The sequence below is a fragment of the Hippoglossus stenolepis genome, chromosome 19 (genome assembly GCF_022539355.2).
Source record: "Hippoglossus stenolepis isolate QCI-W04-F060 chromosome 19, HSTE1.2, whole genome shotgun sequence".
Classification (NCBI taxonomy): domain Eukaryota; kingdom Metazoa; phylum Chordata; class Actinopteri; order Pleuronectiformes; family Pleuronectidae; genus Hippoglossus; species Hippoglossus stenolepis.
In genome coordinates this window covers 3,678,283-3,789,683 of record NC_061501.1, presented here as the reverse complement: position 1 = coordinate 3,789,683, position 111,401 = coordinate 3,678,283, and the positions used below count along the sequence as shown (strand labels likewise).

The window sequence follows — 111,401 nt, the reverse complement described above, 5'->3', positions numbered from 1 at the left end:
CTTATACTTTTACCTTAGTACATTTTGTCTGTTCATTTGTACGTTTACTTAAGAAAAATGTTTGAGTACTTAATCCACCACTGATTTCAATTATTCTAGCACTCGGGTCATAGAGAGGAGTGTACTTCATGTACTTAGATGGTTTGTACAGTTACAGGGACCCTTCAGAAAGGTGTGCTAAGCTAACCAGTCGCTGCCTGAGTCTCCCTGCCGACATGTGAGTGCTCTCACCTGTTTCTAACCCTCTGTCAGAAAGCATACAAATATTTGTACGACCATAAAATGTCGAGCTGCTCTTTAGAATTAAACTGTGTTACATGATGAATATAATGAATAAAGCAGCAGTTATCAGTCAGTCCAGTGTGCCTGGTAGCAGCCCAGCCCAAGGTCAACCCTATTGATCCAGATTAGGTTTCAAGAAGGGTCGACCCGCCTCCTGCCTCCGCAGCCCCGGCCCCTCCACCGCCATGAATTAGTAATGGAATGGACCAAAAATCCATAGTGTGTTGAGCAGTTGAAAATGATACAATAGCTGGTGAACGTATTTGATAGTTCTCTCTCATCATCTATCTTTTCTTTCTTTCGTCTTTCTTGAAACTCTGCGTCCTGAGGGTGGGGGTAAGACGTGGTGGGGGTGGAGTTGGAATAATGCTTTATAGGACAGCTCACACCGTAACATTACTGTGTCAAACCGTCCAACAGCATCTTGTAATTGTGCCTATTATAAATGTCGTTAACAGTGGTCACAGCAGCTCACTCTGAGACTCTGAAAAGGTCAGGACGGTGTGTGTAGCCCGTGGCTGCGTGTTCAGGATGCACGGCCGTTTTACAGGCTTTCAGTCCAATCCAGGACCTAAAGCCAAGATATTGCCATATGTTCTGCTGGGCTCAGCATTTCAAAGGAAAATTGAAAAGCTATAACTGCTAAGAGGATATGGAGTGCTCTTGCCAATAATGGTGCAAAAGCCTGATGAAGTATCGTGGCTGCCGGGACTCTGACACCAAGCCAAGCCCAGGGGGCTGCAGCTCCCGGGGGAAATTTAGAAAAAAGCCGGAGGAGGAGGAGGAAAGAAAAGCCTGTGCTCAGGAAATAGCAGTCACTTAAATATCATGTTCATTTACTCAACCACTAAATAGCAGAACGTACACTGAGACAGCGTGTGTATGTGTGTGTGTGTGTGTGTGTGTGTGTGTGTGTGTGTGTGTGTGTGTGTGTGTGCACATGCATGTCAGCGTGTGTATGTGTGTGAAGGGGGCAGGTTAATGTGCCACTTCATGTGACAAATTGCTGTTTCAGAGCCCCATTTTTAACACACTGGTCAACATAAGCCCATACATAAGTGAAAATCTATTCATGCACTGAAAACCATTGTGAATGTGTTTGTGGTCTGTGCACCGTCACAGATCTGTCAAACCAACACTCGGTTCTCCACCACAAGATATTCAACATTTTTGTTTAATGGGGATTTTACCATCATTGGACTTTTTGATATAGCTTTGGCTCAGTTTCACAATCAAACATATCAATGGTTATTGTCACTGTTGCATTTTAAGATGAAATGCTTGATATAAAAAAATCCCATTGAACATCAGTGATCAAATGAATTTGCAATTTGTCGTCCAAATATTACTTGATTGAGATTATACAAATAGCGTAAAATAAGAAATAGACGGAAAAATGTGCAACTAGGTCTGTATTTTAAATAATTTATTAGACGATGAAGGTAAAATCATGACTGAGTGTACATCATATCAGTTTCCTTTGTCTGTATCAAATGTTGTTGTTTTTTATCCCGGACACAAAAGATCGTTTTTCGAGTTTAATGATCCAAAGTACATTAAGCTGGCGTGCGACATATAACCTTAATGTAAACTGTCATTTTACACGGTTGTCACATAGGTTCAATACATTGCGACATTTGCACAGTGATGAAAGGACAGGAAGTTGCAATCAATTTTCCAATTGGCCACATCTTTGCGTTGACAGCTGTCAAAGTTGTCTGCTGTGAGATCTGAGCCAAAGCCATCGTAAAATACTGTTCAATACCATGTTGTATTACACATGTTAAATACTATATTCTACCATACGTATATCATAAATGGAATGTGTGTGTCAACCTCAGGAAGCATTGCACTGCAGACATGACAATTTCAGCCAATAAAACCTTTACAGGCGTCTGTCACCTATGAACGGTGACTCTTTGCCTTTTGTCATCCTGGTTTTGATTTTAACTGACAATCAGCAACACACACAAACACAAGTGTGTGTCCAATAGCAGCGATCAAAGACTATGAGGTCACCAATAGAGGAGGGCAGTGGGAGCATCCGTGTGTGTGTGTGTGTGTGTGTGTGTGTGTGGGGATGAAAGGGTTGATTGGATTGTCATTGTGCTGTATTTAGCTCGTACCTGAAACATCTCCCTGGAGAATTACCCTTCAGCTACAGTAATATGAAACCAATCGTTAACCATGTCGAGATCCGCCGAGGTTTTAGGTGTCCTTGTTGAGCAGCGAGTCATTACCATGAATCCTGGTCACCTTTTTACCAATCAGCCTAATCACAATCAAAGCTTTGCACATGCTCGCACACACACACACACACACACACACACACACACACACACACACACACACACACACACACACACACACACACACACACACACACACACACACACACACACACACACACACACACACACACACACACACACCATCTTTCCTTCCGAGCCTTCCAGCTGAATCCTATTACAGTGTTTCTCAGAGATAAGCCCTGGTGAAATCTATCTATAAATGAAATTTATGCATCATCGTTTAAGCTTGTAATTGCTTAGAGACTCTATTCATTTTATTAGACGGCATATCTTCTCTGTGGCTCAACTGACTGTGTGTTGGGAACTGTGTTATTTTGTGCTCTTTTGTGCAGTTTGGGTCGCTTTGTAACGAGGACAATGAGGTGATAGGTTTACACACACTCATTCTCAAATCTCTCATGTTCTCGCGCTTTTTTACTCTCTTTCTCTCTTTCTCTCTCTCACACACACATTTAGCATTAATGTTGTAGCAGTTTCGTGCTTTCTTTTCAGGGTGAGGTTCAGGGCTGACTTTCACCACTTCCCCTCCTCGTTACCACATCAGGACTCGAGTTGCGCAAGAAAAACACCAGCACAACCACAATCACTTCACAACCCCTGCCTCTACCTACACACACACACGCACACGCACACACACACACACACACACGCACACACACACACACACACACGCACACGCACACACACACACACACACACAAAAAGTGCCAACCAGTCCGTTGCAGGTATGGCCGGCCCTCCCACACTGCTGGGACAATATGGAGCGGCTCTCAGTCATGACTAGAATAACAAGGAGCTGCACAGAATTCAATTAAATGGTTTGCTCTTTGGAAAGCTACCGCCCACCTGCCTGCGCACACACACACACACACACACACACACACACACACACACACACACACACACACACACACACACACACACACACACACACACACACACACACACACACACAAACACACACACACACGCTGCACTATGCTGTAAGTAACACACCTCTACCCAACTACCCACTCTTGTGTGCTTTGGTCCTCCCACACACATGGGAAAGCATGCATGAAACACACACTCACGCAAATATCCATTTCTCCACTCTCCTGAGTCTCCGCTGTTGCTGTGTGTGTGTGTGTGTGTGTGTGTGTGTGTGTGTGTGTGTGTGCTGTGTAATCCCATTGTCCCGTCCTCCTCAGAGAAGCCTGGACCTTCAAGTGTCGCCTTCAAAAGTAGCCGTCTGATTGGCTGCTGGAGGTCAGCGGATAAGCCCATAAAAAGGCGTGACATCTCTTTACACTCCTCTAAATGTTCACCTCTTCGTCCTTACAGAGCCCGGGCGCTACAAGGACTCCATCTCTCTGCCTTTGTGTCGTACACTCACTGATGTCTGAGGAAGCAAATGGCACAAATTCTCTCTTTAATGCAACGGAATAAATGGTCACTTCAGAGAAGGTGAATCTTCTTCATGGCTTTCAGACTGATGATGAGATGATTTCTCGTCTGTTCCCTCATGTGGTCATGATGAGAAACTGAAGAATGTAGATTCACCTCCTTTCTCTCCTGTCTTATTTGTCAAAATCGTGGTTTTGACGGTTGTGGGCGGAGCTGGAGCAGATCCCAGCTGACATTGGGTGAGAGGCGGGTACACTCTGGACAGGTCGGAGACAAACAAAGCAGTCACAGCCATATTCACAGTCTCCAATTAGCCAATCTGCATGTCTTTGGACTGTGGGAGGAAGCCAGAGACACGGGGAAAACCCCACATAGAAAGCCCCCAGCAAGATGTGATTCTACGCAGGAACCTTCTTGCTGTGGCCACGTCACCGTGCGGCCTCCAAACACATGTGAACACTAAACCATCATTCTCAGCAAAGTCAGTTTCCAGAAGCTTTTATATTTGCCGCTTTAAACAGCTGGGGTCAGAGAGGTACTTTTTTTTGTTAAACGTTTCTTGCAGCTGTAGTTTGATTGAAAGAGGAAATGACTTGCATTGCAGAAGCAATGGTTGAACAGATACAAATTAGTATTGCGATAACTCTTTCTTGAGATGCTCTCCTCAAAGCCGGAACGTGAGGGTCCTGAGGTGCATGGGTTCCCTGCAGTGACAGGTGGCTCTTTTAGTTTATACTTGTAGTTATAAGCATTTTAAGTACAACAGTAAATATTCAGACTTTGTCAAAGCTGCCGCCCAAACAGACTTTGGATTAGCCAATCAGCTCGATGAGCAGCGCTACGCCGCGCGTGGTTGGGATTTGGGAGATCAACCATAACGTTATTTGCTAGAGAGATCTGCAGAGACGTTCTCCCGTGTCTTATAGCAGATTCATAATTCCTGCATTAGAAAAACATGAATTGTGTCTGTGACATCAGCTTCAAGTCATTTTCCAGCTCAGTTTTTTAGGTACAATCCCAGCGGAGCTCTCGGTGTTGGTCATAAGTCCACTTTAGTCCAAACTGAATTATCATCACTATTGAAGGGATAACCATGAATTATAAACACTTGAATTAGTGAATACAATTTATAACTATTTTCTCCACCAGACTTATCCCTCCAGTAAAGAGAAATCAGCTTTTAGACCATCAGATAGAAAACTCAAGGACACACTCATGTTGAATAATAAATGAAAAATTTATTTAAAAAAAACTGTTAATACAAATGAATGAATAAAGCATGGATAATATTAAAATCTAAGGAGAATTTCACTTCAGACGTATTGTATGTGCTCTGTTGTAGCAGCAGGAGAAAAGAAAAGTCCCTGAGCAAACATCCAGACGTCGGCACAGAGCTGTGAATCACTCAGCACACGACAGCTGAACTCAGACAGATCGGCTCGGAGCCCTCTCACGTCCAGGTCGCCTCGACACAGAGTCTGCCCGTCTCTTTTCTCCATCGCTTTGTTCGTCTCCGTCCTCCAGCCATCGCTCTTATTAGGAATGTTTCCAGTATCTCCGACCAGCCACGCTCGACCTTTGCCTCCTTACCCAGGTGTACATGCCTCGCTAGAGATGACCTTTAACCTTGGCCTTTGTCTGACTCTCCGCTGGGACTCGGCATGTGAGTGTATGTGCATGTTTCATGGAGGCTGTGCAAAGGGGTTAAAAGATGTGTTCTGTGCCTAACAACCTCCATCATCACACCTCCTTCCCACCGGTACCTGAGCGTCTTTATCCTCCGTTTACGTGTCACACGCTGGGATCACTCACACACCTCATAGCCTTTCTTCATTCACTACTCTCCTCCTCCTCCTCCTCCTCCTCCTCCTCTCCTCCTCTCCCGCTCGTGTCACCCTCACATGTGCTGTCTCTGTTTCTCCTCCAGTTTATTGGGCTGAGCGGCTCGGGCAGCACCTGTTGTTTTAAATTCAACAGATTATCAACAGGTTTAGTCTGCGAGCAGCGGAGACTCGAGGCCCTGCTGAGCTGCTGTTGTGTCTGAGACATGAGCTCCAGAGGCTCCAGAGATTTTCACATCGCAGCCTAAAAGGGGCAGAATAATCTGTTGTGGGATGTAACAAAGTACATTTACTTAGTTACTTGGTACTCAAGTACATATTTCATGTATCTGTGGTTAAATAGATTTATTTTCAGGTACTTTTTACTTTTTAATCCACTTCATATATCTGCAAATATTTATACTTTTTTCTCCACTACACTCGCACAGTGCATTGAGTTACATGTTCACATTATTTTAAAGGTAATCAATAATGAGCGGGGAATTGTTACAGTAGGCCAATCAGAGTGGGCCGGTAATAGTAGACCCCGCCTCCTGCAGCAGCAGCACCACTGACGAAGAAACACAACCGAGGCCATAATGATGTAGTAGACTGTTAGATTAAGGAATAGGCTACATCCAGAAAGTACTTTTACTTGAGTACTTTATGCAGGTTTCACTAAGTTAGACTTTTTGAGAGCATTATTAATGGGATTTAAACCACTACCAAAAACCAATAACCTTTGAACAGGAAAAAAAACACACATGTAAGGAAAGTTTGGGGATTTTAATGGAAATTTGTAAATTCAACCCTTTAATTGTATTGCTCAAAATTACATATTAGTTCCACCAAAAAATGTGCACTAGACCTTTTCTCAGTTAGGGCAAATGAAAAGGAAATTACTCAAGCACCCACTTAAGAAATTAAAAACAATAGCCGGTAATAAACACAAATAAACAGATGTTGCAGGCCTGTGTGCAGCTTTAATGCTACGTGTGTGTGTGCGTGTGTGTGTGTGGTACCTCAGAGCAGCTGATAATGTCTTCACTTTCTAGGCAGCAGTGTGTTACTCACCCAAGACACACAGTCTCCTTACTTTATCCAAACATGGTTCCACGATGGAAGAGAAGAAAGACACACATGTTAATCATAAAAACATCTGCATCGCCTTAAAAGTGCTGTTAGTTGTTTGTGAGACAAGTTCACATTAAAAGCTACTAATTACAACTGATTGTAAAATCAACAACTTGGCAACTCATGCACCAACAATTTGTCTAACTTTCCAAATTGTTGTTCCAACTTGAGGTAGAGTTCACATGAATTTTCTCAGCCAGCAACTAATTTCCGTGATTGTTTCTACACCAGATGAACACACAATTACTCCAATGACTTTAAACCCAGACTTCCTGCAGCAGGATTCAAATTCATCATGTTCAACAGGCTCCACAGAGCTAAATGTTCCTGAGCCACATCTTGTTGAACCTGCACCAAATTAGATGAAAGTAACGTTTACAGAGACTATTTGAACTCTAGATCACTTCTAGAAGAAGCAATTTAAAACATTTTAAAAAGATTTTATAAAAGGATGTGAGACCGATGCTGTCTCGCAGCGTCACATGCAGACTCCTGTGGAGGCAAAACAGCTTTTAGTCTTAACTTATGACTTATTTAAGAAAAACATGCGCTTGGTTCACCAACTAACTGCTAACTCTGTCTTTCTGCCGTTTGGGTGGTGGGCAGGTTTTGCAGTTTTTTCAGCAGCAGAGAGATCGAGAGTGGAAAGTGAAACGGAACCAGGACACAACATTTGTGTGTCGAAAAAACAACAAACCAAAGAGGTAAAAGATGCAAAAATTCTCTAAAAGGGGTTTGGGTTCAACACTAGAGCTGATTTCAGACATGCACTGAAGATGCAGTTTCTGCAAAAAGGAGGCGCATGTGTGAACGCAAATGTCCGAGTGAGAACCTCCGGATTATCTACAGACTTGCTCTGCCTGACCTCCTTGTATAAAGTCCATAGAAATTCAGGAGAATCCGATGTGAGAACACAGCAGGGGATCCCCCATGAGCAAAAAATGAAAAATACAAAGAGAAAACAAATATGTCCACATGAAAAAGCGGTGTCATACACGTAGAAGACACAGATAGAATACAATAGAATGCCTTTATTGTCATTACACAGCTGTACAACAAAATTTAGCCTGTCTCCCGGAGTGTTGCATACAATATCCATAAAAACATGCAACAGAATCTTGTGTGTATTGCATATAAAGTCTACAAATAATGAACAAAACCGGGATGGATATGAACAATAAATACACACCGACAAATGTGAGTAAGTTGTGTAGTTCTGTGAACAGTACGAGTTGTGCATGTGTGAAAGGCAAACTACACATTAAACTGTGGATACAGTCCGGACCCAGACTTTATCCACAGGTCATGTCTGAAAACGGCTTGTGATCCATGCACATTAAATATCATTTGACCCAGTGTATGATAATATAGATTAATGTGCCTGTGAACCTCAATTTTAATCTCCAAGTTTTCAGGGCCTGTTCTAGGTGCTTTGGCTACACCCCCCTCCTTTTCTCTCTTAGGCACCATGAATCACTTGTATTTTTAAAGTGTTCATTTTAGAAATGATCTGAAGATTTCCAGTGATGCACAACATCCTGAAATACACGTTCACATCTGACTTGGAGCCATCATCGCTTTGCTGCAGGGATGCCAGGGTGGCTCATCTCGCCGTTTTCCTTTAAGCTGGTGTCAAATGTGCCGGTGATGAGGTTTTCACACGTCGGTGCAGATACGTTCTGTTAGTGTGTAAACGAGCAGATTGTGACAGTGACTGTTGTGTTTCAAATACAGAGGCAACGCTAATTCCTGACATTATTAATCACACGGACACACTTTCATTTGCTCTGCTTATCGTAACCTTTAAAATGACCCTAGAAATGAGGCTCGCAGTCGGAGGAAGGGCGATAGAGGGAAATGAGGAGAAGAAGAGGAGGGGGTTGGGGGGGTGAATAAAATGAGATGATGAGGAGGGGTCCTAATCAGTGCGGGCAGCATCCATTCCCTCCTTCTGTCTCTGTCTGTTGCCATTTCCTCAAGCTCTTTTCATTAAGACACCGGAGGCCTCGCTTTTCTGTGCCGGCGTCCGTCACCACCTCTGACCTTTTGGACCATGAGACGTATGTGTGTGTGTGTGTGTGTGTGTGTGTGTGTGTGTGTGTGTGTGTGTGTGTGTGTGTGTGTGTGTGTGGACCAGTTTGGATGGAACTCCCCCCCTTCACCAACTCACCCTCCCAGGCTCCGTCCAGCCTTCTGTCCCCGTCATCATTCATGGGGTGAGTGCTGGGGGGAGATGGGGGCAATGTGGGCCCCAGGGAACCGTTTGGCAGTGAGTGTGTGTGTGCGTGAGTGGGTGAGTGAGGAAATAAAGATATAAAATCCCTGTGTCTGTGTCTGTGTGTGTGTGTGTGATGAGTCTGTAATCCAACCTGTCTCTCCTGATGCCCTCCTCCTCCCTCCTAAAGAAGGAGAACAGGTTGGAGGGCCCGTCTCTCTGTGCCAGATGGCTCCACATTGACAAATCAATTAGGCTCCACCTCATCACCAGGGGAACTGGGGCTACAGACCCGGACGCCTCCACCCCCCACCACCCTGGGGTCCTCCTTGGTCGACCACTCCTCCGTCTCCCCTCGCCTTAATCACCCCCATGATCCCCAGAAAGCTTAGCCCGGGTAAAGGAGGGCAAGGAGGCAAGAGGAAAAACAGATAAAACAAAGGGGCTGGCAGCACATGAATCACCTAGCATCAATATGGATGACTTCCATGCTAATGCAGAGGGGACCGGAGAGGAGCAGTGGCAAAAGCTTGATTTTGTGTGTGTGTGTGTGTGTGTGTGTGTGTGTGTGTGTGTGTGTGTGTGTGTGTGTGTTTACAAGCTCAGTCAGAGCAGATTTGCCATGTGCTGAAGAGCCAAGTGTCTCAAGTTGTTTTTCCTTCCCCGTGTGGAGGTGGGAGAGGAGGGAGGGGAAGAGGAGGGAGGGAGGTGGGGAGGGGGGGCATTTTGGGGAATCTAATCCAAAGAGAATAAACAGCGCAGCCTGGAGCAGGTATATGCATCTGGGTCGCACACACAGGGGCAGAATCCATGTTCTTCACTACACCCTGTGGGAGAGGAGGGGCACTGCAGGGGGAAGGACGGAGAGAGAGAGAGAGAGGGGGGGTTCTGCTTTAAGGTGCATTTCACAAACAGAGCCACAGAAACAAAAATCCATTAAAATGTCAAAGATTTATATAAATGCAAACAGAGGCAGAGGTCAAGGACCACCCTTCACCCTGTCGTTAATGTGAGGTGCTCTTACAAGCCATGAGAGAGCCGACAAGTGGACAATGACTTTGAGATTACTTGTCTAAAATACTTATTGGGTTTAAAAAATTATTATTACTATTATAAGCAATCTAAATTATTACAACATTATTATATTATTGTCATAACATTCCAACTAGAAATACAAGAATACATTATTTGTGGGTAAAGCACTCGAGGAAACAGGCTCGTTAATAAGATTTAATTTACAAGTGGCAACACATGTAGAGTTGTGTAAACCTACAGGCAGACCTCAGGTTTATTTAGTCATTTTCATGTTGAATAAACTTGATTAGTATTTTAATGCAATGCACCAAGAAATTTAAATTGTACGAAGTGATGACTCAGCATCCATGGAAATGAACATTTTGTAAGAAACTACTTCCACTGTCTTAAGTACCTGCAGCAGCTTTTCCGAGGCTGCATAAAATCTTCTATCATCTTCTAGTGCAGAAAATAACATAATTGTGAGTTTATACTGAGGAATTTCCAACAACTGAATCTTCACAAGGCAGGAGGAGACTTTTACTGAGGCAACTTGCGTGTATTTGGTGAACATATTAACAACTGTTTAACATTTAATCCATCCAGTGCAACAAAGGTGTTCATTTGGAGGCAGGACTTTTGGATAATATATAATATATATTGGACTAATATCCACATTGTGAATATTAGTCCAATACTCACTCTCCTTTTGGTCTCCACCACCCACTGAGCAGAGTATCTGTCTCTTTGGCTGCTGACTGTTGTATTTTATTATCAGCTTGTCACTTTTTTCTGTGTCTCTGCTGTTCAGGTGTTCAGCAGGTAGAGTACAAATGCTTTATCAGAAGTGTTTTTGTTGAATATATTTGCAGAACGTAAAAGAGAAAATAAGAAAGGAGCCACAGACCTGAGGGGGAATATCGAATAGTGCAGCTTTAAAGTTTGTTAAATTTTCTATCCTGCTTGTGCACGAGCTAGTGAAGAGGAGGACGGTGAGTCTGGGAGGTCAAAGGTCACAAAAGCAACAAGAAATAGATGCGATACTGAGTGCGCTGGCAAATTTGACCAATTTTCTCGTCTCCAAATGCTCTGAGTTGAGGCCCCTGAGCTTGCCGATGTAGGAGAGGAAGGTGGGAGGCAGGTTTTCACGTGTTGGGAGGGGCGGCGGCGTGATTGAGAGGTGTGTGGGTGCCCTCCTGGCTCGACTCAATCCCTGCGTCCCTTTACTCATCCGATCCGGGGGCAGCGACAAGAGAGAAAGTGAGAGCTGATGCCGAGACCCCTGGGGAGAGATTAGCGCTGACAGCACAACAAAGAAGAATTATGCCAGGGGGCCCTCGGCTCTTCGACAAATTCAAATGTAATGTATGGCTTTAACTGCGCCAAGGAGGATCAACATAATATATGATCGACCCACTTTGCGGTGCGCTCCGCTGGCAGTGATGTAAAAGCGATTTATGCCCGTAAAAATGTGCAGGCTAATTAAGTAAGACGTTGGCACAGGAGCAAATCAAATGAGCTTATGAGAGAGCTGGCAGGGACGAGCGTCCCTCCCTCTGAAAGGTTTACCTGCGCTAACAGAAAGAAAACTTCCCCTGGATCTCTCCCCTGCAACTTTTCTCTCTCCGTCAGAGGCAGAAACGCTCACGATCGAGAGTCCTCTGATCAAACGTGGACGTCGATGCTGTGAGGCCTGTTGATCCTTTAATTAAATTCTTGTTTGTGATTTGTTTAGTGGGCCCTCCCCGCCATGGCAGCTCAAGGGGGGGGGGGCCCGGGGGCCTGGGGGCTTCGGTAATTACGCAGGGGCCTCTCCTCCAATCAGACAGCGGTGAAAAGGCTGCGGATGAAATGTCCTAATTACAGCCTCGACGGAGAGAAGGGCTCCACCGGGGGAATACGTTCTGCTGTCAGCGAACAGATTCGGGAGCCAACAGTGTTAATGAGAGAGAGAGGAAAAAACAGACAGCCCCCCCTGCCCCCTTTTCAAATTAATCAGAGCACCTAGTTCTTCCTGTCTCACCGTCAGCTCTCATCATGGCCGACCTCATCCTCACATCTTCATCCAGGATGGAGGATCACGTTGCTGCTGCATTTATTTTACAAAATCATCTCTTCTTTTTTCGCGTGTCCACTTTCTGAGTGTAATCATCACTTAATGGCCCCAAACCCCCCCCCCACACACAAACCACTAAGACGTAAAATGCAGAGCCTCCGAGGAGGTGCGGCGCTGCAAGGTGGAAGGAGCAGCAGTCAGCCAGCTCGGCCCATTTCTCTAATGAGCTGCTGAACAGGCCATGTCAGAGACCTACAGAGGGTAACTGCTGTACCACCTCAGGCCCACGGTGGGTTACAGCCCCCCCACCACCACCATCATCATGGAGGAGGCAGACAGCCGGGGGGAAGATGTTAAAACCACCAGTTAACCAAAGCCAAAGAACGTGTTTTTGTCGGCGATGTATTTTCTTTTTCTCCCTCCAGCAACAGTGGGAGTTTTCCGTTGATTGAAGCCCCCGCTGCATACGTACAACGTGCCACTATTGTCTCGCCTGTTCTCGCTCTCTATCTGCGGTTAATTTCCCCAGACCCCCATATCAGCGGCTGCAGGTAGACCTGGGAGAGGTGTAACGCAGGGCCTCATCTCCATCCTCCCTCCCCCACGGCCGGCTCGCTCCAACACTCAATCACAGCAGGGGGAAACGCTCATAGGTGTGCGAGGCTGTCAAGTCCTTTGTAGCAGGTGAAGCCGACTGTGGAGGTGTGTGTGTGTCCGCGGGTAAAGCAAATAGCTATTCTGGAGAGGGGCCTCTACCTGTCACGGAGCGCTGATACAGTCTTGCCTTGTATTTATTGCCTACTTAATGGACTTGATTGTATTACTGAAGGTAAGAAGGGGGGAGAGAGAGAGAGAAAAAAAATCCATTGCCAGCTCGAAGGTGCTTTCAGCATCCTGCAATTACCTTATGTAAATCCTGGCCTGGAATGTTGATCCACCGCTATTTAAAATGCATTGAATTTCCATGGAAAATGATCCACTCCTGCTGCCTGAAGCTCATTAATAACAACGACGAGCCGCGCTGACATTTGGAATACTTACACGCTTACTTAGCATCGGCACGCGTGTGAGAACACAGCCGCGCGCTTCAGCTATGACAGCACATTGGGGGGGGGAGAATAGCTTTGAATTAGAGTGCACGGGCAAATAAGTTATTTCTGCAACAGGAGCCATTTCTTCTTCTTCTTCGTGCACATGGCGTGCTTGTAGGTGCTCAGTCGTCTTTGATCGTGCAGACAGAGCTGTGCAGCAGGTGCACTCCATGTGTTTGCCCTGGATTCGAACATTTACAGTAACATGCTTGTTCCATATTGTTACATGACAAAAATAGCTATCTGGTATGAAAAGTTGCAGATAGCTATGGTTGTTTTTGGCCTATAGGACGCTGGAGACTGAGGGGGCTGCAGCACCCCTACTGGCAAAAGGCTGTACCTGCAAGGCAAAGAAGCTGACTAAAAAAAATCTATTCAAAATGTTAATTTAAACTTTTTCAGAGTAGCATAGAAGTTTACCTAATATTTCTGCAATTTAACATTATTTCTAATATTTGATTTGATTTCACATTTATTTTCTTTGCAGCATTTCTTATGCACAAATGTGGAACATGACACAGATAGACAAGAACTGAAAGAATTTTCTAATGCTGGATTAGATACAGTTTGTCTAAACTGTCTGCCTGTTGTAAAATGTTCTCGCCCTCTGTAGAATAGAGGCGATGTCCTTAGGTTGTATCTGTGGTCCTGCGTTAAACTGTTGTCTAAAGGCCTTTAGCGCTCCGACATCACTCTGGTATGAGACTGATGTTCAACAGGACCCAGGGGAACATGGGTCCTCCTGTCAGTCCAGCTGTTCACATTGGACGCTGGGTTGGTGGGGGTTGTAGGCGGGGGGGCTGCTGCTGCTGCTGCTGCTGCTGTATATTACACTGTAAAAGTGGTTAATGTGTCAAATTAAATGTCACACATGGCCTCTCCCTGATACAAATGATTTAATAACATCTCAGACGCCAGAGAAGTTTGGTTATAGAGCTTCTTATTCATATCTACTGATTCCACAAATGTCTCTCTGTATGTGGAACACACATCTCATGGACGGTTCATCCTATCCGCTTCATACTTGGTATGTGTGTTAATACTCGCCTGAGGAATTACAGTGTCTGCTGCTGGTGCTTTTTGGACATGTGACACCTTCAATATTAATACAAACTGATTGAACAGACCAGCGCTGTGTAGCAGTCAGTGGGGGCGGGGGAGTGTCCCCTCAGTCTGTGGACTGAGTCTTCTTCAAAGTCCTTGAATAAACTAAAGCAGCGGTCGCCAACTGTCTCAAACCATCGCTGCCAGATCATTCAGATAATCTGATTCGTTCTGTAATATCGGACTGAGACAGACATGCACAGGTGTCGTGGATGATGAAATCATAGAATCACTTCCTGTTTGGCAATTTGTCTTCGAATTAAAAGTACAACATTTGCCTTAATCGAGCTGACTCACAGAGCTTATATTTAGAAAAGATCTTAATTTGTAATTTGAAAATTGTGTCGATTGAAGACCTCTGAAATAGCCGACATGCAATGTATGAAAAAATAACAGTGTTTCAGTGAATCATCCAAACCTATATATAAAATGCACAAGTGAACATTAAAAAAAAGCAAATTCAGTAAAATCTTATGAAAAACATCGACCATAAAATCTTCACCGCAGATAAACCAGGTAGGATGAACACAAAGTTTTCTAACTTCACACAACGTGCAGCACACAAACAAAAAGCAGTGGCAGTATATTGTAGAAGTGTTTGAGGAAGGACCCACTAATGACGAGGAATAATTCTGAAGAAGCTCTGGAGCATCAACACAGGACAAGAGAACAGAACTTTCCAAATGGTCACTGCACGATTTCAAACTAAATAATCATAAAAAAATGTCTCTGTTTAAAGCGGCTCTAACGGCCATTTTTATATTGACAATCAAATGTCCACAATGCAGTTTCCCAGCGTCTTTACGCTCTGTGTTTTTTAATTTTACAGCCCACAAATTTTAATATTTCACTCCGACTCACCATCATCATCTTCATTCCCAGCAGCAGAGAGCCGCTGTTTTCAGTGAGAAAGCACTGTGCTACCTGCTGAGCTCCAAACAGCAGAGCGGCAATGTTACAGCAACTCGCCAGTGAACATATAGCGAAGCATTTAATAGCCAAAGAAGATGCTCATGTTGCTGTGGAACCGCTGGATGTGCAAAGTGTCAATTATGTGCTATCACTTTTACCATCATGGTTTTATAATCTCAAACTAATAGCAGCGTCTTGGGCTCAGCAGCTATTTGCTCGCTGGGCTCTGAGTAAAAAGCAGCGGGTAAAGTACAGACGTCCTCACCACAGAGTGGCAAAAAACCTCCCAACCATTTTGTTCCTCATCCAGCCACTTTGCCGACAGCCCACCTGCAAATGAAGCGGGGTTGGGGTGGAGGGGTGAAGCACTGAAGATCCATTAATCTTTCATGCTCCATAATGGCTTGTTCACATTACCTGCCCACACCTCAGCCTCCACGGAGCAGCCCGGGCCAGCGCTGAGCAGATCAGGCCTGAAAAACCACGGCGAGCATATGGAGCACTTCAAACACTCAGAGGCTCCCCGGCCCTGAGCTGCGGTCGCACCTATGAATTATAGAAATGATCTAATTGTTTTCTCATTTGGAAATTCTGGGGGCCCACCCCTCCGCGTCTCACTTTTAACGGCCTGCGGTTTCCAGCGGGGCTCATGATTCACTGCTGCCCACCTCCAGCACATTTGTTGAATCCACGGTGGTCCGTCCAATGAAAACAGAGGCACGGCAGAGGTGTAAGTCAAACCTGTTGCAATGAAATAATACGCAGGCGAGAGAGGAGGGGGTCAAACTGGACTTCAAAGAGCAGTGGCTGTGAAGGTCACGTGTGGCTACTCTCCATTACACTTTGGCTCCGGTGAGAAGATACTTTTTTAGAAGGTTACTGCCAGAACAAGGAAAGAAAGGGAGTGAATATTATGATATTTTCTAAATTGAGTGTTACTAAGTCAAAGTTTGTCAAAACATGTTGTCCAATTAACATGTTGATGGGCGATTAGGATCAAAAAGTCAGAATTGTTGAGGAAAAAGAGATCCTGCACACTTTGTAAATCACGTACCCACTTTATTAGAGAGTTACTGCACATTTAAATGTATTTTTGAGCTGTAAACTAAATTTAATGACTGTTCACTGATGGAATATATTAGTGCTGGTTTTAAAAATCACATTTAGTACATTTATATTTGTATAAATCCACATTTATAGCTCATAACACCACCCAGTGTTTCAAACCATCTTGGCCCTTTCAGGGACATGCTCATTCAGGACGTCTCTACTTCATGACAAGACGTCACATCAGCAGACTTCAGTCAGGCAAATAAAAAAAAACAAGTATTAAACGGATAGTTCACCTAAAGATAAAAAGTCACTCATCTACTCACTACTATGCCGATGGAGGGGTGGGTTATGTAATCTTTTTTTACATTTAAAGAATTGGTCATCTACTTCAGTTGTATTGGATTTGGCTGCAACGCTGTTTAACCCCTGAAACTCCGGAAAAGTTTCGTGGACTCACCCCTCCATCGGCATAGTGGTGAGTAGATGAGGGAATTTAAATTTTGGGGTGAACTATCCCTTTAACGGCCCTCAGTTAAAATGTGACAGTGAGTCGGAATCGGGATCTGATCAGTCATTTCATCATGCAAAGAAAACAGAGCTTGTCGTGTGCAGGGTTTCACGTGTTCACTGAAATACCTTCTATTCTTAAAATGCTCAATACACTGGACCAGGTTTGATGGGAAATTAGAAAGTCTCCATCCATGTTGAGAGCAGATTCAACTGCAGATTCTAAAATCACAGCACTGTCTGTTTTTTCTGAGGAGGTGCAGGGGAGCGTTGTCTTCTGTGGCCATGAGACACCTTTAACAAATCGTATGTCACATTATCTCTTTGTTTTATTTGTTTTAATTTACACAATATTAAGTCTCCATAAAAAATTGGATTGACCATGAAAAGTAAAATACTCATTCTAAATAAAAATGATTTACACCAGAGGTTATTAAAGGGGAAATGAACCCCACCCACTGTTGATCAGTTTTATAGATGACCGATTGATTTTATGGATTTTATTTTTGTTCGAACTAAGTGATCTTCATCAGATAAAATCATACATGACTTCTTTGGTTCAACCTAAAAATTTAAAGGAAAAATTATAAAATGAGTCAGAATTCTGAGAAACCAGGGCCAAATCCAAATTATGAAGCAAAACAAAACCAGAACTGTAATGACAAAACTTTTCAAAATGTTTTAGATCATGATATTAATTACAAAAGATTTTATGAATACACTTATATTTCACGAACTCATTATTCTACATGTTATCAATCTTAGTATTTTGTGAACTGACATACTGACGGTTTATACATATGACAGATTATATACAATATATACATATTTTTTATGTCTGTTATTTTTACTATCTGTCCCTCGTCTAGTCTTTCATACATATGCCAGACTCAGTGGAAACTTAAAGCAGAGGACACACGAGACACCCACACACACACACACACACACACCCACACACACACACACACACTCTCTCACTCTGCAGGAACATACAGAGGAAGCTGAATGTAATCTCTCTCTCAGCGTGGCCCGCAGCGAGCAGCCTTGCTCAGCACTCGCTCCACCTCGTGCTTCTTAATCAAAACTGGCACTGTGGCAATTACCTAATTAGACATCAATTAATCCACACCCTTCAGGTCCGCGGCCGCGTCTGACCTGCGGAGCAACGACAGAAACGCCTTCGAAGAAACGGAGGAATCCCATTAATGGAGGCCCGAGCCGCAGAGGTGGTGCTGCATTCGAGAGAAACCTCCAGAAATATACTGCAATTCATTTCCTAATTAACAGGTAGAGATATAATTGATTGAGATGTGAAAGCTTAATCACTCAATTCAATAAGCAGGATATCAGTGTTGAGTAGATTAATTCAATTATGTAATTAAAGCCGAGGGAGAGGTGAAGCTTTAGAGTAGATTGAAGGTTAAATCGCAGACTCGCTGTTCCTTCTGTCGTCTCGGGCCAACACACACACACACACACACACACACACACACACACACACACACACACACACACACACACACACACACACACACACACACACACACACACACACACACACACACACACACACACACACACACACACACACACACACACACACACACACACACAAAGAGAACATACTGACGAGTCCCACATTTAGTTTGTCTTTTTATTAGACATAGCAATTTCACAAACAGCAGTTAGCCTGATAATTACATTCAAATGTGCAGCTGACCATGCGCAAACACTCCAGATACACCTCCAAACAAAAGTAACAGTCCATCATCATGTGTTTGTTTTCTCATGTTTTCATTCCAAAATCTAAAGAAAATCATCGTTCACTGGTTCACCATCAAGGCATACACACTTCAGTCACTAGAACACATTTTAACAACTATTTTCTGTCACTGTACATAAGCTCTGAAAGCTTCTTAAAGGCTCTTCTCATTCTAACACCCACACACTCGCGTACGTCGACCTTCTGACATATTCTCGTCCCCGATTCCCTTCTCTGAATACTCTTTAATATTAGCAACGGTGAGGAGAGGGGTCGCTACGAGTCGGACACAGTTCATGTGAAATGGTGAACGCGGCCGCCATCGTTTCCCAGTAACACCATGGTTTCAGTTGTTTCCCACCACCACAGGACGCCAACACTGAGGTTTCATTAAAAGAGCACGCACGACGACCCCCGGGCAGTTAAACGGAAACTTGACCAAAAGCACGTTAAGACTACACGACACACAGTTTGTACAAAGTGGCAAAGACGAGGATGCTTCTGCTCAGGTTTTATTCCATTTAGGTTAATTCACTCACACACACACACAAACACACAAATGGAGGCTCTGTTCTCCGTCATTCAAGTCATGGGACGCTCGTGTCACAGGGTCAATGGTTAACACTGGTTGAAAAGGGGAAGTAGAGGTGAGGGGGGAGGGGTCGATGGTGTCACTAAAGGTTGTGGGGGACACGATCTGTAACTCCAGTTCATCCAAGTGCCAAAACACAGTCCGTTTACATAACACTGATTTATTTTTCCCCACCTGATCCGAAACCACGGTGGGTTCACACACACGTCACAGACAAAAAGCTCCACGACACACGAGACGCATCCATCTCAGATCCATCTCCACGGGCGCGAGGAGGTCAGCACGTTGCTGCAGTGACCCGCTGCAGTCCGGTTGAAGGAGCGCCACCGGCCCCAGTATGAAGTTCTGAATTACTGGCCTCAGGGATCCAGTGTACGCCAAAAAACACCTGAATACTCAAATCCACCAAATCACACGGACGTTCCACACGTCACCACGTCACGGCATCGCTGCTCGCAGCGGCTGCAAGGATCGGGTGAAATTTGTTCACCGTTATTTTTTTTCTTTATATTCATCTCCAGAACTCCTGTAAGTGCAACACCTTTGTAAATTGTCCCGTCAGTGAGTGTAAATTTGATCATTTTCTCCCGACTTGCTTGGTCCACATCGTTGTTCAGTTCAGCCACAGAAAAGAGGGAATAAAGGAAAAGAAGTCACTGTTTGAAGAAGCAGCCCAGCATCCTCTCCTGAGCGGGGACGCCTCTACCTCCCGAAGATGCTCTCGTACTCGAGCAGTATGAGCTCCACTATCTGGTTCTGGTAGACCATGTGGACCGCGATGTTGCCCGTCTCCGTCTCGGGCCGGAGCAGCGTGGGTCCGAACACGATGGCCACGCTCGGGGTGGTCATGCGGTTGGCCTCTCCGTGGTCAATCACCCTGGGGGGCGGGGGTAGGAACACAAGAGGAGATTTAGAGATGGAACATGTCGTGATTGGTTTTAGGCGAGAGCAGCTTCAGGGTTTCATTTTTTAAATAATAATAAAACGTAAAAGCAACATTTGGGTGTTTATACACATCTGTAGGGCTTTCCACGGAGCGCTGAGGCGAGCCTCACGACACAAGCTGTAACTGTACCCAACGCTCCAGGCAAGAGCATAATAGCATTTTAAATAGAATCTACATCCTTGCATGCAGATGCACAAAACAATAACATATTCATAGAGGGGAGGGAGAAAAAGCTGATTAAATCCACCCGCTGATATATGTACACTTCCATACACTGAGCGTCATGCTATAAATTTCCTCAAGAAACACCACTTCATAGGTGCTGAATTACAGCAAACACGGTGCCATATAAATGCAAATTGGAAAACCCAGGCAAATGTCATTGTGAACATATGATATTGCCGCTGGCTCCAGTGGGCTACGAATGCACGTTAAACCTGGCTGTGGTCTGTGTTTGCCCACAGGCGGATCAGTGCAAGGAAAGGTAAACACGCAGAGCAGAAACCCTGCACGGGAGTCAAACAGGAGTCGGAATGAATGCAGTCGTCCGCACTGCCATTTATGATCTGTGCACATGAAACTCATTTAAGTCGGTGTAGGGAAAGAGTTGATGTCAGCAGTCGGGCATGTTGTTGAGGAGCAGCAGACACAGGTAGAGTAAGAGGAGCAGTTTAGTGTCTTGAGAATCTAAATGTGAGCTGATCAAACGCTGCTGTAGAATTCATGTGTTAGTGGTTACAGCACATCTACACCAGTTGTTGTTTCTCATCGCCAACAGCGTGACGTTGTCTTTCCAAGTTGACATCTTCTCCAGCGTCTTTTACGCGTAGGACACCTCTTTTTCAGGCTGAGATATTTGGATTCTTTTTTGGTTTGTCTGTCATGTGTTAGACACGTCATCAACAGACTCTGGATAATCTCCTGCTGGATCGTCACATGGGCTCATTCCAACATTCCTGCCAAGTAAAGACTCAGGCGATTGTCCGCAGCAACAAACTCAGACTTTTGTTTTCTCTCGTTCAGCCCCTATGAATAATGTTTTTGTGTTTTGCCCTAAATATTTTATTCTATTTTGTTTTCTTTGATATTGATTTTACTTGGCTGATGGTTTTGTTATCTGTTCTTCTTTAGTGATCAGATGGATGCGTTGACTGATCAGACAATATTATTAAATGATATCATTGCACAGTTTAAAGATTTGACGCATATTTGACAGTGGTCTCAGACCTGTGGACCCCCCTCTATATTTATATAGACTAAGTTTTCTGGCATCAAGAAAAAAAAATTTAGTGCCCATTTTAACTGTTTTTTTTAAATGTTTCATATCTGTATAAATAACTATTAAAATAATTTAAATAAATAGAAGACTTGCATCAGGACAAGAATAGAGAAGTGTTCAGTTCCAACTTAAAATGTTTTTAAAATTCAATGATACACACACTTCTGAGTCTGTGACCTAAAGTATTGAGTTGAAGCTCCTCTCATAACTTAACTCCTCCAAACAAATGATGTAACCAGGATACAATATTTTATTATTAGTTAATAATAACTTAATAATATCTATGACTGAAGGAATGAGTGTGTGTGCTCTTACCTGCGCAGGTGTTCGAAGAGGTTTTGCATTGTGTCGTGGTTTGGTTTTGGCAAGTTCTTGATCAAGTCTTTGATTGAATTCACTCTCTGTTTGTAGTCGGAACATTCTGAGGCAGAGAAACACAGCAGGTCAGCGAAAGCACGTGGACAGAGCTCCATCTAGTGGCCAAATTAGGAACTCAAATCATGCCGCTGTGAGCATTATTTTAATGTGTATCTTAATCATTTAATGCCTCGTCACAGTGTTCTATGAATAACAGTGAATCACGTTACTCACTGATGGCCTCAACAAAGTCTTCGAAGGATCCGTATGTGAAGAGCGGCTCAGGAAGCTCCCTGAAGAACATCTTGAGAGCTCCGGTGGTGACGTGGATGTCTTCCCACTTACTGTCGTCCAGATCCACCGTCTCATCTGATGGACGGGGGGGAGACAAGCAGAGACGACAAGGTTTCAGTACAACAAGCCTCCTGACAGGGGACACATGGAGGTGGTGCTGGCGGTGGGATTGAAAGTTGACTCTACCGTGATTCACAGCAAAGCGAAGCTTCTGTATCACTGCCAGGTTCCCACTGACTCTGTACAAGCCGTCAACATTGAGACCTGCAGGACGAGAGTGATGGAACAGAGAGTTTTAATGAGAGGAAATGATGAAACAAACAGTTGACTGATCAAACACTTTACATTCTTCTGTTGCACATGAACACACGACTGACACCACAGTTCTGCACCAGTGGTCTCCACTCAACGTTTTATGGAATATGTGCAAAGACTTAATAAAAATAACCTGCGACACTATATACATATCTAAGGGTATATCTAAGGTACTGTGTGTCTTAGATAAATCCCAAAGAACACTGTACAAACTAAACACATGGAACCAAAGCATAAGGAGACACAGCACTGAATGGGGGAAATAACAGTCAGCAGTCAGACGATGTTACCGACTGTGTCTGCTTTCAGTTATTGTGCAGAATCAGCCAAAAACAGCCACTGATAAGAGCTGACATGAGCCCACATGTCTGAACCAATGGAAAAAAATACAGGCAAAGGTCAACCACAGATCAATAACCATAACTATCTACAGAGGAAGACTGTGAGACACTGTCGAAAGTTAAGATCATCATGGATGTTTCAGGGGTTTGACTTGATTTGTACCTTTGATGTAAACTGGTTCACATTCAGCTGAAAATTATGCAACCGGGCTGAAAGGTTTAATAAATATAGTTTGGACCCCACTGATGATGAGACCTTCACCTTACAGCAGTCCTAACTGTTTTAGATTTGTCCTTAAATGAACATCTACAGAGTAAAGTTACGGCTGAAGCTTAATTACTGAGTTTAGTCTGAGTCACTGCTGTAATGTCACTGCATTATGAGGCGCATGTGATTGGTTACAGTCATACATTTAGATGACAGTTAAACGATGATCAAATAAAATGAATATATTTAAAAAGTGATTCATGATGGGACAGAAGTCAACTTGGGGCCAAATTTGAGATCCTATATAACAGCAGACAGTAAATAAAGCCATAAAAAAAAAATATATATCATATATACTGTCCTAAATTAAACCTCAAATTCAGCTCTTTTGAACAGAAGAATGTGCAGCTGTATATTCATTTAGAAAAACTGTGGCCATGACTTTTCCCTTATCGTTACGAACACAGTTTTTGAATGACAGTCAGATAAAAATGAAATGGATGTAGTCAGACAGCTGCCGCTCATACCCGTGTTCTCCACATGGTCGATGCACATTTTAACAAAGTTGGGCACTGATGTGTTCTCCCGCTGGCACAGGCTGGTCAGACTGCAGCCAAACACCTGATCTGTGAATTGGCAAAAACACTTTGTTGGTCTAAAATTACAATTTTCAAACAGTGACACATATTCACATGCGTCTAACATGAAGCTGCAGAGTCTGAATCCTGTCTAGATACCTTTGATGTATCCTTTGTCTCTGACGGCCTGATATGTGGGTCGACGCGTGAGGAACTTCTTGAGCTTCAACCTGGTTTTCTTCTGGTCTGATGAGTCCATGCTCATAGAGGTCTTCATCACTGAGGGAACACACAGAGGATATGAGGGGAATTCTTTCAGACACTGACAGTAAACAGAGTTATGTTGGAGAGACACATCCATATTACAACATTTTCATTTTAAACCTAAATGATCTCTGGCCACAATCCCCGTTCATATTAACACATCTGAAAACAGATGTCACGTGATCATTTACGTTCAAGTGTGTGCAGTTTGTCTTCTCTGCGATTGGTTACCTACTTACAGAAAACATTAAGTAGCTACATGAAACAACAATTGTGAAAAGTAAGAGCAGGGATTTGTTTTCTTGAAAGGACGACGAGGTGAAACTGTGACTGACATCGTTCAGATTGCTTTGCCTTCACCACTGGTAGTCGAGTCGTGACTGATAAGTACCAGTCAGGAAAAGGATGCGGGTGATAGCACGATAATTTCAAAACGTCTTCGCCCTTGCCCATCCAGAATTAAAATGCAACCCCGGAGTTTAAAAATGCAAAAATTCTAACTAAAATGTGGCCTGTAGTGTATGCATCTGTTTTAGGGGCAGGAAAACTGTGGACGGCTGCGTAAACGTAGCTCCAGTGATGCGTTTAAAAGTAAAACGTAGCGTGGATGTGGTCTTGTGTTGTAGCAGTGTCAGGGACTCGCACCTCTGTTCTTCTTAGACTCCCGGTGGTCTTTCTCCTTGTCCTGTTTCTCAGTTCCAGGAGACTCAGGCATGTCCTCCTCAATGGCTTCATCTGACTCCCAGGCCTGGACAGGATGAGACACACGAATGTTTTGTTTCAGAGACTTCACTCAGTTAGTCTGATTTTGTACTGAGTCTTTTCAGGTGTTTCTCCAATCAAGTTCTTTTTTTTATTCTCGATTTAGCCAAAGAAATGTAACTGTATTATTGCAGATAAAACACAGATCTACTCTGTGTCATCTCAAGATTTTGGTAAAGTCAACATGCAAGTGAAAATAAACACAAGGGTCCCCTCACATGTGTGTTGATGGTCTCTGTCAGGGCCCGGAACCAGTCATTGATCACGCTGTCGATCTCGGACTGGATCAGCAGCTCTGTCCCCTGACGGGTCTTCAGCTGGGAGAGGACAGGCCAGCATTACTCCATCTCATTCATCAAAATGGTCACTTTAAACAGTAAAGGTCGATCTAAACGTGACAGCAAGTACCTCGATGACATGCTTCTTGCTGGACTTGTCCTTGGACGCCCAGTCCACAGACCCTCCTCGCAGATCGACGGTAAACTCGGGCTTGGATTGGTTGCTGCCAAACTTCTGGAATCAAGGCAAAACAGCATGAGGGTCCATTGTGCAAGACAGATATTATTTAACAAAGGCACGTTTTCAGGCAGACTTTCAGGAATCGAATCACGTTAAACACAAGAAATCAGTTTCATTTCAATCCTTTGTTATCAAACTTTAAAAGCACAGAAACTGAATCTACTGCAACAAACTTACATGTTACTTATCTAACAAGAAAAAAGTTAGAAGTTGTTATTGTCACACAAACATTAATCAACAGGTTAGATTATTTTCAGACTTTTGGACATAAAACTGAAGCCATTCAATGACTCAAATTCTGTGATTTTTGCCAGAATAATATCATGTGATGAAAACGAAAATGAAAATATGAATGGTAAAATGATGACTGATAATTGTTGGTTATGTTTTTATCAGCATTTGTTTGATATTTAGCAGGATTACACAAAAACTACAGGGCAGATTACCACAGAACTCGGTGGAAGGATGTGGTGTAGATCAGGAAAGAACCCATAACATTTTGGTGAGGATTCTGTGTTTCTTTTCTTTAATATGCAAGATAGGGTGTTAGCCTAGGTGGAGAGATATTCACTGTCTGGGTACCCTGCTAGTTGTTTAATGTCATCAAAAGTGCAACTGACTGCAGGAGGGAACGCTGACTTCAGATCAGCCTCAAAACTGAATTTTAGGAAAATCGAAATTGACATGTTTGCAACACACAACACAGAGGGAAGTGTGCCGGTGGCCTGGGTGGTAAAAATACTGACCATGGACCACACTGTCCACAGTTTGAGTTTGGGTCTTGGTAAATGTCATTTCCCATCTTTCTCACCATGATATCCCTCCAATACAAACTCTCTAATAAAGGCATTAAACACAAAGACCCCATATTTAGGTTTTCTTGTCAAATCCAATAGATAAATCCTGATGAAATTCTCCTTCACAAGCCTCTGGGGGGCTGGACTGTTGTGAGTTCTGTCTGTGAGTAGTGAGTGAACTTGTCTGTAGAACTATAGGATTTTCTAGCTTCTGTCTGAGTCTTAAATATACCACATACTATAATAAACCGGTTAATTAACGAACGGAATTCCTGCCTTCACCTCGTCTGTGAAACATTACAACATCATCTTCTAAAGTTGATACGGTGAACCTGCTTGCATGCTGGTTGGCTGTTTATACACCCTGTCTGAGTCCACCTGATGAATCAATGTCCTACATTCACTCAGTTACGGTTTCTACCAAATCCAGAGGGTAATATCTGTCCTTTTAGCTGCTAAAAGTGTAACTGTGTTCACCAGCTGGGGTCTAATCGTGTCTCTTTGCTATTTGGTGCTGGGGAGGAAGCGTACAGTGGTTTTATCACATCTGTTTTGAAACTGCAAGTAGCTGCCTGCTGTGGAAACATTGAGCTGAAAGATGCTGGGGTGGAGAGATAGAGCTGAGGAGAACAGCAGAGTCCGGAGATAAATCGGAACCTTTTTTAGATTATCAATCAAATTTATACACAGTCATTTTAAGTATTGATTAGTGCGGCTAAATCAGGCTTCACACACACACATCAGTGTTCCAGTCAGTCAGAGCAGGCTTGGGTGAACGAATGAGAAACAGGCGGGAGCAACAACACATGCAGAGAGACAGAGAGGACATACAGCGGCAGCCTGCACAGGCCTACAGTTCACATAGGAGACAGCAGGACGGGGCTTGACTGAGCGCTTCCAGTTGCTAAGGAGAGTGAGGAGCAGCTCTGGGATGGAGCCACTGCGGTAGTAGGACTTCAGAGAGGAGGAGAAGGGAGGAGAGGGAAGAGGTGGAGGAGAAGGGAGAGGAAGAGAGGACAGTACGAAAAGAGAGGAGAGGAGAGGAGAGGAGAGAGAGAGAGAGAGAGAGAGAGAGAGAGAGAGAGAAGGAGGAGGAGAAGGAGGAGATATGAGAGAAAAAAATCAGAGGATGACAAACAGCACAGTGGGCAATGACGACAGGTGACCATGTAGAAATAAGGAAGAGAGAAATAACAGAGAAGAAACTTTCTCTCTGGGGCTGATGGGGTACCTACCCAGCTCGTGCTGCCCCCCTGGCCCTTGGCAAAGAGCAGAGAGTGACCCTGCAGCACTGTCCATGATGACGTCCAGTTCTTCCTGTTGGTCACAATAAAAAAAAAAAACTGTCAATATGAGTCTTAGGTTTTTAGAAAAGACTCTAAAGTTCATCTGACCTTTTGAAAAATTTAAATTTCTACCTGACTTTCTTTCCATTTTCTGTGATTTTGGTGACATTGAGGACGCCACACTTCTCTGAGGGCTGAGGAGGAAGACACATGTGGATGAGAACCTGCTGGAACACATGCACTTAAACACACACGCTGAAGCTTGAGAAGCAAGTGGGCAGAGCTGGAGGTTGGACGTGGCTGCGCAGCTTGAAGTTATGACCTAATATCACCAGCAGAGGGCACTGTACAACTAGAGTAAAGTGCTGACTGCTGCGTGTGAGCCGGTTGAAATATTACATCGCTCCTAATGTCCGCTGACAAGTGATCATTTTTTTTTATCTAGAACGGACAGATAATTAACCTTAGCATACAATTTACAAAAAATGTATATTCGTATTTATAACTCAGCTAATCGCATTTTATTTTCACCTTGAAATGTCATAAAGAAATTCTTGCTGCTCTTTTACGCAGGAGTCATTTCATAAAGTAACTTGATCCCACACTTGTACTAACAAATTTATCTTCAACTATAATCTTCATATCACAAGATATTTATCATGTGGGAATCTTATCTCAAGATAAAGAAATATCACCTTGCGAGACTTATAAGTATAGATTTTGCTGTTGTCTTAGATGTGATGCTGTTAGCTGTGGAATGTAGCATGCAGTCAATGACAGAAACCAAATGAAAAAGTTAAGAAGACGAGGGATGAGAGCTCTTGTATTTGGATGCAGGTGGAAGCCGGGTGATGAAGATGGGTGCAGTGCAGTGCAAGCTGGGATACTAACGGTTGAGGGGTGTTTAGGAGATGAGGGGCAGGAGTCAGAATCTGGAGAACTCTGCTTGGGCACCGGAGCACACTCCTACCAATAAGAGGCACAACATGATGAGTTCCTAATAACCAGCAGCTGACTACAAGTAACATGGAGACGGTCAGTGTGATGGTGGTGAGGAGAGGAGAGAGGATCAAGAGTCTACAGTGGAATCACAGGGTTGAGCTCGATGTTAGTTCAGGTAAGTGAGATATAAAGATTGAGGTAAAGGCAGGTTAAGATTTCAGTTGTGAAAAACATGCTTTAGAGCTTTTGAGGAAAATGTGTTGATTCGGAGAAGGAGATTCATTCCAAGATGCTGATTTCCCCCTGTTTATCTGCAGCTTTGAGTACAATCAATACATGGATTTGATCATTTCCTGGTGATTTCGCCTACACAGCGTATTTAACGCAGTGTTTTACTGGACAAGCTGACAACGAATCAAAACGGATCATCTGCTGATATGAGGAGAGAGGGCACATGAGACTTGGATACCAACTTTATCTCTGTAAAGAGAGAGACGGAATCTCCTCCTCTCAGAAGAGAAATGCCAGAGTTTGAATGAGAGCTGCAACAAAACCACCAAATAGTCAACCTCCAAAACCTTTTAAAGCACCTCATAAACTCACAGATTGTCATTGAGATGTATCAATCTTAGTTCAAACTTTCTCCGGACCATCTTTCTTTCTTTCTTTCGTTCTTGAATTTTTTCTTTCTTGAATTCATTATTTCATTTTGTTTAAATTGAATATGAAAATGGGAAAACATGACTGTATGGTTGAAAAGAACATCGTATTATAATCAAACCATCCATTCATGTTTTAATACATTTTGTTATTACAGTCACATGACGCAAAATGTATCTGTAAATAAAGAATCTTCTAATCTTGTTTAGGTAATTTATATTATCCTTATTCCTACTTGCTTGTACTCTGGTAATTATTGTCTTGAATCAATAAATCACTGGTATGTAAACTACAACCTTAGGCCAATTGAGAGATGTCTAAGAGAACATAGCGTTTCTTTAGTATCGAACTGTAATTGCATTACTTAAAAAAAACAATCAAAACAATTGCAGAATTTATTAAATGGTTTGTTTCAAGGGCACAAAATCTGTAAAATAGTTGTTTATTCTGTGAAGCAGAAAGACAAGTTTGGATTATGTAAAGTGTTTTGGACTTGACACTCAGATTTGCTTTGAAACGGTCTATTCTTTTACTTGATAATGTCTTTTTGTGACCCGTCAGCATGGTGAGATAATCAACATAAGGGCTTTGTGTATGTTGTAAATGGTTTACCTTACGATGAACTGGCAGGAAGTAGTGAAAACTCAAATTACAGCCTCAAAATGCATTTTTGTTTAAAATGTGTTCCACCATCTTAATCAACACACAAACAACCAGATTTTCTATAGAATAATTCAGCACCTTTTGTCAAGACACCCAAATACAGACAGATTTAGCCATTTAAAGTTTTTCCTTGTTGAGCTTGAAATGTAATTAGAACTCAGGGATTAGACTCACTGCAAATAGGACAGGTAACAGACAGATAGCTTGTCAGACCAATCAAACCAAAAAGTCGTTGTGACCACGGCACTTCTCAGAGTCTTTACAATGTCCTACCTTGTCGTTGAGGTCTAACACATAGGTGCTGTGTCGCCACTTGGTGAGGACAATGGGCTCCTGCTGCTTCCTCTCCAGACTGCGACTCTTGGGAACCTCGCCGGACTGAGGGGAGACGTTGTACTGCAGAGACAGAGAGGAGAGCTAAAGCTGGGCTGTCACACAGTCATTCTAACAGAATCCAAAGTATCCTCCCTCTCCCCATACCTCTCCTTTCACTGTCCACAGCACCATCGGACTCAAACTCCTCTTACAAACCCTGCCTAAAGTCACCAGTTAATGAACGCATCCATGTTCATACCACTGTCTGTTCACTCAGAATGGAGCGATCTATTCTGATCAGCCCTAAAGCCTCCAGATTACAGAGGGAAAGAGCCGGTAATAGTTTGTCAGCCAGAGTTCAGCACATACTTGGCTCCTGTGTGAACTTCTCAGACTCTCATCCATTTACATTAACAGGACTACACACCACGGGGAGGGGAAGTCACATTAAAGTCTGTTATTAGGCAGTGGCCGTGTTGGGTGATATAATATGAGAAGGAGATCATTTTTACAGGGGATAGTGAAGATTTTGACATGATACTAGAAGTGTTGACAGGTAATATTCATATGATCTCTTACCTTGGGCAGCTCCCACTCTGACCTGGATCCGTCAGCGCTGTAGTAGTAAGGTCGGCCTTGTTCATCCACATGCTTTATCCACTGTCAACATAAACAGCAGTCAGCAAACAAAGGCAAAACATAACTCATATTTGACATGACGTCTGAAGAACAACATGGAGAAGTAGAGGGCAACTCTCTGAAGTACAATCAGAAACATGCTGCACCTTCTCCTGTGTGTATTCAGACACGTAGAGTGTGTGTCCGTGTTCGTCCAGCTCCTCAGACCAGCCTCTAGGGGGCGACCCGTACTGGCTGTCGGACTGACTGGAGTGGGTGCTGTGACAGTTTTCTTCTGAGGACAGCAGCTGTGGAGGACGGACAGGGAGGACGGACAGGGAGGACGGAACAGAGAGAGAGCTTAGTGGTTAAAGATTTTAAATGAAACAATACAAAACCAAAACTGCACAAGAAGACATAAACCTGACAGATGAGATTCATCTTAACATGAACATCATAAAGAAGGATGCTGTCCAAGTTACAGACCATCTTGGACAATGTCCCACACCAACTCCATGACATGTTAAGCACAATAGTAATAAACAATTTCTCCCATCAGACACTGAGTCAATAGAATGGCCCTGTACTTTTCCTAATTTTATTCAACTTTTATGCATTGTGCTATAATTCTTTTAAACAAAACTTGTATTTCATAGTCTAACCTATAATATTTTCTGTTTCTATTTATTGTTATTGTCTTGGTCAGAACATATTTCTATTCTTTGCCAGGGCGACTGTAACAAAACCAAAATTAAAAACAGCCTGTTTACAGTGGTTCAGCCAAAATGTCCTCACAAAGACATCTGTATGCACACAGACACGCTATCTACATTTGGGCTTCGCATTGACCTTAACCAGGACCTCAGAAACAACATGTTGCCTCATTAGGACCAGGCCTTGGTCCGTGAGGTCTACTGGTCTACGTGCATGCGCACGTACGCACGCACTCAATTATTTTCCAGTATTGTTATGTGGTGCAATATTAGCAGACAGATTAAATGATTGTATAACTGTGATGTGTCCATCTTGTTTCATTTGATTACAAATTCAATTTGAATTATAATCACATTGATACGACGATTAATTTTCTTTCGACTGACTCATAAATTCAGCAGTGATTACAATCCAATAATACTGGAGAGATAGAATTAGACGCCCTTAATCTCTCTCACATGATACTGCAACATACCAAAACACCACAAGGGGGCACTGTTAGATAGTAAGACAGGAGCTGACAGGAAACCATGACTTCCTATGAAAAGCTACTCTTGTTTTCCTTCCTTCAGCGGCAACAACACCATTTTAAAAGTCCTCAGAGATCCAGCACATGTTCACCACAGCCTGTTTATTGAACCCACACTGCCACACAGTCCATTTACTGACTGTTTCTGTCCTTTTGAACTGAGGATTCAGTTCAGCTATTCCTCACATTCAAACTAAATACCTGAATCCAGTGTTCCATCACGTGATCACACCTACTGTTTCCTGTGGGTCAAACACAACTGGAAAGTTGTGTTTCTGTGCCTGTTTTGTTATTTAGCAGCAGTTTAGGAGCCAACCAGGGCTTGTAAACACAAGTCACATGGTCTCGCAATTATTTGGACTTTTTATGACGTTCATAACTTGGAAGACAAAGACAAAGAGGCAAAGAGAACTTGGCTAAAACCTCCCTCACCTCACTATCCACCATGCCCTGGCTGTCCCCTCGCATACTGCTGCTGCTGCCGCTGGTGTCCCTGGTGCGGGGGGGCTTCCAGGTCCGCTCCCCGCTGGCTCGGTTGTAGTAGAAATGCCTGCCGCTCAGGTCCTTGTGGGTCTCCCAGTCGCCCAGGATGTGAAGGGGTGAGCCGGAGGGGATGGGCGGCAGGCTGGACTGCGAGATCTTCAGCTCCTGGAGGTTGGTGTAGACCGGAGAGTCGGACCGGCCCGGACCTGTAGGTGAAGTTGTCTGGAGGAGGAAGAGAAGAAGGGAGAGAGCTGCTCAGATCTGATTGACAACTCAATTCTGGATTTTATTTTTCATCGGAACATTGTACAGTTTCCCGTTTATCAGTTGCCATCACTGACTTATAGATAATAGATAAGTTATAGGAATTCCATACAAAGGAGCCCTGAAAACAATCCAGAGTCCGCTGAGACGCCCAGTTCGGCACATCCTGGATTGAACCATGGAATGTAACAGGCTGAGCTGTTTGTTGCAGTAAAGTTAAAATCATAAACACACACATTCAGCTGGAAAGACCCAGATCTGAGGCACATTATCCCAACATCTACTGGGTATGAAGGTGAAGTAGTAGAGCATCTCTGACAGTTTGCATGGACAGAATGCAGCTTCTGATCCAATCGATGACCATGTGGTTTGCAGACACCTCTAAACTGCATCAGTTCAATTTTAATGAGGTGCTTAAACCAGATGGAACTTAGTTATGTTGAATTAATAGGTTTTTACATCATTTATCGGTCCCCTAAAAGTCCAGAAGCAACTGCTATGAACAGGAAGGGTGTTAGCATGCAAGCTATATTTATATAAGACATGAAAACTTAATTTAGCAAGAGCTAAACAAGAAGAAATGGAAAGATATAATACAGAACATTTGTACTACATTTGCAGGAAAAACTACACATGATGCACAGCAAAGACAAGTTAAAAGATAATAGAAGAGGACATCAGACCATAGACGAAAATTAATACAACTTAAATTAGGCTGTTAAAGTCAGCGTCAATGTTTCAAACACGTTTCTACCAGAAAGCCTGTCCTGGTTTTCTGTGAGCCATTAGATCATGTATTTTTTGAATTATTAAACTGTTCATTTTATCAATTTGTTGTTTTGCTAATTACGAAGCGCCAAGTGTCACATAAATAAAATGAAGTATTATTAATCATCTTAATGACAAATGTGGTCCCACGGAGCTGACTCACACACAGTTCAATCAGTCTTTTTAAGTCTTTGAAAACTTGGCAGCATCTGAAGGTCACTGCACAAAAGCCAGAAGGCTATGTTTCCATGGCTACAGCTCAGAGCGTTTAAAGCAGCCCTGAATGCTTCTGTAAAATATTTTGGGTTTTGGAACAGTGCTGCGTCTCTGAGCCTGATGCCAGCTTTGTGTCTCTCTAGAAAAGATCCGGCAGCAAACGTTCTGTAAAAGACAGAGCGGATAAAGGTCCAAACAGAAAAGAATTAGACATCAGAGACGGTGCCAGCACCAGACCCTCCCTCTGTTTGTTACAGGTGAGGAATGTGGGGGGGAGGCGTGCTTTAGTCAGAGGGTTTGGACTGTGTTCAGGACACAGATGGGACTTCCTGCCGCTCTTGGAATAACAGGAGTATTTTTCACAGAAATCATTATTTAATATCCTGCGCACAGAGAAAAGGTTTCAGCGGCGTCCTGCTGTTTTCAGTTAGATTTACCCGCTGCTTCCCTGTTTCAGTCCAACACATATAATGCTCGAGCATGGAGGCAAACCACTGAGAGATGATGGTTTTGCTGAACTCAGGTTCAGATTTATCAGTCGCCACCAGGTTGGAGCCAGCATGCTGCAGTTTTAATTGGGTTTTTAGGGAATAACGCGGTAGTGATGAAGATGACTGAGAGCGGTCTGAGAGTGAGGCTGGGGTCAAATTCATTTAGATTCAAAACCAAACTGCATCCGGTGGAGCGATAATTAACAAGCTTTAACGTGCTCTCTGACAGAGACTGATCCAAAACATTCTCCTGCTGTCTCCCCTTTCCTTCAGTCATTTAAGACTTATTTAAGAGTGTGTTCACAGACTGTTACTGTGCACAAGAACAGGTCCATGTCCCAGTCATTCCACGACATGTTGTTAGTGCTGCCTGTGTAGGGAACATGTTTATAAATCTATTTGTACTTTGATGGTGCTGCACAGGGGACTGCACGAGACAGGTTTATGAAAGATAAGTAAAAACTGAAGCAGCAGAGGTTGATACATCCTTCATTTTTTGGTTCATGCTCCAAGAGCCCCAGGTAGGACACCTCCCATGATGCACCAGAGTGTTAGTTTGTCCTTTAGACTTGATAAAAATGCCTCACGAAGCAAAGGACACATTACGCAGCCGTTTAAACACTGGTATTCCAAGTGCATAACATTTGCAACATTTTTGGAAAAGCATCCATTAAACTTCATAATTCTCCTTACTGTGCATTTACAGCAGAAAAATAGACTTGCTAGTGTAGAGTAACAAACTGTGTCAGAAAGACACTGTTTCTAAATTAACACACACATTATCAACTGACAAATATGCCAATACTGATATATCAGTGACCGGCCTAGTATATTGCACCAATTAACAAACTAGAATAGCAATCTGTAGCGTGACTACCTCCGCCAAGGCCCAACAGTCCCCATTTAAATCCACTAGATCAAGATCTTTACTTGGATCCAAACCAACTTATTAATATCAGTCCCATAAACATGTAATTTTGTTCATCAAGATCCACAAATTCCTCTCTGAGAAAAAATTACTAATGTTGAAAAAACTAAATGTTATAAAAAATGTCGTGGTAATCGGTTCTGTAGTTATTTAATAAACAAGATTACACAAAAGCTAACAAAAAAATGGACAGGGGGGAGAACAAAGCCTCCTTGGCAGATGTAATGAGCAGTACCTTTAAAATATGAAGAAAATACAGAATAAAAAGGACTAACTGCTCCTTAAAACCAAGCAAAAAAACTCAAAATAGAAGTGATGCAAAAATAAACTGCTCTGCATCAGAATGAAAAGCCTAGTACAATGTGTGAAGCCTTAACACATGCCTGGAATAGCAGAGCCACTTTTCTAAATGTTTCACAGAACCCTACATCAAGTGTTTTACTGGCACACTGCAGCCACATTGTACCTGCAGCTTTCAGACAAGGCAAACTTTAGTTAGGAAATCTCAATGCTACCTGGAATCCAATTTAACAGTTTCCAAAGAGAACAAAACTGGCTGGAAAGTTGTGAGTTTGAGGAAACCAACAGTTACAGCACATGAAATCCATCTGTGTTGGCAAAGCAGACACCCTGTTCTATAACAATCTAAGCATGGACACGGTGCTGACACGGTAAAAATAACACTGATCACTTTTTTTGGAAGTAAAATCCAGTTATTTTCCATCTCATTTCAGCTCCACTATCTGTCGTGTCACCTTGTTTCCGGGGCTGCACACAAACACCTCGTCGTCATCCTCTCTGGCTCTCTGGCTACCTCGGAATATACTTAATGCACGATGCATGGCGATGCACCGCGGGCATCAAGTGTGATGGGACGCATGCAGGCTTTACCTCCAAAACACACACAGACACACAAACGCTCACACTCCCTTTTTCCTCTCTGCTCTTCTATGTGTGTGTAACGATCCGGTTGAAGGCAGGAGGTAATTTGAGACTGAGGAGAAAGGGAACAGGATCTTTCTGCCCCACAAACACACAAACACATCTGACACAACAGGAAACGGTAGAGAAAAAGTCACAGCTTCCTCTATCGGAGCATGTTTGAGTCAAACTGGGCACTGACAGACGGATAAACTGGCAGTTCACGTCTTCACCACAGGCCAGGCTCTATATTTAACCTGACTGTGACAATCTGACTGACTGTGTGTGTGTGTCGGGGAAAGATAATATCCCTGATCAGTGCTGTGTGACGGCCTCGTCCTGCGCTCCTCTTTCATCTAAACAAATGAGGAGACGACCAACAGGGTGTTAGCAAGGGTGCTCATTTTCTAGGGCAAGAAAAGACATCGAGACATGAAGAAAAGGCGAGGAGACGAGGAAGGGGTGTAGTAGGAAATAAGGAACAACAAAAAAGTAGAAAGTTACATACTGCCAGTTACATATTTTTAGATTGTCTACTTCAGTTTTTACTCTGGCATTTTGTAATAGGTGTTGTAATGCAGACAATATCTTTCCACATACTTGGTTTGGACTGTTTTTATGAATTCTTGGTTATGTGGTTTATCACTATATTAAAACCTAAGCGTGACACAGACATCATATTGCAAAATAGCTTATGTTGGCTGAGGCATGTCTGCATCAGTGCCTTGGTTGATACCTAATTCTTTGAGGGTTTTTTTACTGAATTTTTGTACATTAGGCCCCAAGACTCTTTACAGAAGCGATAATTTTGCATTTTTCAATTTTATTTTCCGATGTGAAAAAGAAATGTTACTTTCATCTGTAAAAATTGTTGCTTTTTTCCAGGCAAATTTTCCCCAATTTTTTTTTTTATCTTTTGTTTTTGAACAAAGTCAAGCACATGACTTATGCTCAAGGGACACAGACATCACCAGATGTTTGTTTCTTCTCAGGTCCTCCCTCTCTGGCCTCTCTACTTTTACTCTGGTCTTCAGCGAGTTTAAGATCAGGTGACTGACAGTCAATGATGTTCCACCTCTTCCCCCTGACAAGCTTCTTTGGCTGCTTTTACATTTAGGCTCATTGTCCTGTAGAACGACTAGATTTCTTTTAATGAATCTGATGCATTTGGCTGAATCCGTGCACAGACTCCTGTATCTCTCTGCTTTCATCCTGCTCCTTGTGTCAACAGTCAAATCATCAATAAATGCCAGTGTGCTCACAGCACTTTCCCATTTCAATGACTTTGATATGTTGATTTTTCTATCATAAGTTCAAAGTACTTTTTTCCAGAACTGCTCCTGTTTCTGTTGTTGTGAACTGCAGCCTGTCATTCAGTTTTTTAGGTTCACCAGTGGTTTGCATCTTGTGGTGAATCCTCTGAAAATGAAACTTGTCCGCCTACATCCTGGAGAGCATCCTTGCCTTACTGTGCAGTCACACAAAAAATATTTTTACGTGCAAATGAATTGCCACTCATCCACAAGAGACCTGTGTTCGTCTGGTTTTTGGGGTTATTCATGACTCAACTTGTGAGCACAACACGGTAATGTTATTCCAATCATAAGCTGACTTTTTTCATAATGATATGTGTGTCAAGTGTTTTGTTTACGTCTTGATATGCTGCCCCCCAGTGGCCAAAAACAATCAGTTAATGCAGCTTGAAAGAAAAAGATCAGAACTACACTGAACCGTGATAAACATGAATCTAAGTAGTCTGTGATGGTCAAGACCTAATTTTGAGGTCAGAGGACATACAGAACATTTATCTGTTATTCCATTTATTGGAAATTGCAACTAATAGCAGTACAGGTGTATATAATAATCTACATTTGGTCAATAATCAATATTCCTGGCCCATGCACTCAAATAACAAGTAGCATCATTAAAAATCTCCAATGACAAATTCGACATTTACGTCTGTGGTCAACGAAAGTGATTCTTCCCACAATGCACTTGTAATCTCAACGAGTGCCCGATTGTAAATCTCTCCTCACTGTATTTCCGTGGACGGATTGTTGGCTAGTTAGAAGTCAATGAGATGTGACAGAGAGCTGGGAGGCAGGGGATCGAGACCCTGGGTCTCTGAAAGGTAATTAAAAATAGAAAGAACCTGAGGGGGCGGGAGGGATCGCTCACAGAGTCTGGGGGGAGGGAGGTGTAAATGAGGGATGGATGGAGAGAGTGAGAGCGAGAGGGGGGGAAGGAGTGAGGCGAGATGTGTTGTTGAATAAAGAACAGTCACAACAGCAACAGTTGTCATCTCTATGCACAGCCATGATAAATGAGTTTCAGACTGCAGGCCACTACAGCACAGAATCCCCACTAACTGCATTATGCATTCTGGAGAGTGTGGGCTCGCCCTGCATGGAAATGTGAGATTAATTCAAGTCAGTGGTCTCATGGAGAATGTGACGGCAGAGGGGAACAGACGCACACAGTAAACAGAAAAGATCCAATGAGAATTGGTTTGCTAATGGGGCCCAAGCACATTATGCTCAGCTACATGGAAAACATCTTAATGTGGCCTGTATATTCATCACCACGTTGGGAATCCCACAATGTTTCATACACCCCCTCCTCTTGTTCAGTCTATCCACCCTCCTGTCCCACTGTGGTTGTACATGTGCCTCACTGCGCGCTGTAAATTAAACCATAAATTATTCTGCGTGTAAAGAAGTGCAGGTCAGGGTGAGGGCAGCCAGGATTTGGGGCTGTAATTTGGCCCTACTTCCACTAGGTGTCTCCCTTGGGTTGGGAGGGAGCACGGGGGGAGCTGGTGAGTGGGTGGGAGTCTCCATCGAATGTATTTGGCCATGAGGAAAGTAGCGTGAGGGGGAGGGGTTTCACTTGGTGCACACATGGCAACCCACTCTGCAGCATCTCCATGCTGCATTTTAAAGTACTGTCAGTATCTGTGCAGCAGAATCTACTGAGCCACGCTGCACACACCCTGCACAGAGGCAGGTCAAATGCTTTATTATCATTTCTTTTTAATGTTGGTCAGAGCTGTGATTCAGTCACCTTGCTGCAGCAGCTTCAGTAACTGCAGAGTCTCAATACTGCTGCTACTTCTGCTGGTGGTGGTGCCAGGATAAAGACAGAAAGTAGACAAAGAAAGTGGAGCACATTACATCAGGTCTCCAGACCTCACACTGGCAGCCGGTGCATCACTGGATACATAATATGACTGCTAGTACATAAATCACGAAAAAGCATTAGAGCAAAGATTTATTGCTGACCCGCTGATACAATATGAAACCGCCACACCTCTGAAAGGTTCAGTATCTTTGAAACACTAGGTCATAGATGTGTCGTGCTCTGTAACGTGTGCAAATCGGAACACAGGTGCACACACTGGAGAGTCTCTTCTTGAAGGAATTCATATGTGGTGCACAAATGAAAAGTGACAGGGCACGAGAGAGAAGCTCACACCCCATCACACCTTCACACACTGGACACATGCTGCACAGCAAGGCTTTGATGGAAAGGGGCCTCAGAAGCCATTAGGTCCTGTTCAGACAATGCAAACACGCAGCCCGCACATTCATCTGAATTCATCTACTCGTTAATGCAGCAATGATCCAGTAAAAAGCATAAAGCCATTTAGCATCAAAGGTTTTTGTCACAATGCTGTGACGTTTTGGTCCAGATGATTTTTTTCTGTATCGGTTTACCTCTGTATCGGCGCATACACTCCATGACGTAAATGTTGCCAAAACTACGACCCTCTAGTGAGACAACCATCTATCCATCCCTCCCTCCCTCCCTCTATCCATCCATCTATCATTATGCTATAGGGGGGTTGAGCCAATCCAAGATGACATTGAATGGTACAGGTCAGTTCATCAGTCCATCACAGGGCCAACATACAGGGACAAACATAATAAAACAGTAGTGTTTTTGTTAAAACGGTTTACTATACGTGTGCACTATGTTGCCATTGAAATGCAATGCATTATACGGACGGGTGGTTATCCACCAAACTTAATCTAGCAATTACAGTGCGTCTTTATATTTATTTATTTTTTCATTCTTATTTGGCTTTGACAACTACCCTGTTATTAATTTCCCTTTGCATCTTTGTAATTCCTTTCAAAGATTAGATGCTTGTTTTGTTTGTGAAATACACTTGTCAGATCTGAAAACCTGATTTTATCTATGTACCTAATTTAAATCGACATAATAAATAAACAAGGAGAAATGTATGATTTCCTCGAACATCACAACAGCTTGATTGCTAGAGTCATTATTCAGTGTTTAGTTTAAAAGGTCTTTCTATCTTCCACTTCACACGGTGTCTTCATCAATGTCACACCTAAGAGCGTGTGTGCATTTCCCCAACAACCACATTGCATAATGTGATTGTGTAATTGAATTAGGAAAGGAACGAAGGTGGCATAGTGACAGAGGGAGCTGCATCCGTGACCATGGTGACACCCAGCCAATCAGGCGGACACGCAGAGGAGAGTTTGAGGATAGGTCGCAGGGTGAGAGGGGTAAGGTATAAGGGTGAGTCAATGCACGCCAATGCATCAATCCACTGCCGCTCCCTGTGTTCTTTTGTCCTCAGTCCCCTCATCACACACACACACACACACACACACACACACACACACACACACACACACACACACACACACACACACACACACACACACACACACACACACACACACACACACACACACACACACACACACACACACTTTTCCTCTGCTGCATCTGATAACCATGCACCAAACCTCTTCTGTCTCTCTGCCCCTATGGGCTCAGCCAACACCCCACTGCCCCCTTACATCACCCACTCCCTCGATCCTCCTGGAGGTATGATGCTGATGATGATGGTTGTGTCCATATGACCAGATTAACCTACATTTCCACCTCACTGGGCGCCAGTCAGACCAGATTCTCCCACTCCCCCATCATCACATTTGTGGCATTTCACAAACCAAAGCCCCCCCCGCTCCCTGTTCACGAGCAGACACTTTCATAGAGCAGAAAACATGGTACATACACACAAAACAAGAAAAGATGCTTAGAAACACACAACCACTGCACCTCACTTCTCTTAGCAACCACTTCCAGCTGCAGCCTTGCACTGCAGATCAGAAAGGCATTGGGTTAAAAAAGACCAGATACGCTGCTTGGAAAATGAAAAGACTGAATAGCAAGAGTGGGTGAAAAAAAAAATATGTTAATGGGATTCAAATATTGACTTCAGCCACCGATGCGACTGCACACATCCACAAGTCAGCAGAACACGGCCAGGGGGTTTGTGAGGGAATGAATAAATCCGAGAAACCTTGGGATGAAAGTGAGTCAGCATCTTTCCGCTCGTCGGGATGACGACAGCTACTTTCATTTCATGGATCAGAGGACTCGGCGAGGCTCACAACCTGAACGAGACGCGAGCAATTAACCTTTCGGTCCTGAGCTGATAGTGCTCAGCTAAAATGTCAGCTCGTGTCTGCGGAAATACAGCCTGTTTCTGATAAAGCTCTAGTAGGCTTGGTGGAGAATAACTGGTCCAGTATAGAAATTGCTGCTGACAAAGAAAAGGGCGTTTTAGCCCACTATTGTGTAATTGTGTAGAAAACAAGCTGCAATCGACAGATGATTGAGTTCTTGTGTCAATGAACATCATCTAATGCTTTTACAAGCTCAGAAGACTGCTCATTCAATACCTCCGTTTTCATATCTTCTGTGTGAGTAATAGAAGAGATTTGCTGCGCCGCGCACTGCCTCCCCATTCTGATTTTCCTCTTGAAATGTTAATGAGCGAGAAGGCGGATTTTGAGGACGGAGGAAGCCCGCAGCCATGTTCAGTCTCGTGTGCATATGGGGAGAGACGCTGTCGTTGGCCAAGTACCAGTCTGCAGCACTGGACCGCTCATTCTGCAGTACAAGTGTTTTAGTAAGCGAGCATAACTAGAGCGAGGGAATCAAACAATTCATATCTGGGACAACGCGCCCATGGTTATTTTATAGGCACCCAATAGATCACAGGGTTTGGCATCTATTTGGGGCTAAACTGGAGTTGGAGCGTGAAAGCAAACACTGACGGGCCAAAACCAGCTAGACATCTCCTTTTTCGTCCTGTTCGACTCTCCAAAGCCTATGGACACATTCCTGGAGTGTGTGTCTCAAATATCACCAGGTTAGTGAAGCACAGGAGCATGCAGCTGCTGGAGTGTGTGTACGTGAGGATACACACTTGCATGAGACAGAATTGAAGATAGTGTTTCTGCACATGCTGTTTACTAGTGTGAGCGTGCATGATTTGATTTGTACATCAAGCTGCTCGAGGCAGGGACGCACCACCTGTGTCCCTGCAGCACCTGGGCCTGCTTTGTCTCTGGTGCGTGCTCCATTGCTTTTTCATTTTTCCCATCAGATCTGTTCAGCCTGGTCACACCACAAAGTGGTACAGCGAAATGAATACTTATCATCTGCAACATATCTGGCTGTAGAAGCCTGGTGACAACGCGCGCAGGGCTAGCTGGTAAACTACTGTGGCTGGTGAACTAATTGCTAATTTGGTAGCCAGTCTGGAAAGTGCTCCAGTGAAGCATCACTTTAATTTCTCTCTAAGGTCCTGTTTACTCCCACCTGTTGCTTGAGCTTTGGTTGCGAGATTCTCGGGCGAGAACAAATCAACCTAATTAGTATGCAAGCGATCACAATTTGATTCGTTGTGCCAGTGGTTCTGCTTTGATTCATTATATTATTACATTCACAGTATTTTAACAGCAATTTATTCAACTTCATTACAACAGCACCTAATTTAACTAACAGGCAGTAGACTCAGCCTATAACCTACTGACCTCTTAAATGTTAACCCAAGGACTAATGTCGAATAAGAAATACAAAAATTGCAATATGTTTATTTAGTTCCCCATTAGGACCTGTATTGTAACAGTGGAACCTAAAATAATAATAAATAATCAATATATGATATAAAATAAATGATTCATTAATTGCCATATGTATCGAATCAGTTCCTAGGTGTTGCAATAGTATTGAATCTGTAAAGACTGCTGGCTATTGGTCAATCGCATGAATAGACAAGTTGAACTTGATGCAAAATATTTGCGTGTGTACTTTGCTCATTCAAGCAAATGCACTGATCACAATAATTCCATTGAAATAAACTGAATGTGTCACAAAATATGACCATTTTAAAGGCTGTTGTAGTCAGAGTAGTCTGGGAGAGAGAGAGAGAGAAAAGGAGAATGTGGGTGAAAGACAAAGAGAATGCAGGGGCACATATGTATACTGCAGTGGGTCCTATATCTCCCTCTTCTGGGTCAAAGGCCCCAGATCCACACAGCAGGAGTGACTCCCAGACCCCCAGCAGTCTGTCCAGCCTGGGTGCTGTTCTCTCACCCCTCCTCCTCCTCCTTCTTCTTTTCATCCTGGGCCAAAATTGGACTCAGATACACTACTTTCTCTAAAGGCTGTGCTATAGCCAGCGTCTGTGTTCTACGATCAAAGTGCGAGACTAACAGTCAGACTTGTGGGACAGCATGTCAGAGCTGCAGTGCAATCTGTTACCCACACAACCATCCAATAAAAAAGGAAGAACAGGATGTGATGGATTCTGCGTGCGCTCCGAAGAGAGGAGACAGAGCGGGAAGGGGCCCAATAAATGAATTCTGGCTGCAAAAGTCAAATGACCTGCCAGCTCCCTGACAGCATCAATTTGTTCTGTTTAGTCGCAGACAGGTTTCGGGGGGAAAAAATATTGATGACACGTCATAAGAAAATTCAATTTCTTTCATGGAACCAGCAGTGCCAGATTACTCTCTTATTACTTATTTCTAGTGGCTGTACAAAGAGTCTTTATGTTCAAACTCGCTGCCATCGGGTTTTCTCCCACTGCACGGCCAAAACAAACACAGGGTCTGTTCTGTACTAACACCGCTAAACATTACACATTACATTCTGATGCTTGGGACAATTAAAACTTGGTGCCAATGCAGACTGTTTTCAGGTCAGACTATATGCATGCTCACAAACTGCATAATTCCAATAATATCTCTGAAGAGGAACACCTCCACTATGTACTCTATGTGACATTTATGGGGTCTGATACATCCCCCCCCATGACTCTACCCATTGAAAGAACAGAGCAGAAGCCCATGCCACTGTATTTGAGGGACTACTTTGCTTCCAGAGTTTGTATTTCTCTTGATCCTTGGTGGCAGGGTGCAAAGAGCTGAAACACAGACTTAGCAGCATTCTTCTGTGGCCGACAGCTGACAGCTAAACCCCCAGTTAATGACTAATCCTGCCCTAATATCTTCAGCGTGATTGGTTCGAGCTAATTACACAAGCTCCCTACCCTGGCTGCTGAATGGCTGGTCGGACGGGGCGGGGCACAGATAAAGGCAGTGTGAACCTCTAGAGAGGAGGTCATGATGGGAGGGCTGAAATTATTAGTCAGTTAAGGACTATTGTGAAGAGAAAACTAATACACTATTGTTTTTTAATTGAATACTTCAGACTTTGGGAACTTGTGATTAAAAATGTTTCACAATTTTTTGATATGGTATAGAAATCAATATTCAAGAAAATACTGACTTTTACTGATCTGTCTCTTTGCAGTCTTTTTAAAACACAACTTTGGTAACTCGAAGGGTGCTCGGAGAGCCAATACCTCCACCAAGGCAGACACCCCTTTTCGCCATTTCAAGAAGGTGAAAACAATTTGGATCCACCACAAAATTTCATGAAAATCAGTTGAGTAGCATTAAAGTAATCCTGCTGAAAAACCGCCTGATGGACAAACAAACAAAGATGGAAACATTGCAGAGGGAACAAAGTTATAATTTCTTTGTTAATTCAGGCAACACAGCACAGGCACCTTAAATCAGGATAACAAAAAAAAATCTCCAGAAATCTCCGTCTGTCTGTGGAAATTTGACGCAACTTGGAAACGTGACACACACGACGGCAACACCTACTAATTCTCAACGGGGTTCTGCGTACTGAGCTGAGCTTCACAGCAGGTCTTTACTTGCTGCAGCTCAATTACTGTAGGCCATTTACAGCTTCACCCAGCATTACAACAGGCCAAGCAAAAAGCCCATTCCAAACAGGCAGGTTGAGAAACAAGCACTGCAATTGTTTTACAAATTGGCTACATGTGCAGCATTGTCATTTGTCATCATCATCCTTCTCTTGTGCAGGTGTCCAGGAAGGAGCAGCATATCAGACATAAGGTGAGAATTATATTAAGATTAAAAGATAAATTAATCGAAGCAAATATGTTTCCACTTGGTGTTTAGTGTAATAAATGCCAAGATGCCTGATATGATGAATGCAGCAACAAAGGCAGAAAATGGTTGGTTCTCTCTGCTTCTGAGAAGCAACACTGGAACAGCAACAGAGGAGAAAACTAGTCCCAGTCTTGCCAACTGTCATTTTAAATTCTTTATTGGTCTCAACACAACTGTGTGTTTTTGGTGTAACGTTACCACACTGGATACAATACAGCTTGTACGATGCTTTACTCATTACCAGCCAACACAAACTTCATCATAAAAACAAATTTGGAAGCAGCTAATTTAAGCCCAAACCCCAGTGGTGCTCTCTGTCTGTAGCATGGTTTGGAAGGGAGCCGGCTGTGGTTTATAGCAGGTTATTAATATTCCCTCAAATCTTCCTGCTAATCTGCTCTGTTTATGTGGAAACACACAGAGATACAGAGGGTTTCTGAGGACTGGAGCGCGCAGGAGGAGGAGGCGGAGGAGAGGGGAGCCCTGATTTCCCTCAGCTCCAACAGACACTCCCCAACTCCTTTTAAATAGGGTGATAACATCGAAAATAATTAAGAGAGCAAACCATTCAAAATAGGTGAAATTACACTGGATTGTTTCATTTTCAAGTAAAAATGCATTTGAACATAGGTGAACTGATTCAAGTGATAATCAGACCTCACACATCTCCCTAAGGAGACACAAACAGCCTTATACAACTATTTTTGACAGTATTCAGTATAGTGCTCCCCCATCATCATCAACATGAGGTCCCCTGTCCTCCCCAGGCTGAGCCCAGAGCTCTGTGTATTAACATATAACCAGTGAATTTGACTAAACAAGCCAGCGTACATGTTTTTACTGCAGTAGCATCTGCTTGTCTAACTGTACATGTCTCCATGCATGTCAACAAGCATGTTTTAATTTCTGATTGAGTTGACCGGAACATTTCAGGCAATTCCACTGTGCAGCACACTCCTGCACACTTTCTCTTCAGGCTGCCCTGTGAGCCCAGTCTTTGTTGTCCTGAAACATCAACCAGATTTCTCAAGAGCCTTTGTGGTTGTGAGACACGGGGAGAGATTATGAGCATCCACACAGCCCTGTGTGCCACATATGTGTAACACACTCAGTTACACATTCTTCACATGTTTAAAGAAATCACCATAAGTACATAAGCCTCATGTAAAAGGAACAAAATCACTGACTGTACACAGTGGACAAAGTCCCTCAGGACGTCCTGGTTAGGTGGATTAGGTTTCAGAAGAAGCAGATTACAGGCAAACAGAGTTTCTGTGTTGGCCTGATGAATTAATGGCTGCTGTGAACATTCTGCTATTATTATTTCATCCCATGCTATACTTTTGGCATATCGACAGGTGTTTTGTCATGAAATTCATCAAGTTCCTGCCTACATAACCTGATCAGTTGAGAAGACACCAACAGGATGTGCCAACATGATTACATGGGCACTGTTCAGACCTGGTATTAACATCCATCCAGCGAGATCTGTTCTCAAGCGGAGAGCCTTTAGATTCGTTTGTTCACACCTGGTTTAAAAATGTGTCCTGAAAAAGTCTCCAGTGACCACTTCTGATCAGATCTTACTTCCCCACTTTATATAGAAATATTCCCGACCGTCATTTCTGTTTGTAATGACCAAATTATGTTGTTTTTAGCCAGTTTGAGTTTACAGATGTGTCTGATGAAAATGTTTGCGTGTGTCTACTAGGGACTAAATGTGCGTTGCTTTGTAGAAAAAGTTTACCAATTTAAGAAGGAACAAAGTGTTATACTGAATTGATTCCAAAATAAAACATCTACTCACTTCCTCCTTCCTTATCACAGGACTCAGAAACCTTCCACTGCCCACACACATCAGCACATCAAGCTGTGACTGTGACAAAAACAGATCAAGTTACTGTGTTCACAGTACAAATGCCAAAATAGAGCCGACTGCAGCAGAGCTGAGATATAAACATGTTAGATAACAGGGACAACCCCCCAACATATCAAAAGTATTTCAAGGATCACTAAAGCCTTCACCTCTTCTGATACTACACTGATTATACGTCGGTTATACATCCTACAGGACAACACAGACTGAGTCAAACAACTTAGAGACAGAGTATTGCTGAAATATACATAACCTAACAGTAGAATGGTTTACGATGTATGTCTAAATATAAGTAAATAAACAATGATTCACTGCAGTAGCATCATCCTAACAATAATTCCTGAGCCTTAAATCTTGACAGAGAGACACTATGCTTAAAGGCAACAATAAGATACTAACTTCCATATTTCCAATAAATCATTTGTAATGTCAACCCCACAATGCAATGCATCGTGTTATAGACGCAAAAAAATTACCATTGGCCAACTCTACAGCTCATAGCAATGATATATGCATGTCTGAAATCTCAGCAGACTGGTTTTATAGAGTTAGGTCAAGGTCACACACACACAAATGTAGCAGTGCCCATTAACGGCTCCCCTTTCACTTCCATTCTATGCATGTGAGGGATCAAATAAAACATTGGCTCCCTGTGGCGAACCAAATCCGCAGTGTGGCTTTACATGGAGTTCCACTTTAATGAACGTAAATCAGCAACATCCCCTCCTCAACCAATAATAAAGTTTGAGTGGTCGATCCTACTTGCCTGTTATTGGCGTTACATCCTGGACTGCCCACATTCAGCAAGCAATGATAGGTAATTCGCCTCTGCAGGCTATGATCATTCGTCTATATTAGAGCTGTCCAGTATAATGATATATATAGTGTAATGACGGACAATATCTTAAATACGTCACTTGCTGTCTGTCTGCTGCACCCGGCTGCTCCACCTCTCACCTGAATAAAGCAGAGGATTTGTTGCTGCTGTGAATGTGTCAGTGCAGAGAACCTCCTGCTGTGTTGTGCATGTGTGAAAGGCAAACTGCAGGTTAACTCCATAGTCAATTTTCTGTATTTTACCTGCTGGTCATGTCTGAAAACGGTTATACAGAGACCAGTGTAATTCAGAAAAAAAAGGGACTCTGACCAAAGCGTCTTTCCTCCGCATTTTCTCCAGAAGAGGTGCATGTGTGAACGCAAATGTCTGAGTGGGAGCCCACTGATTATATGTGGACTTTACCTGCCTGGCCACCTAGTATAAAGTCCCTAAAACGTCAGGAGAATCCGATGTGAGAACACCGTGGGGATCCCCCAATGGATTCATCACGAGCGTGTGGGGGGGTTAAAGATGCTTCTATCGCACAACAGACACAAAAATGAATAAAACAAAAAGAAAACAAATATCTCCGGGTGAAAAAGCAGTAACAAACATGTAGAAGACACAGACAAAGATGTCGAGAGAATTTGTGGTGAAATTAGCAATATGTTTCATTATCTGGATATGAAATCATCTCAATCAGGATATGAGATTTTGGTTATATCTCACATCCCTAGTATGAATCATATAATACTGCCATATTGACTGTACAAGATCTGACAACAATGGCATAACAAAAGTTTGTCTGCTTTGTCCCAAATGCACAGCTCTTACAAAGATACACCACTTGTAGTTGAATACCATAGAAAAAAGATAGCATACAATTTGATACCAGAGCAGTCCAGGGGAGAAGATGTTGTAATTTAATTTAATTGTATTTTGGGTAAAGTGATTCTGGGCCTTGGTCAATTTTTGTTTGATGACCCTACAGATCGAGGGAGGTTAATGGGCATGACGAGGCAGACCAGGGGGCCTGGTGGCAGCAGGGTTGAGGTCTATTGATGTTGCGCCCTATGAAGTGGCGAGGCAGCGCGGGACACTAGAGCTCTTGGTACAGAGGAAAACAATGGTCAGTAAGTCTTCAGTCACTACAGCTGAGCAGCTGACTTGGACAAGAGAGGTGGAAGAGAAAGAAAGGGACGGCTGGGGATGGAGGGAGGCTACGAGAGGTGTGAAGTGTCACACGGTTGACTCCTTTGAAAGAGAGTGGGTAGAAACAATGCGACACAGAAAGAAAGACCGAAGGGACCATGCAGGACAATAGAAAAGAATGAAACCACAGTAGGTAGACTGACAGCTGTGGTTACCGTGGAGACTTGGGGCTGGAGGGGAGTTAAGCCAACATGGCTGTACATTGTAGAATCTCAGGCTCTTCTCTCTCTCTAGTGTCCTTAGAGAGGGGAAGGTGTTGGTGACAGGAGGAGAAAAGAGCTTTAACCTATTCAATGTTGAAGAAAAACTCTAGTAGTGAACAGGCATGAGCGCACACGTGCATTGTGCAACATGAAAACACCGCCCCATCTCTCTGTTCACAGACAGAACCTATTCTCGTCAGTGGGCCATTCAGGTTGAACTGAATCTGCCCTGCAGTTAAGTGAAGGTCAGATCCTCTTTATATTCTCTCTCTGAAGCAGTTATAGACTCCTTTTGATGCTGAAAGAGGAGACTGACAACAACCATCAACCTCTTCGCTCTTATGTAACCCAAAACCTTCACAACAGAGAGCAAAGGTTTGTCATTAGTCCTGAGGGAAATCTACTCTTACAACAAAGTTGAGTGACATATATTCCACTGGATCTTATCAAAGAGTTTCTACAAATCGAGGGCCCTAGTGTTGAAGCATAATTTAAGCACCTGAACATGGGAAGCATTTGAATCCTTTACTTTGGAGTACCCTACCCATTCAGCATTGCACTTTTATATAATGCTGCTGCAGGATTCCCTATGGATAGTTAAAAAACACAATAGAAATTCATGCTGCTGACCCAGAGAATCCTAAGTGTATAAATATAAATCAAGGCCCAATTGATTTATCGGTTGGCTGGTTAAAAAAAAAAAAACTGCAGAAATTAGTAATTAGTATTAGTGTACTTATAAGGGCTGGAAGATTATCGAAAAATGTATCGAAAACCGACATTTATAACCTCTCACCGACCTAATTTTACTCATGCCGGTTAATGCGGTTAATACTTTTCCCAATGCATGCATTCACGAAGTGTCTGGTTTCCTCTACGTTCCGTGCTGCATTACCCTGCCACCTCCTCCTTACTCACTCCCCCACTGACCTGCGCTCACTTTTCACTGGAACAATAAACACCAATCAGAAGCTAATAGGACACGTACAGGTTTTGAAGGCAACTTTGTTTTTTTGATTCGTTCTGGAGTTTATGAGACAAGTATTACTCAATTACATTTCTACATCATTGGGGTTTGATAATGCAGCAGACAATCAGAACATTTTTACTCCCCAGTAGTTTTAATGACCCCAAAAATCCTTATCAATTGAGCTCTGATGGAACGTATCTATACATTTAAATAGTTTGATCAATCTAGTGGAGTAAAAAGTACAATATTTCCCTCAGAACAGTTGTGAAATCTAACTATAAATTAGCATAAGATGGAAGTACTCAAGTAAAGCACAAGTACAGTAACTTGAAAGGAGCTAACTTTCTGCACTGATAACAACCAAATAATAATCACATGGAAACACACGGCCGTGTCGTGCAGCACTGCGGTCACTACCATGACAAGGACTAAGACCCACTCACACCTTCTTTACTTTTCCCTCAGCCAAGTAGCCTAAGCCCTAACACATCCACTTCAAGTCATCAGCTACTCACAATGTAATGTGGGGTCCTCATGTATGAAAACATGGTCCAAAAATCAAGAGATGATTCCAGTCGGGGCTGAGGGGGTTGGGGAGGGTCCCGAGGAGTTTTGCGGATGTGGCAACAGTGGGAGCTACAGTAACAGCCTCACTGTGTCCAGACCGTTGTCACACAGAACAAGAAGAGGCCTCCGCGGCCTCAGATTAAAGGATCTTAAGAGATCTATTTAGAGCTCTGGTGCTCTCCTTAAATAGGAGCACTCATTAGCTGTATGACCTGAGCCACTCAGAAAAACAGGGAATGAGAGAGAGCGAGAGAGAGAGCAAGAGAGAGGGAGGGAGAGAGAGGTGAGAGGAGAAAGATGAATTGAGGAAGCGTGACATAAAATACAGATGCAGATGAAGGAAGGAGAAGGAGACCGAGTGGATTGCTTGACGGGTGGCCACGCTCAAAGGTCACCCATCAGGCCATAAAAGGTCAGAGTTTGCGACCCCGGGGTCATTAAGTCTCTGGTTCACACGCTCTAGTTACATAGACAGACGCTGCTTTGAAACCTGCACTTATAGTGTTGTGAATGACGCCGAGAAGAAAGCAAAAAAACAACGATGGCCAGATCTCAGCAGCATCTGAGCAACTGGGAAACAGCTCAACAAAAGCCATTTGAAACCCTACTTTACACAGTAGATAACACCCAACAACATGCAATCATCAAACTGGCAAAAAACCCACTGTGTTTGCTCTGCTTTGTCGAGCGTTGGAGGAAGATTATCGAGATTCGATTTTGGAGTTGGGGGCAAATCTGGGTCCCAGCTGTGTGCGAAAACACGGTGATCACAGATGATTCTGGTGCCCCCTGCCAATGCTCCACCAGTCAGTCAATAGAAAGGTCAGCTAAACTAGATGAGGATGATGACAGATTAGAGCCATTATCTACCTCGTTAGTCAGGCGGCAGATTGGTGGGAGGAGTTTTTCCCGTCAAGTGAAAATTGCTATTTTGTTGTGACAAGCCAGGTGAGAGAAGAGCTCAGTGAGAGTGTTTAATGTTGTTAGAATCATAAAATGGTGTGAAGCTGACACAGACACCGATTCAACAAATGCACACAAACATAATCACTGTGCTGATACGAGGGCTTTCGGTTGAACATCCATATCTTTATGCACCATCATAGTTTTGTGTTAAATTTGTTTATATTATACATGTTTTAGGCAGTTGGGTTACTTTAATTAATGAATTAAACACTGCTGCACTTGACAAATATTGCTAATTCTGGCCTGTGCAAGGTTTGGGAAAAAACATGTTTGTTCAGGTGCCAGCTGATAAAACTAGCAATGAAATACTGAAATTGAAAAGATTTATGCCACACCCATTATTATTATCAACTAATATAGCGACTACTATTTTGGATTTTATGACAAGAGATTGCCAACATGCCAATCGTAGGTTTCAATAGTCCAGAGTGACATCAAATTGTTTTGACCAGCACAGTCCCCAACTCAAAGCTGTCCCATTTTTAATGCAATAAAACCTTCAAAAAAGGAACCATTACTATTTTTTGAGATCAGATAATTAGTTGTAGCCCTGCAGGGAGGTAGGCAGAATCCAGCTGCTGTTTAGTTAAGTGCACTGCTGTGATATAGGCAAGTTACTTTTTAACCGCCCACTTGACACTGTTCAAACATGGCAGATGCACTAACTTTATCCAGTCAACGTTCAAAATAGTGTTTGAACAAAGGGCTCAGTTCTAAAAGGGAAGAAGTAAACAAGCCACAAGAAGAAAAATAAAGGAGGAATTCATTTTCTCTCTCTAGAGTCTGATCCATGTTGGACTTTTTGAAGCCAATACAGAGATTTAGTCTAAGTGTAAAAATCTTACAAAAATAGTATCCATGCTGATTGTAATAAACAGTACTGAGCAAATCTTTTAGGCACTGAAAGTCAAGTCTGAATAATAATTCCATGAATATTTTGTTAATCAACTCACTTCAAACAAAGTCGACTGAACAGAAAAAATCCTGCATCAGTTCAATATTTGGTGCGAACATCCTTTGCCCTGAAGCACCAACTCTACATCTGACTTGTTGCAAGCATCTTGGAGAACTTGCCACAGTTCTGTGGAGTTACTCTCTTCATGTAATCCCAGACTGACTCTGTGATGTTGAGATCAGGGCTCTGAGGGGGCCACACCATCTGTTGCTGGACACTTTGATGAATACAGTTCTTTATGACTCTGACTCTATGTTTGGTGTCTGTGTCATGCAGCAGTATAAATTAATTACCGTTTGATGGATAAGAACCTTCACATCTACAGAGCCTCAAACTTCTGCACAGTACTGTATCTGCAAAAGGCCAATATTGGCCAACATTTGACCATTTTGATTTGTCATTGTAGTTTTGTTCTGCTCCGGAGAAGGAATGATTACCGACACACAAAGACACTGACAGACTGATTGACACATGATCACTGCATCTTGTCTATTATATGCCAAACAGACAGAACAAAGGCTTACACAAGTATGATGATCCATCAGTGCACCTCTAGTTCAAATCAATAATGAAACCTTGATTACACCTTCAGGCTGTTTACAAGAGCTGGTGATTAATCAAGTGATACAGTGTGACAGTTACAGATGACTCACCCTGTAAACTTCAAATCTCCAGAGATAAAGTTTCTACTGTTTAGGACATACCTGTAACCGTCATCTGACCTGGACAAAGAGAGAAACTGGTTTTCGTTTAGACCCAGAACAAACCGGGAAAAGAAACATCTACTTCAGGTTGAGATGAGTTTATACCATCTTCTCAACTGTACATACATTTCCACTTTATTTCTGCACAGACGGCCGATGGCAGAGACAAAGACAAGTGTGTCTGTATGTGTTTAAACAGATGATGACTTATAACTCGTAAGAACAGAGTGGGAGCACCTTGGAGCCGCTGAGCGTGCCGGTGGTGGCACATCAGGGTATTAACCCCAGTGAATCAGGTTAATTGAAAATCAAACACTCAGCGAGGAGTGCTTTTTATCTCACAATGCCGTTTCAGATTTAGGTGCGGCAGCAAAAGAAGGATGGGAAGCGGGGGTGTGAGTCAGTGTGCAGCCTGCTTTTTGTGTCGCTGTGGGTGTAACGTCTGCACTGTGCTGCATATGCATTAGTGTTTACAATCATGAAGCTGATTTCTAATGCTCTAAATTTAATGATCCTTCTCTCCGGGATGTGACCCAGATAAGTGCAACCCTGACGCCTCGCAGGTTCAAGCAGCATAATTCCACACATCTCCTCCTCTGCCACAACATCACCTTTTGGCCCTCTGTGGAGTGCTACGGGGTGCCTCTGCAAGAGGTGTGAGGGTGTGCGAGTGCGTGTGCATTAGCTTGTGATCACTGGCTGAATTATTCAGGCCACCGGTCGGTATCACACTCTCCAGAATGCCGACTGAATGTGTGGTGGAGCTGAGAGCGGTGTGTGGCACTTGAACAGACAACAGCCACCCACAACGGAAATGGAAACTTCCACCCAGATGAAACCCTCAAACCAGCCGGCTGTGACACACACACACACAACACACACACACACACACACACACACACACACACACACACACACACACACACACACACACACACACACACACACACACACACACACACACACACACACACACACACACACACACACACACACACACACACAGGAAGTGTTTGATGTTATTCAGCTTAGGGTGAGAGACTGGTTTCTAGGAAATTGGGTGATCTGATGAATTTGAGCATCGACATGTAGGCTCTAATTCAATTGTTATTGAACTGCATCAGGAGGATTAAAAGTAAAGCACCTTTGTTTTAAAAAACAAGATTTGTAGGTTTGATTGATCACAATACTTTCAGAGAGGAGGCGATAAATGTGTTTTAAAATCATCTCCGATTATGACACATAAAAGATGATGGAAGGAGTGGGCTGTCTGCTGGGGGGGCAGCAGACAGTGACAGCACATCTGGGCTGGTAGAGACTGACAGTGGGAACACCACACAGCGGGGGATGACTGCATTCACAGCTCATCTACAATGAGGAAATGGAATTATCTGAGTGAGAGAAAACCAAGTGCACAGCAGGTGGTAAGACAACTCACTCTGTTCCTCTGCCTCGGGCACAGCACAGGAGACTTCCATGAGGAAATCGACAACAACAAACAGATTTATATTTTCTTGTCCTGATTTTAAAAAGAAAATAAACAAATAAGCATGTGAAGGTTTCAGAAATAATTGCCTATGCCAGAACAAATTATGTAGATAGGATGCAGTTAGTGTTGGAACAGGGAATAATTCAATAATGACTACAGTGGCTGTTTTAAGGATCAGTTTGTCCGTCTACAATCTGACAGGTTAAGATCAACGTCAAAACAGCATTTTTAGACACCAGCAGAAGTTGAGTGGCACGGTACCTCAGCATAGAGACAGTTTTGGCATCATATGTGAACAAGTATCACCATGCTCAAACCAGAGATAATCACCCTTCACCTTGAGTTCAGGGGAAGGTGTCATTTTTTAAATGATAGTCATGCTTACAATTAAGCAAAATAAAGCAAGTCATGGCAAGACGGGACTTTATGTTTAAGATAATGGTAAAACTCCGATAAAGATATGAAAGCAAAGCCATATCTGGATGAGTTTTAAAATGCTGGTCAATAAAAAAAAAGTAATTTGAAAAGGTCTTCCTGGGCTCTGGGACATTGTGGTCAGCATTTTTCAGTATCTTCTGACATTTTAATCAACTCATCTTAGTAATAATTATTGTTACACCTACTTGTCAATCAATTATTTCCTCTATAATTTTTTTGTCAGAAAACCAATAAATTGTCAAAGATGACAAAAGAAAAGCAGCAAATTGTAATGATATGAAAACTAGGATTTCCATAGTGTCAACACATTTCACCTTGTATTAAAAGTCTGTACTTAACTTAAAAAGGTACCCTGTAAAGTATTTTTCAACACTAGTGTATCTTTTCTAGTCCACCACCTCCTTATCAGTGTGTTTTTCAGAGGGTCACGCACGAAATATGACACAAATTCCTGATTTCACACTGCTCCATTAATCAACAGTTGATTTCAGAGAGAATAGCAATGCTACAACTAGAAATATCTTGTATGTAATGGAAAATAATACAATAAACTTTATTTATATAGCATATAGAGATTTGTCATTGTAGATCAATGAATAATGATTACTTCAGTCTATGGTGACATGGAGCAGAAACATGGGAAAGTGGGCTACTAGGCTACACACAATCAAAAGGGCATATTTAAATCTCCAGCCAATGTAGCCATTGGCCCACATACCATGACTCAGGGTGTTGGACTGGGTGTGTGCGGGTTGGGGGTGGAGATACGGTCACAGAAAGATGCATTGTGTCTTGTTCGTACGGGTCATGGGTCACTCAGCCCACTACCCAGAGACTGCCAAGCCAGCCCGCCCTTCTCTGTGCCCCCATCCCTCGCTTTATCACTGCAGAGAAAAGTTCCAGCAGCAGACCGGCCACTGTAAAGCCATTGTCGTGTACAGTCCCTGTCAGAGAGAGGGCTGCCTTGTCATCTATACTGCCCAGTCACATGCTTGGGGTCTTTAGAAAAATGAACTGCATCATCAGCTGGTCACTGGTCTGCATGTCACACTCAAAACATGACCACATACTGAACCCTGGACTGCCAGCCTCCTCCTGAATTACATGTCAAAATATTCCTGGCAGTCTGACAACCACCTGCTGTCGGGCAACACTCGTTTCTAGAAGCACCTATTAATTTCAGATTTGACAGAATCCGACTCCCAATATTTGGATTCAGAAAAAGGAACTTATTGGCTTGAAAAATAAAAGGTAAAAACATTGTATGCATTGATTTTTTTTCCCCTGGATCCAGGTAAGTCCCCTCACAAAACCAACTGTCACATTCAGCCACTCTTTCCCAGCCTGTAAAATCACCAAATGGATAGCTTTGTTCTCTTCTGTCCTCTGGGTGACCCATAAAAGATTTGGTTGGGTAATTGATCGTCACAGAGCTGCTTCTGTAGAAAGCAATTCAATTTCCACTGGGCATGTCTTGCCACATTAGTGAGAATGGTTCAATTGTTTTGTCAAGCCAGCAATGGCACGTAAAGGCAACTCTGCCCGCCAAATGGTCCGTGGTCCATTCGCAGAATGTATACCGGGTAGGGCAGTGACAACGGCCCTTGGTAACCTTGAGCCACGAGGTGGTCCTCTCCTGCTAAGTGGAGCTGACAGGGATCGAGAGCAACGGTGCCAATTGGTTGGGTGGGAGTAGCAAACAGGGTCAGTGAGTTTGATTTAGGGTAACAAAGGGACATTGGATCACGGCCCAGGTGGGCACAGAGATGGTTGAGAGGAGCTAGGATGAGAAACCATCTCATGTTCGGAATAGGAATCTAGAAGTGCAGCCAATTAATGTGCAAATGATTTTAAAATGTCTGTGTGGTGGTAAAAAACTGCAAATGTGTCACACTCCTTTACTTCATAAAGTTTCTGAATGACTGACAACTGAAGTGAGATTATTGTATCATTAGATGCTAACTCAAAATGCTCCATTTTGAGTTTAAAAGCTTTGAATTCAGTTACATGCACTGTGAATGAAAAGAGTATGTTTTTCCCCTCTATAAAACCAGACAAGTCTAATGATTATTGATTAGTCCCCCAGCTTAAATGATTTTGATGAAATTCTGAATAAAATCTTTAATTTAAGGAGCTTTGTGCTAAGTGGCTTTCTTCAAACACAGGCTGCTAAAACACATCAGAAACAACACAACCCACAAGGCACTGGAGTGGCTGCAGCCTGATTTGAATATGTCTCCATGGCTGCAAACAGCCACTTATTTCAGAGCAAAAGTGGTTCAAGAGGCTGGGGACAGGCTGACAGATCAATAACAAATCTGTCTGCTGGCCACCGGGAGGGGGTCCTGCCCAAGGCCACAGAGCAACCACACCACCCCCAACTCTAAGAAAGACTGATTACTCCCCTTTCAATTACCACTGTGGGCTTTGAGTGAGAAACACAAGAAAGAAGAGGGATTTTGTATATTAGGTAACAATGAAGACATGGATCTAAATAAGAAACAACCTCTTGATCCCCTTTAATTGTGTTAGGAAATCAAGAGCATAGCACACTTGGTGAAGTAAAGAGCAGATTTAATCCCCCCCAACAACAATCAGGGTCAAGACCCATATCACAGTGCTAATAAGAACATTGTTCACAAGAAAAGATATTTTGGGACATGATGATGTTGGACAAGCACGATTTTTGGTGTATGTGTTTGTGCACAGTTGGGGGGTGGGGGAGGGGGTGGAGGAGATTTAACCCAGGAATGTTCTGTACACAACCCCTTAATCCAGATATGTAAGGAGATTGCATTCTAGTAGTGTGTCGATGCAGGGGCTGCCTGTCCAGGCTTGGGCTGACCTGTAAGCCCCTCTGTCCCACAGTTGCCTGTGCATGAAGCTTATCCAGTGGAGCCCCTAACACTTTTTAGATGATTATGGCACTCTGACCTCGTCTGTCTCTGTAGTAAATCCGCACGCTGTTCCAGTCATCTCACCAGGCAAAACAAGATACATAGTACACCATATGTATTGGACCCTGGCTTATTTGCTGATGCAACCAAACAATAGTCTCTCATACAAAAAAAGAGAGAGAAACAACAGTAGGAATTAGGATCTCACCACAACAAAACTGACCTTTGTCACTGGTTACAACCTAAAACGATTAGAAATGGCAGAAAATCAAAGCAAAATAACACCGTTTGGATACGTCACACATCAGAAGTTATGTTTCCACCTGACTCTCACATAGTGAATGAATCTACGTGTTCACAGAGGGAATGAGGTCAATGGCCACTCAGGATAGACACACTACACTGGCTGAGAGCAGGATCTGTGCACTTGTAACAGGACTATAAAGTGACAAAATTTAAACATGCAATAATGAGGTCTGGGCTGATGGTTTGTCAGAGTGGGGTCAAATCAGTCTCAAACTTTTGAATTTTTGTGGGGGTACTAAGTCATCATAAAGTGGCACAAAAGACTGGAGGACAACTCACTCCACCAACAGCTCATTTGTTTTACTTCTATGCACTTAACATAATCCTGACCTGACGAAGGTCCATTTTGAATATCAGGAAGCTATGTGTTCAAAAGGCGATGGTAGAGAGATATAAAACCAAGTAGTCTCCTGAAGAATGCTTCCCTTTGTACAGCCCCACTTTTTTTAATACTCCAGGATTTTACTGCTCCCTGATGCCCCACCTTGCTCCTCTGCTTTAGCCAGTGTACATTATTGAAACTATGTAATCCCCCCTTGTCAATTAACTATACAAAGAGGTGATCAAACCAGCCAATGGTGTTGCTGGGCCACCGGAGCATGAACACTGAGACATTTGTTACTGCTGGCATATCCATTTCATTAAAAGACAGTGGGAGTGCCTCACTGCCAATCACACACAAGGGCACTGAAAGGCTGCTGGCCTTGGACGACTCTTCAGAGAACACTGATCAGCCTCCTGGTGTCTCTGTTATATTGGTGAGCTATTTCTGGCCCGCTATGAGGATGTGTAAAGAAGCAGGTATTGTATCATCAAAAGACAAGTAGCCCATCTGATTGAAATTACAGGGTGTCGGTTGATACTGTGTTAACATTGGATTTGTTGTTTGAAATGACTGTTTGGGTCCAGAGCTGTAACGCTTGCAGAAGGATCCAGACTGATCCACAGTGGTATAGTGTGTACTCTCTTTGTATCCCCTTTGTTTGTCTGTAGCATCTCTGTTCAGTGACAGCTGTTGGTGGAAAGTTCTGAGGACAAAGACACAGTTTCTGGAACGTCAAGTGAAAAAACATTATGAAAAAAAAATCATGGGGCGGTTTAAAGAGGCAGCAATAATCTACAACCCACAAATGATACATCAACACAATGACAGAACAATTGGTTAAACAAATGACCGTCACTGCACTGATAATAAACCGAGTAGCACAATGTGACCAATGGGTTGCAAATGAAACACACATCCGACCACATCTCAGAAACTCTGTTCACCTTTAGCAGGGACCAGCATGGTGGTGACGGACCAATTCCAACCTCCCTTTCACACTAAATCACCTCTGGTGTAGACAGCCACAAGCAGAGCCATTTCAGCACTGACTGATGCGCAGCTCATCCTCGGTCTCTTTGGCAGCCACACCGTGTAATTAACGATAGCAACGGCATGTGACAGAGACAATACGTGCTCCCCGACGTTTGAAGACACCTACGCTCTGATGCTTCCACCAGTCCACCCACACACTGGCAACCAGCAGCAGCTGTACCTCTCCTGAGGAAAGCGGTGAGCAGCAGCAGAGAAACACTGGTTGACTCACAAATGTTGCATTTGATCTGCAATAATGTGCTGGATTGGTACACTCAATCACGGAGACATACAAGCTGTTGTACTAAAAGACAAAGCGCAACAAGTCAAGGAGCAGCAAAAAACCGATGGATGAGGGCAAGAGGGCGACAAAAAGGTGGAGGACTACACAAGATACACTTTTATTGTCAACCAGATCAGATTAGTCCCAATGATGAACTCATTTACATTTGATTTCTTCCCAAGGTAGACCAGTTTCTCTGATTTTAAATGCAACATCTTTTATCAAATCACTTGTGTTCAGTTCTGTATTTTGGATAGAAAATATGTATATAAACAAAAGGCTCGTGGACACACAGCATGGGAAGTATTTTGAGAGGAATCTTGATCTTTGAAATCATGAGTTGCTGCAACTTTCAAGTCGCTGTGGAGGCAAAGCATCAGAGTGGGCTAAAAGCAGAGGGGAAAAAACACACTCCGACATGCCAAAGTGGATTCAGAGTTAATAGGGTCCACTATGCAGAAAACACTGAATGGCGCAGCTGGACCAAAAAAACGCTTTTATACCCAGGAAAGTGACATCTGAATGACTTCAGCGTCATCGTGCCAATAGCCACATACTGTACTTCTAACATAGACAGCTTTGTAATGGATACTAAGGAAAATGGTTCCCCAGACCATATTTGTTGTCCTCTAAGGGTTGAGTGTAACGCATAGCTGCTTGACCTGTGCGCTTCCCCAAAGCAAGAGGCCGCTGTAAGGAAAATGACTAGCAGCTGTTTCAAAGGCTCCAGACACAGCCAGCATCAGTTATGCAACTGTGCACTGAGCCCAGTGCCCTGAGCATCATCACTTGTATGCAAACACGGACCTCTGTGGATAACACAGCGGGGGGCGGTCAAGTTACTAGCTAAATAAATCCCACACAAGAACACCCACACGTGCCCGACACCATATCAAATACATAATAGGGCACACAACAGTTGGTGCCGTCAGTCTGAGTGTTTCAAGGCAAAATGTCACAGAAAGAAGGGGCCTCTCTGGTAGTTAGAGAAACAACACTAGAAGCAAAAAAAATTCCAAGCAGCCACGGCAGGGAAAGAGTAAGAGCTGGAGAGGAAAGCGGAGAGAGGAAGCGCAATAAAATAAATCACTGCGCTATCAACAGCAGCTAGGCGTTCTTACCTTCTCTGGGTACATGCTGTCTCAGTGCACAGAGCTACAGTAGAGAGCCCGGCCCAGAGAGAGGCACCGTGAGCGACAAGGGATGAACTGAATAAACCTCAGTGAGCAGCGGAGGGAGAGGGAGAGACGGAATTAAATAGGTGATGTAGCCCTGTCATCCACTCTGATAATAAACGCTGTTACACAGGCTGACAGGCAGAGCGGCTTCACGGAGGCTGGAGCGGAGACAACTACAACCAACAGGGTAAGAAGAGAGAGGAAGCTTTGAATTACAAAGTCTCTTCTAAACTTTTATAAGTGATGCTGCAGTTTAGACTACTGCAGACCAGTTAAAAGTTTTAATAGTTGCAAAATGGGCGATAGTGAGACATGGTGATGTAATGACTACTTGTAGGCCAAGGGCACGCACCAGGACAAACACAAAACCAATCTCAGAGCCCACCGGCTATCATCTGATGACGAATTAGCCTACAAGGGCAACAGACAATATTTTGTGGCTTCCAGTGTAGACAGTGGATCTACGGGTAAAATCTGTGTCTTCCATTCCCAGTACACCGTTTGCAGTCCAACTACGACTAGCTTCTTTTATGACACGGGTGAAACATTTCTCCACACAAAATATAAGTAATAGCTTTTGTAGTTGTTTTAGGTCGAGACAACATTTTGGCTATCAACAGCTATCTGCATATGGGTGCAGATTAATAAAAAAAAACTATTGCCTATGAATTGTTCACCTGCAGTCAAACAAAACCTGCCCAAATGTCATTGGTCAAACTAGAAACGGAAACCAGCTGGCTTCCTGCCCCAAACTCTTGTCCCTTATCTACAGATTCTGCATATTCTGTGTATAGAGATTACTCACCAACCTGCATATCTGCACTGATCACATCCATACTTGTTCCCATTTTTCTGAAGCATTTTTTAGTCCCCGTTTTATTCATGGATGTAACTATTTGCACAGAATGATTGATGCTACCACAGGCAAAGCGCTGATTTGTTGGGAAACATACATAAATACAGAACAAACAAATAGGAGATGTGGGCAGTGATTCATTACTCTTGAGCCAAGGTTTAGCGTAGCATTGCTTGTGGCTAGTTTTGTTTATTGTAAAATGAATTGAATGAGGAAAGACCTACAGAGCAAAGTTGTATCAAACTGGATAGTGAACCAGTTGATTGAATCTTCTTTTTTTGCCTCTTGTAATCTCTCCATTCTCTCAAAGGTCAGCACTGCCGAGATGGTTTGCAAGTGCTCAATCATGCAAACTTGACTGTAACTGGCCGCTTCCATCTAAAATTACTGGGATTAGAAAAACAGTCAATCTGTCTCACCCTTAGCCTGTACTTCATGGAAAGATTTAGAAAAGGTGAAATCCTGCACCTTACACAACAGACACGATTCCCCTCAACTCTGAGCCTAAGCTCTTGTGGTCTTCTTGAACGCTCAGCCCCTGAGGGCTTGTGGGCTTAATCCTCTTGTTGTATCACAGAGGCAAGGATCATGCTGGATGTGGGGGGAGAAAAGAAATGGTGGTCATGGGCTGAAGTGCAGTCCAGGAGCTCTTGGTTTCCCCGCAGTTGTCCTGCCCTTCACCGAGACCACATCTGACAGCCTGAGTCAATAAATGCTGAAGAGAAAGCAAGGTGTTCAGGAGGGGAATGCGAGGCTGACAGCAGAAAAGGAAGCAACACAGACAGAGTGAGGGCAAAAAAGTAGAAGAGAAACTAAAAGGCCCAGACAGAGGAAGGAGAGTAATAAAAAAGAACGCAGGCAGTCAAACAAAGAGGCAGCCTCTCACATGAACACAGCGGATGCACTATTTGTTCAAGCTTAATATTAGATTACTGAAAAGTCCAATGCTTCACTTTTGAGGGTCAGGCAGACCTTCACTGACTTAGCTTGCTTGTATGAGAGTGTGTAGGCACTGAGGCAGGAATGTCAAGTATGCACTGGAAAACAACCAGGGGCCTCCTTTTCAGCTGGTCCGGGAGTAAGTCTCTCGGCACAGCTCCATATTACGGGCCGGCACAGGCGGGAGATGGATAAACCTTACACCACTGCTCGCACTCTTATTTGGTGGTATTTACGATGTCATTATGTAATAAGACCATGTCCTTTCTTGTTCTCAACTAAGTGGAATTGAGTTTATTTGGAAAATGGCAGTAGAGAATACTCTGCAGCAAAACGTTAGTCTCTGCGAGCAAAGAATCCATTTAGCGCAACATGTAATTAGCAGGTTACTGTGGCGGGGGGATGTTTAGGAACAGGTCGTTTCTGTACAGTTAACTGAAGAGCTTCCCAGGACCCTCAAGAGTGACAGACGGCTTTAACACTAGTCCCCACACTGTCCTATGCACAACACACATAAATTGCTTCATATGGGGCAAATTCACTGGATAAAAAATTGTCCGATGCACAGGCCCAAAATAGCAGATACTAAAGAACTAAATTGGTCAAACCTTTCTGGTTGTGGATACATTTTGAAAGGGCACTTGGGAGAACCAACCACCCCCACAGAGCTGCCTATTTAAATACTCTGCTAAGCCACTGATACACATTCTCAGCCTTTGCTCTGTTGCACAAGTCGGCAAACAGACGAGCAAAAACCGAGCCAAAGACTGCGCATGTAATTCACAAAGGGAAATAAAAAACACAATGAACAATCTACATCTCAACAGATGTTCACACATTCATGACATCCAATTTTAATGCTCTCCTCCATCTTTAATGGTGACCTTGTAATGTTTCTCTTTCAAGTCATTCATCTTGATGTGGCAGCCATTGGGAGGTTTACGGCTCACAGGCTAAGACTAATCTCCAGATTCACCCAAACATGAAAACATATCTGTCTGGCCTCCTGTCCCTGGGTCTTTGCCGTCACACAGGGGGCTACAGCGACTCTGTCGGGGCCAAGGACCCTCGCACTTTGTCCACTACATGTACAACCCCCTCCTTCTCTCCCTCCTCCTCTTCCAGGCACTGACAGCTTACGACCACACAGCAGGCTGAAGGCAGACAGACTCAGCTGCTTCCTTTTGTTTTTAAACCTTCTAAGAATATGTCCAGATAGATTCACAAGCCAGTTATGTCATTGTGGCTATATGAATCCTTGAAGTGGAAGTAAAAGGAGATTTCTGTGAAACAAGACTCTAGAAGACGGCTTATTTCAGCGGAGTGACTGATCCAGCTTGAAATCTCAGGGAATCAGCAGTTTTATTATTGACATGGAGCACTATATGATACAGACTACCAGGAGTTACTCAATAACTGGATGTAACTGAAGAAAGGAGTGGGCCCAGCAGTGGTTGATACCTTGTTTTTGTAGTGTGATTGTGTGAGATAGTATAAAGGTTGGAGCGTAGGAGGGAACTCTAAGTGCCTTTCTAATCAGACAGTGAGTGAGAGGTGGGCATCCCGCTGGCTCCACAGTGCGAAGCCACAGACACAAACACTTACAGGGCCGTCACATCTTCCCCTCGGTGACGGTGACACAACTCACAGAGAAGAAAAACAACAATCTGGCCTCTCACCCAATCCCACAGGGCAGCATTCATCCACTCTCTGGGCTTTGGGGGAAAAAAGGAGCCCACCAAAAGAACAAGCCTTTAAACCAATTCTGAAGAAGATATGGGTAAAAGTATTGCAGAAAAAAACAACTCAAAATAACCTTCTATGTGGTGATAGAGACTGTGTGGTCATGTTTTTCTGTTGAGTTTTTAAACAGGCAACACAGCCTTGGAGAAACCCAATATGTTTATGTGAAAAACAGGCTTTAAATAATATGGTGTGCCACATTTTTTTTAACAAAAACAAACACTTCATCCTGTTGCCCGCTTCTTGAGGTAAACAGGTTTATTTTTCCAATCCCTTGAGAGCATAGGAGCCATGCTTTTAGAAGACCAGGGATGGGGGAGAGCAAGTGGTGAGTACACAGGGACCAGGACAGGAGGACGGCTGTGTGCCTGCAAACCCCACCAGCCCCTCATGGTGCTGAGGAGGCGTGGCGTGGACCCTCAGTTTCTGCTGCTGTCAGAGCCCCAGAGATAAGCAAATTACAAAAAGAAAGCAAGGCGAGACAAAGAGACCCAGATCACCCACAGATCAAATCGAATTAATTAGGAGGTGGCCAGCTGGCACTTGAGTCCGGTCACATCAGCGACAAATTTACACATCTAACCATCCGTCCATTCATAGAGCAGTTCCTCCTCTCCTTGTCAAAGACAATGTGTAAGCCTGAGGAGGGCCCGAGACTGGAGGTGAACTCTATTGAGGGATGAATAATATGTGAAATCTTTAGTTCACGCCTGTGGTTATCTATGACGCTATTTTTCCAATTTATCAATATATGCTACCTGGAATTAAAAAGAAAATACTATTAATGTATCCGTCCAACTACTTAAAGCCATTTCAGACATGACCTACGGGTAAAATCCAGATAATCGGCAACAGTTTAGCCAGAGTTTGCCTTTCACAAATGCACAACACAGCAGGAGGTTTTCTGCACATACGCGCTCACAACAGCATCAAATCAATCTAATTATTCAGATGCGAGATGTGGAGCAGCCGGGTTCGGCAGACAGAGACAGGAAGCGAAGTATTAACCCCGCTGCGGAGATCACGTGATCATGTTTACAGTCTCCCCCTGACATTTGCGTTCACACATGCACCTCCTCCAGATAAAATACAGAGGAACTGCGGAGCGCATGTGTCAAAGCAGCTGTCTACAACACACACACACACACACACACACACACACACACACACACACACACACACACACACACACACACACACACACACACACACACAAAAAGTGTGCGTCTGTCTGACTCGACTGAAGTGACAATCACAACATACAGAGGAAGAAGAAGTGGTACCCAGGTCCGGCCTCTCAGCTGACATACTGTAAAGCTAAACTAAAATACCTGCACCAGCTTGGGATGCACTGATCCAACCCAGCTGATTAGTGCAGGAACCAATACTGACCCTTTTAAGTGCCTATTAAGATCCAGATGAAATATAGATTCTTCATTAATGTCATTACAAAAAATATAAAAGTTTTGGTAAATGATAATGGTAGGTGGTATTTATGTAGAGCTTTAACATCTACCAAAAGCACTTTAGACTACAAGTCAAATTCGCACACATTCATACAGCACTTTTCACATCATTCACAATCTGAGGAACAGCTGTCAAGGGATTTCAGGGTTCAGTGTAAAGATGTTCTAATACCTTTGTTTCTTTAGTTTCCGAAGATCACACTGTGTACCCTCTCTAAATTTGCTGATTAATAAGATAGTGAAATATATATTTGTATTTTAACTGTTGTATAATACTAACCCTGTATGGAATGTGATAATTGCTATTATTGTTGTATGGCTGGGCTACGGTTAACTCCATGTTTGCTGGTTCTTCAAAGCTTTGAGATTGCTTGTGTTGCAATAGGCAAAACTAGAGCTGCCCCTCCAAATTAAGTTTTGCTTTCAGTTGACATTTTTCTAGCTCTGGCTTTCGCTACACTACTGAAAATCACTTACTTTTCACAGCTCTAAAAACAGTACATGCCAGTGGCAGGGCAGCGCAACTGCTGCTTTGGAGAGCGGAGAAGAAGCGAAGAAGTAATTTATGAGAAGAAACTTTCTCTGGGTGAAACTAATATACTTTAAAGACATGGTATTGGATCAGTACATAGATTTACATACTCGCAGGTGCCTGACTCGCCATTTTTGGCAGTATCATAGGCATTTCCAGGGCTGGTATCGGTATCAGAACATCTCTACTTCAGTGTCGTGCCCAAAGCCACCTTAGCATGCTGACTGGAGGAGCCAGGGTTTGAACCACTGACCTTCTGGTAAGTGGACATCCCGCTCCATCACCTGAACCACAGCCGCTGCAGATTCACCTATTCAGTTAAATTTGTGTTTTAAATTTGGGAAGAGGGAGCAGTGACATTGGATTGATAATGACTGTAGAGCTGTGATGATTAATCAAATAGTCGACTCATTGATCATCGGAAAATAATTTTCAAACAAAAATGACAACGGTCACAGTTTGCAGTTGACTCATTTTGATAAGAAACTAGATTTGTATTTGAACAGTTTAGCCTGCTGTGATTTTATCCTGTGGTGCTGAATATAACCATCATCAATATTTAATGTCCAGTGAAGTCTGCTGTCTAAATTTGTACCGTTTCATTTTCTCATTTTTAGTTGTGCAAATTGTTTAGTTGTGACTGTAAAATGTCTTAGTTACAACATATCTGGGTCACAATTCTTTCATAACCAAGCTGATCAGATGAATCTCAGCTGTTATGTTGTCATCAATTTTTCAAACTCTTACTTCTGAAACAGGCTCAAAAACCTCGCATCAGTCGGGCTAACTGATAACAATACCGCCTTGTCACAAAATGATCCTCCCTCTTTCTCTCTAAGGCCCAGTTTGCCTGCACACAAGCAATGACAGGAAGCAGTGGAAGTAGGGGACTTGAAAGAACTGGGTTTTCTGCGGGGGTCATTCACTTGCCTGGCAACAGGCCAAACAGGACAAACCAACAGAGCACCACAAAGGAGCAAAAAAGAGCGAGGGAGAGGGTTCCACCTGCCGCAGCGACCACAGCCAGCGCAGAGCTTCACGGGGAGTTTTGGCTGAATCCTGTCTGCTGTCTGAGTCTTATCCGCCCTGCCAGCACTACTGTAGGCTGACAAAAAAACACTCCACAGAGCTTCCCATACAAATGCAAATGGCTGAGAGTGAAATGTGTGTTTATTTTGGCTTATGTGATTTGACAAGCATGAAATTATTTCAAAAAGGTTGCTGAAGGCAAGCGGCAACACAGAAAACAACCCTTCTCTTGCCTTGATACCGGGCCTTTAGGGGTATGTCAGTTCTGACCCACAAACCATTTAGAGGTCACAGATCTGGGGCCTCTGAAGTTAGCTTCCATTTTCACCCTTCTTTCCTTCACATGGCGCTTTGCACATGGCATTCACACTCACACACGCTCAGTGGTCCCCACTGCGGGGCAACTGGGGGGCTTCAGACTGATCCTCAGCAGATATGACCTAGTTTCTATTCAAGCCTGTGTCTCTTTGTTCGCTCCATGGTGGAGGAGGCTGTTGCAGCCTGTGGAACAAAGAACACAAGCAGCACTTGGAGCCTTCAAACAAGTCCACCCTGCCTAGATACAGTATATCCTCCCAAATATTGCTCAGGAGCGCAATCCAGTTTGGACTCCCACTGTCTGGAAATCTCCTTTTTCTACTTTGATCTACCTCCGCTGCAGACTAGGAAGGATAAGACCCAGTTCCTGCTGTTTTCACCCATTCTCTCTCTCTTTCAGGGTGATGGGACATATCACGGAAGTGGGAGGGGGCTTGAGTTGTCAGTCTGGGGGCTGGAGGGACTGGGCGAAGGGGGAAGAATCAGGAAGTTTGGATGTCTGAATCAGGAAGGTGCCCCACATAAAGCATTGTCACTGTATACAAATAGCAAAACTATAATCTGTCTCAAAGCGTTATTTTTGGCATCATAACAATACATTTGCACACATTCCTGGACAACATCAGCAAGTTCAAAAGGTTAAATGACAGCTACAAACCCACACAACCTGGTAGCTGTGTTAAGCAATTCCTTGTATTAAATGTACCTGAAGACTCCCATTTACAGAGCCATTCATTTAACAGTGGAGCTGTTAACGCACCATTTAGTCTTTAATGACCCGACTGCAACAGCCGTTCCCCCCCAAAAATGCACATCTGTACATGCCAGACAAATTGTGCTTCAAGGGCAACAGTAGAAGATTTTAATAAGCACCTGCAACTGTTGCTGCTGTTTTCGTCAATTGTGGCAAATGAGGCACTTAATGGTTTTAGGCAGACTTGTGTGGGAGCTGATGGATGGGTGTAGGTCTGCAGAGAAACTGTGAGTGAAGAAAAATGTGATTTCTGAACAGCCCATATGGCCGAATGTGATTGGGACAAGGGCAGTTATCTGCAGCTGGCCCCGGGTGAAATAAGCAGAGGGTGGGAAATAAAGCAGGGCGAATGGAAGAAAGGGAAAGGAACCAAGGGCACGACTGAGATCACAAAGACAGACTAAACTAGTGGTGCTCACGGGAGTAAGCAATCTAAAGAAAGAACAGGAGCTGCCTGCATTGTTTTTGCTGCCCTTACAAACTTAGGCACGGACTGATTTCTGCATAGATTATTTCCTCAAACTACCCAAGAATGCAAAAAACTCACAAATACGTCAAATGAAGCAGATCTGGAAGGAAGCCATCCAAAAAAACAAAAAAAATTAAATAAAAAAGACTTACCTGCATGTGTTCTGTTGAGCTGCTGCTCAGCTCATCCCCAGACTCGGAGTCGTTGCGGAACTTGCTCAGCCCCTCTCCCGGCAGGTCGCTGGGTGGGGAGGTCTTGACAATGTCTGGACTTCTGTTGTGGTTGTTCCCCACTTTGAGTGGAGGTGAGTCAGCCCGTGTCCGTGGCAACGTGGCATTGTTGCCGTGGTGATGGTTATTGTTGTTGTGAAGAAGTACTAGTTCAGCTACCACCTTGCAATGAAGGGGACTCCCCAGGTTCTGGTTAGCATCCTTGGGTAGAGCTGGTGGCGTGACACGATCAGAAGATGGCGACGGGGTAGATGAAGGTGGCGGACGTCCAAAGCTGGACATTTCTGGTTGGGGTCTGTTGAGATTTTCATTGGACGCCCGGCAAATGTCCAAAACTGTGGGCTTGGCCCTCAAGCTGGGCTTCGGGGGGGGCATGAGCGCCCGACGCACCTCCCTGACGTACTGCGCTGGCACATAAAAGGTCTTTGAGCCTTCCTCTTTCTTCACCTGCCACCAGTCCTCATTGGTCTTCTTCACCAGCATGTAGCACTCCCCCTGACGGATAGCCACCATCTTGTCTTTGGCCTTGTACTCGTAGTCATACTCCACCTCGATGTAGACCTGGCCTGGGGGAATAGGCAGCCCCTCTCTGTCAGCCATGACTGCCGGAACAAGCGCTTGAACTCTGATCTCAACTGCTCAGCGAGCCAGGCCTGGAGGGCTCCTCATGTCTGAGTGGGGGAACTGCTAGGCTGCAAGAGAGAAGACAGGTAAGAACAGAGGGTGTTAGAGTTTCTCTTTGTTTATCAGACTGAATTCAGGGTCAAACATTCCAGTTGAAATGTATAATTATAATTTCTTTTATTGAGAAACATGCTTTTTAATAGCATTTCATTTTCAAGGACAGAGGAACCATCAACACGGCTCGAAGTAGGTCAAAATATTTTTTTCTTGCAGTGACAGTGAAGCGCACTAAAACACAATTGTGCCTAAAAAATATTAATAAGCAGTTAAACTGATTTTTATTTTAGTTTAATTTTTTTAAATGAAGCCTGAAACAGCTGCCACACTGGTGACTAGAATGGCCAGTGCCACTTCAGAATAGAGAGGTCTACATGTGGTTACTGACAGTGTGTGTAAATAACTTGATGTTTTGCTAGGTTTCTCTCAGCATTATAATCCATCAAAATGATGGAAAGCCTTCCACTGTTTCCATCATCACTTAAAAAAAAAAAAAGAACTAGAATGTCACTCAGTAGAGCGAATACCTCCAACAAGGACCAACATTCCCCTTAAAATCAACCAAGCTACACCAAATTGCGCACACATAGAAATCAGTCAGAATATATGGCAGATTTTTTCCCCATCAAGATCCATGAATTTTTCCTAGAAAATCAGTAAAATGTCAAATACATCTCGCAATGTTAAAGATCCAACCACTCATTTTTGAGCCATAAAAAACCTAACCAACTAAGAAATGGACAGGGTAAAAACATAACCTCCTTGCATGGCGCAGGTTAAAATCCTACTAATTACAGAAAATATTCGGTTCACACAACCCCTGGATAAGATTGTTTTTTTACTTGCTCAGGTGAATGGTGCCAGCTATATTTTTAAGACCTATAACGTGCTCAGACACATGAACACACGCCCACCAAACCACAGAAACATGCTCCCAGCTCACCTTGTTACTCATCTGATCACCACAACCACAAAGTGCTTCCGCTGTAATACCCCCACATTATGGACATGAATCCACTTCCAGACAGACATACTCTATTGGTGAGTCAATTGAAGAGCACCACAGGGCGACTCCTCCCTCTGATCAACCACAACACACAGTCAGCCCTGATTGTTCTGGCAACCTACACCGCTGCTAAGGATATCCAGCCTGGTAACCCGATCACCCTCTGCGGAGCTAGGGGTGATGACAACATGACCCCCACACACTGATCCTGCGTGCGATCCAGTCACCACAATGACTCCCTTGAGCTTACATTCCGTCAGACGCTGCGACCAAAAATAAAGCGTGTGTCGCTTCATCGAGTCCAGCTCTGCCGTTTGACACCATTACTCATTAATGCAGTTACGAGATACAGTCAGAGGGCTTTAAAAAGATCGGGGTGATCTTCTCGATATTTGTGTGTGTGAGTCAGAGGACAGCTGGGCCCCTCTCCATTCCTGCAGGGTTTGTTTTGGGATGAGGCCTGTCATTGATCCGTCTGTCAGAGAGTATCCCTTCATCAGTTAACCTAAATAAATACCAGGGCACTCCCACTGCAGAGGGGCTGCCACTGAGCCGCGTCTCCCTTCAGATCAAATTCTCCGTCTTCCTCCCTGAAATAGCGGCCACCGTGGACTTGCATCCTGGAAGTGCCGGCGGTAAGAGCAGGTGCTTTTAGTGAAGCGTGAGAACGCGGCACTGAATCTATAAAGGGGTCCATCCTTATGGAAAGGAATACGTACACACACTCTGAAGCCCAGACTGGCAGCTACACACCCCAGAATAAATTGACGGTGGTCGAGAGCCGTCTACGCTAGAATGGGAGCCCATGAGAGAAGGGCTGCATGTTCACAATGGGCTTTAATAGTTTGTTTTATCTGTTTTTAACACCATGAATCACACACATAAACACACACACACAGTGTTACATTGTGCCAGAGGTTTTAGTGTGTGTAGCGGATGGCAGCCCCGTCTGGGCCTGTCCCAGTACAAGCTTCAGCCATGATGTCAACAAACGCACACAAGCCATTTATGAATGACTGTCTGTCAAGACACAGCCACTGTCTGTTTTGGCTAGTGTGTGTACGAGGAATCACTATCACCAGAGGTGCCAGAGATGTAGTCAGGACTCCGTCAGGGCTTCAAGTCACGCACATGATAACAGCACTATCAATGATGCCGCTTGACAGCAGCAGTCGTGACCTCCACACAGCAAGTTCACAGTGTCGCTGCCTGTTGCACACAGACATAAATAAAGACTGTGCTTCTGTGATTTCAGCTCTGTGTGTCGTTTTTCCCCAATAAGCATGAAACCTGTGATAAATTACATGGTGTGAGACAGTCACATTCTTTATCTGTGCAAATCTGTTGAGATTACCAGACTCGCCAATCCTCTTCATACCATTAGTGTCTGAAGTTGGAGACACTCCTCTAAAAGATTAAGGCTCCCAGACAGACACCGGCACAGCCAGAGACAATTCATAGACAGCGTCACAGACATTTTTACAAAACTGGCAAGTCAGAAAAGGTAAGCATGGGAAATTGAAACCGAAAATGTGGAGTCTTTTTAGAAGGTGCATTACAGCCTTGAGAAACCTCAGTGACCAGGCAGTAGCTGGAAATCAAGAAAGACATTAGTCACGTTGGCCGCGGCCCCACGACTGACTCACAATGACACAAATTGCTGTTATTCTCAGAATTAAAACTGGCTCCTCAGACACAATACGACTGATTATCCCCACTGTCCGATTCATCTGCTGCAGAGTTTCTGCCACACTTCTGACAGAGGACCAGAGAGTGAATCTTACTGCAAATGAGTCCTTGTCAACCGAAGTGAGGTCTCAGAGGAGAGCAGCAGCTGACTTGTTGCTCCTTTGAGACTCAAAGTGTGTCGCTCATGTGTAGAAACAAGTTGTCTCAGCTCAGCAGTGAACAGCTACTGCATGTCTGTCAATATGGACTAAAGCTATGATGTCATACTTTTATATTTGGGAATGGATTGGTGGTTCCCATGGTGGAGCCCAAAGACTTACAGGGATCCTGGAAAAATGAAATGTCATGAACTCACAACACGTGTTAATGCCGTAATACCCAAGATTGTATAATAATTCCCACCCTATGATTAACCTTTAGTTAATTTGCCAACTACTTAAATGTCACTGCTTCATGCCAATGATTATCTTCTGACTATAAATGTTTCTGTTGCTAATTCAATATCATTTCGAGTTATTGCAAAGCAATAGGATTCAGTTTGATCTGTAGGCAGATATGTGGCTCTATAGAAAACACCAACCAGTGAGAAAAAGTGAATCCAGATGTGATGGCTGCCACAGAAATCTGGTAAAACTATTTCACTAAATATGTGTGATGCCACTGTTGAAATCAGACCCAATAAGTTATATTATGGATACATTTGCAATACTGGCGTGATGGCAACGCGCTCATCAACCTGGTGTGTAGCTCGCAGAAAAGCAACGCTCACATCAACACAGGGATCGTGACCCGAGCTTTTGTCTGCGTACATCTGCAGAGCAGCCTGAGACTCGGACTGCCTTTGTCCCTGTGCTTCATTCAAAACAGATGTGGCCGAGCAGCATCCACTCCAACATGTGCTGCTGCTGCTGCTGCATTTCAATCCATCTGCGCCTCGCACACGCTGCTGCTGCTGCATCTGTGCACCAGCACTGCGTGCACACACTGTTCCCCTCTCTCCTCACTGCGCACTGTGGAAGCCCCTGGAAGCAAACCGTGCACAGATCGTGGGGGTCTTTGCGGACACATGCCTGGGGCGGATGGCGGCGGCGGAGGAGAGGGGAGGGCATAGGTGGGGGGCAGGGTCCCTTCCAGCCCCACACACTACACTGCCGCAGAAACACAACACAAAGGACTTTAACCCATCTGCGACAAAGGGTTCACCGCCGAGGATCTCCAGGAGGAGCGAGGGGAGGGCAGGGAGCTGCCGGGCCGGCCCGGAGGAAGACCCCCTCTGGGCGGCGGCACACAGCCGAACACACCGCGAGGGAAATGAAAGCTCCCCGAATCTGAGCCACACGCACTGATGCTATCACGTGGAGTGTTTAACCACCCGACACGTCAGAAATAAACACACATGGAAAATCAAAAATACACACTCATGTTTAAATGTTGGCCATTTCCCCGGTGTGGTTTATCCGGAGGAGGAAGAAAAGCAGCAGGTTCACTCGGAGACAAACCGTCCGACCTGCGGCAGCGTGCATAGCAACAAAGTAAGTCCGACACAAGCCAGCAGCCTCCCGCCGAGCAGGGGAGGGAGAGAGGCGCCAGCGGAAAACACACGGGACCGTACCGACCTTTAGAAAGACTCCAGCGGTGAGCGGCTGGTTCCTGGGACCACCGGAGACACGGACAGGGCGAACTTTTACTGCCCGCTTCAGTGCGTGCTGCTCGGGCTTCGGTCCTCAGCAGACCCGCTCCTCCTCTCCTCGCTGTCAAGTTCTTGTGTGGCAACACCACACACATCCGGTCGTGACTTTCAAAGTAAAGCGTGTAACTATGCCAATATGTCATCTAAAAAAATAAGTATTCTTATTTGGGCTGATCTTAAAATCGAGTTATTGAGCATCAGAGTCTTTTAAAAAAAAGTCATTATCACATTTTCTTATATGCTTTCGACTTTGATTATTTTCTGTAAGCGCCCATGTCTTGAATGGACGTCTTTGGGTCAAAGTGTGTTTGTTGTTTGTCGGCTACATGTTTCATTATAATTATTATTTACTATCATCATCATCATTATTAGTAGTAGTAGTGTTGTTATTATTATTATCATTATCTTTATTGCCGTGTGAGTAGTGTGAGTAGATACGAAGAATTAGAATAGCTCAAAATAGTGTAATAAACATAAAATGTACTAAAAACTGTACATACTCCCTAAGTCAATGATACACAATAAAGTACCAGAATACACAGTAATGTAGTAAATATAATAGAAAAACGAATAAGCCTATAAACAAGAGTCTAAATGCAAGAGATTACAAACTATGAACAAGAGACACATCTGCAAAGTTGCAGTAGTTGTAAATAAATAAACGGACATACACAACTTTGACTGAATTAATTCAAACATTTTATCAATGCGAGCAACTCCTTAATGAACCATATTCATGGCCTTTTGCTGCATTGTCAACAATTAGAATTCATGCAGTCGTAATATTTCCACTTTTGCCTTTAACTTTTTGGGGCTTTTATTGTGAAGGAGTGCCCCGACTAAACTCCGGTTGCAGTCCGTGTGTTTCCAGTCCGGTTGTCGCAGTAGCGCTCTGCAGACGGTCTTTCTCAGCTCCACACCTACAGTCGGTCTCCGCTGATCGACGGCGCCCAGAGCCGCGTGCACGTCTTCACTGTGCGCTGCGTTTCCCCCCGCGGGCCACAAACACCCATGGTCCTTTGATCTCCCTGTCTCCTTTCAAAGACGTCACCTGGGATATAGTTTAAATTATTCCACCTTTTTTTTGTAAGTCCCCTTGATTACTTGAGTGCCATTATTTCTCATTATTCGGCGGGATTTGGTTGTTCGTCTGATTAAAGCCACGCAACATAATTGGGCTCTGTAGGATAAACATGCAAGGGTAGCCCCCCCCCCCACCCTCACTCACTCCCACCCCTCAGCCGAGCTCCTCTTTAGGCAATTACAACAGGGGGTTCAGCATCCAGCAGCATCATGAATGATTTAGTGCTCGGATGATCCAGGAACACAGCGGCGCGTCTTCGGCGGCGCAGACTCCGTAGACTAAACAGGAGCCCACGAAATGAAGCCTCGGGCAGTCAGATCGTGAGTTTACATTATTTCAGAATAATGCATGAACAGAAACACAATAATCGCATCTCATCACTTCTTCATTCTGCGTTAGCACAGGGTGTGTGCGTAAAGGCGCATCCTGCTGGTGTGAGGAGGGAAGTGGCTAACAGGAGAGTGGCCTTCATTAAGTCTGGACACGTCGTGTGCATGTTTTGACATATGTTGTGAAGATAATTCAAATGATGCAACCACACACGCAGCTTTTTATCTGCTCGTGATGGGAAACCACGAGGAGCTGATTCGTTTATTAACAAATGGCAGCTTTAAATTGGTAGTTTGAGGCTTTTTGTATTTATTTTCTAAAACATTTAACAAATGTCCACCTGTTAACAACATTTAAACTAGAATGTCATGTAGTAGAGCACATACCTCTGCCATGGCCCGACAGTCCCCTTATGAAACCACATTTACATTCACTAGACCCAGATTTTTATTTGGATCTACACCAGATTGCACTTATTCATATAAAAATCTGTCCCCTAAATATGTCTGACTTTTTAAATCCAGATCCATGCATTACTCTCTGGGAAATCAACAAACACATCTCACTATGTTAAAGAAAGTGATTCCTGGATCCACCTCCTGATCTGTATCAGCAGCATTTAATGGGTTCTTCCCTGACCCACACCACATCCTTCCACCAAGTTTCATGGTAATCCATTGTGTTGTTTTTGTGTAAACTTCCTCTCAATCCAACAAACAAATGGACAGGGGGGAAAACACAACTGCCTTGGAAGAGGTAATAATATGTATTTGCTATATACAGTATCTGCTATCTACATACTGTGTTTGTTTGTATATTGATGGAGACTCCTCCCAGTCTCTGAACTCCTTTATCTGCGAGCCAGCTGGGAACATGCTAGTCCTCACCAGACACAATGGGCCTTTTTTCACGGAGGACATTTTCATTGTCCTGGTGCTGTCATGGTTTACTGGGACACTTAGACAGAGCAAAGTCATTGTTAGGGCAGTAGCTGGTGCTTTTACTACCATTAAAAGTCGTAATGTCTGCTGTGAAGAAGGTCTGTCATAGTCACAAGAGCTCTCCAAGCTAACTAGCTTGAGCACTATCTGTAAATTCAGCCATCTTCAACTATCAGCTAACAAGCTATTTAGCTCAGTCTCGGATGGGACAGCAAGCCCACACACCACAAAAGAGACAGCCAGGTGTATTTTGTGGAGCATTTCACACTCTTGTGTAATTGAATGGGTTCTTTCTTGAAACTGACAACATCCTCCCACCAAGTTTCATGGTAATCTCTTTCTGCGTCATCCTGCAAACAAACAACCAAAACCAACCAACAAACTCTACTCATATGCTCACATGATCGGAAATAAATGAACCACAATCAGCTTTCAATTTTCAATTTATTATTTCTGGAATAAACTTTTTTACAACCTAAGGCCCATTGCACAGTTTACCATTGGTCTGCTGGAAGTATGTGGAACACACATGTGCTGTTGTAACCTTGATTTCACCAAAACATCTACAACTGCCTTTAGTTTGAAGAACAAAAACGTTAAAGAATTTTCAGTCATGTGAAATGTTTACTGTGACTTTAAATCCTATAGAATAAAAGGACGCCTTTGCACTTGGTTAAAGTTATTTAGACGTGCTGAACAGAGCTGTGGGAATAACAGGTGAAAATAACTCGTCCTCTTCTTCTAAATCATAATTCATGCTTTACCAAACAAAGTAAACATATAACCCTTTGCCTGCAGCCTTCAGGCATAAATAAAACTTGTATATAACTAAACCCTGTGCCTCTCTCGCCCTGAGCAAAAGACGTGAGGGTTCCAGTGATGAATAATAATTGCGAAGCTGATGAGTTAGTGGCTTTTTGAAACTGTTGCAAACAAAGGAAAACAGTATAAAGAAGAGAGACGGCAGAGAATACTGAAAAAGTTCACAGGTCTCTCTCAGCTCCTATTCATCTGACAGAAACCAGGACGTGGTAAACACATTAATCAGTGCATGAAACCGACCATTTCCATCATCTGCATAAAACAACGATTCATACGCAGAACAGTGTCACTAAGAGAGATGTTTGCAACTATTTTTGTCCCCGTCACCCAGTTCACAATCTGAGCTAAAGTGGAAAGAATCCCAGAGAAAAGAAAGGTAAGAGAATAGGAACAGTCCTCTATCTCTCTCTACTCTACAGTATGATAGCGTCTTCTTTAAGTAAAGTGTTTGTACAGTCAAAGGTTAACTATAAAGGACAGGTCATATGTAAATCAGTGTACACTATATACACGCACTTTGAGTTTGGAAGAATAGTGCAGTGATTCCAGGTGGAAGATCAGTGTTGTGGTCTTTGGCTTCATGTTGTTGGGGAGGGGGGTCTATCAGCGTCCTCATCAGCTGTAGAGGAAAACAGAAGGAAAAAAAAGGTTGGATATCTTATCTGTCTATATCAGCTGTTTTAAACATGGGACTGAGTAATCATGGATCATGATGCATTCTTCTCTCGCCTGTTGTTACTTCCTCCTTTGATGCCGGTGGGCTGGTTGTTCTGGATGAGGTTGGACCTGTTGACGCTGGGGATCAGGGGAGCACTCAGCTGGCCTGGTCTGATGGGCTTGGCTGGGTTGGACACAGAGAAGGAAATGTGGGTCACATGCAGAGGAAAGGTTGAAGGTCTTGTCGAAGGTTGTTCACAGTTTGTTTTCGATTTTCACATATTCAGGTTTGTCTAAAGATAAAGATCTGAATTTCGCGAAAGAAATGCTTATATTTGTCTTCTTCCTAAAAGCTAAATGAAAAACTATGACCACTCTCAGAGCTGTGTATTTAGTCAGGAGGAGGTTAATCTAGTTTAGTCTGGAAACAGAGGGACTCAAAGATAAAAGGTTCAGTGTGTAGAATTTAGTGACATCTAGTGGTGGAGTTGCATGTTGCAGCTGAATACCCATCACCTCACCCTCCCCTTCCAAACATGAAACAGAACCTGTGCTAGCCTTCAGTTGTTATGAGGTAAAAAGGTGTTTAGTTTGTGCAGTTTGGGCTACTGTAAAAAAACATGGCGGCCTCCATAGAGAGGACCCGCTCCAAATGTAAATATAAAATATTTCAATATAAAGGGCCCATTAAAGGGTAAATAAAACAACAATTGGTACAATTTAGATAAAACACACTAGTGAAAACATCACTAGGATTATTTTACATTCAATTTATGCCAATAAATCCTTTCACCTAAATCTTACACACTGGACATTTAAGTGGTGAAGGGTCTGGCCATGACCTGTCACAACCTGCTTGACTGTGACAAGACAGTATATAAGTATAATTGCCAACATGTCAAACTATTTAACAAAAAATTGGCTGTAATGTAAGATCTGAAGCTTGTCTGTGGGCTTAGAATAAAATCCACCTTTAACTCTTAAAACTTCTGTCCCAACATTCCAGGTAACCAAGCTAAATTTAGTATATAAAGCCGGCAAACCTTAAATTTTAGAAACACCACATTTATTTGAACTTCAGAGTTTTATTTATCATTATTGACTTACATGCGATTGCTGAACCCATTTTGGGCCTTTTTTTAGTTATGTAAAAAATGTGATGTCTACTGTGTGTGTATGTGTGTCCACCAACCGATCGAGGCTCTCCTGCCCATGTTTTTGGGCTTGACAGTGTCCTTGATGCGCTCCATTTCCTGCTGGTAGTTCTTTCGTTCGCGGGCTGCATTCTCTTTGGCCTCCTTCAGGGCGGTCTCCAGGGGTTTGACCCGCTCAGCGGTGGCTCGCAGGCGCTTCTCCATCTTAGGGATCTCACATCGAAGGTCGGCATTGTCCCGCACCAGCTACAGAGACACAAACAGATGACAGAAGGAGTGAGACCAGAGGATGAACGCACACAAACTTGAGACTCAAAAGCTGGTGAAAGTATTTCTATAGGATGAATTATCTTACCTGCTTGTGAACTTTGGTTAGCTGCTCGAGGTTGTTCTCCAGGAAAGAGATCTTCTGTTTCTGGGCAGTGCTGAGTTCTGCCTCGTCGGAGTCATTGTGAGCATTCTGCCCAAGCACAAAATAATATAATTATCTGCATTTTTAAACTAGAAGAACAGAAAATATTTCATTTCACATGGAATTCGACATGAGATAAAATAAAATGGGCACATTTGTAAGATAAATAAATGTGAGTTGGGTGTTTGGCAGCTGCTAAATGGTCAGATATTAATATTAAAAACCCTAAAGTAAACACTGCCCTCTCTTGATTTATTTATAGCCTACTTGGTTCCTTTGCTATGCAAAGCCATACAAAGCTGGTTACATTACCATTATCACCCTCCAGATAAAACTTGCCAAATAAATCAACACATGCTAAAGATACAAAATTACACTTGTGTGTGTAAAAAACTAAAAAACAGTAAAGAAATGTATACGTTTTTCAGAAGAATGCATTGATTGGAAAGGTTGTTCAAAATCTATAGTTAATCTTGGCAAATATTTGGCATACCTCATATGAAGTGTATCAAGGTTGAGACCATCCTCCCGCTAATGGGATTCCATTTTCTTGAACATATCCCATTTTGTTATGATGGCACTGATTAATTATTCCACATATTTTGGTTTCACCTCCCCTGGCAATTTTCTGGAGTTAAAATATTGCTGAATATTTAATGTTTTTCATCTAAAAGAACATCCGGTGTCTAAAAAGCCTGAGGCCAGAAAGCCCCAATCCAAAGAACCCCCTGAATGTCTAATGTGATGGCAGGTATCAGATTTTGGATGTATCCAGTGCCACAGAATGGAACAGGAACAGGAATCCTCCACCGCTTCCAGGAAAGTCTGCCTTGCCTTTGTTAATCTCGTCGAGCGCCACACCGACGGCCTGGTTCCCTAATTTACAGCTGCTACCTTTGAAGAATCAGATGGCCTACTTATCGCAGCCACGTTCTGTTGTGTTCCCCGGATACATTAAAATTTCATCATGGTGCAAATTAAATGGAGTGCAGTCAGTGCATGAGCAGAATGTGGGGCTGTGTGTCTCATTCCAGGTAAACGCTGTGGTCTCGGCAACCACAGCTCCGGTGATTTTATTAGACCAGATTAAATCTCACACAGAACCAGATCACAGGAGGATGAGTGCAGTGATAATGTGCCGTGGAAACTTTGAGGACATTTTACCTTTTTGACTCTAGTGGACAAGTCTTGGACAAAAAGCCTCCTCAGGTTGTGAAGTGTCTGCAGCTCCCGGGCCTGTGACAGTAAAGACACCCAGCTCAGAGAAAAGAATGAGTTTTGTACACGCAGGTTTTTGATGTACTCTCTTCTGAGATTTCTCCCTCCAACCCAATACAATGGTGGTGAATACAATTCATTCACAGCACTAATAGTGCCATGAGTAAAAGTAAAAGAAATGTCACATCGACAGGTAATTTAAATTAGGAATTTAACCTAATTTCTTAGGTTACTAAAGTTACTTTTTAAAGTTAGTTAGTTCTAAAATTGACTTTTTAATGCGCTAATACAGTATATCAGTAAATGTGATGCTTGTAAGAGCTCCATAGTTTTTAGATGTTATGCATTTTTTTTTTGTATGACCCCAATCCGGAGATAATCAACTGACACAGTTGTTTGTGATGAACTGATCTTATTTATCTCACCAAGGAGGTTATGTTTTCACCTGTTTCTTTGTGTGTCAGCTGAATAATGCTGAAACTGCTACGGATTTCCATTAAACTTGGTGGTAAGATGGGACATGTGCCAAGAAGGAACCAAATACATTTTGGATCGGAATTGTATTAATTACTTTCTTTAACGTTGCACTGATTTCCCAGGGAAATTCAAGGATCTTGATTTATTTTTAAATGTGGCACATTTAGCTGAGGGATGTGTATGTATGTATGTATCTGAAAATCCAGATCTGGCGGACGTAAATGTTATTTCATAAGGGGACTGTTGGGACTTTGCAACACTGGATTATATTGTATGTCAATTGAACACTAAAAAAGTTTTTCGATGTACTGTACCGACTGTTTAAGTAGACTTTACTTTGTCACTTTTTCAGTATGAACACACATTTCAAACCAGTTTAGAAGTGGTGTGTAGTCTGGAAAACTGCTTAAACCCCAAATAGATATGACACACTGAAAAGAGTATACACAATTTTTTTTTGCATTTTACTTACTTGGTTTTGGATCAAGAAGTTGCAATTGAATTTTCAAAATGTCACCACCATCAGTTCACCTCCCTTGCCTCTACCATAAAATCTAAATCTAAGATAAGAATACAGATCTGAATGAGCATGCCAGTAACTGACCACAGTCTCCTCTAGTCCCTTCAGGTCCTGTCTGCCCTGCTCCTGTCTGTCCTGCAACGCCCTGCAGGATGTAACATGCATGTTATTTAATGCATAACAGTATATGCTGTAATTGGAAACAGGCTGTAAAATTGTGAAGGAAAAAGAATAAACGCAGAGCCGTTACGTGAGTTCTAGCAGTTGACGGCTCTTCTCCTGGTCGACACCTTTGAGCTTCTCATGCTCCACTCTCAGCCTCTCCTGCTCCAGCATGATCTTCTGGTTCAGACTGCACAGAGGGCAGCGACACTATCAGTACTGAGCCATTAGTCACATTTAGGGAGCACGCATATTGTGATGTGGTGTCTTACTCCTGCAGCTCTGTGATGACTCGCTCCTTGGTGTCCAGCTCATCTCTCAGACTGCTGATCTGCCTCTGGTGGGTCTCTCTGTGGGACTGGATCTGCTTCTCCACAGCTTCCTGAAGAAAAGCAACCAGACAGCTCGTTTCAATCTCAAATAGATACTTATAAAATACTTTATAGTCATCTTTTTCTTTTGATCTATCCATTAATTTTCCTCTAAGGTCTTGTCACAGGGACAGTTGGTTAAGCAGGTATTCCATACAGCCTCAGCAATGTTTTTTAGCTCCTCCTCTGGGACTCCATGGTGCTCCCAGTGCAGATGGGATATAAAAATCTATCCAGCTAGTTTTGGGTCCATCCCATGTTCCCCTCTAAGTAGGACGTGCCTGGAAAACCTCCAGAGGAAGGTGCCCATGAGGCTTCCTGATCCGATGCCCAAACTGATTCAACTGCCTCCTTTCGATGTAAAAGGAGCAGTGGCTCTGCTCTGGATGTCTGGGTTCATCACCCCATAAGGCAGTGCTCATTCACCCCACAGAGGAAACTCATTTTCGCCGATTCTATCTGCAAACTACCAAATAACTACCCAGAGCTCATGACCACAGATAAGGGGTCGGAACAGGGACAGCTCAGACCTACCTTGACTTCATTAGCAGACTGAACCTCGTTCTCCTTCTCCATGGTGTTGACTTTCTCTGGAAGGAGACAAAAATCTTAAAAACATAGATTTACATTAATTAAATAAATGAAATTACATTTTCACGCAAAACAAACCCCCACAAGCCTTGATAACACGCCATGGCCCTGTACGGGTGATTCTGCGTCAAATACCCATATTGCAAGTAGCTGTACTAGTACCACACTATATATGTTTTCGAAATTAGATGTTAAACAATGCATCACAGGGCCGTGCACAGACACACAGGGGCAGGTGCTTAAGTGAAAAAGGGGTGCCCCTCTCATAATTATTTATAGTAATGGTGTAGTATAATATTAGCAGTAGTCCCAGACACACATGAGGATGTTTAATACTATTATTAATTCACACAAAGAAAATGATCTTACATTCACTATTTCTATATTGATACTATAAATAGTATCTGATAGGGCCGCGGGGTATGCATCACTCCTCTGATGCTTTCCATTTCTCAACAGTGACAAACAGTGTTGATGCTTTTATTGTTATATTATTACCAGGTTGACACCAAAGAGATCAGGTCAGGGAAACATAGCGGTGATGCCACTCTGCAGGGAGCTCGATTCACATGCGTAAACTGTGGTGGCTGTGATGAGTCAAAGAGGGAGGGGCAGGAGCTTGTGCGGTCTTGCGGAATCAGAAGTCAAATGTATTTGTTGGGCGTTACAACATATTTTTAATTGACAATTGATGCCATCATTGGCCATTTAAAAAAATATAAAGATTTAAATTCACATTTTTTTTTCATTTTGTCAGAGGCCAAAGGACTGTTGCTTGAGCAACACCTGGGGTGTATCTGTGCACGTGCCTGATTCCTCATATTATTTTAATATAGCATATGTTTAGCATGTAAAAAAATACAATATTTACTTCTACAATGTAATGAAGTAATACCCAGGTACAGTAATTGTAAATGTGCCGGCTACAGACCACAATGAGTTGTTCTCACCTTGAGCTTTGATCCTGACTATTTCCTCATTGAGAGAGTCCACAGTTTCCTCCAGCTGTCTCTTCTTCTGCTCCACATTCAGGAGGCAGTCTGTCAGGGACTTGATTTTTGCCTCACACTGGACACCAGCAGGGGAAAGAGAGAGATGAGAGAATGTGTGTTTAAAATCATCACAAACTCTGTGTCAGCTCTTTTTACACCCAGAATGAATAGTGTTGGACCTGCAGAGACCCATCATCTTGTTAAGCTGCTGTTTCATTGATAACCAATGGTCTGGCACTTTAGTGAGCTGCCACGTTTGTCTCCATGGTGACAGTATCCATGATGGCAGAGGCAGCAGCGAGCAGCAGTTACCTGGGAGATGCGGAGCTGGCAGGACGTCAGCTCCAGCTCCGTCTCATCCCTCTTCTGGGTGCTCTCGGCCTGGGAGCTCTCCAGCAGTTTCCTGCGCTTCACCATCGTCTTCACCTCGGACTTCATCTTGCTGATGTAGAGACGCACCATAGTGAACTCTTCATCAATGTGGCCACTGCTCTCTTGTTGCTGAAGGGTCAGAAAACACACGTGTTAGGCCCCAGAAGTTCTGCTACGTGTATCTGCTCCATGTGTGTTTTTGTTCAGTGTCACTGCAGGTAAAGGGAACATTTTCTGTCAAATGAATATCTGATGTCTGCCCTGCTTTGCTGAGTACTGTCAGGTATGGCAACAACTTTTAATTAGTCTGAGGATTCTTTCACTTTAATTGATTGAGTCTGTAAACTGTCAGAAAAAGGCTCCACACAGTTTACCAGAGTTCATCAGAATTTATCAGACAACATATACATATATATTTTCGCAGATTATTGCTGAGAAGTGCATAAAGCAATATATATTTCCAGAGATATTGAAGGACTTCCACTCTAATGGCTGGAAAACAGCTCTTATAAAGTATGGATTACATTTGTATTGCAGTTGCATTTATAAAAGATAGACCGTATGTTTTCACAAAAGGTACTTGACCCTTCAAGTGAGGTATGGAATCTAAACTAAACTGGGTTCTCTTGAAAGCCAGAGTAAAACTACAACCTCTACAACCTTAACCTGTTTTCAAACTGCTGCAGAGCACAGTCAGTATACTCAGCTAGATTTGAAATGTGTTTATTATATTCTCTCGTAGATCAGGCTCTGTAGTTATTATATTAGTTAATTGAGAGAAGTTTTATAGACAGAAATTTCAATAAATGTATGTTTGTCATTCAACAAATGAAAACACTGAACCTTCCTTATGAGGCCATTTTCTGCTTTATGAATTGAATATATTTGGGTTTTTGTCTGTTGGTCGCACAAAACAAAGCTCTGGGGAATATCATGAGAGCAATTCTTAAAACTGTACCAATATTTTATAGACTCAGAATTGTCCGTGACACAAAGAGTTACTGAACAAAGCAAATGATTCATCTTAGAGCTGAAACCAAGCAATCAATTAGTCGATCAACAATTAAATCATTGACACCTCTCATTATTTTTGTCTTTAATTTATTAATAATTTTTGTTATTTTAGGCAAAAATGGTAAAACATCACCTGGTCTCAGCTTTTTTAACAAGATATTTAAAGACAATGCTTTGGGCAATGGAGAGATTTAAAGGGGCATTTTATAAAGTAACTGAACAAATGAACTAAATGACTGAATAAATAATGAGATAAATATTTCTGCTCCCCGACATAAAATCCATCCCTGAGTTCAGATCACAAACAAACAGACTTAAGGATGGTAAATGTTTACATGGATCACGGTGGAGACAAAGACAATAAACTGGACTCTAATAGAGGCAGCGGACGATTTAACTACTCTGGCAAATAAGCTGGTATCTGTCAGTGAGATTAATGTGAAACTTTGGTTTAAAACAGGCCACTGAGCCTCTGGCAGAGTATAACAGGACTGTGGGTCGTGGCAAAGACCAGAAACCTTAATGTCGTTGCTTCCCACAGCGATGCCGATCTCAGCCAGGTCTTTGAGTAACGACGACATCATCTCAGTGACCCTCTTCTTCTGGTGGTTGGTCATCTCCTTCAGCTTCTGCAGCTCCGAGTCGATGGAGGTCAGGGAGTTCTGGAGGAGGGTGATAACAGAAACACGCACCTTACAAAGTGACAATACGTGTGATTATCGTTTTTTTCATGGTTTCAGATGAGTTCAAAAGTACCGATTTCTGGTTCAGCTCCTCACTGAGGGCCTCAAACTCGAGTGATTTGTCCTCGACTTCCTGACTCTTCTGGTCATAGTTGAGAGCCAGCTCCTCTAGGGCCTGCAGCACCTCCTTCACCTCCTCCTTAGAGGTTTCGTTCTCCGCCAGCAGCCGGTTTAGCTCCGTCTGCAGGATGTCGTGGTCGCGTCGGGAGGAATTTAAGAGCTGCGGGGGCGGACAAGGAGAGGAGACGATATTCAGTTATGTTTGGTTTAGTGTCTTCGAGTCTAAAATTCATGATAATGGAATCTACTGAATACATTTCTGCACAGCTAAAGAACCTCTTGTGCTCAATCTGCTGCAGGTTGCTCTGCTCGCTAAGGGGGAGTTACAGTGTGACCTCTCCTGCAGGGCGACTAATGGTCTGCTAGGAGCTTTTAGACTGGGCTCATGGCAACAGGAACATCTGCAGAGCCGAGGCACAGTGGGAGCGGTGGGAGGGGAGGGGATGGGACAGGAAGGGGGAAAGGGGGTGTAGTGTCACCTCCTCCTGGTCCAACATCTGCTCCTTCAGCTCCTCCATCAACTGAGACTGCTGGTTAATCTCATCGTCCTGCGGGAAGAGAGGGAGAGAGAAACACAACACTTTGACTCACACTTTTATGCTTTCTCGTCTGGACAACTGCAACGCACTTTATTCAGGATTACCGACATTACAGACAAGCTACTCCTGTTGATAGTTTTAAGAAACAACTCAAGACCTATTTCTGTGATCTTGCTTTTAATTGTTTTGATCCTTTGTTTTAACACCATATGGTCTTTATTTTTCATTTCTTTTTACACCTTTTGCTAGTTTTATGTCTTTGTTTTATTGCTAACGTGTTCTTATTGATTTATCTAATTTCATGTCTTTGATTTTATTGTAAAGCATTTTGAGATGAATTTTATGTATAAAAGGTGCTGTATAAATAATGTGTATTATTACATATTAATATTATTATTCACCCGTTTGTTTTCACTGCAACCCAGATCTTTAACAGTAGAAATCTATGCCACCTGCTGGTCAAAAGAAATACTACAAGTGAGAAGGACCCTATGGAAGGACCCCACACTTGAAGCTTAGAGTGAAAATATGAATTGCATCCTTTATATGTACTGGTGTATTAAAGCACGTAGTCATATTATATCACTTCAGAAAATGGATCCTTGCATTTCATGTAAAATATTCGAATTCATTAATACCATCATTTATTATTGTGATAATGATACTATTTTGGGGTTTTTGTTCAGTCACATTTACTATATCTAGGATGTTTTTGTATTCCAATGCATTGATTGTATGAGCATATTGGACTCGATGTGTTGGGCAGAAACGTTACTCTTACCTGAGAATCAATGACAATGTTCTGTTCTGACCAATCAAACAACACAACAGCCATGAAGACTGCAGTGCAAGCTTTTCGTGCACATACCAGCACGAGCATCGAAGGCTTTCTGTTAGGAAATATTATACAGACACTTTCCAATCAGGTGATCCTTCCCTAACCTTGTCATCCAGCTCTTTGTAGAGTTTGGCCACCTCGGCCTCGCACTTCTCTTTCTCCGGCCCGGAGAGTGTGACCCCGGGCAGGGTGCTGAGGGCGGCGGGTGTGGGTGCTGTCTTATCGTTGTTGAGGGCGGTGTCTATGGCCAGGACCTCTGCTTTGGCCTTCTCTTTATCAAACTGTTCATCAGCTGGCACATTCTCTCCTGCAAAGGGAGACAGCGAGGCGACAGAAAAACAGAGACCATCAGCCCCCTTCCTCTCTGCTCGTCCTCTTGTTATTATTTCAAACTCGTGTGACGGAGGTGTCGATAGAAATACAAATAAAATGTTTAATAGTGCAGCACAGGCATGACCATGCATATTTTTCTAAAGTCAACCACAACACTATTCCTATTACACTGACAATATGCAAACAAAGAGTTCTTTCATAAAGCCTGTCTTTTTCAGTCCTAAGTAAAGACAACAGTGTGGGATTCAGCTCTAACAAATGAGAGATTGATTTTTTTTTTTTGACTGAGTTTGTGTTGTTTCAGCTTTTTCATCTCATCCAGGGGTTTTGGAAATCTTGAGACTGTGGAATCCCCCCTCCGATACTTGATAAAAGATGCCCCTTCGCCCAGCTTTATTTAGTTTCCCTCAGTTTCTCTGGGCCTTTGAAATAGTAATTGCTATTTTCCATCTAATGAGCTCCGCCCACAAGTTGACAGGATTGGTTTCTTAGGTTTGTGACATCACGAGCCCTGGTAGTTTGAGTCAGTTTCTCTCAGACTGGCATTTGTTTACTTCGATGTTAAGGTGTAAATACTGCTATACTGCTTAATAAGAATACTTGAATGCTTATTTCACTGTCTTTTTAATCATATCATCACAAACTTAATTTTCACTGGAGATGGACGTTAACCAAATCACAAATATTAAGGCTATTCTACATGATCTCCTTTTGATAAGTATTAACTAAGTTCAAATATTTTTGCACTTGAGTTCAGTGAGCCGCCCCTAAAACAGTTTAAAGCCCTGTAGGGGAGGCCTGCCTCCAACTGTGAAAACATCTGATCTAATCCAAACCATTATAAACCAAAGTTATGATCATCCGTCTGATTCATTTCATTTAGACTCCTACACTATATTCAATTTAAAAATCTGTATCTCAGGTTCACATGTTCCTGCCTTTGAATGGAACGTTGCACTGCAGGGGAAAAGCTTGACCAAGGACAAAATACGTGCTGCTGTATGAATAAGTCGGCAACATTATCCTCAATTATTCTTAAAATATACATCCAAAATCTCAGTGGTTATATAAAAGGGTGAAGACATAATATGCTATGGCTAAAAATGTGTGTCACACTAATAACAGAGATTACGTTCCTGCACGTGTGTGTTGCAGAGTGCTCGTCCTCACCGTTCCTCCAGCGGTTGAGCTCGTTCTCCAGCCAGTTGACGGTGTTTTTCAGCGTCTTGTTCTTCTCCTTCTCTTTCTCCCACTTGCTCTTCCACTGCTCTGCGGTCAGCTCCACGTTCAGGGTCACTGTGTTCTTTATGGTCTTTGCCCTGGTGAAGGAGAGGTGAGAAAAACACAGCCATCAACCACCCGGCCACATTTATGTTGGTTTCCCTGCAGGGCCAAGTGACAGGCTGAGGTTACACAGTATTTGTTTGTCCTCAGAATGCCATCTTTATCATGGGACACTATAATACTGCCAAAGTTGTAAGTCATTTCTTATTTAGAGGCACTCTGACTAGTACTGAACACTCTGACACTTCAGGAAATATATGCTTTGGCTTTCTTTCTGGAGTTAAATGAGAGGGTCCCATATCTGTGCAGTTAGCTTAGCAGAAAAAGAGGAGAAGCTGGGGCTGGCTAGCCTTTATAAAATCTTAGCGGCCCATCTTCCTGTGTAGAGACTGTGTGACCTATCCCCAGGACTCACTGGTGCAGCGACACAAACATGATCCCTCACTGGCTTCCTATGCATTAACATGTGGAAACCTCTGCAGTGGTGGGCAGGTTGTTTTTTTTGTCCGAGTGCATTATTATTTATAATTTATTATTTCAGGCCTGGTGCTTTACAAACTAATGACTCCAATGATTTCCATGGTTTGACATACAGTGTGTGTGCATGGGTATTTATGTGTGTGTACCTGTACATATATCTTTGTGAGGACGGTTACATTTTGGCAAAGTGAAGACATTTTGGCCGGTCCTCACTTTCTGACCCCATTTTAAAGGGCTGTTTAAGGGTTTAGGGTTTTAGGGTTTATGTTAGGATTAGGCAATTAGTTTTGAGTGTCCTTACTAAGATAGATGTACAAACATGTGTACCTTTGTCCAAACTGCAGTGTAGACTTGGTCTCTGCATCGTTGTAGGAGGAGGGCGAGCAGCAGATGACCATGGTCGTCCGACAGTTCCCTCCTAAAGAGTCCTGCAGGATTCTGGTCATCTTACTGTCTCTATACGGGACATAGGCCTGACAGAAGACGTAGATTGAAATACACAGAGTCCACATTGTGTTTCTGAGATAATTATTGACAATCCAAGTTTAATTTGAGTGACAATGGCTTGTCACAGCATGGCATCATTTCAAAAGCCATAGTTTTTAGATTATACTTCATTGAAACTAAAAAAGATATATGTATATACACATAAGACACTTGGCCCTTAATCATTTTTGATTTCTGGATATGGATTCAAATTTTCAAAATATTTTTTGGAAGATTGACACCAATGATGGCAGCACAGGACCAACCACTCCAAAAACCAACCCCACCCCCAGTCGGTGTTGATTGTCTCACCGAGCCCTCTGCCAGAGCTGAGATGACAATCCCCAGTGAAGACAGAGACTTGTTGATCATCTTGGCTTCATCCAGCACCGTGCCCTCTGCTCCGGTTTTACCCACCTTTGAAACACACAATCACGGGAGAGTTCTCATCATAATGCTCGAACCGGGCAACCACAAAGAGCCACGACTCCCCAAGCAGCCAAGTTATATAGTGAAGGATGATGGGGAGGAGTGAATGAAAGAAGGTAAACTATGAAGGAGTGAGTAAAAGTGTGTGTGTAAGAGAGAAAGAGAGGAGCTCATACTTTTTCACTCCCAGCCAAATCGACGAGGTAGAGTTTTCCGGTCATTTTCTGTTCAGTCTGAGAGTTTTCCTGCTTGATGTTGATGAGGAAGATGCTGTGACTTCGGGAACTGTGCTCATTCATGTCTGAGACACACACACACACACACACACACACACACACACACACACACACACACACACACACACACACACACACACACACACAAACAATTAGTCGAGAATAATTAGGCTCAGTTTATCTTGAGTATAAACCAAGCTTCCAGGATTAGAGAGAAAAACATCTATCAACATGACGTAGTGTGTATTATAAAATATGCCACTTTGAGTTTTTTTTTTTAGTCTTTGGTTGTGTGAGGAGTACAGATATCTCTTTGGCCGATGGGAGTCTGGCTGCAGTCAGGAGACTCCGTGGGATCGAACCCATGAGAGGCTGCAGCACTGAGGGCGCTTAGTGTATGAACTCACTTGTGACAGCCACGTGTCTGCTGTTTTTGCCTTCATCTATGGCGTCCATGACCTCGTCGGGACTGCACACAAAACGCTCAGTACACCCCTGGGGACACACGCACATCACAAGGAATCGCTGTGTTAAACTGCCCAACAGCAGCACGGCCTTACAGAGAGACAGTGTTACGCACTCTATCAGCTGTAATTTTTTCTCGTTGAACAAAACAATGTTACATTCCATTAAACAATCATTTGTGGTGAGAAGACTCAGTTAAGTACAGTGCCCCTTCATCTCATCCTGCAGATCACAGTCGTGCCATTGTTCTCATCTGAGCTGCCTTATGTCATTCATAACTAATGCATTACAACAGGCTGGGACTAACTTGTGACTGTGGCATTATGGAACAGACAATATTTTGCACTTAAAAATAAAACTGCTTAAAATGAAATCTCCACACGTCTCACCTTGACATAGGGCACCCTGTTTTTATCCTCATGCACAGAAAGGTTGATCTTTGATGCTGTGGAGGAAAAGGAAAGTAAAGAATAGGTCGGAATGAACCGTGTTTATTTCAGGATCCCAATGATGAAAGACCACGAGGGAAGATTACATACCGTCCAACAGGTCCTTGATTTTATCAAGATAAACTTCAAAATAGGAAACCTGTGAAGCAAAGGTCCCTAATGAGACTTGACCACTTTATGCGATGTGCTCGCTGTCACTTAAAAGCATCTCAAGTGAAACCTACTTTGATATGAAACTCCAGGTTCTGATCCATGGAATAAATGTAGTTGAAAATGTCATGAACAATTCTGGGAATGACTCCCATCATATCTTGGTCATGGAGTCTTCCCTTTAGGAGACAATTTGTAAAAAAAAAAGAGAGTATAAATAAAACAGTAAAGAATCTCACACACAGTATGTTCTGACAGTGGGGAATTTGACTGTGTTATATCACCTCCATGGTGTGTGTTTTGCCAGAGGAGGTCTGCCCATAGGCAAATATTGTCCCGTTGTATCCATCCAGAACATCTGTGCACACCAAGACAAAGAAATATCTCATTTAGCTCTGAGGACAACATATTTCCAGGGTTAGTTTGTAAGAGGCTACAGGCTCTACTTTAAAGATCAAAGTGTATGAACCAAGTTGTGTGTGCATTTAAAGCATGTTCAAATCCGCTGTTGCTAGTTTAACAGCGGGAAAAAAGTTGCAGCTCCAGTTGCAGGCGTGTGGTTCAAAAGCGTTGTATTTAGTTTCTGAATTATTCATGTGCGCATTCGAGGGTAACATGCAATAAACAAATCAGAGTGCCACTGTCTAGGTGCAAGTGCATATTTAAACGATGTGGTCGTTCGGAGGGAAAGGTTCAAGGTTCACGTCTTTGTTTTTACATCAAATCCGATAGTTTGGGTTTCACGTTGCAATTTAGGGACTAAAAACCATTGTACGACATTTGTATGTCCTGTTGTCATCACCTCCAGGGGCTGCGTCTACCTATACTTGATACTGATTGGTTCGTAGATGGTGTCTGACGTCAGTGCGTTTAAGAGTCTATTTCCCTTTAAATGGAAACAATCAACGAACCATTTCACTTTGCTGTCACTGTCATATTATGGTATGACTATCAGCATCACAAAACTACAGGCCCACCGCTCCTCACCAGTTCAAATGCGCCGAATGAACGTCCTTGTCGTTCACATATCATCAGAGTCAAAGACTTCAAGCAATCCTGTGAGCCGCTAGGACGTTTCTTCTTCTATTGTACTTCCGGCAATTGGTCCGAAAGTCCAAACTATCCTAAACAGGGTTTTCACACTTCAAATGAATTGAACCAGGCTTCAGTGTGATCCGGACTGAGACCACCTCAGTTTGTCTGGACCGTGGTCCGAGGCACCTTTCACACCTGTTATTTTGGTTTGTACTAGACTGAAAAGTCTGAAGGTCTGGACCCCACACGGCCCCTTGGTCTACCGTGTATCCTTACCTTTGACAATCTTCTGAGCCCAAGCATTGTAGAACTGTTCCTGAGATGTGTTGGACTGGAATACACGATCAAAGTAGAACGGTTTACCCTGTGGAGAAGAGGGGGCATCAATAAGCAGCAGTTTACAACATCAACAATTTCCCTATTGCAATGCAACAAAAGGCACACGTTCCACTGATTGTCATCAATTCAATATGTAGGTGGGATACTCTGTTTTTGTTTCCTTGACAGTTGTCAGCACGTGACAGTTCAGTTACACAGATTAATAAAAAATATTCTGACTGCATAATGTATGTAATTGTTCTGTCAGTATGCAATGATGGAAACAATGAGACTTCCTCCATGGCAAGGCAGGTTTATTAGTATAGCACATTTCAACAATAAGGCATTTCAAAGACAATACAAAAAAAGCATTTGCAAAGAAGTTAAATGAGTTAAGTACAGAATAAATAAATACAATGAGAAATAAAACAGTGCAAAAACCACTGTGCAGTGTAAGAAAGGAGTAATTCATTCTTTAAAGAAAAGGGACTGGCTAACAGGAAAGTTTTCAGCATTGATTTAAAAGCACTAAGATTTGCGGCAGACTTGCAGGTGGGAGCTTGTTCCTCAAATGTGAAGCAGAGAAACTGATGCTTCTCCAGGTTTGGTTTTGACTCGGGGCACAGAAAGCAGACGTGCTCCAGACGACCTGAGGGGTCTGGATGGTTCAAAACGTAACAGGAGATCGGAAATATATTTGGGCCCTAAACCTTTCAGTGCTTTATAAACTGACAGCAGGATTTTGAAGTCGATTATTTGACAGACAGAGAGCCAGCGTAAAGGTTTGGGAACTGACCCTCTGAGTTTCATAATAAAAGATGTTAGATTAGAGAGCGTTATGTAATAGATTTGGTGTGAAAGCAGTGATTAACTGTGCTAGTTCAAACAATTCATTTACCGGGATGAAATACGACTCAATAGCAGCTGTACAAGAAACACAGGCCTCATTCGGTGAAAATTAATTATATTGAAAACTGCAAAACTAAATAATAAACCGCTTGAATCAAACACATGTTTCAGCCTTTTAAACTTCACTTTGGTCCCCGATCACATGTTTGAGCAGGATCTCAGCCGCCTGATACTGAAACAACACTGTTCAGGACACACGTCAGCAGAGTTTGCACCTGTTAGTGACGGACTTTCAAACAGAGCAAACACATGACAATCTCAGTGGAAACACACAAGAGTAAAACACTGTATATTTACACATGCATAAAGGTAGAAGAGAACCTTTTCTGCATCCTCACCACAGAATTCTGTCAGAACCTTGCATCAAAATAAGCCAGATTCATTTTTGGAAACAAGTCCTGTTGAAGTTAAAATAGACGTTTTGGGTTGCAATGAACAAAGAGCAGTGCATGTAGGACCGCCCAAGAATCTCACACAACAAGGAGCCTGTTGCAGGGACGGGGGGGATGGAAAGTCACCAAACGAGAACTGAAAGAGTCTAATACAAAAAGCTACCAAAAATTGTTTACTTACTAAGTACAGAGCATAGGGTGCACTGTTCATTTTTGTTATTTTGAAACTGTAAAAGATAGAAATAAAAAACTTTTACTCATTTAGCACCTTTTATCTACTGTCGATAGAGTTGCTACCATTAGCTCAGGAGCTGCAGTCTGCAGGTCACTGTTGGTGTGACACACATTATTCAGTCTGTCTTGGCACTGACCTGAGATATCTCAATTATTACAGCATGTAGGATTATGGGTAATCGCTACAAACAAGCACTCACAGGCTTGTGCATCGAGGTCAGTATCTGTTTATGTGCAATAATATGTAATAATCCATAGTAACTATGTGATAGTAACAGAGATCTGCCCAATATTTATACCGAAGAGAAGAAAAGCTATAGAGAGTTGCCACACCCACCTCTGAGCTCTCTGTCCCTGTGGTTGTGGGTCTGGATGTGATTCAACTTATGTTCTTTTTAATTTCTACTGAATAACAGAATAGTCAAACAGGTGAGTACAGAGTGTAAGTCACTTGACTTTTGGAAACAATAGATTTCAATGTGAATAATTGTGATGCTGAAACAATCTCCATAAAAACTAAGCAAACCTTATAGAAAGCTCTGGAAAAAGCTGTCAGTCAGGCCTCGAGTTAGTTGATTTATGGGGAAACCTAATCAAATGAATACATAATGCTACATAGGCTAAATAAAGTTATCTGTCGAGAGAGAGGTGTTTATATTGGATACACGATCCGCACACATTGGCATATTAATATGGGAAACCCAAAATGTTCTGATTTAACACTTAAAAGTCAATATATGCAAGTTTACCTATCTCTAAAATGTGTTACTTACTCATTCAGATGTGAAATTAACGCTTGTGTAACCCTTTTATTATTTTAATTCAATATTATTTTAGACTAAATGACTAAGAAATTGTGAGAAATAAAATGTAATTGTCATATGTGTATTGTGTTACTTATGAACTCTTATTGATATCATCCTTTGTGGTTAGATAAAGTTGTTTGGAATACGTCTTTAAAATGTATCTTTCTTGCTAGATTTCAGTTTGAGGGAAAACTTGGACATGACAAATGAAAGCGGCTAATACGATATTCTCTGCACAGATGTTCATTAGAAGACGCTCACAGAGTTCCCAGTATTGCTTTTGTTGAAGGTAGAAACATATACAGGACAGCTGATCAAATGGCGTCTCAGATAGGATCTGCACTGACAGAACAGAGCAGCGCTACATCCACATTGCTCCACGTGAAGCAACTGATTATCAGTAGGCCTATGACTTGGAGTCAGTGGCTGCAAACAAAGCAGCTATTCATCCGTTCCATTATCGACGGTCACAAACATCAGGGGTTATAATTTGCCAGGAGTGATATTTTTCATCTAATCTGAAGCTGCAGTCATAATAATTACCAGGAAAAAGGCTTTTGAACACTTTCCATTATGTTCTTTAAATAAACGGACCTGGACCCACAAAAACATCTGAGAGGGAAAATCGGATCATTTCCATCCTCATCAAACCATTTTGACTGAAATAACTTATTCTTGAAGCATAAATCTTATTATTGAAAACTTGTGTTGGGTTTAAGTGTGATTGGGGGGATGTAGTCCTCCTACGTCCCCCCTGGTTAAGAGGGGAGAGAGGGTGTCTCTCCTCTCATCGTCTCCTCTCCTCCCCTCTCTCTCCGCCTTTTATCGCTTCTTTTTCTTTTCTCTTTTTCTCACACTCCTCACTGTCTTTCTCCTCCTTCTCCTCCTTGTTCTCTTTTCTGCCTCTTTCTTCGTCTTCTTTTCCCGTCTTTTTCATCTCACCTCCTCCTTGTCCTTTAATGCATGAGATCCTGGAGACAGAGAGACCATATCTATACCCAATTAAAGGCTACATCTGAAACAAAACAAACTGTTAATCCAACAAGTCAGTATTCCATATTTAAAGTGATCAGTGTCAGTGTTGCATTTGGCTCATTTTATTAAACCACTCCTCCTTTGAGGCTCCTGCATCCTCTCCGAGCTCCTTTCCTGACAGCTCACACCTCGACTGATTGAGTTTTCTTTTCCTCCTCTGCCTCGCTCTGGATGATCCCTCCTTCTCCCTCAGTTTGGGTAAACTCTCTAGCAGAAACCTTCTTTACAGTCACATTGTGGCGATCAGGTCATCTTGAATAAGGATCACCTTCCTGTTAAGTACTCCTGCAGAGTTTTCAGCACAGGAGCCATCGTCCTGTTTCTCAATCCACCGGCTCTCTGAAGCCATCGGAGGCCCTTCTCCACTGCGGTGGTCCTCCTCTGTCCTCTCACCAGATTCCTGATTGAACTTTAGGTGTTTGAATTTCACTGTCTCACTTTGCAGGGAGCAGGGAGTTTCTCGAAGGTAGCCAACCTCTTGCTCCTCTTCTTGTATTTTTCTGTCCATCTCTTCTTGTTTCTGACCACTAGCGCTTGCTGAGGGCCTTCATCAGTTTCTTCCTCCTCTCCCGAACTCTGGTCTTTGCTGCTGCTCCTTCATGACATTTTCATTTCCTTGCTCGCTCCCGCGTGCCTCGCCTCAATGGCTCTCTACAGGGCCAACAGCGTTTCAGCATTAGTACAGTTAGTTTAGGATTATTGTTTGTACAGTACTTTACACGACAATATAACAGGTCTATTCCGTTATGCTGAAACATTAGTGCAATAATTTAGTGAAGTGAGAGTTGTGTTAATAATGAATGAATATTCACAATATTCAGTGTAATTTACCATTAGCATTATCATCCAATTTCCATTAGTTATAAGTTCTCATCTAACCTACATATACTGAACTTGCTGAGCCTCTCAGTGAAACCAAGATAAACACTGATAAGATAAATCAGGCTAACTATAGCTAACACCAACATATCACATGAATGCATATCATGCAATGAGAATAGCTAGCAACCCAATAATAATATTGTGTTTTACAAATCTTTTCTTTTAAACTAACAAAAACAAACAACACATGTATAATTATAGCCTGGCGTGGCTAGGCATAGATCTCCACACTTAACCCTAGTAACCCTAGTTACTTCATCCGTCAAAAGGGTACTAACTGCACTTCACTTAATGGCCACTGGAGTAATTAGCCATTTTCCGGCTAGAATAGTTAGAGCAATGCAAAGCAACTCCACACGTATCCATCTACCTTACTAATGTTACAGAAACACACCGAAACAAAAAGTCTACTTCACTTACTGTGTGTATCCGACACACAATAGCAATAAGCATAATGACGGAAGCAGAAATGAAAACTACTAAAAACAAACCTGACAAATCATTATCATGTAAAAAAGCAAAAGAAATCTTATATCAATCTCATTTTTAGGCCGTTAATGATGTTTTTCAAAATTCACCAACTCTCTATGTTAATATTGAGAAGTTGTGTGAGGAAGATTAGGACGTAGCCTATTCTAGATAAAAGAATGCAGAAAAAGGTTGAGTGTCCTGCTGAGTAACACTTACCTGTTTGCTGGAGAGGCTGCAGCATCGTCCTCGTTGAAGGCTTGCTGAAGATTTGGCTGCAACTATTTTCAGAAGTCGCTGCTCTGTTCCCAGCAAGAGATGTTTCTCTGAAGGAACTAAGTGGTACTACGCAGAGCCCCAAAATGAGAGGGGGCCTTGAAAAGCCTGGATAAACTAGGCTGGATAAAACAGACGTCTTGTACAAGTTTGATTCGTATTCCCCAGTGTTTTTCACATCTCTGTATTAACGCCTGTCTAAGAGCCTATTTTTAGATTTAATGCTTTGATGCGCAAGTTTAGGTGTTGATTCAATTGTAAGTGAGTCGCAGGCTCAACTTTTCAGTCTCCTTTACAATTTGAACAAGGTTGCAATATAGTAACATCATGAAAATATAAAGAATAACAGCTTCAGAGACAGAATCAGGTCTGACAATATAAAGCTGATGTGCTTATATGAGCACGGTGCTGCTGCCAACATCCAGAAGTTTGTGCGTAAAAGCGCAAAAGAAACCCAGGCGAGCATCTTTACGCCCCGCTTAAACAAGCCCGTGGAAAATGTCATGAGCATGAGCTACATCTCAAGGAAGAAGCAGAAGTTTGTCTACAATACAATGTATTGTGGATTAATATTATAGCAAATTAAAAGAACCCAGGAGAAGAACTGACTGTGCCATCACTCGCCACTTTTGTGGCGAGTGATGGCACCAAGTGATTCCTGGTGGTAAGAAAACGTGTTCAATCTTATTCATCTTGGTCATTGTTGTTAAAGTCACATACGTTGAATGATAGTTAGAAAGGTATTGATAATATTCGGTGAGAGTGAGTTACATCAGAAAAGTGGAACAAGTACAGGCCGCTGCGTCCGGTTCATCCTCTGCGGGTGAAGGTGCCACACACTCACCGCGATCTGCACGCAGTCATCCCCCACAAACTTGGGGATGTACTTGTCTCCCCGGGCCACCTCCGAGCTGTTGAGCGGCCTGAAGCGACACACCACCTTGATACTACACTCCGCAGGGTCCGCCATCTCCGCCGCTGAGTGTGGATGGATGCAGCGCTGCGTGCTCCGGCTGCAGTCACACTAAGAGAAGCGGCTGCAGCAGCCACAGGGAGGCCGCGCCCCTCACACACACACACTGACGGAACCTCACATACTGTGGACTGGACACGGCTGCTGGATCCCGTTGGTTCAGTTCACTCAATAAAGAAAACCTCCACAATATTAACACAGATTAAATGAATTGATAAAACCCATTTTTCCCCCCACACAGGGCAACACATGCGATAACAAGCCATAATAATAGATCACCACTACAGACAGTGTATGTTATATTTAAATTACATGTGAAATTACTAAAACCATATTGACAGATGACGCCTTATATTTCCACCTTTACGCTATGCTATGCCATGCCATTCTATGCAAGGCTATGCTATGTGTCATGTTTTTTATATTATATTGTGTTATGCTATGCTATGCTATGCTATGCTATGCTATGCTATGCTATGCTATGTGATAACCACATGCTGTGATCAGCTGTTCCCATTATCAATTTTGTCGGGCACCTGGTTAAGAAAACTTAACAGTGAGTGTTATATGACATGTAGGTTATAGATATAGTAATGTGGTATTAATGTCATCATGTAGACACTGTAAAGTCATATAGTGCATTATTACACAAAGTTATCTCCATTGCATTTACATCGTCAACATTATATCCAATAAATATATGATACATAACCATCAATGTAGCGCACATCTAAGACTTGCAATAGCACATGAACTTTCCGTCATAGCTACTGTTGTTATTTCTGTTGTTGACACGTTTCTTTCGTTTCTTGGATGGATTTGTCAGGACGTCAGATTGGATTAAGAGAGGAACAATGAAATAGTCCGATCTTTATTGATTTTTCTGAACCAACACAACCCATTGTAAATAATAACACAGAAATCCTTGCATTGTTCCTCCAGTCATTGAACACACCATATTCAATAATTCCATACATCAAACACTCACAGTGGAGGCTGGAAAAAGTATGGAACCCTGAAGGCTAATGACATCCACCAAAGTTTATCGGAGTCATGCAGGAGTTAATAAACTGGAGGAGACGGTTCAATGAAACCAGACTGGAGATATGGATTAAAGCTTCTTTAACTTTTTGAAAGTGTCAGCTGAGGTGTCACAAGACTTCTGATGAAGAAAGTTGGAAATGGTCACATAGTCATCTTAAAGCATTTAGACATACATCAGTTACCATCAGACAAACGCAGCTTTAAATAGAAATGATCTAGTTCTGTGGCTGCTCTCTCTGGAGGAGGGCTCTCAGGCCCAACGCAGAATGATCAGTGAAGATAAAATCAACCCCAGAGAGAGAGCTTCAGGCTTTTAAAAGGAATCAGAGCTGGTTATTGAAGTTCACATTCTCAAGACTCGTCCACTGTAACTCCTTTCTCTCAAAACTCACTCTCTCTCCTCCAGCTTGTTCAGAATGTAGCAGTTGGAACGACCTGCCTGAAGAGATAAGACCTGCAGATTCAGTCACTTCTTTAAAACCACTTTTTTAAACCCCATGTTTGCAAACTTGCCTTTATGCTATGTCCTCTTTCTATCTTTTGGATTTCTTATAACTTTTATTCTTATTATGTGTAATTACTGCTCTTATATGATGCTGTCTTCTCATGGCTTTTTTTATTCATGAATTATTTTATCAGTGTGAATGCATTTTCACAAATACCCCTGAGAATCCTGTGTCTGCCAAAACACTTTGTAAACCCTGTTTTTAAAGATGACTTGAGGCTGTTTTGCTGCCTCTGGGTCTGGGCAGCTCAGAATTAGTATCTTACAGGATTTCAGGATCACTGTCCACCAGTTGAAGCTCAGGAGAAATGGGGAGATGCAGGAGGACACTGCTAAGACTATAAACGTTAATGTAAAGCTGTTACTAAAATCCACCTCAGGATTGAACCCTGTGGACTTATCTGTGTCCACAGGGTTCACATTCCTTTCCTGACCACTGTACAAGGATGTCAAATTCTAATTAGTATTTTTAGGGTTTTTGACGTCAAGTCCAGGAGGAAGATTATTTAATATGAAAAGGACCAAAACATGTGACCACCTGTTTACAACACCACCACAACCAAAAATGGACAAAATACAACTGTCCTTAAAGAGAGGAAAATACTTAATTTTCATGATATAAGTTTTCTTTGCATGTCCCATTTCTTCCATGTTTGACCAGTAGGCGGCCGTAGTTTCAGAAGGTCAGTGGTTCGATCCCCGGCTCCTCCAGTGAATATGCCAAAGTGTTCTTGGGGAAGATACTGAAGATTCTTTTTTTCTGATACCATTGGTTTGAAGGGGACGGCAAGATTTGAGTAGTTCTGCCTTTGCAGCTTTTATAAGATTATTTATAAATAATAAATACACAAAAGTTTAAATGGATACACTGGGTTACTGGGCTGTGAAACATATAAAAATCACTTAACAAATCTGGAACACTTGACACTTCCCTGTGGAGATCGACGTCACTCAGCCTTAATCTGTGTGTGTGTGAGTGTGTAAGTGTGTGATTTCCTCTTGTTATATTTTCAGAAATTATACCAACCACATCTGGAATGGAAATGGAAATATTAAATTGAATACAACTTTGGGATAACACATACAAAAAAAGAAGTGATAATCGTTTTTTACAATCAGTACAATAATAGCTAATAACTGCAGCCCCAGGGATTGACATGCACTACATCTATATACATACTACATCAGTATATCTTATAAAATACTATAATTTACTATTTTTCTGCGGGATCCCACGCTAATTGTAACAAATGGAAGAGGAGGAACCATCATGGAAGGACAAGCCAATATGCAACATGTACCACCAGCAGATAGAAGAATTGGCTGATTTCCAGAAATGATCCCAGTGGCTGGAAAAGGCTGCTCACAAACCAAGTGAGCTCTGCTTCATCTCAATACTGCATCACGTCAGATACGTTCCATCCTGTCTGTTGGATTTAAATTATTCTGTGATTTTTGTGGGTAAACCTCCAGTTAATAGGATTATTCTCTACAGATGCTGAAAGCTGTAAAGTTCTGGATAATGAAATGATTCAAGCCAAACTGCTGTGGTCCAAAACTGGTAGCGAACTGCTGGTATTGAAGGAACTGTGCAGTTTTGCATGGGTGACTGGGCTTGCTTGTGTTTCTTGGGGACGTTTGGCCTCTCTGGTGGGTTGGAGGTTGGAACATAGGTGTGGGACCCCCTTCTGGTCAGTTGGAGCTGGGGAGGCCTCTTGAATGGGAGGTGGGGCGTCTTCAGGGGGCACGGGCAGGTCCAGTTGCCTATGGGCACCTGTACAAGTCCTGAGGATTGGTGTGACAGGGTTTCCTCAGTTTCTCTTTTCTGAGTTTTATTATTAGGGCCCGAGCACCGAACAGTAGGAGACAGTGGGAGGCCCTATTGACATTTTTTTTTTAAATTTAAATGGGCGTGGCAAAATGGCTCAACAGCTCCCCCCAGCCCCCCGGAACGCGTTCACATTGACCGATCTTCACAAAAAAAAACAGGAAGCCCCCCATTTTGCATTTAGTGGCCATTTTGGCCATATTCCACATTTTTACTTTGAGGTACTTGTACCAGGGCTTACATCAAATTTTCGTCACACGGTGTGACCGTGGCGTGGCGTCGAGGTTTGGTTACACGCCATCAAAACACGAGGTTCTGTATCTCGGACATACAGGTGCATCTCAATAAATTAGAATATCGTGGAAAAGTTCATTTATTTCGATACTTCAATTAAAAAAGTGAAACTCATATATTATATAGATTCATTACACACAGAGTGAAATATTTCAAGCGTTTATTTCTTTTAATTTTGATGATTATGGCTTACAGCTAATGAAAACCCCAAATTCAGTATCTCAGAAAATTAGAATATTACATAATACAGAAAAGTCAGCCTACTGAAAGTATGTTCATATATATATGCACTCAATACTTGGTCGGGCTCCTTTTGCATGAATTACTGCATCGATTCGGCGTGGCATGGAGGCCATCAGCCTGTGGCACTGCTGTGTTTGAATGTGTTTAAGGACAAGTTGACGGGAGCTTAAACTAATGCTAGGAGCACATTACATGAGGTGTGTAGCTCCTTTAAGGAAAAAAACAATCCCTCTCCATTGGGTCTAATGTTATTTCAGAGAAAACATTTCTGGAAGGAGCATCAACTCGCATAACTCGCTCCCACGGTCCCATTTTTTTACTCTCACAAATCCCAAATATATCTGTGTGTTCGGCAACGTCTTGGGATTCTCACGGTGTCTTTATTTCACAGATATGACTTATAGTTTTTGAATTATAGTTGTTTGAGTGCTGCACTCAGAGTTTAGATTTGTCTCTTCCCAGTGGGGAGAGAACAGGTGCATTCAATTGAGTTTCCATGGCAACCATATACACACATAGCAGGAGGGGAGTCTCTCTCTCTCTCTCTCTCTCTCTCTCTCTCTCTCTCTCTCTCTCTCTCTCTCTCTCTCTCTCCTTTAAACCAGCCAGTCTGTCTCTCTTTCTCTGTCTTTCTCTCTCTCTGTGTCTCACTCTCTGGGTGTCTCTGTGTCTCTCTCACTCTCTGGGTCTCTCTGTGTGTCTCTCTCTCTGTGTCTCTCTGTGTGTCTCTCTCTCTCTCTCTTAAACCAGCCAGTCTGTCTCTCTCTATCTCTCTGTGTCTCACTCTCTGGGTGTCTCTGTATGTCTCACTCTCGCTTAAACCAGCAAGTCTGTCTCTCTCCCTCTCTCTCCTTCTCTCTGCGTGTCTCTCTCTGGGTCTCTCTGTGTGTCTCTCTCTCTGTGTCAATTGTTTTATATTGAATGTTTGAATGTCAATAGATCAATTTCACCTAAATCTTACACACTATTTCATCCTGTCACCTGCAGACAAACGTCATTTGACTTCTAGATCCAGACGAGAACGGAAACTTCTTGTGAGAACGATCCTCGACGACCACAAACCAACATAAAGACAACAAACTACTCAGCAGATAAGAGAAAATAGAGCATCAACTGTTCCAAGAGCTTCATCAACAAATAGATCTGCTCTCTGTTGTAAACATGCAGCAACCAGACATTGTGTTGAGCCTCAGAGCCGAACTCCTCCGAGCCAACAGGGAGATTATGGCTCTTAAAAATGGAAACTTGTCTCTGAAGGAGCAGGTGGAGCAGCTGGAACACCAGCTAAAAGACAAAGATGGTCTCATAAAGAAGGAGACCAAGAAACGGCGTGCTCGCCTCAGGGCCTACATTCACTACCTGGCCGAGCTCACTGAGTGTCAGGCCAAGGCTAGGAGTATGGAGGCAAGTCTGCAGCAGGAGCCACCTCAGCCTGAGACAAGCTGGAGCAGAGAGGTGGAGGTGGAGAAGGAGAAGGAGAAGGAGACGGAGAAGGAGAAGGAGAAGGAGAAGGAGATCCAGGCTCTGAAGGAGCAGGTGGAGCAGCTGCAACATCAGTTGAATGACAAAGATGGTCTCATAAAGAAAGAGACCATGAAACGGCGTGCTTGCTTGAGGGCCTACATTGACTGCATGGCCGAGCTCACTGAGTGTCAGTCCAAGTCCAAGAGTATGGAAGCAAGTCTGCACCAGGAGCCACCTCAGCCTGAGACAAGCTGGAGCAGAGAGGTGGAGGTCGACAAGGAAAAACAGGCTCCGAAGGGGCAGGTCAACCTGCTGGAGGTCGGACAGAGGAGGCCGATGGTTAAGCTCATTAACAAGAACCAGCTCATCACATGCGAAACCCAAAAAAGGAGAACTCTCTACATCGGCTGCCCGGGCTTGCGCACTACAAAAGAAAAGGAGCATAGGAAGAGTCGGGGCTGGAGGTGAAGCAGGAGGAGACGACTCCAACTATGGGACTGAGCTGCAGAAAGGTGGAGGCCGAGATGAGCTGGAGCAGAGAGAAGAGGTGGAGAAGGAGAAAAAGGCGAATCAGTGCTCAAAGAAGAGAGGGATGATTAGACGTTTCCCTTCACCCATTCTTACCTCACCCACTCCTTCCCTCCTTGGCCCCGCCACCCTCACCCTTTTCCTACAAACCCCTCCCCGTTCCCCCTTTGTACAATGTTATAAATATTTTAATGATGTGAATGTTGTAAATATGTTACATTTTGTGAATAAATATAACTAGTACAGTAACATCTACCTCTGTCTTTCTGAATATAGATACAGGATTCATGGCCCTGATCAATTAACACAGTGTTGGAGTGAAACAAATCAGTGTGATTCATTTAGTTTGCCACTATTCATAGCAACACAGCACAGCAACAGAAGACAAACAATGTTTCTTTACTTTTTTACATTTGGTCTAATCTATATATTAATTATGACAACAATACAATAATAATAATAATAATTAATAACCTTGTCATCAGTTAGTTTTCATATTTCATTTAACTGTTCGCTGATGATAAATGTAAAAATCACGAAATTAGGCAAATATCTGTTCTGTAAATCGTGAAGATTTCACAGCATCTTTTGGGTAACAATGTCTATTTTAAGTTGTTCTCTTGTTTACAAATGATACAAAGATTTGTTGGAACCATTTTGAAACAAATGAATAAGTGGAGCTGTAATCATTATGATGGAATGACCAGAGGTAATAGAATCAAACTGCTGAGCTTTTTTGAGTGGACTTCAATCTGACAAACAGCTGGAAACCACTGCAGGTGTCAAGAGGGAAATCCTTGGCAGTGGTCTCAGGAAAATCTGTACATCCAGGATTTCAGATCATTTCACGATCTGCTCCATCTTTTAACAGGTGGAATCAGAGGACGAGCCAGAAAAACGATTTTTCTTCGTCCTGGTCCCGAGCAACACAAACTCGCTGTTGGCAAGTAGGAATGTTAAAGGCTCATGCTGTCAGGTTTAGTTAAAGCAGGAGGACCCAAGATGCAGAGACAAAAAAGTTGAAACAAAAAGTCTCCTTTTAATGAGGCAGAGTTCTTTACAAAACAAAATCCAAAAAGGCGCCATCTTGAGTAACTGGAACTAATCTTTATTTATCACTACTGATTCAAACTCAGTGAGAAGTTTCAGAAACTACTGTCCATCTAACCTAATAGCTTTTACTTACCACGTGCTGTTCACCTTCATTTTAGTCGCGTCGCTGACGAGTCTGCAAAAAGATGGGAAAGCAGATTAAGCACGAAACTGATTGAAATAGATGCAGCCATCTTCTGACTGAAAACATGTCCACACCTAAAGTCTGGCAGCGCAGGAGCTCTGCAGTGGCGGCCTCTTTGTGTCTCTCCAGTGTCCCACGCGGTCCAAATGGCGGTTTCCTCACAATGGTCAGTCCTACCAACATTTGTTTCATCACACTGCGGTGAGGCTGACCCGAGCGAGCCAGGCTGAAGCAGTCTCAACCCGCGCTAGCAACACGTGGTCGAGGCCTGCTGCGGCTAACCAGGCTAACTGTGCTGCCTTGTCAGCGCTCACAGGTCAAACCAGTCAGTGCACGGCCTTGAGTATGTGAGGAAGTTACATGATACATCAGAGTGGAGACATTAAAAGCTAAAAGACAAAGTGACGACCGCAGCACAGAGACACGTGGTGGAAGACATACCTGTTGCACAGAAGGCCGGATAATGACTGGAATGCTTTGCCCTTTCCCTTTTCTCAAACATAAGCAACCCTTAACTACCGCCCCTGGTTACTGAAATAGAAAATGCGCATATTCAATGAAGGCAACAATGACTGGTTCTGTTTTTGAGAAGTAGATCTCAAACAGCTGGTTCGAGTAAAAGTCCCATTCTGATTATAGTGGTATACGGTGGCGAGGAAGCTCTTTGCAAATTAACAAAACACATGCAAAAAAACAACTTCATCAATTTGACGACACGTGGGCTGCAAAATAAAGTCCCAAAGCACGCAAATACAGAAAAATACAAATAATACTTGAAAATGACACGGAAATGTTTCCTGAGGACCCAAAAAAGTGATGAACCTGCTGTAGTTCGGTGCTGTGAGACTATTGTATTGCTACTCGTCAGTGGTGATCAGAACTTCACAAAGAATCACAAACATTATTTGATAACAACTGAAGTGAGCTACGTTGTAGCACTATGACGAGCACAGGCAGTTTGAAGCCTGTTGCAGTTATTGGAGAAGATGATCATTGAACAAGTGCGTCTCCCGTTGCATCGTTTTGTGCACTGCGCCAGGACAAACGGCTTCACTTCCTCGTCCATCACGTGAGTGCCGATCCTTGCCTGCTAATTGCTCATTCACGGTCCACGCTATCAAATAGCCATCCTGTGAAAATTTTATGTAAATCGAATGATAGTTTGTAAAAACAAAGCTTACTTCCTGTTGCCAGTAGGTGGCGCCATCACTATTATTACATACATACTAATATATCTGTTGGGTAGGGGCTCTGATGTAGCGTGAGCAGACACGTGTCAATTGGACAATGTTACAACAACTTAATTATCACACTGATCAGTAGGTGGGGCTATGACCCTGCACTAATATTAATATATGGAGGCTGTGCAGGTCTGGATTGTGATTATAGGTCAGTATTTGAGGTCCGGTAGGATAATGCAGAGTGGATTCACAAAGTAGCTCTGTTTCATGGTGAATCAGTAGAGGTGGCGCTGAGCACTGAGGAAATATTGACACAAACTGTCCAGGCTTGATCTTTCTGATCATGAGACAGAAGTTTGGCAGTGATAGGACAATGCACACTGTAGTTATGACAACATCGTCTCCTTTGGCGAAGGGTGATCCTTCGCCGCACCTCAGCTGTTTACGGTTTGAGGGTATCGCAGTTCACAGACCATGAGGTCATTGACTTCTCTCAGCTCATTTGAGCTGTATATTGCTCAAAGCAGCCAGGAGCAGTGCATCAGAAGTGTGAAACATGTCACTTCCTGTTGCCAGCAGGTGGCGCTGTGATTTTTAAGTCATGATTTATGTGTAGATGTCATCAGGCCGGGACTCTTGTCTTACATGTCTAGTTTTGACTCGTTGGACCAAATATATCTGAGATACAGAACCTCGTGTTTTAATGACGTGTAATCAAACTTTGAAATTAGCATACCCGGTCACACCATGTGAAAAATCAATCTTTGAGTTAGTTTTTATCTCCATCTTGTTTAGATGACCTCATCTCATTTGAAGTTGATCTGATGAAAGCCACTGGGACAAGTACTTCAAAGTAAAAATGTGGAAAATGTGGAAAATGGCCACTAAAGTCAAAATGGCAGGCTTCCTGTTTGGTCTGACATATCTATCAGGGGCTTATTTGTTTGTTGTGAAAAGCATGTCCCCATCGATTTTTGTACATGTCGGCCAATCGTGGTGCGGGGCTGCCCTTTAGGGCGCTAGTCAGTTATTTTGCCACGCCCATTCCAGCAGGTGGCGCAAGGTTTACAGTCATCGATTAAAAGAGCAGATAAAACACAAATTAATATCTTAGAGTCAGTTCGGTCTCCTTATTCCAAGATTCAAGATTCAAGATTCAAGATTCAAGATTCAAGAGTTTATTGTCATATACTGTGATAATGATAAGCAGTCGCTTGCAATGAAATGCTTAGGTCTGAGCTCTCTTATAACAATTCTCAATCAAAATTCAAAATTTAAAATAAAGAATATACATATCTAAAATATATATATACACCTAAAAGAAAAAAGAAAAACAATAGTGCAAGTGTGTGCAATAGTGCAAATATGCAGCTTGGAGTGCAAATATGCAATAGATGCAATATGCTAAAGGTGCAGAGTTATGACAGATTGGAGGGTTTAAAGTCTTTATGGCCTGGGATGAAACTGTCTCTGAGCCTGGTGGTGCGGGCCGGATGCTGCGGTACCGTCGGCCAGGCACGGCGAGCAGGGCAGTTTATGGCTGGGTGATAGGGATCTTGTGAGTCGGTTGGCCTTCTTCCTACTGCTCATGTTTGTCTTCTTGTCGGGGGTTCCCATCCCCTGTGGGATCGTCCTCTTTCTCATCCTCATCCTGATTGGGCCGTTTGCCCACTCGTGCCTTTTTGAATGGCTGCCAGTTAAACTCACTCAGCTGACTATTGCTCAGGAGACTTCTGGTCTGTGATCATGGATAAAGAAAATAATTGAATTCTTGATCACCCAAAGCAGTGATTTGACATTTCTAAGGAAATGCATTTCTAAACTGCACTTGGCTGCGAATCCATAGTTAATGAGAGTTTTATCATTCTTCCCATTAAACTCTGAGCAAAAAACAAGAATATTTCAAAATGTTGAACTGTTCTTCTACAATATAAAATGATCAAGACAGGAAGATATTTCAAACACTCACCTGTTGCCACGCTTTGCATTCATTTTGAATGCTTCTCATCTTCATCTCAGCAGGGCTGCGCTCCTTGGCTGGGCTGGCAGGGCTGCGCTCCTTGGCTGGGCTGGCAGTGCTGCTGGAGCGTCCTCCTTCAGGGACATTTGAAGGATACCTGGTCTCCATGTCCTCCATCGTCAGAGCTTGGATCCTGACAGATGTCCATCAGATCCTTAGATGACTTCACTGGAAGACAAATGAAACTGCTGAGCCAAACACCTTAATCACCTTATATCTCAGATATTTTTACCCTGTCTATCAGCACAGACTTACAGACCATCTAGCTGAAACCACTGAGGCTGTTTCTGAATGAACCTGAAGGTGGCCATGCGTGATGAAAGGATGCTGGGGGTTCTACTGGGGTAATTATTTATGAACTGACTCTCATCATCAGCATCTGAGTCATTACAGGTCCAAAAGCACTGCTGGTCACAGTATTCTGCTTGGGCGTCTTCTCCCCAGCGGATGAGTCCCCTTTAACAAGATGAGGGAAAACCAACATTGTTACATGTCACTCGTGTTTGGATTATGAAAACGTTGTGCTGTTATAAATTCATCCAGGCTGTTGATGCAAAGCGAAATTGGAAACTATTGACTGAAATGAAGAATTGTTTCATTGTGATAGTTTGCAGTGGATAGCACAGGGGAAAGAAACACAAGACTGAAGGAAAGACACCATAATTAGTGAGCTAGTGGAGCCAGCTAAGTGGCTGTAAACACTTTCTTACCATAAATCTGGCTTCCATCCAGCGTCTTGGCCAGAAGCATGAGGTAGGAAGTTTCCTTCCATGCTCTGGATCTCTAATTACAAGCGCAACTTGCCTCAATGGAAAACACAACATTGTGAGAGTTAGTTAACTTCAAGTTTACATTGTTGATCATGTACATCAGGTACTTCTGTACTATATGGATGAAGTGTCTCTGATTTGACTCATTAGTAAAATAGTAGAAATCAGTGAGACTTCTGCACAGAGCCACTCATATATGTCAAGTGTGTGGTTCAAAATACTGCCATCGCGTGAACTATGCGTGTTTGTTGTGATTTAAGTGCAGATACGGCCAATTCATTCTCATTAGAGCCCAGAACAGTGGTCTGCCCATAAACAGCTCAGCAATACATGAGAGACCATACGCCGATGGCCCGCTGAAAGGTTCTCTATACAGAACCTCCCAGGGAGATCTTAGGATAAGAAACACAAACATATTACTGAGGTTTTAAAATGTACTAAGCTCCTTGTTACTGTCAATATGTTGCACTGTCGTTTCACCAGAGACATAAACCTGACATGCCAGCGTACAGGGACATCTAGTGTTTATACCTTAAATACAGCTGTCCCAGGTATACAGATGTGCTGTCAGTTACCTACCACCTGTACCCCACAGGCTGGATGACATCACCGGTCACATTCCTCAGGATCATCGAAGGCTAAACCAAAGTCAATGACTTTAACTGAGTAGCTTCCTGACACTTGGTCCACCAACATGATGTTATCTGGC

At 43.0% G+C, this 111,401-nt stretch overlaps 2 protein-coding genes across 8 annotated transcripts; both read right to left on the bottom strand.

Moving 5' to 3' along the window:
- Nucleotides 1–18,526: 18,526 nt before the first annotated feature.
- Nucleotides 18,527–74,726, bottom strand: arhgap12b (Rho GTPase activating protein 12b). 7 transcript variants are annotated; one of them, XM_035142665.2, is made up of 19 exons: nucleotides 74,568–74,726; nucleotides 69,498–70,267; nucleotides 32,060–32,332; nucleotides 30,552–30,692; nucleotides 30,346–30,426; nucleotides 29,725–29,847; nucleotides 28,078–28,152; nucleotides 27,319–27,380; nucleotides 27,136–27,217; nucleotides 26,732–26,854; nucleotides 24,993–25,097; nucleotides 24,803–24,901; nucleotides 24,468–24,570; nucleotides 23,718–23,837; nucleotides 23,508–23,606; nucleotides 22,303–22,380; nucleotides 22,057–22,191; nucleotides 21,781–21,886; nucleotides 18,527–20,117 (listed from the first exon to the last, which is right to left on the bottom strand). In XM_035142665.2, exons 2-19 carry the CDS (start codon nucleotides 70,173–70,175, stop codon nucleotides 19,943–19,945), a joined length of 2,658 nt encoding a protein of 885 aa, XP_034998556.1. In that variant the 5' UTR covers nucleotides 70,176–70,267; nucleotides 74,568–74,726; the 3' UTR covers nucleotides 18,527–19,942. The 7 variants fall into 7 exon arrangements, with proteins under 7 accessions (XP_034998556.1, XP_034998558.1, XP_034998560.1 ...); XM_035142667.2 differs by having other exon boundaries at nucleotides 24,993–25,094; XM_035142669.2 differs by lacking the exon at nucleotides 26,732–26,854.
- A 2,695-nt stretch (nucleotides 74,727–77,421) lies between these two features.
- Nucleotides 77,422–99,613, bottom strand: LOC118098257 (kinesin-1 heavy chain). The gene is made up of 25 exons (XM_047344600.1): nucleotides 99,450–99,613; nucleotides 93,562–93,649; nucleotides 92,535–92,608; nucleotides 92,325–92,429; nucleotides 92,191–92,239; nucleotides 92,041–92,096; nucleotides 91,594–91,681; nucleotides 91,127–91,251; nucleotides 90,834–90,938; nucleotides 90,363–90,508; nucleotides 89,442–89,590; nucleotides 88,043–88,245; nucleotides 87,041–87,109; nucleotides 86,515–86,721; nucleotides 86,277–86,420; nucleotides 84,685–84,873; nucleotides 84,331–84,448; nucleotides 83,324–83,379; nucleotides 82,691–82,800; nucleotides 82,507–82,608; nucleotides 82,341–82,401; nucleotides 81,206–81,277; nucleotides 79,985–80,089; nucleotides 79,668–79,875; nucleotides 77,422–78,659 (listed from the first exon to the last, which is right to left on the bottom strand). Exons 1-25 carry the CDS (start codon nucleotides 99,573–99,575, stop codon nucleotides 78,526–78,528), a joined length of 2,889 nt encoding a protein of 962 aa, XP_047200556.1. The 5' UTR covers nucleotides 99,576–99,613; the 3' UTR covers nucleotides 77,422–78,525.
- Nucleotides 99,614–111,401: the final 11,788 nt, after the last annotated feature.

Coding starts and splice junctions, on each gene's coding strand:
- LOC118098257 (XM_047344600.1), bottom strand. CDS start 99,575: ATGGCGGACCCTGCGGAGTGTAGTATCAAGGTGGTGTGTCGCTTCAGG. Junction 93,650..99,449: donor ATGACTGCGTGCAGATCGCG/GTGAGTGTGTGG, acceptor TCTTCTCCACAG/GGTAAACCGTTCTACTTTGA. Junction 86,421..86,514: donor AGGAGCTGAACCAGAAATCG/GTACTTTTGAAC, acceptor ACCCTCCTCCAG/AACTCCCTGACCTCCATCGA.
- arhgap12b (XM_035142665.2), bottom strand. CDS start 70,175: ATGGCTGACAGAGAGGGGCTGCCTATTCCCCCAGGCCAGGTCTACATC. Junction 27,381..28,077: donor CTCCTAAACACCCCTCAACC/GTTAGTATCCCA, acceptor CTTCCTCCTCAG/CCCTCAGAGAAGTGTGGCGT. Junction 20,118..21,780: donor CTCTTCGAACACCTGCGCAG/GTAAGAGCACAC, acceptor CCCGCCCCCCAG/GGTGATTGACCACGGAGAGG.